We start from the raw sequence: 117,517 nt of genomic DNA on the forward strand, positions 1-117,517 counted from the left end.
GGGCTATAGTCCATGCTTTTTGTCCAAAAACACCCATTTTTCAAGTTTCATAAATAATTCATATTTTACGAAAAGGTGTGAAAAACACCCAAAATCGATCAAAACCATGGGCTATAGTCCATGCTTTTTGTCCAAAAACACCCATTTATCAAGTTTCATAAGTAATTCATATGTTTTGAAAAGGAGTGAAAAACACCCAAAATCGATCAAAAGCATGGGCTATAGTCCATGCTTTTTTGCCAAAAAACCCCCATTTTTAGAATTTCATAACTAATTCATATGTTTTGAAAAGGTGTGAAAACACCCAAAATCGATCAAAACCATGGGGTATAGTCCATGCTTTTTGTCCTAGAACACCCATTTTTCAAGTGTCATAAATAATTCATATCCTTTGAAAAGGAGTGAAAAACACCCAAAATCGATAAAAAACCATGGGCTATAGTCCATGCTTTTTTGCCAAAAAACCCCCATTTTTAGAATTTCATAAATACTTCATACTTTTCGAAAAGGTGTGAAAAAACCCCAAAATCGATCAAAACCATGGGCTATAGTCCATGCTTTTTGTCCAAAAACACCCATTTTTCAAGTTTCATAAATAATTCATATTTTTTGAAAAGGTGTGAAAAACACCCAAAATCGATCAAAAGCATGGGCTATAGTCCATGCTTTTTGTCCAAAAAACACCCATTTTTCAAGTTTCATAAGTAATTCATTTGTTTTGAAAAGGAGTGAAAAAACCCAAAATAGATCAGAACCATGGGGTATAGTCCATGCTTTTTATCCAAGAACACCCATTTTTCAAGTTTTCATAAATAATTCATATGTTTTGAAAAGGAGTGAAAAACACCCAAAATCGATCAAAAGCATGGGCTATAGTCCATGCTTTTTGTCCAAAAACACCCATTTTTCAAGTTTCATAAGTAATTCATATGTTTTGAAAAGGTGTGAAAAAACCCAAAATAGATCAGAACCATGGGGTATAGTCCATGCTTTTTATCCAAGAACACCCATTTTTCAAGTTTCATAAATAATTCATATGTTTTGAAAAGGAGTGAAAAACACCCAAAATCGATTAAAACCATGGGCTATAGTCCATGCTTTTTTGCCAAAAAACCCCCATTTTTAGAATTTCATAAATAATTCATATGTTTTGAAAAGGAGTGAAAAACACCCAAAATAGATCAAAACCATGGGCTATAGTCCATGCGTTTTGTCCAAAAACACCCATTTTTCAAGTTTCATAAATAATTCATATGTTTTGAAAAGGTGTGAAAACACCCAAAATCGATCAAAACCATGGGCTATAGTCCATGCTTTTTGTCCAAAAACACCCATTTTTCAAGTTTCATAAATAATTCATATCCTTTGAAAAGGAGTGAAAAACACCCAAAATCGATCAAAAACCATGGGCTATAGTCCATGCTTTTTTTCCAAAAAACCCCCATTTTTAGAATTTCATAAATAATTCATACTTTTGAAAAAAAGTGAAAAACACCTTAAATCGATCAAAACCATGGGCTATAGTCCATGCTTTTTGTCCAAGAACACCCATTTTTCAAGTGTCATAAATAATTCATATCCTTGGAAAAGGAGTGAAAAACACCCAAAATCGATCAAAACCATGGGCTATAGTCCATGCTTTTTTGCAAAAAAACCCCCATTTTTAGAATTTCATAAATAATTCATATGTTTTGAAAAGGTGTGAAAACACCCAAAATAGATCAAAACCATGGGGTATAGTCCATGCTTTTTGTCCAAGAACACCCATTTTTCAAGTGTCATAAATAATTCATATCCTTTGAAAAGGAGTGAAAAACACCCAAAATCGATCAAAAACCATGGGCTATAGTCCATGCTTTTTTGCCAAAAAACCCCCATTTTAGAATTTCATAAAAAATTCATATTTTACGAAAAGGTGTGAAAAAAACCCAAAATCGATCAAAACCATGGGCTATAGTCCATGCTTTTTGCCTTAAAATGATCAAAAATGCCGTATCTTGTATCTTCGTCAAATAATATATATTTTTACAAAAGGTGTGAAAATGGTCCAAAATCGATCAAAACCATAGGCTATAGTCCATGCTTTTTGCCTGAAAATGGTCAAAAATGACCTATTTTGCATCTTCGTTAAATGATACATATTTTTACAAAATGTGTGAAAATGGTCCAAAATCGATCAAAACCATGGGCTATAGTCCATGCTTTTTGTCCAAGAACACCCATTTTTCAAGTGTCATAAATAATTCATATCCTTGGAAAAGGAGTGAAAAACACCCAAAATCGATCAAAAGCATGGGCTATAGTCCATGCTTTTTTGCAAAAAAACCCCCATTTTTAGAATTTCATAAATAATTCATATGTTTTGAAAAGGTGTGAAAACACCCAAAATAGATCAAAACCATGGGGTATAGTCCATGCTTTTTGTCCAAGAACACCCATTTTTCAAGTGTCATAAATAATTCATATCCTTTGAAAAGGAGTGAAAAACACCCAAAATCGATCAAAAACCATGGGCTATAGTCCATGCTTTTTTGCCAAAAAACCCCCATTTTTTGAATTTCATAAAAAATTCATATTTTACGAAAAGGTGTGAAAAAAACCCAAAATCGATCAAAACCATGGGCTATAGTCCATGCTTTTTGTCCAAAAACACCCATTTTTCAAGTTTCATAAATAATTCATATTTTTTGAAAAGGAGTGAAAAACACCCAAAATCGATCAAAAGCATGGGCTATAGTCCATGCTTTTTGTCCAAAAACACCCATTTTTCAAGTTTCATAAGTAATTCATATGTTTTGAAAAGGTGTGAAAAAACCCAAAATAGATCAGAACCATGGGGTATAGTCCATGCTTTTTATCCAAGAACACCCATTTTTCAAGTTTCATAAATAATTCATATGTTTTGAAAAGGTGTGAAAAACACCCAAAATCGATCAAAAGCATGGGTTATAGTCCATGCTTTTTTGCAAAAAAACCCCCATTTTTAGAATTTCATAAATAATTCATATGTTTTGAAAAGGTGTGAAAAAACCCAAAATAGATCAAAACCATGGGGTATAGTCCATGCTTTTTGTCCAAGAACACCCATTTTTCAAGTTTCATAAATAATTCATATCCTTTGAAAAGGAGTGAAAAACACCCAAAATGTATCAAAACCATGGGCTATAGTCCATGCGTTTTTGCCAAAAAACCCCCATTTTTAGAATTTCATAAATAATTCATATTTTACGAAAAGGTGTGAAAAAAACCCAAAATCAATCAAAACCATGGGCTATAGTCCATGCTTTTTGTCCAATAACACCCATTTTTAGAATTTCATAAGTAATTCATATTTTTCTAAAAAGGTGTGAAAAAAACCCAAAATCGATCAAAACCATGGGCTATAATACATGCTTTTTTGCCAAAAAACCCCCATTTTTAGAATTTCATAAATAATTTATATTTTTCGAAAAGGTGTGAAAAAAACCCAAAATCGATCAAAACCATGGACTATAGTCCATGCTTTTTGTCCAAAAACACCCATTTTTCAAGTTTCATAAATAATTCATAATTATTGAAAAGGTTTGAGAAACACCCAAAATCGATCAAAAGCATGGGCTATAGTCCATGCTTTTTGCCCAAAAAAACCCATTTTTACAATTTCATAAATAATTCATATGTTTTGAAAAGGTTTGAAAAACACCTAAAATGGATTAAAACCATGGGCTATAGTCAATGCTTTTTGTCCAAAAACACCCATTTTTCAAGTTTTTTAAATAATTCATATTTTTTGAAAAGGTGTGAAAAATACCCAAAATCGATCAAAAGCATGGGCTATAGTTCATGCTTTTTGTCCAAAAACACCCATTTTTCAAGTTTCATAAGTAATTCATATGTTTTGAAAAGATGTGAAAACACCCAAAATAGATCAGAACCATGGGGTATAGTCCATGCTTTTTATCCAAGAACACCCATTTTTCAAGTTTCATAAATAATTCATATGTTTTGAAAAGGAGTGAAAAACACCCAAAATCGATCAAAAGCATGGGCTATAGTCCATGCTTTTTTGCCAAAAAACCCCCATTTTTAGAATTTCATAAATAATTCATATGTTTGGAAAAGGTGTGAAAAAACCCAAAATAGATCAAAACCATGGGGTATAGTCCATGCTTTTTGTCCAAGAACACCCATTTTTCAAGTTTCATAAAAAATTCATATTTTTCGAAAAGGAGTGAAAAACACCCAAAATCGATCAAAACCATGGGCTATAGTCCATGCTTTTTTGCCAAAAAACCCCCATTTTTAGAATTTCATAAAAAATTCATATTTTTCGAAAAGGTGTGAAAAAAACCAAAAATCGATCAAAACCATGGGCTATAGTCCATGCTTTTTGTGCAATAACACCCATTTTTAGAATTTCATAAGTAATTCATATTTTTTGAAAAGGTGTGAAAAACACCCAAAATAGATCAAAACCATGGGCTATAGTCCATGCTGTTTTGCCAAAAAACCCCCATTTTTAGAATTTCATTAATAATTTATATTTTTCGAAAAGGTGTGAAAAAAACCCCAAATCGATCAAAACCATGGACTATAGTCCATGCTTTTTGTCCAAAAACACCCATTTTTCAAGTTTCATAAATAATTCATATGTTTTGAAAAGGTGTGAAAAGCACCCAAAATCGATCAAAAGCATGGGCTATAGTCCATGCTTTTTGTCCAAAAACACCCATTTTTCAAGTTTCATAAATAATTCATAATTTTTGAAAAGGTGTGAAAAACACCCAAAATCGATCAAAACCATGGGCTATAGTCAATGCTTTTTGTCCAAAAACACCCATTTTTCAAGTTTCATAAATAATTCAAAATTATTGAAAAGGTGTGAAAAACACCCAAAATCGATCAAAACCATGGGCCATAGTACATGCTTTTTGTCCAAAAACACCCATTTTTCAAGTTTCATAAATAATTCATATTTTTCGAAAAGGTGTGAAAACACCCAAAATCGATCAAAAGCATGGGCTATAGTCCATGCTTTTTGTCCAAAAACACCCATTTTTCAAGTTTCATAAATAATTATTAATTATTGAAAAGGTGTGAAAAACACCCAAAATCGATCAAAACCATGGGCCATAGTCCATGCTTTTTGTCCAAAAACACCCATTTTTCAAGTTTCATAAGTAATTAATATGTTTTTAAAAGGTGTGAAAACACCCAAAATAGATCAAAACCATAGGGTATAGTCCATGCTTTTTGTCCAAGAACACCCATTTTTCAAGTTTCATAAATAATTCATATCCTTTGAAAAGGAGTGAAAAACACCCAAAATCGATCAAAAACATGGGCTATAGTCCATGCTTTTTTGCCAAAAAACCCCCATTTTTAGAATTTCATAAAAAATTCATATTTTTCGAAAAGGTGTGAAAAAAACCCAAAATCGATCAAAACCATGGGCTATAGTCCATGCTTTTTGTCCAAAAATACCCATTTTTCAAGTTTCATAAATAATTCAAAATTATTGAAAAGGTGTGAAAAACACCCAAAATCGATCAAAACCATGGGCTATAGTCCATGCTTTTTGCCCAAAAACACCCATTTTTACAATTTCATAAATAATTCATATGTTTTGAAAAGGTGTGAAAAACACCTAAAATGGATCAAAACCATGGGCTATAGTCAATGCTTTTTGTCCAAAAACACCCATTTTTCAAGTTTCATAAATAATTCATAATTATTGAAAAGGTGTGAAAAACACCCAAAATCGATCAAAACCATGGGCCATAGTCCATGCTTTTTGTCCAAAAACACCCATTTTTACAATTTCATAAATAATTCATATTTATTGAAAAGGTGTGAAAAACACCCAAAATCGATCAAAACCATGGGCTATAGTCCATGCTTTTTGTCCAAAAACACCCATTTTTCAAGTTTCATAAATAATTCATATCCTTTGAAAAGGTGTGAAAAACACCCAAAATCGATCAAAAGCATGGGCTATAGTCCATGCTTTTTGCCCAAAAACACCCATTTTTACAATTTCATAAATAATTCATATGTTTTGAAAAGGTGTGAAAAACAGCTAAAATGGATCAAAACCATGGGCTATAGTCCATGCTTTTTGTCCAAAAACACCCATTTTTCAAGTTTCATAAATAATTCATAATTATTGAAAAGGTGTGAAAAACACCCAAAATCGATCAAAAGCATGGGCTATAGTCCATGCTTTTTGCCCAAAAACACCCATTTTTACAATTTCATAAATAATTCATATGTTTTGAAAAGGTGTGAAAAACACCTAAAATGGATCAAAACCATGGGCTATAGTCAATGATTTTTGTCCAAAAACACCCATTTTTCAAGTTTCATAAATAATTCATAATTATTGAAAAGGTGTGAAAAACACCCAAAATCGATCAAAACCATGGGCCATAGTCCATGCTTTTTGTCCAAAAACACCCATTTTTCAAGTTTCTTAAGTAATTAATATGTTTTGAAAAGGTGTGAAAACACCCAAAATAGATCAAAACCATGGGGTATAGTCCATGCTTTTTGTCGAAAAACACCCATTTTTCAAGTTTCATAAATAATTCATAATTATTGAAAAGGTGTGAAAAACACCCAAAATCGATCAAAAGCATGGGCTATAGTCCATGCTTTTTGCCCAAAAACACCCATTTTTACAATTTCATAAATAATTCATATGTTTTGAAAAGGTGTGAAAAACAGCTAAAATGGATCAAAACCATGGGCTATAGTCAATGATTTTTGTCCAAAAACCCCCATTTTTCAAGTTTCATAAATAATTCATAATTATTGAAAAGGTGTGAAAAACACCCAAAATCGATCAAAACCATGGGCCATAGTCCATGCTTTTTGTCCAAAAACACCCATTTTTCAAGTTTCATAAGTAATTAATATGTTTTGAAAAGGTGTGAAAACACCCAAAATAGATCAAAACCATGGGGTATAGTCCATGCTTTTTGTCCAAAAACACCCATTTTTCAAGTTTCATAAATAACTTATATGTTTTGAAAAGGTGTGAAAACACCCAAAATCGATCAAAAGCATGGGCTATAGTCTATGCTTTTTGTCCAAAAACACCCATTTTTCAAGTTTCATAAGTAATTCATATGTTTTGAAAAGGAGTAAAAAACACCCAAAATAGATCAAAACCATGGGGTATAGTCCATGCTTTTTATCCAAGAACACCCATTTTTCAAGTTTCATAAATAATTCATATGTTTTGAAAAGGTGTGAAAACACCCAAAATAGATCAAAAGCATGGGTATAGTCCATGCTTTTTGTCCAAAAACACCCATTTTTCAAGTTTCATAAATAATTAATAATTATTGAACTTGTGTGAAGAACACCCAAAATCGATCAAAACCATGGGCCATAGTCAATGCCTTTTGTCCAAAAACACCCATTTTTCAAGTTTCATAAGTAATTCATATGTTTTGAAAAGGTGTGAAAACACCCAAAATAGATCAAAACCATGGGGTATAGTCCATGCTTTTTGTCCAAGAACACCCATTTTTCAAGTTTCATAAATACTTCATATGTTTTGAAAAGGAGTGAAAAACACCCAAAATCGATCAAAAGCATGGGTTATAGTCCATGCTTTTTTTCAAAAAAACCCCCATTTTTAGAATTTCATAAATAATTCATATGTTTTGAAAAGGTGTGAAAAAACCCAAAATAGATCAAAACCATGGGGTATAGTCCATGCTTTTTGTCCAAGAACACCCATTTTTCAAGTTTCATAAATAATTCATATCCTTTGAAAAGGAGTGAAAAACACCCAAAATGTATCAAAACCATGGGCTATAGTCCATGCGTTTTTGCCAAAAAACCCCCATTTTTAGAATTTCATAAATAATTCATATTTTACGAAAACGTGTGAAAAAAACCAAAAATCAATCAAAACCATGGGCTATAGTCCATGCTTTTTTTCCAATAACACCCATTTTTAGAATTTCATAAGTAATTCATATTTTTCTAAAAAGGTGTGAAAAAAACCCAAAATCGATCAAAACCATGGGCTATAATCCATGCTTTTTTGCCAAAAAACCCCCATTTTTAGAATTTCATAAATAATTTATATTTTTCGAAAAGGTGTGAAAAAAACCCAAAATCGATCAAAACCATGGACTATAGTCCATGCTTTTTGTCCAAAAACACCCATTTTTCAAGTTTCATAAATAATTCATAATTATTGAAAAGGTGTGAAAAACACCCAAAATCGATCAAAAGCATAGGCTATAGTCCATGCTTTTTGCCCAAAAAAACCCATTTTTACAATTTCATAAATAATTCATATGTTTTGAAAAGGTTTGAAAAACACCTAAAATGGATTAAAACCATGGGCTATAGTCAATGCTTTTTGTCCAAAAACACCCATTTTTCAAGTTTCATAAATAATTCATATTTTTTGAAAAGGTGTGAAAAATACCCAAAATCGATCAAAAGCATGGGCTATAGTCCATGCTTTTTGTCCAAAAACACCCATTTTTCAAGTTTCATAAGTAATTCATATGTTTTGAAAAGATGTGAAAACACCCAAAATAAATCAGAACCATGGGGTATAGTTCATGCTTTTTATCCAAGAACACCCATTTTTCAAGTTTCATAAATAATTCATATGTTTCGAAAAGGTGTGAAAAAAACCCAAAATCGATCAAAACCATGGGCTATAGTCCATGCTTTTTGTGCAATAACACCCATTTTTTGAATTTCATAAGTAATTCATATTTTTTGAAAAGGTGTGAAAAACACCCAAAATAGATCAAAACCATGGGCTATAGTCCATGCTGTTTTGCCAAAAAAACCCCATTTTTAAAATTTCATAAATAATTCATAATTATTGAAAAGGTGTGAAAAACACCCAAAATCGATCAAAACCATGGGCTATAGTCAATGCTTTTCATCCCAAAACACCCATTTTTCAAGTTTCATAAATAATTCATAATTATTGAAAAGGTGTGAAAAACACCCAAAATCGATCAAAACCATGGGCCATAGTACATGCTTTTTGTCCAAAAACACCCATTTTTCAAGTTTCATAAATAATTCGTATTTTTCGAAAAGGTGTGAAAACACCAAAAATCGATCAAAAGCATGGGCTATAGTCCATGCTTTTTGTCCAAAAACACCCATTTTTCAAGTTTCATAAATAATTATTAATTATTGAAAAGGTGTGAAAAACACCCAAAATCGATCAAAACCATGGGCCATAGTCCATGCTTTTTGTCCAAAAACACCCATTTTTCAAGTTTCATAAGTAATTAATATGTTTTGAAAAGGTGTGAAAACACCCAAAATAGATCAAAACCATAGGGTATAGTCCATGCTTTTTGTCCAAGAACACCCATTTTTCAAGTTTCATAAATAATTCATATGTTTTGAAAAGGAGTGAAAAACACCCAAAATCGATCAAAAACATGGGCTATAGTCCATGCTTTTTTGCCAAAAAACCCCCATTTTTAGAATTTCATAAAAAATTCATATTTTTCGAAAAGGTGTGAAAAAAACCCAAAATCGATCAAAACCATGGGCTATAGTCCATGCTTTTTGTCCAAAAACACCCATTTTTCAAGTTTCATAAATAATTCAAAATTATTGAAAAGGTGTGAAAAACACCCAAAATCGATCAAAAGCATGGGCTATAGTCCATGCTTTTTGCCCAAAAACACCCATTTTTACAATTTCATAAATAATTCATATGTTTTGAAAAGGTGTGAAAAACACCTAAAATGGATCAAAACCATGGGCTATAGTCAATGCTTTTTGTCCAAAAACACCCATTTTTCAAGTTTCATAAATAATTCATAATTATTGAAAAGGTGTGAAAAACACCCAAAATCGATCAAAACCATGGGCTATAGTCCATGCTTTTTGTCCAAAAACACCCATTTTTACAATTTCATAAATAATTCATATTTATTGAAAAGGTGTGAAAAACACCCAAAATCGATCAAAACCATGGGCCATAGTCCTTGCTTTTTGTCCAAAAACACCCATTTTTCAAGTTTCATAAGTAATTAATATGTTTTGAAAAGGTGTGAAAACACCCAAAATAGATCAAAACCATGGGGTATAGTCCATGCTTTTTGTCCAAAAACACCCATTTTTCAAGTTTCATAAATAATTCATAATTATTGAAAAGGTGTGAAAACACCCAAAATCGATCAAAAGCATGGGCTATAGTCCATGCTTTTTGCCCAAAAACACCCATTTTTACAATTTCATAAATAATTCATATGTTTTGAAAAGGTGTGAAAAACAGCTAAAATGGATCAAAACCATGGGCTATAGTCAATGATTTTTGTCCAAAAACCCCCATTTTTCAAGTTTCATAAATAATTCATAATTATTGAAAAGGTGTGAAAAACACCCAAAATCGATCAAAACCATGGGCCATAGTCCATGCTTTTTGTCCAAAAACACCCATTTTTCAAGTTTCATAAGTAATTAATATGTTTTGAAAAGGTGTGAAAACACCCAAAATAGATCAAAACCATGGGGTATAGTCCATGCTTTTTGTCCAAAAACACCCATTTTTCAAGTTTCATAAATAACTCATATGTTTTGAAAAGGTGTGAAAACACCCAAAATCGATCAAAAGCATGGGCTATAGTCCATGCTTTTTGTCCAAAAACACCCATTTTTCAAGTTTCATAAATAATTCATATCCTTTGAAAAGGAGTAAAAAACACCCAAAATCGATCAAAACCATAGGCTATAGTCCATGCTTTTTTGCCAAAAAACCCCCATTTTTAGAATTTCATAAAAAATTCATATTTTTCGAAAAGGTGTGAAAAAAACCCAAAATCGATCAAAACCATGGGCTATAGTCCATGCTTTTTTGCCAAAAAACCCCCATTTTTAGAATTTCATAAATAATTCATATTTATTGAAAAGGTGTGAAAAACACCCAAAATCGATCAAAACCATGGGCTATAGTCCTTGCTTTTTGTCCAAAAACACCCATTTTTCAAGTTTCATAAGTAATTAATATGTTTTGAAAAGGTGTGAAAACACTCAAAATAGATCAAAACCATGGGGTATAGTCCATGCTTTTTGTCCAAAAACACCCATTTTTCAAGTTTCATAAATAATTCATAATTATTGAAAAGGTGTGAAAACACCCAAAATCGATCAAAAGCATGGGCTATAGTCCATGCTTTTTGCCCAAAAACACCCATTTTTACAATTTCATAAATAATTCATATGTTTTGAAAAGGTGTGAAAAACAGCTAAAATGGATCAAAACCATGGGCTATAGTCAATGATTTTTGTCCAAAAACACCCATTTTTCAAGTTTCATAAATAATTCATAATTATTGAAAAGGTGTGAAAAACACCCAAAATCGATCAAAACCATGGGCCATAGTCCATGCTTTTTGTCCAAAAACACCCATTTTTCAAGTTTCATAAGTAATTAATATGTTTTGAAAAGGTGTGAAAACACCCAAAATAGATCAAAACCATGGGGTATAGTCCATGCTTTTTGTCCAAAAACACCCATTTTTCAAGTTTCATAAATAACTTATATGTTTTGAAAAGGTGTGAAAACACCCAAAATCGATCAAAAGCATGGGCTATAGTCCATGCTTTTTGTCCAAAAACACCCATTTTTCAAGTTTCATAAATAATTCATATCCTTTGAAAAGGAGTAAAAAACACCCAAAATCGATCAAAACCATAGGCTATAGTCCATGCTTTTTTGCCAAAAAACCCCCATTTTTAGAATTTCATAAAAAATTCATATTTTTCGAAAAGGTGTGAAAAAAACCAAAAATCGATCAAAACCATGGGCTATAGTCCATGCTTTTTGTCCAAAAACACCCATTTTTCAAGTTTCATAAATAATTCATATCCTTTGAAAAGGAGTGAAAAAACCCAAAATAGATCAAAACCATGGGGTATAGTCCATTCTTTTTGTCCAGGAACACCCATTTTTCAAGTTTCATAAATAATTCATATGTTTTGAAAAGGAGTGAAAAACACTCAAAATCGATCAAAACCATGGGCTATAGTCCATGCTTTTTGCCCAAAAACCCCCATTTTTAGAATTTCATAAATAATTCATATGTTTTGAAAAGGGGTGAAAAACACCTAAAATGGATCAAAACCATGGGCTATAGTCAATGCTTTTTGTCCAAAAACACCCATTTTTCAAGTTTCATAAATAATTCATAATTATTGAAAAGGTGTGAAAAACACCCAAAATCGATCAAAACCATGGGCCATAGTTCATGCTTTTTGTCCAAAAACACCCATTTTTACAATTTCATAAATAATTCATAATTATTGAAAAGGTGTGAAAAACACCCAAAATCGATCAAAACCATGGGCCATAGTCCTTGCTTTTTGTCTAAAAACACCCATTTTTCAAGTTTCATAAGTAATTAATATGTTTTGAAAAGGTGTGAAAACACCCAAAATAGATCAAAACCATGGGGTATAGTCCATGCTTTTTGTCCAAAAACACCCATTTTTAGAATTTCATAAATAACTCATATGTTTTGAAAAGGTGTGAAAACACCCAAAATAGATCAAAACCATGGGCTATAGTCCATGCTTTTTGTCCAAAAACACCCATTTTTCAAGTTTCATAAATAATTCATGTTTTGAAAAGGTGTTAAAAACACCCAAAATCGATCAAAAGCATGGGCTATAGTCCATGCGTTTTGTCCAAAAACACCCATTTTTTTAGTTTGATAAATAATTCATAATTATTGAAAAGGTGTGAAAAACATCCAAAATCGATCAAAAGCATGGGCTATAGTCCATGCTTTTTGCCCAAAAACACCCATTTTTACAATGTCATAAATAATTCAAAATTATTGAAAAGGTGTGAAAAACACCCAAAATCGATCAAAAGCATGGGCTATAGTCCATGCTTTTTGTCCAAAAACACCCATTTTTCAAGTTTGATAAATAATTCATAATTATTGAAAAGGTGTGAAAAACATCCAAAATCGATCAAAAGCATGGGCTATAGTCCATGCTTTTTGCCCAAAAACACCCATTTTTACAATGTCATAAATAATTCATATGTTTTGAAAAGGTGTGAAAAACAGCTAAAATGGATCAAAACCATGGGCTATAGTCAATGATTTTTGTCCAAAAACACCCATTATTCAAGTTTCATAAATAATTCATAATTATTGAAAAGGTGTGAAAAACACCCAAAATCGATCAAAACCATGGGCCATAGTACATGCTTTTTGTCCAAAAACACCCATTTTTCAAGTTTCATAAGTAATTCATATGTTTTGAAAAGGTGTGAAAACACCCAAAATAGATCAAAACCATGGGGTATAGTCTATGCTTTTTGTCCAAAAACACCCATTTTTCAAGTTTCATAAATAACTCATATGTTTTGAAAAGGTGTGAAAACACCCAAAATCGATCAAAACCATGGGCTATAGTCCATGCTTTTTGTCCAAAAACACCCATTTTTCAAGTTTCATAAATAATTCATATCCTTTGAAAAAAAGTGAAAAACACCCAAAATCGATCAAAACCATGGGCTATAGTCCATGCTTTTTTGCCAAAAAACCCCCATTTTTAGAATTTCATAAAAAATTCATATTTTTCGAAAAGGTGTGAAAAAAACCAAAAATCGATCAAAACCATGGGCTATAGTCCATGCTTTTTGTCCAAAAACACCCATTTTTCAAGTTTCATAAATAATTCAAAATTATTGAAAAGGTGTGAAAAACTCCCAAAATCGATCAAAAGCATGGGCTATAGTCCATGCTTTTTGCCCAAAAACACCCATTTTTCAAGTTTCATAAATAATTCATAATTATTGAAAAGGTGTGAAAAACACCCAAAATCGATCAAAAGCATGGGCTATAGTCCATGCTTTTTGCCCAAAAAAACCCATTTTTACAATTTCATAACTAATTCATATCTTTTGAAAAGGTGTGAAAAACACCTAAAATCGATCAAAAACATGGGCCATAGTCCATGCTTTTAGTCCAAAAACACCCATTTTTACAATTTCATAAATAATTCATAATTATTGAAAAGGTGTGAAAAACACCCAAAATCGATCAAAACCATGGGCCATAGTCCATGCTTTTTGTCCAAAAACACCCATTTTTCAAGTTTCATAAGTAATTAATATGTTTTGAAAAGGTGTGAAAACACCCAAAATAGATCAAAACCATGGGGTATAGTCCATGCTTTTTGTCCAAAAACACCCATTTTTCAAGTTTCATAAATAACTCATATGTTTTGAAAAGGTGTGAAAACACCCAAAATCGATCAAAAGCATGGGCTATAGTCCATGCTTTTTGTCCAAAAACACCCATTTTTCAAGTTTCGTAAATAATTCATATGTTTTGAAAAGGTGTGAAAAACACCCAAAATCGATCAAAAGCATGGGCTATAGTCCATGCTTTTTGTCCAAAAACACCCATTTTTCAAGTTTCATAAATAATTCATAATTATTAAAAAGGTGTGAAAAACACCCAAAATCGATCAAAACCATGGGCTATAGTCCATGCTTTTTGCCCAATAACACCCATTTTTACAATGTCATAAATAATTCATATGTTTTGAAAAGGTGTGAAAAACACCTAAAATAGATCAAAACCATGGGCTATAGTCCATGCTTTTTTGCCAAAAAACCCCCATTTTTAGAATTTCATAAATAATTCATATTTTTCGAAAAGGTATGAAAAAAAACCAAAATCGATCAAAACCATGGACTATAGTCCATGCTTTTTGTCCAAAAACACCCATTTTTCAAGTTTCATAAGTAATTCATATGTTTTGAAAAGGTGTGAAAACACCCAAAATAGATCAAAACCATGGGGTATAGTCCATGCTTTTTGTCCAAGAACACCCATTTTTCAAGTTTCATAAATAATTCATATCCTTTGAAAAGGAGTGAAAAACACCCAAAATCGATCAAAAGCATGGGCTATAGTCCATGCTTTTTTGCCAAAAAACCCCCATTTTTAGAATTTCATAAATAATTCATATTTTTCGAAAAGGTGTGAAAAACACCCAAAATCGATCAAAACCATGGACTAAAGTCCATGCTATTTGTCCAAAAACACCCATTTTTCAAGTTTCATATATAATTCATATGTTTTGAAAAGGTGTGAAAACACCCAAAATCGATTAAAAGCATGGGCTATAGTCCATGCCTTTTGTCCAAAAACACCCATTTTTCAAGTTTCATAAATATTTCATAATTATTGAACTTGTGTGAAAAACACCCAAAATCGATCAAAACCATGGGCCATAGTCCATGCTTTTTGTCCAAAAACACCCATTTTTCAAGTTTCATAAGTAATTCATATGTTTTGAAAAGGTGTGAAAAAACCCAAAATAGATCAAAACCATGGGCTATAGTCCATGCTTTTTGTCCAATAACACCCATTTTTAGAATTTCATAAGTAATTCATATTTTTCGAAAAGGTGTGAAAAACACCCAAAATAGATCAAAACCATGGGCTATAGTCCATGCTTTTTTGCCAAAAAACCCCCATTTTTAGAATTTCATAAATAATTCATATTTTTCGAAAAGGTGTGAAAAAAACTCAAAATCGATCAAAACCATGGGCTATAGTCCATGCTTTTTGTCCAAAAACACCCATTTTTCAAGTTTCATAAGTAATTAATATGTTTTGAAAAGGTGTGAAAACACCCAAAATCGATCAAAAGCATGGGCTATAGTCCATGCTTTTTGTCCAAGAACACCCATTTTTCAAGTTTCATAAATAATTCATATCCTTTGAAAAGGAGTGAAAAACACCCAAAATCGATCAAAAGCATGGGCTATAGTCCATTCTTTTTTTTACCAAAAAACCCACATTTTTAGAATTTCATAAATAATTCGTGTTTCGAAAAGGTGTGAAAAAAACCCAAAATCGATCAAAAGCATGGGCTATAGTCCATGCTTTTTGTCCAAGAAAACCCATTTTTAGAATTTCATAAATAATTCATGTGTTGAAAAGGTGTGAAAACACCCAAAATCGATCAAAACCATGGGCTATAGTCCATGCTTTTTGTCCAAAAACACCCATTTTTCAAGTTTCATAAATAATTCATAAATATTGAAAAGGTGTGAAAAACACCCAAAATCGATCAAAACCATGGGCCATAGTCCATGCTTTTTGTCCAAAAACACCCATTTTTCAAGTTTCATAAGTAATTCATATGTTTTGAAAAGGTGTGAAAACACCCAAAATAGATCAAAACCATGGGGTATAGTCCATGCTTTTTGTCCAAGAACACCCATTTTTCAAGTTTCATAAATAATTCATATGTTTTGAAAAGGAGTGAAAAACACCCAAAATCGATCAAAAGCATGGGCTATAGTCCATGCTTTTTGTCCAATAACACCCATTTTTGTAGGTTTTATGAATAAACAAGATAAATTACGAATAAAAGTTTTGAAAAGGAACCAAAATAGATTAAAAGCATTGACTTTTATTTAACTTTTATTTTCTCAATACATTTCTTATGAAGTTCCTTTGCGGCTGTAAAAGGAGAAGGTTGTAAGATGTCACGTGACAAACCAATACATCAATTTATGATAGGGCTGATTATAATTCCAATTGGGGTCTTTATCTCTTTATCGTGCAAAGGTTGGTTACCTTTATTAATTTTTAACGTTGTTCATATAATTATTTTTCTCGCATCATATTGTCACGTGCCTGGAAAGTATTTCTAGCTAATAATGAGTTTAATAAGGATCGTATCTAAAGGTCGCTATTGACCACAGACCGTGGGACAAGTCATCCTCAAGTGATTGGTCATTTTTACAAAAGTAGTACTAGTGTTGCAAGTTGGATTAGGAGGAAAGAAAGATAATACGCTCCAGTAGTTTGGCTTCACATTTCGGCACTCTGAAAAAATTCAAAGTAAGGGTATTAGTAAACAATATTAGGAATGTGGATACATACATTAATACCGGGGGGTGGGGGGGGGGGGGGGGGGGTGGGAGGTGGTCTTTTTTGGGGGGGGAGGGGAGGGGATGGGCACTCCCTTAGCGGTTTCGATATCACTGAACTAAGATTATGCACATGAAGGACAATAATATTTTGACCGATAATGATGGATGATACGTACACGTCCAAAAGGCGACTCAATTATTTCTATATTGAGCTATTTAGAAGCTTGTTCCATGGTCGAAATGTATTTTGATAAGGGAGGAAAGCCGGGGACTCCGGAGAAAAACAGACCCTTGAAGCACAGAAGAGAACCAACTAGAAATTCTACTCACACAGGGGTGTAACGATGTCTCGATTATAGGGAGGAGGGGGGGGGGGGGGGGATGTACCATTTCCCCGCCAAATCCACAGGAATCCCGTAAGAATTAAATAAAGTTTGGTGTTCAAAGCACAGAGGAGTGCCCCACAGTGCCCCCAGAGCTCCAGAGCATGATTCAGGATTCAGAGCATGCGCAGACGTTTTTCACTTGTATCGTACATACTACTTTGAAGAATCCTATTGTAGTCATACTACACTGCGAGCTGTAAACAATGTAATGCCGTACGCCATTTTCTCTGCCAGACAAAATAGCTGTTTTGTATTTGAATTTTTGGAATCCAGTTACGTCGATCATCTAACAGGGAGGGAGCAAAGGAGCAAGGAAGAAAATAAGGGAGGAACGAAGATAGCGAAGAAGGAAGGCAGGTGTACTACGGACCCTAATGTGTTAAAAAAGTGGTTTGAAGCACTTAAATCTTAATACTAGTTATCTCATATATTTCTCGGCTACGCCTCGTGGATCCATACTTTGACAATGTGATGACGCAATTTATTGTCAATAAGAGGACAGACACATAAAAAACTGATGTCTATTTGTTAACCTGTCTTCATGAAAAAATCCTTATCAAGGAACACCGCGATTTATTCTCCCTTCAAGCTGCGAAATCATGACGAGTAAACGAATGATCAGTGAACTGTTAATAGTTAGTAATAACGTATGGGAATTTTGCGCTAAAACTCGATATCAGCTCTAGCAAACAAGAGGACACTAAAGAACGGAGCACTTTCACTGATCTGGTCCAGTGAACCTTAAAGTTAATCAAAGATTAATAATAATGTATTGGAATTTTGCGCTAAATCTCAGCTCTAGCAAACAAGAGGACACAAAAGAATGGTGCATTTTCACTGATCTGGTCCAGTGAACCTTAAAGTTAATCAAAGATAAATAATAATGTATTGGAATTTTGCTCTAAAACTCAGCTCTAGCAAACAAGAGGACACAAAAGAATGGTGCATTTTCACTGATCTGGTCCAGTGAACCTTAAAGTTAATCAAAGATAAATAATAATGTATTGGAATTTTGCTCTAAAACTCAGCTCTAGCAAACAAGAGGACACAAAAGAATGGTGCATTTTCACTGATCTGGTCCAGTGAACCTTAAAGTTAATCAAAGATAAATAATAATGTATTGGAATTTTGCTCTAAAACTCAGCTCTAGCAAACAAGAGGACACAAAAGAATGGTGCATTTTCACTGATCTGGTCCAGTGAACCTTAAAGTTAATTAAAGATTTAAAAATGTGTATTGGAATTTTGCTCTAAAACTCAGCTCTAGCAAACAAGAGGACACAAGAATGGTGCATTTCCACTGATCTGGTCCAGTGAACCTTAAAGTTAATTAAAGATTTAAAAATGTGTATTGGAATTTTGCTCTAAAACTCAGCTCTAGCAAACAAGAGGACACAAGAATGGTGCATTTCCACTGATCTGGTCCAGTGAACCTTAAAGTTAATTAAAGATTTAAAAATGTGTATTGGAATTTTGCTCTAAAACTCAGCTCTAGCAAACAAGAGGACACAAGAATGGTGCATTTCCACTGATCTGGTCCAGTGAACCTTAAAGTTAATTAAAGATTTAAAAATATGTATAGGAATTTCGCTAAAACTCGATATCAGCTCTAGCAAACAAGAGGACACAAAAGAATGGTGCATTTCCACTGATCTGGTCCTGTGAACCTTAAAGTTGATTAATTTACTTAAGTAAAAACTATTGTTAAAGTGCATATGACACGAAAACATTTTAATGTTAAAAATGTGTAGTTTATTGGCATTAATAAGAATATCACAGTTAAATTTGTTTCAAAAACGTATTTCTCTAGAAATTCAAGAAAATTTAGCACATGTTGTGACGTCATTTTGTTTACAAGTCTCCAGATTTAGTTGCAAATACACGAAATTTGTTTGAATGCAGAATCTTAAATTCGGGTAGTACACTTTTCAGTTTCCCACCATTTGAAGAGTATTTCGTAAGCTATCAAATGAAGCTGAATAGAATATGCCTTTTGTTGTTATTTCATAAGAATTACAATATATATTTAGTGCATTTCTACCGAATCTAGAGTACGTGTCAACAAAATGACGTCACAAATTGGGCTTAATTTTCTCAAATATCTCAAGAAATAAGCTTTTGAAACAAATTTTATTACGACATATTTATCATTATTAACAAACTATACATTTTAAACGATGAAATGTTTTCGTGTCATATAAGATGTTTGGGTCACTTGTCGACCTTTTGAACAAAGACATTGATATTAGACGAACGCGTCGATGAGCATTGAATCTTTACCTTGGCATCTCAAACTGTTTTGTTTTGCCTATCCGCCGCAATCTACCGTGTCGGTAACTATGAGAAAGCGAAATGCCGACTCAATATGTATCATTTTCTCGCGACCTTGAAGCGAATAGCATCTTCTTTACAGGTAAGCCATCAAATAGTGCTAAAGATTTTTTTCCTTTTTTTACCAGTTGAGACAGGATAAATAGTGAAGGCAATGAAATGGGATGGGATGGAAAAGTGGCTAATAAACTAATCTAGCTTTTCAATAAGAGCATATGTATTCACATAATAATAGTAATAGGACGTACTTGATGAGCGCATTTAAAAATCTCAATGCGCTTGCAAAATCTAAAAAAGCGACAAAACTAAGAAAATATAAATGAACTATATCTAGGTAAAAATACTAATGTTCAAGAGTCAGATGGTAACGGAAAAGGTAAGTCTTAAGTGCGGTGTTAAATGATGAGACGGACGGGGCTAGCTTGACATGCTTGGGTAAAGAGTTCCAGAATTTGGGTGCAGCGAAGGAGAATCCCCTTTCGCCATAGTCGTTTGGACGGCTAGAGATCTGTAATAAGAATTTTGCAGAGGACCGAAGTGTGCGGGTAGGATGGCGAAGCTTTACAAGATCAGATAGGTAGGATGCAAATACGAATTTGATCTTCAAGAGAATAATGTTAATCGGTACTTAAACTTTCTCGCTTCATCTGAATGTTTGAACAAACGCAATTATTACTAAGTTTTCTGTACTTATTCGTCTACTACATCTATGTAAGGGAGTCTAGCTAATCTCGTGTTACAAGAGGACACAAAAGAATGGTGCATTTCCACTGACCTAGCCAAGGGAAATTTTGCGCTAAACTCAGCTCTCTATATATATAGCAAACGAGAGGACACAAAAGAATGATGCATTTCCACTTACCTGGTCCGATGAACCTTAAAGTTAATTAACTTACTTTAAGAAATTGTTAATATTTATTAGTATAATTTTAGACTTGAATACAGAGTTTCTCCAGCTGTGATTGGTCGAGTGATTGGTGATTCTGAGATGATAATCTACGCTGGAGTAGTGATTATGAGGCTTTCCAAAGTTTGCCAGATCGGAAGTAATACTATAACATTTTTTTATACTGAATTTTGTCTTTTCTCAGATATTCAAGTCTAAAATTATGCTAAAACAATTATTCCCCTCAGGCTAAGTGATTATCGGTGCATATCAAACATTGAGTGTGGTATTTTCCTGTGTCTGTTGTCTGCGAGGCAGACCCACGAGTTAGCATCATCCCCGTATCCTTCCTCGATTTTCCACAGTTTTTCTTTTTTTACTTGTCTTTTTTTTATTATTTCATTTTCTTCTTCAAAAATGTTCATGTCGAATTCGTTATAAAACGACGGCCTTTTTGTTTACCGCTTTTCCGCACAATCCAAATATGGAATTGATCATACCATATATTGAGTGAGCTTTCTCTACTCCAACTTCGACACTAACATATAGAGTAAAGCTTGATATGGAATATTTACCAGCCGCTAGAAGACTCGCGGGTACTACCCTCGTAAAACAATAAAGATTTATTACTTATTAGATTGGTTAAATTTTACATGAATATAACAGATTTACGCTTTTAGCTTATCAATTTGATATTTGTAAATAGTTCAGCAGATCGATGATTTCGATACTCCATTAAAAAATTATCCGTTATAGACAGGACATTTCCCCCCTGAATCGAGGTATATTGGAACAGAAATTGATATAGCTACTTATGTCTAATACTTATGTACAATAGTTTCAGCATTGATTCTACATGAAGTCAATAGTTGAATGGTGAAATATTCCTTCATTTGAATGTTGTTTCTTTAAGGTATGAAGGTTTATATTTCCATTACGTTGCTGATCGGCCGTGACGTCCCCTCAGGCTTTTGAGTGCATTTGTTTGAATATTTAACACTAGCCAACATGAGAGGTCAGGTTTATAATAAACATTGTGGAAACCTTGAGTATAATTATAATTCTTTTTTAGTAAAGATACACAGGTGCCTATTGAAAATATCGCGCGCTGATTGGTCGAGAAACTCAGATTATCACACGATAATCACCTCCAGCGATAATCCAAAATGGCGGCCAGCCGCTTTGTTGCTGTTACCGGGAAAAAATGTCTTTTATCTTCTTTCCCCCCTTTTTTTGAAAGAATCACCTCTGTATTTATACTAAAACAATTATTTGCCTCAGCCTCAGTGAATATCGAATAATTGTTAATTAAAAAACGTTTTATATGAACCAGTCAAAATGTGTATATTTCAAGAAGCTGGGGTGACGTCACAGTAGTCAGCATTGTAATGGAAGTATAAACCTCATCGATATGAGCAAAACTTTGTTGGAATAAGCTTGTGTTCTGCATGATTTGTTCTGCACCAACACCTATGTTAATTAAGCTAGTCTGCTTCGTACTGAGAATCAACCAGTTCAGCTCACACAGAAGGGCGACTGGAAGTCTCTTCGCAGAAGAATTAAAGCCGTTTGTGAGAAGCAGGCCATACTGACTATCCGAACAAATTGTAGTTTCTCATCTGCCCTTGACCATTATGGCGGAAGACGCAATAATAGGTTTTTATGGAACATTATATACACTTATTTCAATAAAGTTAGTCACCTGAAAACCTTAAAGCTGAGGCCGACAAGAATTATGGGTAGATTCATTTTACACGTTCAACCGCTTGATAACTGTTCATGGACTTGCGAATCTTTTACCGGTTACAGTCTCACCTCTTCTGAGTATCATCGAGCTGCAGTTTGTATTAAAAAAGCTTTGTATGTATATACTTTTTTGATATGAAAAGTTTCCCATGATGCTCAGTGATCTCAGCTTTCTAGGTTTTTGGTGACTAACTTTATTGAAATAAGTGTATACCAATCAAAAAGGAAAGAAAGAAAGGAAGTAAGGAAGAAAGAAGAAAAAAAACTATCGCATTAATGTAAAAATGAAGATTCATTAAAATTAATGGCTTCAAAATGATTCTCCTGATGGAAAACGCCAAAAACCGTGATGTTTTTATAAATTACATGAATGTTGTTTTAACCTTTTTTATTGTGATTGAACAGCAATATTCTCTAGTATTTTCCCAATTAAGAGAACCAAAATTAATATATATATATATTTAGTAAAAATATACAGGTGATTATTAAAAAACTCGCGCGCTGATTGGTCGAATAACTCACACTATCACACGATAATCACCTCCAGCGATAATCCAAAATGACGGCCAGCCCCTTTTTGTGCTGTTACCGGAAAAAAATGCCTTTTATCGTCTTTTTTGTTGTTGTTGAAAGAATCACCTGTGTATTTATGCTAAAACAATTATTTGCCTCAGCCTCAGTGAATATCGGGGAATATTTACCGAGACGCGAGTCCTTCGGCGAATAATTGTAAATATATATATATAACTGAATCACCCAAACAAAAAACAAACTCATGCACACTCATTGGGAAATGTATACATCTAATGAAAAACAGGCCAAATGAAAATTAAAGAAAACACTACGTGTGAAAGCCGACTCTTTGTCGGTTAATTGTTCAAATTAAATCTCTTCGCTGGTTATTGCAAATTACCGCGTTGATTATACCTCTAGCTGATTCAGCATGCAAAATTGGAACTTTGATTAGCCACTTTTAAGAAGTGGAGGAAGCCACCCTTGTAAGAAAAAAGCGAATATTAAAAATCAATAAAAATATTGTATTGTTACTATGGAATGATCGATTGTTTTGCATGGCGGTTGCTAAGGGTTTAAGACAGAGACACACGACGTGCTCTGGAATGCAATTTTGAATCGAGATTTTTTATGTGTCAAAATCATTATTTTTTATTATTATTTATAAACGAATTATCATGTATTTATTTAACACGATTTGCGGTCATCTTCTATAGAAATATTTCAGTATCATTTTCAGTATCTACGATTTAAATAAGCTTGTTTTTCAGAGCATTTAAAAGAAAAACTACTTGAATTAAAAGATACAAAATAAATAAAATAACGAAAGAAAAAAAAAAAAAAAAAAAAAAAAAAAAAAAGAAAAGAAGGACAAATAAACTTTGTTAAGCACGAAGACGATCAGGGAAACAACTTTATTGCTCATAATTTCTATGGCAAGAACAAGTTGTCATCATTAATGTTATTTATCGTTGTTGTTGTTAAAAAAAATACAGAAAACAAGAAAATCAAGAAAAACAACCACAACGGCCAACGTCTCATATAATGATAATTTTACGATGTCTCAGATAGTTTGGCAGCGGGGCATCCCTGCCGGACCAACACTCAGGGTCTTAAAATTAATTAGGTGCTAGTAGCTTTGTAATTACATCTACAAATGGTTAGACCTTCACGTGGCTCGGATGACCTCGTAAAATTGCGGTCCCGTCTCTCCACTCTATACCTAACCCTGCAACGGAGGGAGTTAAGAAAACCACTGAGGGCGTAAAGAAACCCTGGCAGTGACCAACCTCAGTGTCTGTCAGCTTTTACTTTTTATTGGGTTGATTGTGGGACGGGTATGGAGATTTTAATGCATATTATAAAGCCCTACTCAGCGGGCCACATGTTAAATAAAAACGAAACAATAAGAACAAGAAAAATGTTGGGCAATAAAGCAAGAGGATGATTTTGTTTCTTTAACAGTGTGTTTAGGACAAACGACTGTTTCTAATTTGTGTTCATCATGTTATTATTTCGTATCGGCAACTCACCTAATTGGATATTTCCTTATAAGGTCGATCTTCTGGGGAAGGATGGGTTTGTTTTGTTAACATTCGATATAAATAGAAGCAGATGGTAAGGTGAGCACTAAGTAAGCACTAAGGATATCCTGTTGGAAGGAACCTTTACTGAAGGTAAGTGAGCAATAAAGATTAGGTCAAGATTCATATCCCGCTTGTAGGTTATATATTTGTCGACGGATTGTGCACATGGTTTTAATAAAAAAACAGATAGGATATTGAATGTAGGAAGGAAAGAAGGAAAGAAGGAAAGAAGGAAGGAAGGAAGGAAGGAAGGAAGCAAGGAAGGAAGGAAGGAAGCAAGGAAGCAAGCAAGCAAGGAAGGAAGGAAGGAAGGAAGGAAGCAAGGAAGCAAGCAAGCAAGCAAGGAAGCAAGCAAGGAAGCAAGCAAGGAAGGAAGCAAGGAAGCAAGGAAGCAAGGAAGCAAGGAAGCAAGGAAGCAAGGAAGCAAGGAAGCAAGGAAGCAAGGAAGCAAGGAAGCAAGGAAGCAAGGAAGCAAGGAAGCAAGGAAGCAAGGAAGCAAGGAAGCAAGGAAGCAAGGAAGCAAGGAAGCAAGGAAGCAAGGAAGCAAGGAAGCAAGGAAGCAAGGAAGCAAGGAAGCAAGGAAGCAAGGAAGCAAGGAAGCAAGGAAGCAAGGAAGCAAGGAAGCAAGGAAGCAAGGAAGCAAGGAAGCAAGGAAGCAAGGAAGCAAGGAAGCAAGGAAGCAAGGAAGCAAGGAAGCAAGGAAGCAAGGAAGCAAGGATGCTTAAAAATTTAATTCAATTTGTTGGGGGTAGTTAGAAGCATACCCACATGTACTGAAGACATACTGAAGAGTTAGAGGAATAATGAGAAAAATTAGTTAAAGTCGAAGAAATAAGGAAAAAGAAATGAGCGGAATAAAATAAAATGTACTAAAGTAACAAAACTTTATTTAGAGAGGGTGAAGACATACTGAAGAGTTAGAGGAATAATGAGAAAAATCAGTTGAGGTCGAAGAAATAAGGAAAAAGAAATAGAGCGGAATAAGATAAAATGTACTAAAGTAACAAAACCTTATTTAAAGAGGGCGATGCTTGGCAGTCTCAATTGATATCGTTATAACTTCTCTAAATGAGATCGACGGGACTGTCATATTACCACTTGCGGATGTAATCTTAGTAAAGGCAGCAACTCGTACCCAAATATTTTAAAACCTATGTTCGAATAATTAAGAACAAATGGAGAAACAAGGACAAAAGGGAGAGAGAAAAAGAAAAACAAAGAAAGAAAAAGTAAGCAAGAAGAAATAAAGAAGAGATAGGAAAGAAAAGGAGTGAAAAGGAAAGAACAAGATAGACACTTTAAGCCCCGTTTACACTAGCGATTATTGCGGCGATTTTTGCTGCGATAAATATATATATATATATTTTTTTGCGATTTTGTCCATTATAAATAATGGTGAAGAATTTGCTTGTAAAGTTGTTTTCAGAATACCAAGATTTTCCTAGACGAATGTCTTTTTTGAAGGATGAGACAAATAATTTCATATTTCCGAAAATTGCCACAAAAATCGCAGCAAAAATCGCCGTAAAAATCGCCAGTGTAAAGGGGGCTTTACCGCAATTTTCATAAACATGCAACTCTGTGTCTCCAAGTTGCAATCTGAAATTTGTTTTTCACTGGTGTCAGTAAAAAATATGAATGGTACCGACTGATTAGGTTTGATTGACGGCAGCGAAAAGCCAAATTTCAGCGTGCAACTTGGAGACACAGAGTTGCATGTTTATGAAAATTGCGGTAAATGATATTTATTGACCCTTAAATACTTTAATAATACCTGTTTCTGGTCATTATGTACCCAGGGATCTGTTATAAACAGCCGACTGAGGTGGTCTTAAATCAAATATTGGTATAACAAATTTGATGAAGATAGCTAATTATACAACATTTACATGGAAGAGAGCGACAAAAAATAATTATTTTTCCAAGAAAACTTAAAATGATTTTTTTTTCAGACACAAATTTAATCAAGAATATTTGTCTTTTGTATTGAATCAACAACGGACAAAATTAAGATATCCGAAGATATAAAAAATTATGTTAGGTAGATTGGCTGTGTTACAGATTGGTCGCCATGGTCCAAATCGTTTGTCGATTGACTCGTTCGGTATTTCTCTTTCACCGTCAAAAATCTCGAAATTTAAAATGCGTTACTGAAACGGAGTTTAAAAATCAATTTGTTTAAAAATAACATATTTATATAGATTATAGTTTCCGCTCAAAATAAAAAATGCCCACGACAAAACTCTCAAAAATAAATCTAAGAAAAGAAAAGAAAAGAGAAAAGGAGAGAGAGAGATATGAAACTCCATTCATAGGATATTAAATATTTAAATATAAAAAGAGACGAAAAGTAAGAGAAAGAGTAAGAAGAAAATAAGAAAAATAATAATTAAAGTTAAAGACAGAGAAAAGAGAAATGTAGAAAATTTAGTACTTAAAATGGTTAGTAAATATATTTTGATTTAAGTAGCATAGTAATACTAACAAAAGTGGGTGCACGTGTTAACTGAATACATGCTATTAACACGCACTAAAAGATTCAATTAACAATCATCGTTCAAGGAGTTTATAAGTTTCCAAAATATGTTTAAAATGCTAATTGATCTTTGCCAAGTGCTAATCTCTATTCATTATAAGAGAAATAATTGTTATATTCCACGTTACTTTCAATCCCATAACGACGATGTCTTTGCTTGTAAATCCTTGGAATGCGAAAGTTAATTTTCATTATTGTAAATGTTAAGAAAGCAATATCGAAAAAAATATTTGTTGCTCATGATTCAGGTTTGTAAAGCAGACTAATATTTCAGCCATTGTTCAATGATAATTGCATCTTTTTCAATTAGCGATAATTATTGAAAAAATTAGAATGCACTCACAGTTTCTTTCCCCATTTTGAAATTTAACCTTGCGTGTGCAGCGAAGCGAGGATGGCGATGACCTTGCAACGATATAGACGTAAATAATTCAAAATTCATAAACTCCGCTCATAATAATTTCCCAGACACGTCACTAAAAAGCCGAAAATGAATTTTAGCGTAATAAAAATTTGATCTTCAAAGGATTAGAATACAAAGACAAAATTAAAAGACAATAAAGGTTCGTTTACACAAGACGAGGTGTTATATTTTCTCAGTTCTTTAATTTGCACATTCTTTCCTGGCATACCTAAATCGCATCCATACAGTTACCATCGCTACCTATGTTCTAAGTAGTTCTCAATTAAAAATAGTGAAGTCCTTTTTGGGAATAAATCAGTAAATGGTGAGTAACGTCTAAGACGCGTCTCTAACTCACTCAAAAATGCTATCTTTTTCGTATAAATAAGTTTGAATTTACTTCAGACAGAAAATTCAAAGACTAAAGAGTACAGTCAAAGTTTTGTCATATATTAACAAAGATTTCGAGATAAGAATTTGGCTTTAAAACACCATACATTTTTCTGTTTTCTTAACTACTGGATAGTCAAAAGTAGAAATTTTGTCAGCTTACTCGAGTAGTATTATACCTTTGCCATGGTTACTATAAATTTGAAGCACTATGGAACGAATTTTATGGCCCAGTTCGCACATATCGTACGAATACCCAATTCAATGTACAGATGAAAAGACTCCATGAGACTTTGTCAACCACTTCAGACTCTAGAACGATTAATATACAAACGATACATAAATGATAGAACTAAGATAAGAAAAGCATGTCTCACTAGATCCCTTTATAATCTCGTGAAGTCCTAGCCTACTCGTGTAGAGGGGAACCTAAATGCCATTCAAAGAATAGCGAGGAAAAAATTGATTGATTTAGTACTAAGAAAAGATAACTAGCTAAAAACTAGTGTGAGCTGCGTCGGTGTTTCAGTAATGAAACAGTAATGATAAAAGGGTAAATTATACACCATGAAAAGATTTAAAAACGTACTGACGTTTCGGACGCTAGTCCTTCGTCGGAGTTAAAGAGGAATTAGTACTAACTCTGATGTTAAAAGCTACTTTTTGATTAAGGATTGGGAACATATTTGTAACAACTGGTTTCTACAGTGATTTGATATAGCTTTTTCTTGTAGCACACTAAGCGTCGAAAATCCAATTATTCATCATCGTCTTTTTATAAAGGATTTCATTAATGGGGGTAATCAGTGAATTTATAAATACACTGGTTGGGAAGTGCCGGTCTCTAAGATATTTTTAAATATTTCAAAAGAACAAAATAAAAAGCTATATTTGTAACTATCTTTTTACGAACTCCCTGCAACCAATTAAAGCCCCGTTTACACTAGGGATTTTTGCTGCGATTTTTTTTCGCGATTTTGTCCATAATAAATAATGGTAAAGAATTTACTTGTAAAGTTTTTTTCAGGTAACCAAGATTTTCCTAGACGAATGTCTCTTTTGAAGGATGCGAGACAAAAGATTTCACATTTCATAAAAATTGCCATAAAAATCGCAGCAAAAATCGCTAGTGTAAACGGGGCTTAACAAACCTTGAAATGAATGACCTTTTAAATCTCCTTTTGCTATTTTAATTAACCAGGTATTCACGATGGAGACTCACATACTTATGTTGGTAGCCATCTTTGGGGTGCTTTCTTATTCTCAAGGTAAGTCGTGATAGTACAGTCTAGGCTCCCAATTACCTACCCTTCAACCGACCAGCCAATCAATCAACCAACCCACCATCCCATCAATCAACCCATAAACCCACCAACCAACCGACCTACGTTCTTCTTATACATACAGCATTCTTACCTCACACTCAGTGCAAACGAACCTATGAAAAAGTCGGCGGCTTCATTGAGAAAGGTGATAGAACACTGACAGAACTACTTCTCAATGATCGCGATATAAACAGTGATGAGAACGATGGCCATATACTGGACTGGAATGCCTTTGAGGCATCAATACACAGGTAAGCGTAACCTGCCTAGGAGGTCTTACAAAACTGTACATCAAAAGATCTGACCCGGCCAGTCATCCTTTCTACTGAAAAGACCAAAAAAGAAAGCCTTGAAAATCTTGAAACCTTTTATCTTATCATACTTTTCAAGAACAAAAATAATTTATAATTTTGGCAGTTTGTTGGCCACCCATCCCCACTCTCGGTTTATTGGCATAGTGAGAATCCCAGCTAAGGTTTGAGAGGCGAGCGCACACCTTGGCGCATAAGTTCCCGCCGAAACCACGGGAATCCCTCGAGGGTTTTTCCTTTCGTTTAAAAAAAAACCACATTAAATAGAAACCTGGCGGAGGGGGAATCTCTCCCTCTACCTCCCCCTCCCCCTACGACACTGACTTGCATGTTAAGGGTTTAAATAATGTTTAAATAATGTTTTTTGATCATCATCAGTCTTGCCTGTCGATGCGCTGCCAAGGCCAAAGAAAAGGGCTATAAAGTGTTTGGCCTGCAATTCTTCGGGGAGTGCTGGAGCGGACCTACTGCTGAGGCCAATTACGCTAAGTATGGCGCTGCCGAGGCATCGAAGAGCTACCAGTTCACTGGGAACCCTCCCCCTCCGTGTGACAAATCTAAGGAGCAAGAATGTGTTGGTGGGCCGATGGTGAACTATGTTTACCGGCTAAAAGATGGTGAGCTAGGAGAATATTTACTTCTGGACTAATAATAGAGCATCTCAGTAGTAATTTAGGACGGAAATGTGGGTCTCTTAAATGAAAGAAGATGACGTTTTAGTTTCTATTCTCGCCAGGAGACTTTTCACTATTCAAGCCTATTGAAAGAAGAAATAAAAAGATGTTTTAGTCTGTATTCTCGCCAAGAGACTTTTCACCATTCAAACTCATTGACATTAACCCATTTTTTTATTTTAAATTTGCCCAATAGTCCCTTTCACAGTTCCCTGCGCCATCTTGAAAGGTAACCGTTCCTTTGCATCGAAGCGAGACGAACGCGGTGAGCTTGCAATGATAGAGACCTTTTTTAAACACCTTGGACAATTATTCACGTCTCTATCATTGCAAGCTCACCGCGTTCGTCTCGCTTCGATGCAAAGGCACGGTTACCTTTCAAGATGGCGCAGGGAACAGGGAAAAAATTGACGAAAAAATAAATCCAATGTTAAAGGAAATATTTTGCCTTTCATTCCTTCCTTGAACTGAAGCGAGGCTAAAGCTGACTAAATGAGCTTCTAATCAAGAAACACAGCGGTATTTTCCAAGTACAAAAATGATATTTTTTAATTATGAATCGTTCTTGTTTTTTCAAAACATTTTGTTTTATTTCATGACCAGAGCAACAGTCAGTCGATGTTGATGGTGGATACAGCAAGTGGAGTGACTGGACGGCATGCAGTAAGACCTGTGGTGGAGGTGTTAAGGGTCGAGAAAGGACATGTACAAATCCAGCACCAGAAGGCAAGGGGAAAGATTGCTCCCAGCTTGGACCCGCGGAAGAAACCGCAAGCTGCGCAGAAAAGGCCTGTCCTGTCCGTAAGTAAACGACACGAAAAACGTGCGCATGCTCTGAATCCGTATGTAAATTAGTCAAAACATTTGTAAATTTGACTTTCAAACATGCCGGATAAATTTGGACTTCACAAAATGCCAAAATTTAGTGTCCATGCTTGAAACTTAAGGCTAATTCTTTCATATTGTGTTTGTTAATACAGTATCTTGGTCTGACAAAAGTATACTCGCGAAATTTTTTGTATACTTGGAGAAAACAAACATTTGTTTTCTCACTCAAACTCTTCAAAATTCTTAGAAAACGTGCTGAAATGTACGCATGCGCAAACGTTTTTCTCTAGTGTTTAAGTAAACAGAATACAGAGATTTTGCAGCTTCACGTGATAATAAAAATATTTTATAAAGCGTCAAGTCCAGGAGTTCAACATTGCTTCACAATTTTAATACATTAGATTCACATAGTAATTAAATATGATCATACCTTATTCAATGAATTCAAACAATTTACTTAAGTATTTTAAGATTAGTTTTAGATTTTTAAAATATAATTTTATTAGTAATAATAGAGGATCATTTCAATGTAATATCTAACTCACTCAGTTAGTTGACGTATATCTTGAATGGAAACCTTTTGCTTTGTAGAACCTGATTTTTCTCTCAACTGAGGACAAAAATGAAGTCGACATTTAACAAAATACATCATCAATATATTCAATTTAAAAAAATTCTAAAATTAAAAAGCAAAACTCCTTATGACTCTAACACTTTTGTCATTACACAGCTGCTGTTGATGGTAACTGGTCGCCATGGAAACTTTGGACAGCGTGCTCAGCAACCTGTGGAGGAGGAGTTCGAGTACGAGAGAGACTGTGTAACAACCCTGCACCACAGGGTGCCGGGAAGAAATGTGTAGGATCCGCTGAACAATCCGAGGCATGCGCAGACGAAGCTTGTCCAATTCGTGAGTAACTTTGTCTGTTCGCTGAGCCGTGTAAAACACATTATTTTCTGATTTATAATCTCACATCTTATAGGCAAATTTAACTTAAATTAGTTTTTCTGTGATTTTGTTTAGCTTGTGTCAAGGCTTTGGATATTGGTATAATCCTCGATGCATCAGGCAGTGTACGTGCTCACAACTTTAAAATCGCCTTGGACTTCATTCAAGATTTGATCAAGCATTTCCAGGTCTCACCAAAGGGAACCCACTTCGGATTTATCATCTATAGCGGAAAAGCAAAAGTGGAGTTCAAAATGTCTGACAGTCGTTACCATAACTTCAACAGCATTATGGATCGTATACGTTCAATAAGGTAACTTCAGTAAGAAGTGCAAGGCGTTCCCCTTGCATTTATACCAGCATTGTAGAGCAATAACAGATCTGGCCCTACTGAAATACTCACACATTTATTTTGACAGGAACCCTTTTATGGCTACACCTAAGCTATGATCCACCAACCCCTTAATACATGTTAAGTCCCTTCGAAGCAATTATTAGTTAAAACTCATTGGCGCGAGCATTGCAACATAGGGAAGGATTACAGTTCAATTTTGAGAACCTTATCATACCTTCAATCTTATTGCCGCAATCAATACAATTAGAAAGGAGCCGTCTGTAGTGAGGGAGCGTTGTGTGACGACAATACAGTACCTTCAATCTTATTGCCGCAATCAATACAATTAGAAATGAGCTGTCTGTAAGTGAGAGACGGTTGTGTGACGACACTATACAAATGGCTGCAGGGAAGACTGCAGATGTAATTATAATTAATAGGGTAACAAATATTGTTGGTGACACATTCTTCTTCTTGTTAGATACACTGGTGGCTGGACTCGTACGGACCGAGCTCTGGAAATGGCTGCAACTCAGCTTTTTACACCTGCAGGAGGAGACAGAAAAGATAAAGACAACATTCTTATCGTGTTTACTGATGGCAAGACGAACCGCGGCAGTAAACCTTACCCACAGGTGTTAAGACCTTTGCAGGTTGGTATTCAGATTCAGTTTGCTATCATTGAGATCGAGTGTTACTTGTTTGATATGTGTTTTCGGGATATCTATCCGGATTTGGGTCTTCTAGTTTTCTCCTTCAGTTTTGTCAACGACGAAATTTTAGTTTAGCGCGTTAAGTTTTGAGGAGGGAGGAAAACCAGAGAACCCGTAGAAAAAACCTCGAACAGACCTCTTCGGCTTGGGGTAATGTTTTCTCATTTCAGACCACGTGTCATTCCCTTGAGAATAAGATTCTTTGTTTGAGATGTATCCATACTCATGTGTCTTCTCATGTGAAACCGAGCGCAAACCTTAAACAAAGAAATGATACTCTAGGGAATGACGTGGTCTGAAATGGGAAAACATTACGTCAGAGCCGAAGAGGTCTATCAAGGGAGAGATCTAACAAACTCGTAGACTCGCTTGTTTGCGATATGATACGAAAACTCGTGAATAAAAACGATACCAAGCTCTTAAAATATGATAATCTATATTTGTTTGGTATTTTACTATAGGCAAAACATGTACGAAATGTTGCTGTGGGAATTGGTTCTGGAATCAACTTTGACGAACTGCGACAGATTGCTATGGGAGATCCCCACTATGTTGTCAAAGTCGACAGATTCTCAGATCTCAAAAACAAGCTGCAAGTAATTCTGGATGATTCCTGCCAAGGTATAGCATAATAAATAAAACTTACACAATGAAATCACACAAATAGTGTCTTAAGAAAAGGCTGCATCAGTTATTGAACTCAGTTGATTAAGAATCGGACTTCCGTGCTGGAGGTAGTGGTTCGAGGCCCAGTCGGACTAACACTCGTGGTCTTCATAAATACTATGGAATTATCAAATGCCGCCATGTTCATTCCCATGAGAACGAAAACCTTTGTTAAAAGTCGAGTATCCTCTGAGTCATTCTTAAGCACTTGGGAAAAATCTCTTCTCGGGGAAAATCTATCGTTTCAGCGAACAGGGCTGCAGCCGAAAAAAAAAAATTTACATTACGGTAGAATTATATCATGTGAATGATGTGCTGTTAACCTTTATATTTGTGAGTTGTAGTCAAAGATTACAGTGGTAATTAAAGAGACAGAAAAGGGACCAATAATAAGTTGAATTATTCTACGATTCATTTCTTCTAGGAATTTCTCCACCAACACCTGAACCAGAGTGCACTGTTCACGGAAAAGCACTTGGTATGGAGAGTCGAGTAATACCCGACAGCTCTCTCAGCGCCACAAGCGAATGGGACGCCAACCACGGTGCCGCTAGAGGAAGACTGAATTTGAAAGCAGGAGGTGGCAAGACAGGTAATTAAGAGTACTTTCGTATAACTGTGAAAAGGTTACGGCACGAACACGGTATTGACACGGTAAGGCATGTACCGTACCAATCACATTGCTCGAGAATTCACTCCCATCTAATCCTATACCCGGAACACGGCATAAGCACGGCGCGGACGTAACGCCAATGCACAAAACACCAATCACTTTGAGCAAGGAAAAAAAAGCCAGTTAAGAATCTAAAACAGCATCACGGTTACGGCACAGCACGCTGGTGGTCGCTTGCCTTGAGTGCCTGCAAGTTACGGACGAGACCTTCACGCGAGAAGTGGTTTTAAATTAATATTGAATTTTTTTTATTACAGGGGCATGGTCGGCGCGCTACAACGACAAGGGTCAGTACTTGCAAGTAGATTTTGGAAAAGCAGTCAAGATAACACGAGTTGCAAGTCAAGGAAGACAGGATCATAATCAGTGGATCACTAGCTACTGGTTATCGTATAGTCAAGATGATGGGTTGTACGATGCATACACCCCTATTGCACGCAAGGGAAAACAGGTATGTCGTCAAACATACATCAATTTTATCAAACCATGAGACAAACTCTGGGCTCAGTGATCAAAGTCAGGGCACGGGTAACTCGCAGATTTGTCCATCAGACAACCTCTGGGCTGATCAAAATCAGAGCACGTTTAACTCACAGATCGAACCCTAAAACAACCTCTGGGCTGATATGCCTAACTTAGTGATCGAACTCTGAAACAACCTCTGGGCAGGTCTAAGTCACGGCACGGCTAACTCGCAAAAAAATTGAGAGATTTAGTGTTTTAGGTATTATAGCTTGAGGGAGCAAAACGGGACAACCCGGAGAACCCGAATCAAGAGAGATACCTAACAAACTTTATGAGCTCGAGACCCCAGATTTAAATGAGAGGCAATAATACGTTGTCCGCTAGCTGAAATGGCGGGCTGCAAGAAAAGGCAATTTAACCAATCCCTTACTGGAATTGACTAATTTTTAGTGTTAAATATCGTTTTCCTTTTCTTTACGTTATGTGAATAGATTTTTGTTGGCAACAAAGATCGGAATACCGTTGTTGAACACAAGCTTGAGGTGCCTATTTTTGCTAGATATCTGCGCGTTCACCCTGAAACCTTTCGTGGACATATTTCCGGAAGGTTTGAGTTTTATGGATGCACCAAAGGTAAGAGCATCATCTAATCTTCTTTGCTGTCCTCTGCTCTCTTCGATATCCTCTTCTACTCTGCTGTGATCCTCTGATCTCTGGATCTATAGATGCACTAAAGGTAAGAGCATTATCCTCTAATCTCCTTTGCTGTCCTCTGCTCTCTTCGATCTCCTCCTCTTTGCTCTGTTATGATCTTCTGATCTCTTCTCTTCTCATCTCTGCTCTATTATTTTGTTAACCGAATAATCTATTTGTATTTCAGGATTCTCGCCTCCAGTTATCCCCACCTGTATGTCCGCTCTAGGTCTTCAATGTGGAAAAATCCCCGACTCAAAAATAACTGCATCTTCTGAATTTAACTCTGGCCATCGAGCAGCCAATGCAAGGCTTTACTTCCAGTCAGGAAAAGGCAGGACAGGAGCATGGTCGGCTAAATCCAACAATATTCATCAATGGCTTCAGGTTGATTTTGGGAAAGTGGCAAAGATACAAAAAGTAGCCACTCAGGGAAGACAAGAGGCTAACCAATGGGTAACAAGCTTCTACTTGAGTTACAGTCGAGAGGGGATCTTCTTCGAAAAGACCAAGGTACCTTATCAGCTATAACTCCCATATAATATTAAAAATATTAAGGTTTTATTTGTAGGACAGGCTGATTAATTTTTAACCTGCTTTCACTCACACTTACTCCCATATGTTGATTCACACGTTGATTTTTACGGAGGAAAGAAAACTACCGGAGAACCCGGAGAAAAACCCTCGTGGCACAGGAGGGAACAACACGTCAAACAAACTCAATTAACGTGTGGTGTCTAAATCTTGAATCAGGGATCCGACCCGTTGGACTGAAAGCGTAAAAGACGACGCAATAACAACATACGCCACCCATGTCAACCTATTTTATCGATAAATTAATCAGAGTGTTTTATGAGAACTCAATGGTCTTTTGGAATCTATTGTCGTGGAAGAAACAATCCACTGATTCTTTCCTTCGATATGGCCGCCTCTATTACTGTCGTTCTACTCGAACCGTGAATACTCGGGTTTGTTAACCAATAGATTATGAATCGAAAACAATAGAATTTGAGTTACATGTATTGAAAGTCTACAAAAGCTATTCAAAGAGATAAAATGATGAAAGGAAAAGAAAGATTAAAGTATATTTATACAAACAAACAAACAAACAAACAAACAAACAAAAATAAAAATAACTGGATTGTCCAAGGTTAGAAGGGAACGACAGTAAGCCTTAAAACCTTATTTCTTTGTTATTAGGTTTATGGTGCCAATTCAGACCGCAATTCTGTTGTAGTAACCTCCATCAATCCACCTATCTACGCTCGTTATGTTCGCATTCATCCTGTAGCGTTCTACGGTCACATTTCTTTGAGAGCCGAGTTCTATGGTTGTACATCAGGTAGGTGGTCGTTTTCTTGTTATACGAGTCAATAACATAAAACGAAAGCTAAGTCGAAAACACATTTCATTTAAAGCTAGCTATTGCTGAATTTTGAGATGTTACAGGAAAACTCATCCATGGGTTATGTTGATGGACGTTTCTGTGGATTTGGCGCCAACTACCGAAGTCCATTAGAAAGTTTGATGCAACTCTTTTTGACATTTTATTATAGCTCACCATTTGTTTGATCTAAATTCTGAATCAAATAGGTTTCGTGCCACCTGCGCCTCGTTGTGTCGCTCCCCTTGGAATGCAAGGCAGATCTATCCCTGATTCCAGGATCACAGCCTCTTCAATGTGGAATGCTAACCATTCACCATCCCGGGCAAGACTCGGTACAGTTAAACAAGGCGCCAAGAGGGGTGCGTGGTCAGCAAAAAGCAATGATGCTGGCCAATGGCTACAGATAGCTTTCGGCAAAGCTGTCAAAATCACCAGGGTAGCAACTCAAGGTCGTCAAGATTATAATCAGTGGGTGAAGACCTTCAGCTTACAATACAGCCAAGACGGAAGCCATTTTGAAAACTACGAAGGTGGCAAAGTGCTGACAGGAAACGCGGATAGAAATACCATAGTTGGCCATGTGCTTCTTACTCCTATAATCGCAAGGTAAACTCTAATAAACTCTAATATCATAATTGTACTTATTTTTGAAACTACACAAACCCAATTAGAGTCTTCGGGTTCGATCTGTAATCCGTTTAGCCGTGTCCTAACTTAGATCAGTCCTGAGGATTTTTCAGGGCCGAAAAATGAAAAATTGAAATTTGAGACCTAAGACCTTTCACTCAATATCTTTCAGATATATTCGCGTTCGACCTAAATCGTGGTATAGACATATATCAATGAGGCTGGAACTGTACGGCTGCACGACAGGTAACAAAGTCATCGAAACAAATAGGACGTTTGCATGATGGCGTCATTTGACTCCCACTACCAAGATGCTTTGCGAATTTTCTTTCTTATTTAAATTTGTATTCCTTCATGAGAATAGTAAGACAATTGGTGTTAATTAACTGAACAAAAGAAAGCATGCAAGGGAGTCTGGTAGTAGAGGTCAATGACGCCATCGTGCAAACGTCCTATTGTTAGTCTCTCTATGTCCACTAACATGGCCACCATGTTTTTGGTTATTTCGCTCTCTTTAAAATTATCCTAATCCTCCTATGCGTGTAGCTTGTGGCCCTATTTTATTGAACTCAACAACATTTTTCAAAGTAATTAAGTACGGTTGCTTTCTATTAGGCTTCCCCGTCCCACCAACACCAGCTTGTCTAAAACCTCTGGGTGTCCAAAGCAAAAAGATCTCAGATTCTCAGATGTCCGCCTCTTCGGAACTGAACGCTTACTATGGAGCAAAATATGGTCGACTTCATTTACAAAAGAGCGGAAGAATCGCTGGCTCATGGACTGCATTGCGCAATAATCGTCATCAATGGCTGGGGGTCGACTTTGGTAAGGTCGCTAAGGTAACAAGAGTTTCCACTCAAGGTAGCCATGGTTACCGCCAATGGGTAACAAGCTATGCCCTGGAATACAGTTTAGATGGAGCGGATTTCAAGACCTACAGAATTGCAGGAAAACAAAAGGTAATAGCTCCATTCACAGTTCCTTGTACAATTTGAAAAAATAACCATGCCTGGGTGACCTCGTTTTGACAGCCCATCAAAAACCAGCCAATCGTCGCGCAGGAAAAATCCGATCAGGCGGTCCATCGAAAAAAACATGCCGACCGAAGTCAGAAAAAATTATTCTGAATCTTTGCTTCCCTAGCTACGTTATGGAATAGCAATACATTTGAAATTCTACCTATTCTTATGATTAATACCTATGGGTCAAGTGGTGCTTTGTGGTTTCATTTTCTTAATGAAATTATCGTGAAATGATAGCTCTTTGTTCGCCGATAAACAACTGAAACTAGGACCGCCTCATCAACTACAACAATCCTTTGCGCGCGTTACCCGAGATCACCTGGTCATTTCGAAGCGAGACGAATGGCGAGCTTGCAATGTTGGAAGCATGTGAATAATTGATGAAGGTGTTAAAAAAGAACATGTAGAAGTGTCCGCACAATCAAATATTTGAAATGCTTACAAATAACTCTTTTCATCGATAATAGATATTCGCCGCAAACAGAGACCAACACACAGTTGTAAGTAATTCGCTTCCAGCTGCCATCTACGCTCGTTACGTTCGACTACGTCCTCTCACTTGGTATAGACGTATCTCAATGAGAGTCGAGGTTTACGGATGCACTTCAGGTAGGAATTATTTGATTAACAGATCAAAAACAGTTTTCCGTGTTTGATACTCTGATCAAAACACGCGGGATGTTGGGAGAACACGAGAGGAGCGTAGGAAACCACGACGCGTAGCGTCAACAAACGCGCGAAAAGATCGAAAAAAAGCAAAGTCTAAGTAAATTCTCCCTACGTGCCGTCTTATTCAAACTGACCAATGAGCGCGCGCGATAGATTAAAAATGACGATAGCGTGTTTTGATACTCTCATCAAACATGGTTTTCGACCAATCATAGCGCGCGTAGTATCCCAATTTTTTAAAATAATATACAGTCAATGTCATTAACGTCGTCCACCGAAAGAAGACATTTACACATTTAGACATTTAGATATTTAGACTAAAAGAAATATCACGTGTTTCCCCGAACGTTCTGGCATAAAACAAACGCTGAAATACCATTCTCCATCTTAAAACCTCATCCAATTGGCGGGGCATTCTGGATTTTCGATTCAAGAGTTGTATTTTACATTTAAAGTTCAGGCTGACGCACACGAGGCAAAGAATACATAATGAAACACGTGATATTTCTTTTAGTCTAAATGTGTAAATTTCTTTTTTCGGTGGACAACATTAATGACATTGACTGTATATTATGATTATATATTATGAATATATATTATGAATATATATAATCAAAAAATATATTATGAACATAATAGATTTGAAGCTTGATAGACAACATGCAAAAAAGTTTCACCATGCATTCTTCTTAAACTAGTTTTATTAAACAGATTTCTGTAACGATTCAAAATAATAGGTCCAGATTTCAAACCACCCCCCGTACCAAAATGCACCTCTCCTCTTGGCCTACAAAACCACCTCGTCAAAGATGCCCAAATGTCAGCTTCCTCTGAGTGGAGTAGAACTCATCGTGCAGGATATGCCAGATTATATGGATCAGGACATAGATCTAAGGCTGGATCATGGTCTTCAAGGGTGAACAACGCTGATCAATGGCTTCAGATTGACTTTCTCAAGAATGTCAAGGTCACGGGAGTGGCTACCCAAGGGAGAGAGGATTATAACCAATGGATAAAGGACTACTCGTTGTCTTACAGCAGGGAGGGAATATTCTGGCATAAGTATGAACAAGGTGGAAAGGTTTGGGTAAGTATCTGTCCTCAGTACTCCAGTTTCGAGTTTTCTGGTACCCAGGGTTAGTCTCTGTCAATTTTGTGTAAAATATACCTGTGTGTTTTGGAGATTTTGGCCTAAGGGACTGTTCATTAATTATGCCTCAGGGTGGGCTGGAGGGAAAATCGAAAGAAACCTTGGGAAAATTCATAACCCCCCCCTCCCCCAATTCTATCTAAACAATATGTTTTGGACCCTCCTCCTTGTGACCTTTTAGACATACCTTAATTATTTGTTTCAACCCTCCACCCCTTTAAGTCAGCAAATACTATTAAAGCCCCCCTTCTTTGTGTGATTTTTTTTCAAAGCCTCCCTACTTTTCCTCCAGCCCCCCCCCCCCCCCCCCCCCCACAAGGCATAATCAATGAACAGTCCCAAAGGCATATTTAGAATTATTTAAAAAAGTAAGAAAGGGTGGACGAATACCAACAGTTTTGTACACCATTAATAATTATACCAATATATATATATATATCTTGTCCTCGTAATTAGGAATGATTTGAATGAATGTACTAAAACTCTTTCTGTAAAATTATTCAAATCAGCTATCAAGTCAGGCTACCTCAAATCAAGAGTTAACTCAAATAGACTGTCTTATTAGCGTATTTATTTATTAGTTTTGCATTATAGTATCTATATATATTTATTAGCGTGTCACTTTGTTGATTTTTTTTCTATCATTAGATAATGATAATTGTAATCTGCAAATGATAATAAATAATAATGATAACTTAATCTATAAATACGATAGAACATTGTTACTCAACTACATTAGCTTTTTAGTTACTTTGAGTAAGGCCCCGTCCAAACGTATCCGGAAATTTTTGTATCCGCAATTTTTGTTTTACGGATACGGGTTGCGTCCACACGTGTCCTCAAATTTTTGTGACTGTATCCGCAAATTCTACGAAAACGGACACGTGTGGACAGTGAGAACGATTCGAATACGCTGCGTGTGGACGCAAACATTTTCGTATCCGCAAAAAATAATTTGCGGATACAAAAATTTCCGGATACGTGTGGACGGGGCCTAGGATTTACTTATTATTTGTATGCTTTTTCTAATTACCTTGTAATTAATTGTAAATTAATATTCATGAAAAAAGTAAGAAACTTGTCGCTGTTGTTTCGTAATGTTTTTTTTAATACATTACATAGTTGTTCAAAGGAAATAATGATCGCTATACAGTGGTGCGCCATCAACTAGAGACGCCGTTTGTTGCGAGATATGTTCGAATTCTACCCAAGCGCTATCATGGCCACATATCGATGAGAGCTGAAATCTTTGGTTGCCGTGAAGGTAGGTCAAAGCTGCTTAAACAAAACAAAGCAAATACATTTCATATAAAATTTGATAAAGTACCGCCGTGCCGTGTTCAAGCGTTTTAATTTGGCAAACAGTGATTTCGATAAGTTGAAATGCTTTAGAATCTTTTATATTTTGCTATATAGAGAAAACGCACCTCTGCATGGTTTAGACTGATTGCATTGATTTGATAAGTAATATATACAATATGAGTGGCCGTGTTGTATCAGATATACAACCACGAGCCGAAGGCGAGTGATTGTATATCTGATACAACACGGACACGAATATTGTACATTACTTATGAAAGTCTAGGTGTATACATTCATGTTCTACTATAATTTTAAAGATAAAATTGAATTTGGCTAAGAAAATTGGAGTTAAAGTTTATGCAAATCAGGACGATTTTGTATCAGATTTACAACCTCCTCCACGGACATTGATTTCTATTGTGTTTTCCTCATTAATTATTTAATGAGTTTTATAATAAATAATAATAAATATGTTTATTTACAGTAAGCAGTTACAGCTGCGAAAAAAGATACACTGATAACCCAGTTCCCCTCTATTAGCCCAGCCATTTCGAGGAAGAAAAAAACTGGCTCTAGTTGACATTGGAGTGTATTTTAAGTCTGTTGTAGCGGACATATTTTCAAGACCGATTCTATTTGTTCCTCTAAAAAAGTAACCAAATGCACTGCATTCCTCAACCTCGGAATGATTAACATATTTGACGGACATTTTAGGTGCTATTTGTTTAGCTCTTGTCACTCTTAAGGCCCGTCCACACTATGCCGGACTAATTTGAATCCGAACTTTTATTTATTCGGGTCCATTTCAAAAATTCGTTTTCGGTGAAGAATTGTTCCGGATTCGCCCGGACTCGTGTGGACGGTAGGCCCAACTGAATAAATAAAAATTCGGATTAAAATTTATCCGGCATAGTTTGGACGGGGCCTTAATAGTAACAGTAAAATGATTGCCTAGTGTGTTATTTTATGAAACTTTGTTAAATTCTAGGTTTCACTGTTCCACCCGTGCTATGCGCTTCTGCCCTGGGAATGCAAAGCAGAGCAATCCCAGATTCCCGTATAACAGTCTCCTCAAAATGGGATAGTAATCATGGCCCAGATAGAGCAAGACTTGGTGCTACAAGATCCGGACGCAAGATTGGTGCCTGGTCTGCAAAGTCTAACGATGCAGGTCAATGGATCCAAGTAGACTTGGGCAAAGTTACCAAGGTGACGCGTATTGCGACTCAAGGCCGTTCGGATTATAGCCAATGGGTCAAGACGTACCTTCTACAGTACAGCACCAATGGGGTACAATTCTCAAATTATGGACTTTTGACCGGAAATAAAGACAGGAATACAATTTCTGGCCACCTCCTTGATCCTCCCGTTATTGCAAGATACATTCGTGTCCTTCCTAAGACTTGGTATGCACACATTTCGATGAGATTGGAAGTCTATGGATGTACCCATGGTAAGAATCAGACTTGACTGAAGAAAAAGATTTGAATGCGCTTTGTTTCGTAAAGCCTGGTTCACACCAGCGTCGTAATCGGAAGCACCTTACGCATGCTCAGTGGTGTACTGGTCTTTAACAGTGCTTGTCTAATTTCACACTTAGGAAATAATTGCTATACTGAGTCTGCGTATGTGTGTTACGATTCCAATTCCTAGGCTCAAAAAGCGCCTAAAGCACTCAAGAAGTGCGAGCAACACTCGGCTTACGGCTTGTGCATTAAAAATAAAAAAAAAAAAAAAAATCGTGCTTATGTCACTTGCTGCGTGGTTCATTACTAAATGAATACGGAAAAAGACGTTTGATTTTTTAAGTGTTTTCATCCTGCTTTCATTGTAATTCATCAGCTATACAGCCTACTCATCCACCCTGCTTGCAGCCTCTAAGCATGAAAGATGACCAAATGTCTGCCTCAACAATCTGGCACTCGAGTCACAGAGCAGCCAACGGCAGGCTTAACTTTCACGCAGGACGAGGAAGGACTGGCGCATGGTCAGCACGACGCAACTCTGCAAATCAATGGCTTCAGGTCGATTTTGGAAGAATGGTTGAGATAAGGCGAATCGAGACCCAGGGTCGACAAGATGCCAACCAATGGGTCAAAACGTATACAGTTTTGTATAGTAACGATGGGCAGTTTTGGAGAGCCTATTCCGCTGGAGGACGTACTAAGGTAAGATGTTTTCAAACATTTAACAGTTAAACCCGCAGCCCGAATGGCCTACGAGTCAATAGCCAATAAGGTCCATCCTCAGGGCGAGCGAGACGTCTATTTTTTTTTAGTATAAAGCTACGTATGATAAATTGGTCAAACCAATGGATGCAAATAATCCGTCTTGCGTTGTTTTGGATTTTAAAACCCTCACTTTTCTTTAGTAGTGTTCTATCACTAATAGACCACTAGTGTGCGATTTTGTATGTTGGCTTTATATTAGACCTTATTCGTGGTGTGACAATGTTTTCCCAATTCAGCGTGACATACCTCCAGAGGATTCATTTTCTTTTGTTTTTACTCTTCGAAAAATTCATGAGTATCCCAAAGGATATGAAAGGAATAACGATGATATCCCGACGAGTTGCAAAACAATAGCTCTTTATTATTCCCCAAGAGGTTTGTCACGTTTAAATGGGAAAACATTGTCACACCACGAATAAGGTCTATTGTAAACTAAATGAAACCACTATCTATCTAGTAGTTGATCAGCCAATTATGCTGAACGCAGGATATCTGATAGATCAGTAAATCATTAGGTTTATAAAAGAATTACATAGCCTACAATGTAAAAAAAAAAAAAAAAAAAAAAAAAAAAGACCAGAAGATGTTGGTCGTACGGTTATTCTGATTCCACGATTTGTTAGGGTTTTTTTAATGCAGTTTATAATGTTTTCCTTCTTGCACAAAGCTAAAGCATTGAATTTCAGTTCCGTCTGTTACCATGAGTCATATGTGCCCTGACTTATATCCCAGCTCCAATCAAAACAATCAATCACATTAATTGCCCTATTTCACTATGACGTCACACCAAAAAAATCTAGTTTAAACGCAAAGGATCATGGTCGTTGGAGGGGTCAAATCAACGCAAACCCGTATCAATCCACAAAGAGAAGTAGAATAGTCAGCAAACGCTAAGAATATTTTTTAGTACATACAAACACATACTATATCTGAAAACCAGGCCATTTTAGATTAAACTGTTTCGCTAGGAGAAAATTTTGTTGAATTTTCTATTGCATTTGGCGATTGTATCCCCCACATAAACAAGCAGTGACGTCATAGTGAAATAGGGCAATTTAAAAAGATTATTTTTTTAAAAGAGAGAGTGACAGTAATAACTGATAAACTTGTTGTCCTAGTGCTTAACGCCTTTGGAAACGGGTACGCCATTTAACGTGGCCAAGCCACGACGAAAGTCTAACCATTTTCAGATATTTTCAAAAGAGAGGAAACATCTTTTACTCACCTTGACTCCTTGGTCCGTTATATTAAATATTGTCCAATTTTATTCTCGATTCCGGATATAGGTATTTAGTGGGAACTTTGACCGTTACACCGTGGTTGGTCACAACTTCGAACCTGCGATCGTCACTCGCTATATTCGAGTAAACCCAACCGCCTGGCATGGTCATATCTCCATGAGGCTTCAATATTATGGCTGCACCTGTGAGTATACGAGAGTATGATTTTTATCGATGAAATACCAACATAAAGAGCTATCCCACTATAAGAAGTCTAGTATTAACCATTAGTATTTTCGTAATTATTAGCAAATAAAGTAGTACCTCAAGAAACCTGCCGTGTACCTCTAGGAATACAGAAACGAACCATCCCTGATTCCAGTATCACAGCCTCTTCCATGTGGAATGCTAACCATTCACCATCCCGGGCAAGACTCGGTATAGTTAGACAAGGCGCAAAGACAGGCGCGTGGTCAGCAAGAACGAATGATGTTAACCAATGGATACAAGTAGATATGGGCCGAGTTGTCAAAGTAACTCGTATCGCAACACAAGGTCGTCAAGATTATAACCAGTGGGTAAGATCCTATACTGTGCAATATAGCTTGGATGGAAGTTCTTTTCAAAACTACCAAGGAGGTCAGGTGTTAATGGGAAATAGTGACCGTAACAGCATAGTTGGCCATAGTTTGGAGCCCGCCATTATTGCAAAATACATAAGGATACGTCCCAAGTCTTGGTATGGACATGTTTCTATGAGATTTGAAATCTATGGATGTACTAGTGGTAAGTAATCAAGATGAAAGCACGAATGTGGAAGTGTTACAGCAATCAATTGTCTCAGCTATTGGTCTTGGTTTAAATCCGAAATCAAATAATAATAATAATAATAATAACAATAATAATCTGAAGTTGAAATAAACATATGATAACAATAGTGAACATTCATACTTGTAATTATAGAATATAGATCAGCATAGCCCAGCAGTTATCTCGCTATGCTGTTTACCATGTAAATTCAAACTAAATAAAGTGTCAATAATAATAATAATAATAATAATAATAATAATAATAATGATAAAAAAATATAATAATAATAATAATAATAAGTCTTTATATATACTGAACAATAATACTGAAGAACGGACGTGTTCAGTTTACAAAAATTGAAATAAAATATATGTTATAAACTAATAATATCAAATATATATCTATATCTGCAGTACACAATATTTAAAAATTATCTAAAATTAAGTAAGCTTCTATTGATAAAAACACTTTTAAAACTAGCTCGATTACGAATACGTACATTTCCTTATTTCATAAAACAGTTGAATTACTGACCTAATATTTTTGAAATATTTATGTAACTCATTATCATTGTTTCATTTTCAAGGGTTTCCGATTCCTAGACCAGCGTGTGGACATGCCCTTGGACTTCAGTCGTATGCTTTGAGCGATTCCCAAATGCGTGCCTCCTCTGAATGGAATTCTGGTCACCGGGCAGCTAATGGTAGGCTACATTTCAGAGCCGGTAGAGGAAGAACGGGAGCGTGGTCCGCTAAATACAATAATGCTGATCAATGGCTCCAAGTGGATTTCAAAAAAATTGCTAAAATCATCAAGATAGCTACTCAAGGACGTCAAGATGCTAACCAGTGGGTGAAGAGTTACACGCTTTCTTACAGCAGAGATGGTGTGTTCTGGAAAATGGATCCAGAGGTCAGTAAGATTAAGCTTGAAAATATTTCAGGAAAACGTTATTTGTGCAAAAATATGGTGAAATTCATATTTCGTGGGGCCCTTTATAAAAATCGTCTTCATGAACGAAGTGGTATTTTATCCATTTTGTTGTGTACAGGTACTTCGGGGAAATTCTGATCGATCAACTGTTGTCAGTCATAACCTGAAACAAGTGATATACGCTCGATATCTTCGAATTCATCCACGAAGTTGGCAAGGACACATTTCCATGAGGGCCGAGGTTTACGGATGCACTTCAGGTAAGAATAAACAGAAAACTATCTTGGTAAACGTTCTTGTAGTTTATAACATGTACACGACGACCTCAATTTAATAATTCTTTTTTTAACTTTGTCCAGGCTTTCAAGTTCCAACTGAAAGTTGCCTTTCTGCTCTTGGAATGCAGAGAAAAACTATCCCTGATTCCAGTATCAAAGCCTCTTCCACGTGGAATGCTAACCATTCACCATCACGGGCAAGACTCGGTACAGTTAGACAAGGCGCAAAGACAGGCGCGTGGTCGGCAAAAACCAATGATGTTAACCAATGGATACAAGTAGATATAGGCCGAGTTGCCAAAGTAACTCGTATCGCAACACAAGGCCGTCAAGATTATAACCAGTGGGTAAAAACCTATACAGTGCAATACAGCATGGATGGAGGTCATTTTGAAGACTACCAAGGAGGTCGGGTGTTAAAGGGAAATAGTGACCGAAACAGTATAGTTGGCCATAGTTTGGAGCCCGCCATTATTGCAAGATACATCAGGATCCGTCCCAAGTCTTGGTATGGACACATTTCTATGAGATTCGAAACATACGGATGTACTAGTGGTAAGTAATAGAAGCATATAGGTATTGAAGCTTTACGAGAAAACCCGACCGCTTTTTAAAGCTACGTTCTGTGTTGGATCCTTGACTTGAAACTGAGTCGATTTTAGTGCAAGGTCACAGCTCTAAGAAGACTTAACACTTTTAGAGGAATACAATAGAACGTTAAACGATATTTAGTCATTCTCGACAGCTCTTACCAACGGGTGCGCCATGAGTACCGCGAATTTTGGGCACCATCCCTTTTTAACACTATCTTGGCTCCCACTTTAATCTCGAAAACTCCAAATGCCGTTAAAAAGTCGAGTCTGTTTTTTGACCTCATGTTGTTATATGTTTAAGTATCTCATTCTCATTCCACTTTATATTTAAGGATTTCCAGTTCCCACCAGCCCAGCTTGTGGATATGCTCTTGGTCTTCAATCGCATGGTTTAAGAGACTCCCAAATGCGTGCCTCCTCTGAATGGAATTCCGGTCACCGGGCAGCTAATGGTAGGCTACATTTCCGTGCTGGTAGAGGAAGAACGGGAGCGTGGTCCGCTAAATACAATAATGCTGAACAGTGGCTTCAAGTAGATTTTGGAAAAATTGTTAAAATCATCAAGATAGCTACTCAAGGCCGTCAAGATGCTAACCAGTGGGTGAAGAGTTACACGCTTTCATACAGCAGAGATGGTGTGTTCTGGAACATGCTGCCAGAGGTAAGTAAAATGAAGTCTTTTGTGAAGTCCAATTAAACACAAATCATGATAGAAAAAGTGGTATCTCATTTTGTTGTGTACGCAGGTACTTCGGGGAAATTCTGATCGATCGACTGTGGTCAGTCATAACCTGAAACAAGTGATATACGCTCGATATCTTCGAATTCATCCACGAAGTTGGCAAGGACACATTTCCATGAGGGCCGAGGTTTACGGATGCACTTCAGGTAAGAATAAACAGAAAACTATCTTGGTAAACGTTCTTGTAGTTTATAACATGTACACGACCTCAATTTAATAATTCTTTTTTTAACTTTGTCCAGGCTTTCAAGTTCCAACTGAAAGTTGCCTTTCTGCTCTTGGAATGCAGAGAAAAACTATCCCTGATTCCAGTATCAAAGCCTCTTCCACGTGGAATGCTAACCATTCACCATCACGGGCAAGACTCGGTACAGTTAGACAAGGCGCAAAGACAGGCGCGTGGTCGGCAAAAACCAATGATGTTAACCAATGGATACAAGTAGATATAGGCCGAGTTGCCAAAGTAACTCGTATCGCAACACAAGGCCGTCAAGATTATAACCAGTGGGTAAAAACCTATACAGTGCAATACAGCATGGATGGAGGTCATTTTGAAGACTACCAAGGAGGTCGGGTGTTAAAGGGAAATAGTGACCGAAACAGTATAGTTGGCCATAGTTTGGAGCCCGCCATTATTGCAAGATACATCAGGATCCGTCCCAAGTCTTGGTATGGACACATTTCTATGAGATTCGAAACATACGGATGTACTAGTGGTAAGTAATAGAAGCATATAGGTATTGAAGCTTTACGAGAAAACCCGACCGCTTTTTAAAGCTACGTTCTGTGTTGGATCCTTGACTTGAAACTGAGTCGATTTTGGTGCAAGGTCACAGCTCTAAGAAGACTTAACACTTTTAGAGGAATGCAATAGAACGTTAAACGATATTTAGCCATTCTCGACAGCTCTTACCAACGGGTGCGCCATGAGTACCGCGAATTTTGGGCACCATCCCTTTTTAACACTATCTTGGCTCCCACTTTAATCTCGAAAACTCCAAATGCCGTTAAAAAGTCGAGTCTGTTTTTTGACCTCATGTTGTTATATGTTTAAGTATCTCATTCTCATTCCACTTTATATTTAAGGATTTCCAGTTCCCACCAGCCCAGCTTGTGGATATGCTCTTGGTCTTCAATCGCATGGTTTAAGAGACTCCCAAATGCGTGCCTCTTCTGAATGGAATTCCGGTCACCGGGCAGCTAATGGTAGGCTACATTTCCGTGCTGGTGGAGGTAGAACGGGAGCGTGGTCCGCTAAATACAATAATGCTGAACAGTGGCTTCAAGTAGATTTTGGAAAAATTGCTAAAATCATCAAGATAGCTACCCAAGGCCGTCAAGATGCTAACCAGTGGGTGAAGAGTTACACACTTTCATACAGCAGAGATGGTGTGTTCTGGAACATGCTGCCAGAGGTAAGTAAAATGAAGTCTTTTGTGAAGTCCAATTAAACACAAATCATGATAGAAAAAGTGGTATCTCATTTTGTTGTGTAAGCAGGTACTTCGGGGAAATTCTGATCGATCAACTGTTGTCAGTCATAACCTGAAACGAGTGATATACGCTCGATTCCTACGAATTCATCCAAGGAGCTGGCAAAGGCACATTTCCATGAGGGCCGAGGTTTATGGATGCACGTCAGGTAAGAATAATCCTTAGTTTATCTTGGTAAATATTCTTGTTGTATATAACATGTATGACCAATGAGCTCTCAATTTTATTCTATTTTTGAAATATACCCAGGCTTTCGTGTTCCAGCTGAAACTTGCATTGCTGCACTTGGAATACAGAAACGAACCATCCCTGATTCCAGTATCAAAGCCTCTTCCATGTGGAATGCTAACCATTCACCATCCCGTGCAAGACTCGGTACAGTTAGACAAGGCGCAAAGACAGGCGCGTGGTCAGCAAAAACCAATGATGTTAACCAATGGATACAAGTAGATATGGGCCGAGTTGTCAAAGTAACTCGTATCGCAACACAAGGTCGTCAAGATTATAACCAGTGGGTAAAAACCTATGCAGTGCAATACAGCATGGATGGAGGTCATTTTGAAGACTACCAAGGAGGTCGGGTTTTAACGGGAAATAGTGACCGTAACAGTATAGTTGGCCTTATTTTGGAGCCCGCCATTATTGCAAGATACATCAGGATCCGTCCCAAGTCTTGGTATGGACACATTTCTATGAGATTCGAAATCTACGGTTGCACTAGTGGTAAGTAATATAGAAACACGTTGCAGGTACCGGGGCTGAAGGTTTACGACAACCGCTTCTCACCACAGCTTCGTTCCGTTGTGCAGCTCTGACTAGAATGCCGAATTCATCGCGCCATTCAGTTCTACCTTTACCTCGTTACCTTCAAATTCTATCATAGAATTCTAGACAATCGCCATGCACTGTACGAATGTATTATGTTTGGATTACATCATTCATCTACATCGTTCCCAAAACTCGTCCTGAGTATGATAGAGCAAAATTTCTGCAAATCTGCAAACTATTTATGCGAAAGCCCTCAAATTCTCAAACTTTCCTTCCTTTTATGGATTCCACGGCAGCTATGTTTAAGATTTTCATACGGATTCTTTTTGTAACATTAATTATGCCATGTTGGTCGTTAAATGGTAGCCATGGAGACATTCGAAATTCATTTTAGAAACGTTGCCTAAATTTATAAAACCTCAGCTAAAGCATAAATTGACTATTCATCGTTAAAGCATGATGTCCGAAAAACCTCTAGGAGAAATAACCAGACCGATGGAACTGCATTCCCAAACTTCACCTTACAAAACCGCCATTTTGCCTGGTAGAGAAAATGGCACATAATATTTTATTGTTTAAGTTGCCAGTGCATTGTGGTTGACTAGGATTCTTTAAGATGTTAAATTACTGCCTTCAGTTGCTTCTAAAATTCTATTTACTCTTTTGGAAACGTTTCTTTTTATGTTCAAGGATTTCCAGTTCCTACCAGCCCAGCGTGTAGATATGCTCTTGGTCTTCAATCGCATGGTTTAAGAGATTCCCAAATGCGTGCCTCCTCTGAATGGAATTCCGGTCACCGGGCAGCTAATGGTAGGCTACATTTCCGTGCTGGTGGAGGGAGAACGGGAGCGTGGTCCGCTAAATACAATAATGCTGAACAGTGGCTTCAAGTAGATTTTGGAAAAGTTGCAAAAATAATCAAGATAGCTACCCAAGGACGTCAAGATGCTAACCAGTGGGTGAAGAGTTACACACTTTCATACAGCAGAGATGGTGTGTTCTGGAACATGCTGCCAGAGGTAAGTAAAATGAAGTCTTTTGTGAAGTCCAATTAAACACAGATCATGATAGAAAAAGTGGCATCTCATTTTGTTGTGTACGCAGGTACTTCGGGGTAATTCTGATCGATCGACTGTTGTCAGTCATAACCTGAAACGAGTGATATACGCTCGATATTTACGAATTCATCCAAGGAGCTGGCAAGGTCACATTTCCATGAGGGCCGAGGTTTATGGATGCACATCAGGTAAGAATAATCCTTAGTTTATATATAACATGTATGACCAATGAGCACTCAATTTATTCTATTTTTGAAATATACCCAGGCTTCCGTGTTCCAGCTGAAACTTGCATTGCTGCACTTGGAATACAGAAACGAACCATCCCTGATTCCAGGATCAAAGCCTCTTCCATGTGGAATGCTAACCATTCACCATCCCGGGCAAGACTCGGTACAGTTAGACAAGGCGCAAAGATAGGCGCGTGGTCAGCAAAAACCAATGATGTTAACCAATGGATACAAGTAGATATGGGCCGAGTTGTCAAAGTAACTCGTATCGCAACACAAGGTCGTCAAGATTATAACCAGTGGGTAAAAACCTATACAGTGCAATACAGCATGGATGGAGGTCATTTTGAAGACTACCAAGGAGGTCGGGTTTTAACGGGAAATAGTGACCGTAACAGTATAGTTGGCCATAGTTTGGAGCCCGCCATTATTGCAAGATACATCAGGATACGTCCCAAGTCTTGGTATGGACACATTTCTATGAGATTCGAAATCTACGGATGCACTAGTGGTAAGTAATATAGAAACACGTTGCAGGTACCGGGGCTGAAGATTTACGACAACCGCTTCTCACCACAGCTTCGTTCCGTTGTGCAGCTCTGACTAGAATGCCGAATTCATCGCGCCATTCAGTTCTACCTTTACCTCGTTACCTTCAAATTCTATCATAGAATTCTAGACAATCGCCATGCACTGTACGAATGTATTATGTCTGGATTACATCATTCATCTACATCGTTCTCAAAACTCGTCCTGAGTATGATGGAGCAAAAAAATTCTTCAAACTTTTTATGCGAAAGTCCTCAAATTCTGAAACGTTCCTTCCTTTCATGGATTCCACAGCAGCTAGTTTAAGATTTTCATACGGATTCTTTTTGTAACATTAATTATGCCATGTTGGTCGTTAAATGGTAGCCATGGAGACATTCGAAATTCATCTTAGAAACGTTGCCTAAATTTATAAAACCTCACGTAAAGCATAAATTGACTATTCATCATTAAAGCATGATGTCCGAAAAACCTCTAAGAGAAATAACCAAACCGATGGAACTGCATTCCCAAACTTCACCTTTCAAAACCGCCATTTTGCCTGGCAGAGAAAATGGCACATTGCATAATATTTTATTGTTTAAGCTGCCAGTGCATTGTGGTTGACTAGGATTCTTTAAGATGTTAAATTACTGCCTTCAGTTGCTTCTAAAATTCTATTTACTCTTTTGAAAACGTTTCTTTTTATGTTCAAGGATTTCCAGTTCCTACCAGCGCAGCGTGCGGATATCCTCTTGGTCTTCAATCGCATGGTTTAAGAGATTCCCAAATGCGTGCCTCCTCTGAATGGAATTCCGGTCACCGGGCAGCTAATGGTAGGCTACATTTCCGTGCTGGTAGAGGAAGAACGGGAGCGTGGTCCGCTAAATACAATAATGCTGAGCAGTGGCTTCAAGTAGACTTTGGAAAAATTGCTAAGATCATCAAGATAGCTACCCAAGGACGTCAAGATGCTAACCAGTGGGTGAAAAGTTACACACTTTCATACAGCAGAGATGGTGTGTTCTGGAACATGCTGCCAGAGGTCAGTAAAATGAAGTCTTTTGTGAAGTCCAATTAAACACAGATCATGATAGAAAAAGTGGCATCTCATTTTGTTGTGTACGCAGGTACTTCGGGGAAATTCTGATCGATCGACTGTTGTCAGTCATAACCTGAAACGAGTGATATACGCTCGATATTTACGAATTCATCCAAGGAGCTGGCAAAGGCACATTTCCATGAGGGCCGAGGTCTATGGATGCACGTCAGGTAAGAATAATCCTTAGTTTATCTTGGTAAATATTCTTGTTGTATATAACATGTATGACCAATGAGCTCTCAATTTTATTCTATTTTTGAAATATACCCAGGCTTTCGTGTTCCAGCTGAAACTTGCATTGCTGCACTTGGAATACAGAAACGAACCATCCCTGATTCCAGTATCACAGCCTCTTCCATGTGGAATGCTAACCATTCACCATCCCGGGCAAGACTCGGTACAGTTAGACAAGGCGCAAAGACAGGCGCGTGGTCAGCAAAAACCAATGATGTTAACCAATGGATACAAGTAGATATGGGCCGAGTTGTCAAAGTAACTCGTATCGCAACACAAGGTCGTCAAGATTATAACCAGTGGGTAAAAACCTATACAGTGCAATACAGCATGGATGGAGGTCATTTTGAAGACTACCAAGGAGGTCGGGTTTTAACGGGAAATAGTGACCGTAACAGTATAGTTGGCCTTATTTTGGAGCCCGCCATTATTGCAAGATACATCAGGATCCGTCCCAAGTCTTGGTATGGACACATTTCTATGAGATTCGAAATCTACGGATGCACTAGTGGTAAGTAATATAGAAACACGTTGCAGGTACCGGGGCTGAAGATTTACGACAACCGCTTCTCACCACAGCTTCGTTCCGTTGTGCAGCTCTGACTAGAATGCCGAATTCATCGCGCCATTCAGTTCTACCTTTACCTCGCTACCTTCAAATTCTATCATAGAATTCTAGACAATCGCCATGCACTGTACGAATGCATTATGTCTGGATTACATCATTCATCTACATCGTTCTCAAAACTCGTCCTGAGTATGATGGAGCAAAATTTCTGCAAATCTGCAAACTATTTATGCGAAAGCCCTCAAATTCTCAAACTTTCCTTCCTTTTATGGATTCCACAGCAGCTATGTTTAAGATTTTCATACGGATTCTTTTTGTAACATTAAATATGCCATGTTGGTCGTTAAATGGTAGCCATGGAGACATTCGAAATCTATCTTAGATTCGTTGCCTAAATTTATAAAACCTCACGTAAAGCATAAATTGACTATTCATCATTAAAGCATAATGTCCGAAAAACCTCTAGGAGAAATAACCAGACCGATGGAACTGCATTCCCAAAACTTCACCTTTCAAAACCGCCATTTTGCCTGGCAGAGAAAATGGCACATTGCATAATATTTTATTGTTTAAGCTGCCAGTGCATTGTGGTTGACTAGGATTCTTTAAGATGTTAAATTACTACCTTCAGTTGCTTCTAAAATTTTATTTACTCTTTTGAAAACGTTTCTTTTTATGTTCAAGGATTTCCAGTTCCTACCAGCGCAGCGTGCGGATATGCTCTTGGTCTTCAATCGCATGGTGTAAGAGATTCCCAAATGCGTGCCTCCTCTGAATGGAATTCCGGTCACCGGGCAGCTAATTGTAGGCTACATTTCCGTGCTGGTAGAGGAAGAACGGGAGCGTGGTCCGCTAAATACAATAATGCTGAACAGTGGCTTCAAGTAGATTTTGGAAAAATTGCAAAAATAATCAAGATAGCTACCCAAGGCCGTCAAGATGCTAACCAGTGGGTGAAGAGTTACACACTTTCATACAGCAGAGATGGTGTGTTCTGGAACATGCTGCCAGAGGTAAGTCAAATGAAGTCTTTTGTGAAGTCCAATTAAACACAGATCATGATAGAAAAAGTGGCATCTCATTTTGTTGTGTACGCAGGTACTTCGGGGAAATTCTGATCGATCGACTGTTGTCAGTCATAACCTGAAACGAGTGATATACGCTCGATATCTTCGAATTCATCCACGAAGTTGGCAAGGACACATTTCCATGAGGGCCGAGGTTTATGGATGCACTTCAGGTAAGAATAAACAGAAAACTATCTTGGTAAACGTTCTTGTAGTTTATAACATGTACACGACGACCTCAATTTAATAATTCTTTTGTTAACTTTGTCCAGGCTTTCAAGTTCCAACTGAAAGTTGCCTTTCTGCTCTTGGAATGCAGAGAAAAACTATCCCCGATTCCAGTATCAAAGCCTCTTCCACGTTTGATGCTAACCATTCACCATCCTGGGCAAGACTCGGTACAGTTAAACAAGGCGCAAAGACAGGCGCGTGGTCAGCAAAAACCAATGATGCTGGCCAATGGATACAAGTAGATATGCGCCGAGTTGTCAAAGTAACTCGTATCGCAACACAAGGTCGTCAAGATTATAACCAGTGGGTAAAAACCTATACAGTGCAATACAGCATGGATGGAGGTCATTTTGAAGACTACCAAGGAGGTCGGGTGTTAAAGGGAAATAGTGACCGTAACAGTATAGTTGGCCTTATTTTGGAGCCCGCCATTATTGCAAGATACATCAGGATCCGTCCCAAGTCTTGGTATGGACACATTTCTATGAGATTCGAAATCTACGGATGTACAAGTGGTAAGTAATAGAATCACCTGTGTTTGAGCTTCAGAACTCTTGCCCCTGAAGGGTTACGTTTGATAACTCTTCGATAAGTCTGATCCATCCGCATAACCTATAAAAGTAATTACAATACTAATTATTCGTAGTCGGAAAATTTTGAATTTGCCCCTCAACATAATAGTCATTAATGGCCAGTCCTTTTTTAGTCAATTTTGGAGGCTTTTACAAAAACCTTTTGTTAGGCTAGAAGTCGCACCGATTTTTTGATACGATAACCTAATAATCAATTTTTTTTTAAAATTAAGCTTTCTGGAATATTTCTTAAGTGGGACAAATTCGATGTTTTGTTTTGTTTTAAGGTTTCCCTATTCCACCAACGCCATCTTGTGCTGGCGCCATTAACCTAGGGGACTGGATGTTGTCTTCTTCTTCGGACTGGAATTACAATCACAGAGCTGCAAACGGCAAGCTGGACTTCGTTGCTGGAGGAGGAAGGACTGGTGCCTGGTCTGCACGTCATAACAACGCCAATCAATGGCTGCTTGTCGACTTTGATCGAGAGATGAAGATTACACGCATTTCTACTCAGGGTCGTCAAGATGCTAACCAGTGGGTCAGGACCTACACGGTAGAATACAGCCAAGATGGCGTCCGGTTTACACCTTACAGTATGGGCAAAGTTGCCAAGGTAAGCGAAAATTTCGAGGTCTAGTTCTTAACAAATGTGATTTGCGGAATGTTATATTAGACCTAATCTTCTTTTTTTGCCTTGATACTGATGGTACTTTTCAGTCCAACATGTTATAACCATACAGATCAACCCTGGCTCTTAAAGGCCCGTTTACATTTGCGATTTTTGCGGTAAATTAAGGTGTGATTTTGGCGCGTTTTTGGAAAATGAAATACATTTTGTCTTGTGCTTCAAAAGAGACATTTTCAGGTAATCTTGGTGTCCGGAATTAAACTTTACAACTGTTAATCATTTACCATTTTAAACTATGATCAAATGCTGCAAAAATCGCCCGTAGTGTAAACGTGCCTCTATCGATATGCATCGGAATATACTAAATAATAAGCGTTACTAGTCAATAAATAAAATATGATGCAAAAAAGTCAAAACAATTGGTCATTGGCTCTTTCATCTGCGTATACGAAGAAGAAGCAACTGTTTCGAAAGTGTGAGAAGCACGGGGAAGAGCTAAGGATCGACGAATCTGTTTATACAAAGCAACGTTGTTTCCCCAAGATCATTGTTATTAAGGCCCTTTTCCTTGTCACGTTTAGATATTTGCTGCAAACACCGACCGTCATTCAGTTGTCAGCCATAAACTCCCAACACCGATTGTGGCTCAGTACGTTCGTTTGAGGCCTAAGTCTTGGTACAGTCACATCTCCATGCGAGTGGGGATGTATGGATGCCCAACAGGTATGCCACAGACCTTTGATAAATTATCTTGGTACTAAGCAAGCTAATAGGAAAATATATGAGAAGTGACAATTTTATCGAGAATAAGTATAGTTTTTCTTGTGTTTTTCTGTTACCTTCGCTTCCAAGATAACTTTGAAAGGTGTCTAAGCTTATTTGACAAAGTTTTTTAATCGCGAATTTAAACTTAATATATATAAACATATATTTCACAACCACCACTCTCCCAGTACGGGGCTAGCTCTTCCTTGAGGTTCCTTCCACACGCACTACCACTACATTCTATATTTACAACATACAACACTCAAATCACATGTTGATTTTTACGGAGAAGGTAAACCGGAGAAACCGGAGAAAACCCTAGTGGCAAGGAAGAGAGAACACATAAAATAAACTCAACTCACATAAGATCCAGTCTGAGCCAGGTCTCAAACACGGACCACAGCGGTGAAAGGCGAGTGGTAAACCACTACGCCATCCACGTTACGTATCGCAATTTTACCATTGATAATAGATGTGTGTTTTGATATTATTAATAGGTAAAAAGCCGGCAAGTCCTCCTTGTCATCAGGCAATGGATGTAGGAGTCATAATGGATCGATCAGGTAGCATTGGGGCCGAGAACTTCAGGAAATCTCAAGACTTTGTAGCAAGTTTGATCAGCCATTTTGAGTATGCGTCTTCAGGCACTCGTTTCGGAGTCATCGCCTATAATGCAGCGGCAAACACCATCTTCAGATTTAATGACGCTGCTGTACAGAATTCTAAAACCTTGATGAATCGCGTTTATGGTGAGTGAAAATAATATGGATTGAACATAACCCGTTAAGACCTTAAATACAATCGACCAAATCTCAATTATCAAACTCATTAATAATTCATGAGGAAAACACAATAGAAATCACGACCGTGAAGAGTGTTGTAAATCTGATACAAAACTGTGTTAATTTGCATAAACTTTAACTTGGATATTCTTGGGCAGATTCACTTTAATTTTGAAAATTTTAGTGAAACACAAAGGAACTAACCTAGACGTTTGATAAGCAATCTACAGTATTCGTGTCCGTGTTGTATCCGATATACAAACTCTGGGCTACGCCTCGCTACAACACGGCCACTCATACTGTATATATTACTTAAAGCATCAAATTAGTGATCAGGGATATACAACAAACCAGGCACCAAACAAACCGACCGACCGACCGACCGACCGGCCGACCCATCGACCATGTGGACCAACAAGCTAGCCTTACAGACGATCCAAACCCAATAAGGCAAAAACAAAACACTCAAATGCTCGACTGATCTTCGAGAAAACAACTGACAAACGACTGACCTTACAGAACCAATTTTTTAAAAAAATTATAAAACTACCACTCCAGCCATGAACCCGAAAAATATAAAACTAAAGTTTCAAAAGCTTCCAAGCGTTTTCTATTATCTCCATAAAACAAAATATTTTCCACCAACGACGACAAAATATGCTTTTTCAAAAAGTTATTTGGTAAATCTTTTCACGGGTGTGGTTATTTTCTTTATTTTCGGGTTATAGACGTTTATTTTTAGTTGAAAACTTAGGATTAGGAAATCTTAAACTACGAACAAAACGTTTGCTGATTGGCTAATTGGTTCTGCACGATACAACCGAGAGAACCTGGCTGCCCCTGACCACTGCCCTTACTGAATTTTGAATTCTTGAATTCCAATCGTTTAATAATATCATTTTTTTCTGTCCATAAAGGTATCAAGTACTTGCAAGGTGGAACGCGTACTGACAGAGCCTTGCAACTTGCCAATAGTGACCTGTACTCTTCGCGTGGTGGTTACCGTAGCAACGTACCAAACGTATTGTTTGTTTTGACCGATGGCAAGACCAACCGAGGAAGCTTACCTTATTCCACCGTCCTCAAGCCTTTGTCGGTACGTCGTAACAATGTATTACATTCAGGGGCTTTTTTAAAGAAATTCTTTAACCTGAGCTTATAATTTTTTCTTCTTCTCGCAAATAGGCCAAAAAGGTGAAAATGATAGCCGTTGGCGTTGGTAAAGGAATAAATGATAGTGAGCTTCGACAAATCTCAAGAAAACATGTTTTCCATGTCAAAGACTTCAACGCTTTGTCAGAGAAATTAAAGGACATTCTTGATGCTTCCTGTCCCTGAAATTAAGTAAGGTGAGTCCCTTTGTGCACCAGTGCCTCTTTTCTTCCTTTCCTTTGTGCCTCCGTGACTCCGCCTGTCTTTCTCTCCTTTTCCATGTCCGTTTATCTACCCGCCTCCTTTTCTATTTTCTTTCTGTTTGCGTGAGCAATGAGATAAACTGGTGACATCATTTATATATGTTTTATTTTATTTAAACTTTACAGAAATTGAAAAGGAACCAAAGGCATAAATGACAAAGGATTTCCCATCTGATTGATTTAAAGATATTAGTACAAAAAAGTGATGTAAATTGTATGATGGTTCTCTTACATTAGTTTCAAAGCAACGATGGGATCAAAGATTCTAGGACCTACTTTTTCACAACTCAAAACATTTTTTTTTTTTTCATTTCCCAGGGTCCCACCATTAATAGTCATAGTGATGTAAGATACGTATGTTATTTGAGTTTACTGGTTACTGTACATCATGGCCATTTTTTTCACATTTTACTTTTCTTGTTTCATCATTTTAATCTCAATTTTAATCATTTAAATCCCTTTTCTAAGAGAGCTTGTTATAAGTCTTTTGCAAACTAGACCAGTTTGGATGACGCACGTGGATAGACGAATCGAAGGAAAATGCTTTAAAACTGTCCACATTCTGTTTACCTTTATCTGTAAAAGTATGGAACTTTTTCCCCATGTTGTTTTAAAACCCACATCGTAAGTTAACCAATCATCATTAAGGCTTATGTACACATAAATATAAACACTTGACCAGTAATAAAGCAAGCAAACTAAAAAAAAAATGTCTCGTTTATGCAGCGCGCAATACAAAGGCATTGGTTTGAAAACAGTCAATTCCAAAAATTGTCGTTGACCAACTCAAGAATAGGTCACTTTCTTCTAGACAGGAAATACGTATTAATTAATATGTTTTATCATATAATTATCCATTAAATACCTATATTTCTGCTTTTCAAAAAACCGATATTTTCACATGTGAAAATAACATGTTATTTTCACATGTGAAAATATCGTTACCATGTGTATTTAAGCTATTAGTTTAAGAATAAAAACTTTTTATAATAATAAAAAGCTTGTTAAGTTGATTTTATGGATAATTATATAATAAACAGAATATTACATGGGCGCTTGGAGATACGAAATTTATCTTCTCGTGTTGAAAATCTCTAACTCGTTCGCTGCGCTCACTCGTGAGAGATCTTTTCAACACTCGAAGATAAATTTCGTATCTCCCCGCGCCCATGTAATATCCTCTATTTTTTGAATCGGATACGTTTTCTGATGCTTTGAAGACTTAAAATATCGATTTTTCTTGCAAACGAAGTAGAGCAGAAATCTTTCTAGATCTGATCCAGGCTTCAAAGAGTAAGACAAGTAGGTTAAACTTGTCCAGTTTTCAGTTGAAAATGGAATTTCTTATCTTCTTCTTCAAAGCCATTAGGGCCATGGTCAAACATGATTAAAACATGTTAGGACATGGTCAAGCAAACATGCATCGCCAGAAATTCCGAACCATTTTGGGCGGAGCTAATTATTTATAAGTTTTTGTCATGTCAATAAAACAATTGTGTTTAAACGCTTATGATTGGACTGTTATCACGTGACTATAGAGTTTTTCTATTTGCAATATGGCGTCTCGTCGAGAGAAGGGATATTATTCGGCTTTAAATGTTACTTCTTCTGTGGATATTCTGCCGCAAATACGGGGAAAAAGAGTGAAAGGACACGGGAAACTCTGGGCTGTCGATCGCCTCGTTCAAAAGAGACGCTCACAAGATAAAAAGGTGAGGAAACAAGTTCAATTTAACTTAACTTAAGTCATGCAAATATTGCAATTGAAATCAGTAACTGTAAGATAGTTTCTTTATTCTAAAAATGTCTAAAGTAAATTTGTCTACGTTATTGTTCTGAACAGTCCTATGAGTTCCTTGTACAATTGGAAAGGATACGGTCCTTATGACGCTACGTGGGAACCAGAAGAAAATATTACAGACGAATGTATTCGGTATGTTCCTCTCACTACGTATGTTCTATCCCTGCTTACATACAAAATGCTTTTTATCAAGATAGATAGTTAATCATACGAACCCTTTGCAACAATACATTAATTTATCTGCACGCATGTATCTGCTGTTCATTTATTGTATAAACTTTTTATAATTAAGTGCAACGGCATATTTAGCTTAAGGTATGCACATAAAATCAAGCCTACATAGATTTATTGTACCTTTTTCTGAATCTTTTTTGTTACCCGCTTATGATAAATGAATAAAATGCCTTTTATGAGTTATAGACATTAGTAAAACTATACATTATCAAAACTATCACAAATATATTTGTTAATACCAAAACTAAAGCTTTTACATTCATAATGAATTGTTCCTGACATTAGTTTGTTTATGTTTAAGAATGTTCTCATTGCCCAAGCCGTCTCTGGATGTACTTGTTGAGGAAACGGCAAAGCTGAGGGTTGCTGTTGAGCAACATCTAAAATCAAAAAGCCGCCTGCCCATGACCCTTTTCTTGCGAGGAGATATATATAGATATCTCTTCCAGGGAAAAGGGATACATTAAAAATGGCTGGCACTATGTCAATAAAGGCAGCTTCCCAGCTCACCTTTTTCCCAATGGTTGGGACTGTTGCTCAGATGCCCATGGGCAAGGGGTTAAAGTTTTTTATCCCTTTAAAATGAGGCATTTTATTTATTGGTCACCCAAGAAATATTGCTTAGCAAATAATGGCTCTTTTGTTGTGGCCCCTAGGGCATACCAGGAAAAACTGACCATATCATTTGTGAGGGTTGCCCTTGGGGATGATTCAGAATAACTGATAGGAAAATATATATTAGTGTGTAAACCATATATCCATTGAATAGCACAAACATTGATAGCAAAAACTAGCACTTAATCCTTAGTACTAAAACAGTTAGTGCTATTTCACAGCTATATGATTTGCACCCTCACATAAATAATAATTATTAGCTTGTCAGAAGAGGTTTTGAAATGATGAAATTTGTCATATCAAATTGTTGTGCTAAAATACAAACACTGCAAGCATGAAACAGTGTATATAGTGCTGTTTCACAGTAGGTGTTTTTTCTACCATTATGCATATAAACATACAAGTATATTATATTTATCTTTGGCTTTATGTATATGTACAGTTTATTTCTTTGTTGCTTTCTTTTTTCTTTTTGAGGATGCAACTTTCTTTCTTTTTCGCTTATTTTGGTTTTGCTTTTCACTGGTTTCTGGCACTATTGTAGCTAATTCTCCCACCTCTTGAGGTTCTGTTGTGTCTGGCATTTCCTCTACCTCACACTCAACTGGTTTCTTGTAACTGATACCTGTGCATTTGCCCCTATATTTCTTTATATCAGTTTGCCAATACACAAGACATCTCTTGGTGTACTGTCTTGGTTGTCTTTCATGATGTAGAAGAGCATGAAGGCGGTACTCTGTTCGTAGTATTTCTGCTGGATCGTCTGTAGGATTAGTTTTTCTCTGAACGATCCTTCTAGCATCATCATTATTCTTTTCAACACCTGCAAATAATTATAATTTACATTGACCACTGAACTGTTTAATGTTTTCATAATCCTTTAGCATGCTTGGGATATGGTATGCTGCCATGTGCAAATAGCAGGTGACTCGTTCATGACCATATCCTACCCTTTTGTCACCCAGCTTAGAAAAGCTCTCAATCCACTGTTTGATCTGAATACAAAAGGAACAAATTCTAAGTATGAAATATGCATATAGAACTAACTTATTGTTATACTTACCTTTCTACGGTATTCCAATACATTCACTTGGTCAAAAGTTGACAAGTAGTTGAAATATATGTCACCAAAGGCCTGAAAATATAGTTTAAAATTTATAAGATATTGAAAAAGTTAAATAAATAATCCTCTTTTTATCCAAATTAAATGAATGAAATACCTTCCAAAGTTCAGCTACATCCTTTTCAGTGCTTGGTTGAATCACAGATGTTAGCTTATCAGGAAGAGTTCTTAGCAGCTTCTTCCGGTCATCTCCCATTAAACTTGTAAAGTCATAGGTTCCACTGCCTTTTCCATCAGCATTAGCCTTTTCCCAAACTGAAAAAGAGACTCCACAACTACGAATAGTTGCTATGAGTCTCTCCAGGTGCATTCCCTTAGAACTCATTTTTCCAGTAGCCTTGTCTTTGTCATCCCATTGCATGGCATCCTCTATCAAATTCTTGATGAGAATGTCTGTGACTCTCAGCATTAAGTGCAGCTCATCTGGAATAATGTGATCTAAAGGAATGTTAAGTAAAAGCTGATGCACACAACAGAAATTCTCCCCAGAGCACAAGGCAGACATTTCCTTTATCTCTTCTAAGGTCCTTTTGAGTGGTACCTTGTCATAGTACTCATCCTCTTTGCACATGTCACCTCTAATGAATACAAAAATATTGACCATAGATTTATCCATGCAAATATTATAATCACATTCACATAGTTATGGATTTTTATTGAATCACAATGTTCACCTGTTTTTCTTGTAAACTTTACACCATAGACATGCAAAGTCTGAATTAGCTGCAGCCAAACCCATTACCATCAAAACAAACTAAAAGTTGAAATTTATACCAAAGTTATACAAATTGAACTTGTTTATTCTTTTTATACAACATAAAAAGCTTGATTTTTTCTCTTCAAAATTTTTAAACATTTGAACATATTTTTAGTACCTTGTAGTCTCCTCCAAGAAAGAGTTCAATTTCAATCTCTTCATCATCCACTTTGATAGCCCACAGTCTGCCACATCATTGATCTCCTCGAAACAATCTTTAAAACTTTGTTCTAAAGTTTCTCTTGATTCTGGGCCATTCACTACAACCAATGTATGACTACCTAATCAACAAAAGCAAAGGCAAAAACAAACAAAATAATTGAATTAAATGTAATTTTTATTTTAAATTGTCAATATAATTTTATGTTTTTGATAAAATAATAATAGCAATATTTATTATAATAATAATGTTACTTTTATTATGTTATTTTTATTAATCTTATTCTTATTATTTCATTATTAATTTGTTAACTTTAGAGGACAGCAAATCTTCAAGACTTTGTAGGAAGGAAAAACTCAGGAGAACAAAATTGCTTGAGCGACTCATCCGTGCACCATCACCACTAATTTCCACCCTAACTTTTTCATCCTTAAGTAATCCCTTTTTTTTTCTAAGGTAAAAAGCCAAACCAAAAGGAAAATTAATACCATAATAATAATAAATATTTATATGAATTTATTTCAACTGATAAAAAATATTTCCAAAACATTAAATTCTCACCATTTCACGAATATGATCACTAAGTAGAAATTTGAAAGAATACTGAGCGCCTGGAGCTTTCCCTGGTGTTGTTGTAATCTTGCACTGCTTATTCAATTCACTCCTACATTGTTTGATGAGGTAAGACTTGGGAAGACTTTCAGTTTGCAAGGTCAACTCATGAAGAAAAGCATCCCCCACTCCAAACTTATCCAAAAGAAAGAGAATACTTTCTATCTTTCCTTTCTCATCATCATCTAGTGTGCAGTATTTTGGCTGCTTGGTTGTATTTGCTGTTGGACCTGTTGCTGTAGACATCAAACCAGGATCTACAAATTCTGCACTAGTGGGTGGGGTACTGGGGGAATCATCAGGTGGAGTGTCCAATTGTAAGGAAATTGTACTGTTTGTTGGGGTTTCAGGAACAAAGGATTCAGATTCTGTCAGTGACTGTGATACAGGTGAGGAAGCATTGGAGGAACTAGAAGAAATACTGGCAGGGCTATTTTCATTGAAATTTACAAAGAATGCTTTTGAGCTTTCTTTATCCTGCAGCTTGAGTACTCTAGCTCCAAACCAAAGAGATTTGTGAAGTAAAGTGCTTTTTGGGCCCTTGTTTTCAGCTGCTTTAGTTTTCTATTTTGTGACTGTTTTGTTTTAAGTTTTGCTATGGGCAATCCCCTTACTGCCTCATGCTGCTCCCTTTCTATTTCTCGTAAATGCTTCTTTAGAGCCTGGTGTTCACTTGTTAAGGAGTCTTTATGTCAGACTGGCAATTTTTCATTTTTTCTTTTTCCTGCACTATTTGAATAAATAACTCTTCCTTCTTTTTTTCTATTTCTTCCATTTTTTCTTTCTGTGTACAAATTTCAGTTGCGGCCTTTTCTATCTCCAGTTTTAGAGAACATATTGAGCTTTTCCATTGAGAAACATTTACGATGTCTTGCTTCAGTATACATAATGTTTTGTTGGAGAGTGGTAAGCTGTTTCTTACATCAACTGACCCACTTGAGTTCAGCCTTTTTCTTTCTTCTTCTACTTCGCAAGAAATGTTGTATAGCCGCTTTTCTAGCCGTGCACTTTCTCGGTTTATCTGGATCGAGTTTCCAGGTATTATTTTATTCAGCAAATCGATGTACTTTACTTTTTTAGTCTTTTGACTACGCCACTCCAAGAACGCCTTGCACTGTACCTTTAACCAAGCCACTACTTCATTGCCGCTTTCAAGCTGTATCCTTACAAATTTCAATTTGCTTTCGGGACAATCAGTAAAAAGGCATAAAGGATCTCTCAACGGTGGCACATCGGACATTATATATCTATTACATGGACGGTAGATGTGTATTTCTTTCTCTGTATTAATTTTTTTATCTATTTTCGCGCGAGAATTATGTTAACCAATCAAAACGTCCCATTTACACTCGTTACTAGTTCTTAGCGTACAAACAAAGAACGCCTGTAGCATATTTATTCAAAATGGAGGGAAGAAACTACAATCAAGGCGAAAAAATCCGTTCTTTTTCATCGTTAACTACCATGCTGTATTACAAAATGGCGCACTCAACAATTTCAAAGGTATGCCTATTCAGTCTTTAAATAACGTGGTGAATATTCGGAGTATTTCATAAAAAAACATGGTCACTGTTTTGAAGCATGTTTGAGGCTTCGATCGAGGGTCTGGGAAGAGAGACACGCAACTTCTATTCCTAGGGCTAAGTGTTTGAAAATAGCAAGGTATGAGGCTCTACAACGCTGTCTCTGTAGTCGATCCTAAGATAATATTACTATTTTGACAATGTCTCAAACGAGGTAGTTTCTAAAATAAATTAAGTAAATTTATTATCAAATGAAAGCTAGAGAGCATGTTATTGTAACTAAAGTACGGGAAGGCGGCCTGCATAAGCGTGAAACACACAATTTAAGTAAATAACAAAAAGCTCTGTACATTTCTTCTACTAAATACCGCCTTGGGCAATTCGTATAGTGTCAAGTTTCAGATATTTGAAGCTCGAGTTCGTTCGGAATTTCTGGCGATGGTTGACCACGGTTTGTCCATGATGTGACCATGGTTTGACCATGGTCAACCATGAACGTTAAATTGTTCAAGTTTAACCATGGTCAAGCAAGGTCAGTCAGTTTCTCAAGTTGATCATGGCCAACCATGTTTGAAAGCAATATCAATACCATGGTTGATCATGGTCAAGCATGTCTGAAAGCAATATCAATACCATGGTATACCATGGTTAACTATGTTTGAAAGCAATATCAATACCATGGCATACCATGGACAACCATATTTGGAGGCAATATCAATACCATGGTATACCATGGACAACCATGTTTGAAATATCAATACTATGATATACCATGGTCAACCATGTTTGAAAGCAATATCAATACCATGGTATACCATGGTTAACCATGTTTGAAAGCAATATCAATACCATGGTATACCATGGTTAACCACGTTTGAAAGCAATATCAATACCATGGTTTACCATGGTCAACCATGTTTGAAAGCACCACCAAAATAACGGTTTTGAAAAAGTCTCATTGCACATGTTTGCAAACAGCACCCATAGAGCATGGTCAAGAAAAACCTAAATAAATATACATGGGCATGCAAATATTAGCCAAAATGTTTGTTTTGTAAAAAGATATAACTAGCTAAAAACTAGTGTGAGCTGCGTCGGTGTTTCTAATGAAACAGTAATGATGAAAAGGTAAATTATACACCGTGAAAAGATGAAAAAACTTACTGACGTTTCGGACGCTAGTCCTTCGTCGGAGTAAAAGAGAAAGAAGTGGTAGAAAGGAGTGTATATATGATAGAATAAGACAAAAGAAACCAATGAGAGCAAGGTAGGCAAGGAAACAAAAACAAACAATCAAAAGACAAAAGAAAAGGTTAGTTGAAAATAAAGCGTTCATTAATCCCGTTGGGACTAAGAGTGCCCAATAGGTGAATAAGCCGCATTTCTTTGGTCTTGCGACAATCATTGTTGCCGTTAAGCAAAGAAAGACCGAAAACAATGAAGTCAGAAAGAGAATGGTTAGCTAGATTAAAATGGCGGGAAACTGGTTTGGTGGGATCGTTATTGCGAATATCATAAAGATGATTGCAAATGCGATCACCAAGACGGCGGCCAGTCTCGCCCACATACAAAAGATTACAGCGGGTACATTTAATACAATATACAACATTAGAAGTGGTACAAACAAAATGGTCAGTGATTTTAATAGTAGATTTAGGACCGACAACAGAAGTGTGAGAGGCTATGTGAGGACAAGTATAACAACGTTTACGAGAACAGCGAAAAGTACCAGGTTCTTTGTTAGAGGGAAGAACTCCCTTGACCAAGAAAGAACGGAGATTACGATCACGTTTATAGGAAAAGAGAGGGCGGTTGTTGAAAATAGCAGAAGTGCGAGTATCAGAGTCAAGCAGAGAAAAGTTGCGGTTAACAATGGGTTTAATGGAAATGTTAATAGGATGATACGTAAGAGTGAAAGGAATGCGGTCATTATAGGGACGAGTGTGAGGAGTGAGAGCGGTGGTACGATCAATAGTAGAAACTTTACGAATGGCGCGATCAATAACATGAGCAGGATAATTACGCTTAAGGAAGAAGGAACGCATCTCAGAACATTTAACAGAAAAATCAAGATCATCACTACACAAACGACGAAGACGAAGAAATTGCGAGAACGGAATAGCGTTAAGAGTGTGCTTAGGATGAGAAGACGAGTAGAGTAAATAAGAATGAGAGTCAGTAGGTTTGTAATGGACACTAGTGCTAAGACGGTCGTCATTAACACTAAGCAAGATGTCAAGGAAAGTGACTGATGTTTCACTAACCTCCCACGTAAAGTCTAAGGCAGGGTGAAAAGAGTTAACAAAAGAGATGAAAGAATCTAAGTCATTACGCGAACAAGAAGTAGCGCCAATACAATCATCAATATACCGTCCAAAAAACTCAGGTTTAGGTCCATTATATTGTTGAAAAACAAGGTTTTCGATATAACCAACAAACAAATTGGCATAACTAGGGCCCATCTTAGTACCCATAGCAACACCGTTTACCTGCCGATAATACCGATCACCGAAAGAAAAACAATTAAGAGTAAGAACAAGTTCAGCTAAGCGTAACAAAGTGGGAGTGCTGGGCTCGAGGACAGGACGAAGATCGAAAAAATGCTGAAGAGCACGAAGGCCCTCATCATTAGGAATAACAGTATACAAAGATTTGACATTTTTTATTTCCTTTTCCTAACATTAGCTCTAATCTCGCTCTCAAACTCTTTAACCTTACTCTCGCTAAAACACGCTTTGTTAGTCATATCTATTTCATTGGTCGTTGTCTTCATGCTAAAGTCATTCCTGTTGGTTTTCGTGTTAAGTTTCATGCTTCTAATTTTGGTGTCAACTCTACTCAGTATTTTTCCGATGTTTCTTCTGCTTGTTCCACTTTCTCTCGCTCTGTCATGCGTTCCACTATTCGTAGTATGTGCTGTAAACGTGATGCCCTCACTCTTGATACTGCTGCTTGCCTCAGAGACTTGTCTAATGTCTGTCCGGCAGTGTTAGTTTCCTCCATTCGTAATCACATTCTTACTCTTAACCGCCGTTTGTACCAGTCTTTGTTTGTTACTAAGCGTAATAAGTTTGTGTCTCTTGTTGGTTTTGATCCTTTTACACATGTTGAACATAGCAATCACAATGTCTTCAGTCATTCCGTTGTCACCATTCCCGAAGATTTACCTCTTTCTGATTCTGAAATTTCAGTTCTTAGCAAGGGTTTGAACTTCGTTCCTCTTGCTAAGAAATCTGATGAATTTCAGGTCAAGAAAGACTCTGAATCTTTTTTTCGCCGTACTCGCCTTAAAGCTTTTTTCTCCGACTCTTCTAACTCTAACTGTGAACGTGATGTCTTTGAGCGCCTTTGTCCTCGTAAGTCTAACTGGGTCCCTCCCGAGGGACAATTTTCTTCTCTTGATCTTTTTGTCAATAAGTGTCGCCGTGATATTTCTAATCTCAATCTTAACCGTAAACTCAGTTATTCTAATCTTTCTAAGGACGAGTGGTTGGCTTTACGTCAATTACGCAATCGTTCTGACATTGTTATTAAGCCCGCTGACAAAGGCGGTGCAGTAGTTGTCTGGCGTTCTGACCTGTATAAACAGGAGGCTTTACGTCAACTCTCTGATACTAATTTTTATTGTGAAGTGGATAAGGATCTTACCCCTGACAATCAAAAATTAGTTAAAGACACTGTTAACTCTTTCATTTCTGATGGCTCTTTACCCTCCACTGCTAAAAACCTTTTTGTTATTACTCCTCGTACTTCTCACGTCTATTTTCTTCCTAAGATTCACAAAGCTAACAACCCTGGTCGTCCTATTGTTTCTGCTTGTAGTTGTCCCACCGAACTCATCTCTAGCTATCTAGATTCTCTCATGTTGCCTATTGTTCAGTCTTTACCTACTTATATTAAGGATACTAATCACGCTCTTAGTATTTTTAATGATTTTCGCTTTCCTGATAACTCTTCTAAGCTTTTGTTTACTATGGATGTCAAATCTTTGTATACTGTTATTCCTAATGATGAGGGCCTTCGTGCTCTTCAGCATTTTTTCGATCTTCGTCCTGTCCTCGAGCCCAGCACTCCCACTTTGTTACGCTTAGCTGAACTTGTTCTTACTCTTAATTGTTTTTCTTTCGGTGATCGGTATTATCGGCAGGTAAACGGTGTTGCTATGGGTACTAAGATGGGCCCTAGTTATGCCAATTTGTTTGTTGGTTATATCGAAAACCTTGTTTTTCAACAATATAATGGACCTAAACCTGAGTTTTTTGGACGGTATATTGATGATTGTATTGGCGCTACTTCTTGTTCGCGTAATGACTTAGATTCTTTCATCTCTTTTGTTAACTCTTTTCACCCTGCCTTAGACTTTACGTGGGAGGTTAGTGAAACATCAGTCACTTTCCTTGACATCTTGCTTAGTGTTAATGACGACCGTCTTAGCACTAGTGTCCATTACAAACCTACTGACTCTCATTCTTATTTACTCTACTCGTCTTCTCATCCTAAGCACACTCTTAACGCTATTCCGTTCTCGCAATTTCTTCGTCTTCGTCGTTTGTGTAGTGATGATCTTGATTTTTCTGTTAAATGTTCTGAGATGCGTTCCTTCTTCCTTAAGCGTAATTATCCTGCTCATGTTATTGATCGCGCCATTCGTAAAGTTTCTACTATTGATCGTACCACCGCTCTCACTCCTCACACTCGTCCCTATAATGACCGCATTCCTTTCACTCTTACGTATCATCCTATTAACATTTCCATTAAACCCATTGTTAACCGCAACTTTTCTCTGCTTGACTCTGATACTCGCACTTCTGCTATTTTCAACAACCGCCCTCTCTTTTCCTATAAACGTGATCGTAATCTCCGTTCTTTCTTGGTCAAGGGAGTTCTTCCCTCTAACAAAGAACCTGGTACTTTTCGCTGTTCTCGTAAACGTTGTTATACTTGTCCTCACATAGCCTCTCACACTTCTGTTGTCGGTCCTAAATCTACTATTAAAATCACTGACCATTTTGTTTGTACCACTTCTAATGTTGTATATTGTATTAAATGTACCCGCTGTAATCTTTTGTATGTGGGCGAGACTGGCCGCCGTCTTGGTGATCGCATTTGCAATCATCTTTATGATATTCGCAATAACGATCCCACCAAACCAGTTTCCCGCCATTTTAATCTAGCTAACCATTCTCTTTCTGACTTCATTGTTTTCGGTCTTTCTTTGCTTAACGGCAACAATGATTGTCGCAAGACCAAAGAAATGCGGCTTATTCACCTATTGGGCACTCTTAGTCCCAACGGGATTAATGAACGCTTTATTTTCAACTAACCTTTTCTTTTGTCTTTTGATTGTTTGTTTTTGTTTCCTTGCCTACCTTGCTCTCATTGGTTTCTTTTGTCTTATTCTATCATATATACACTCCTTTCTACCACTTCTTTCTCTTTTACTCCGACGAAGGACTAGCGTCCGAAACGTCAGTAAGTTTTTTCATCTTTTCACGGTGTATAATTTACCTTTTCATCATTACTGTTTGTTTTGTAGTGGACTTTGGGCTTCCTGTGGAGACCCACTCCCCGCAAGGGGTTACTGGGAGTTTTAGTCGTGCTCGATACGTTTTATGTACGTCAAACACGAAGTAAAGTTTACCATTTCACACGAAGTTTAGGTGTATTTTAGTGGTGTCTACAGTTTCTTCACTAAAGTTACTTAATTAAATTTGGCTGTCCTGGTGCGCTGCTCTAGTTCTGTCTTGACATATATAAGCTTATATATATACACACAGCCAATCTGTTTATGCATTTTCAAAGTGTTTAACTAGAATTATTTGGAGATGGAAAATAGATCAAAGAAACAGATATATGCCTTTGCTTCAAAATACTTTTTTTATACAGTTTTTTTGAGTATTACTATAAATGAATAATTGCGAGACCTTCACGAACATAATTTTCTCACTAAATAAGAAATAAATTGTTATAAAGAGAGAAGTAATTTGTAATAGCTTCTGCAAGATTTTTCCAAGTGTATGTTGTGGATTTTGATTCCCCACTATATTCCTCATGATTGTTTACATCAAAATATCACTTTGAAGCATATTTAACGCTTTCGAAAAGCCAGCCAGACATTCAGCTTCATAAGAAAAACTTCATTAGCAAGATTTCAGCAAGATAACTCCATAAATAAATTGACTTTGAATAACAAGTGAAAAGCAAAATAAGACTTCAACGTTACATGCCTGGCATTGATTCAATCCATGTTCTCAGCCTCCAATTTTGCAATGTTGAACCCATCGCATGATATTGTTGAGCAAATTAATTCAGCTTCCAAAATTATTAAAAAAAACTACTTTTGAACAGAGATTATACGGTATTTTTATCTAAAGAAACGTTTTATTGACGGCGGTCACCAGTGAATAACACAACATTAGGCGCCAACAGTACATACTGGAATTTGTCGAGGCTAATCACCAGTCCACTGACGGTCACAGTACAGGCTCTAAGCAAGACTTGCAAGTCTGTAGAGATGGAATTGAAGATGTCATTAATGCACCGGAAAGAGTTTCAGTAGTGGGTAACAATAACAGGAAATAAATGAGAATATTTTTCAATTGACGGTTTTCACGGCGGCCATGTTGGAGGAACTTAACGAAAGAATTGTCAATGAACTCTTTTGTTATATCCTCCAACATGGCCGCCGTGTCTTTTGTTATTTAATTCTCTTGGGAATGGTTGAAAACCATCAATTCTGTATTGTGTGGAAGTTTATTCGAAATGCACTGGTTAAAGCCAAAATATGGATTTCATAAACGAAGTATTATCCAGTGAGGAGGGTGGCTTGACACCCAGCAGGATTAAAAATAAGATCTGTCAAAGGGAGCCAACAGCCATCAAGCAAGCGTCTTCTCCGATAATGACGTGAAACCGGAGGTCCCGTCTACTTGCACTTGACCCCCGATAAAGTGGACGTAAAAGATCCTGTTGTATTTTTCGTAAGAGTAGGGGATTGTTACCCGATACAACAGTCTGACCCTTAGTCGTGGTTTCGTCGTGCGTGTGTGTTTATTTATTTTATTTTCGTATCATTTATCTATTTATTTTTTTCCCCTGTGGTATGGGTTGTGTGGCGGTAGCCACAGGCGCCAAGCAAAGCTCACAGCCTACCACAGTTTGTGGTTTTTCTTTTTGTTTAAAGCGCCTAGAGCAGATTTGGATAGGCGCTATATAAATATTTATTATTATTATTATTATTATTATATGATGTAAGTAAAGCGGGTTAACTTTGAAGAGCCCTAAGTTTATACGTATCTACAAAAGAGTGTTAGTCTCTTGTTAGTTCCTAGGGAGACAGTTGACATTTTTATTTATAATTAACATATAATAAGTATTTATATATATTTTTGTATATATCTTTACGATTAAAGGTGCAAATAAAAAATATGTCTGTCTGTCTGTCTGTCTGTCTGCCTGTCTGTCTGTCTGTCTGTGTACCATGGTCATCATTAATATACTTTGACCATGGTTGACAGTGTAATGTGTGAGTCAATTCCAAAGGTTCCCACCCCCCCCCCCCCCCGGGCATACCCCGGGCATTTGACCATAGTCAAGTTCCGTAGAGTGGGGAATTTGACGCTGAATATATGTCCGAACGGGCGGGCATTTGACTTTTGACTAAATATAGCGGCCCTTATCTAATTTGCATAAATTAGCGTATAGCAAAATTTTACGCTTCACTAGGATCGTGCTTAGAGGACTCTGGTTCGCCTGTGAATTAAAAAAAATTCCAAATATCTTTGTTTAAAATCTGGGATGGCACAAGAGAAGTTAGAAAAGCTTTTTTGGCGGATTCCTTTGCGCACTCTTTTCAAAAGAAAGGTTGAACTTCGGATTGATTACGATCTCATTGAAATCGAATCGCCACTGTACAAAAATTTGGTTTCAAAATACAATCTTATAATTGTCGCTTCTTTGAAAAACAGGAAAAGAAAAGCTTGGAATTAAAAAGAAAAAGAAGCAAAACTTTTCAATGTGGATGACAGTACAGAACGAGTAGACGAAGATAAGTTTTTGGAGTCCAAAACAATAAATATGTTTACGCTAATTCCAAAGTCGGCAAAGATTTCAAGTCTCGATTCTTATAAAATTAAAGCTATAAATGATAAAACGATCTCAAAAGGTATTTAGCATGAAACTTGTTGGGTGTATGCAGGCTCAGTTTCGTACTTTTTAGGTAAAATTAGAGATTCATCGAACTGGAGGGACGGGCATTTGACCACTTAGTGGAGCCTGAACGGTGGGGCATTTGATCATTTTGTTGGCCCGCATGGTGGGGAATTTGACCAATTTTTCCCCAAAAAGTCAAATGCCCGGGGGGTTGCCCGGGTAGGGGGGGGGGGGGGGGGGGATGGGAACCTTTGGAATTGACTCATACATAACATGGTCATGACAATAAGAAATGCAAACAAAATTGAGAGTTATAATTGACGGCCATATTCTAACCATATTGACTAGAGCGAATTCGTATATCACACTTTAGCATGCTAATGAGGTCTGCTAATATTCAAATACAAAAACAATAATTAAAAAAGACACGAATTGGAAACACTGCACAACTGTTTGACGTTATAGGGAAATTAGAGCATTTTATATCCATTATTTTATTAACAAAACATGAAAGTTTCAATTCATTCAAATAAATCATTCTACATTTCTTCGACGAATTTCTACAGTTTTTACTTGAAAAGTCTCTCTGTTTAGGGTTTTGTTCCGTTCTGATCACTGATGTATTTGTCTACTTTCAGCAAAAGCTGATTGACATTCTCCATCGTGCTCATAGCTTTTTCGCACATCTTTGCATGTGCGAGGTTAGCCTCTTTCGCTGTGTCTAGCTTCTTCTTCTGAGCAGAAGATTCGATACTCTCGTCTTCGCTAGGAGATGAATCAGCAAAATTCTGATCCAGCTTTACCTTGAGGGCTTCAGCCCTTCTCTCATCTGGTGGCATTTTTCTTGAATATCTTGTTTGATTTGAAACTAGAAATTGTTTCTCCGTTCCTATCTCTCCTGACTCGGGGGCATAGGGCTGCTGCATAGCACTTTTTATTATGTTTTGCAAACAGCAATATCCAGGCGACTATATTTAAAAGGACTACTCGGACTTGCTGCGCATCCATGCTGCATGAACTGCTGAGCGAAGATGCGCATTCCAACATAAAACACGGCATTTTTCATGCCATTCGCACGTGAATCATCACACGGGCGCTATAAATTTACATTTTGCGCTTGCTGTGTACGGACCAAGAGGATTCATATTTACACTCAGCTGACTACTTTCGAATTTCTAATAAATGAATTGTTCAGCAAACGTGCCAGGTCAGTATCTATACATATAACTTTTGTGTTGGCGCTTTAGATATCAACCCTCAACCATACTTAGTTTGCTGTTTATTACGAATTTTATTTCCCTCCAAGAAAAGTCGGGTCGGAATTGGAAAGAAAGAAAAAAGTGTTGTTCTCGAATATTACAACACTATTAACAGCAAAGGATGGAAAGAGGTTGTCTTGACAGCACGACAGGAAATTGGAGAGATAGCAGCAAGCATGCCACAACACGTAGTTAACCTGTATTTTTAAAACCCAAACAGACGAGTCCCTGACCAGACGCATGCAAAAGTGCTATGCAGCAGCCCTATGGCCCCGAGTCAGGAGAGATTGGAACGGAGAAACAATTTCTAGTTTCAAATCAAACAAGATATTCAAGAAAAATGCCACCAGATGAGAGAAGGGCTGAAGCCCTCAAGGTAAGGCTGGATCAGAATTTTGCTGATTCATCTCCTAGCGAAGAAGAGAGTATCGAACCTTTTACTGATTCATCTCCTAGCAAAGACGAGAGTATCGAACCTTCTGCTCAGAAGAAGAGGAAAGTAGACAAAGCGAAAGAAGCTAACCTCGCACATGCAAAGGTGTGCGAAAAAGCTATGAGCACGATGGAGAATGTCAATCAGCTTTTTCTGAAAGTAGACAAAAACATCAGTGATCAGAACGGAACAAAACCCTAAACAGAGAGACTTTTCAAGTAAAAACTGTAGAAATTCGTCGAAGAAATGTAGAATGACTTATTTGAATGAATTGAAACTTTCATGTTTTGTTAATAAAATAATGGATATAAAATGCTCTAATTTCCCTATAACGTCATAAAGTTGTGCAGTCTTTCCAATTCGTGTCTTTTTTAATTATTGTTTTTGTATTTGAATATTAGCAGACCTCATTAGCATGCTAAAGTGTGATATACGAATTCGCTGTACTGTGTAACATTTTCATGACAAAAATGCAAATGAAATATATTTAGGATATTTAAAATTTGATTTTTAGCTTTTGCTCCTTGTATTTTTTCATATTTAGATTAATTTGTGCCTTTTTTGGTAAAATCAAACAAAATTTCTTTTGACCCTGGTTAACTGTGTGCCATGGTCATCATTATTATACTTTGACTGTGGTTGACTGTGTAACATATCATGAAAAAATGCAAATTAAATTAATTTAGAATATTTAAAAACTGATTTTTAGCTTTTGTTTCTTATATTTTCCCATATTTAGATCAATTTATTTCTTTTTTTGGTAAAATCAAACAAAATGTCTTTTGACCATGGTTAACTGTGTGCCATGGTCATCATTATTTTCTGATCATGGTCAGCCACCATGGTTAGACCACAGTCAAAACATAGTTGACCATGGTTGACAATGAAAAACCTAACACAGGGGCGGATCAGACCTAGCAAGATTTCTGCTCTACTTCGTTAGCAAAAGGAAAATAGCTAAATAATTTTTTTGAATAGCAGATGAAACGTATATAAAGTTAACAGTGTAGCTAAAATTTGGGAATACTTTATAAATAGTTTTGAAGCGGCAGGGCTCTTAAATCTACCCAAATGCGACCTTCGAGTGCATGAGCTCTCCAAATAGCCAGACACGGGCAAAATATGTTTTGGCGTTAAACGAAACCCCCCCCCCCCCCCCCCCCCCCCAAAAAAAAAAAAAAAAAAAAAATTTTTAGTTGATGTATACCAAAATCTTTTCCCTCACATAAAATAAAGAGAATCGATTTAATTTTGCGAATCCAAATCCACCGGACCGCTTTTAGCGGGAGTGCCACTTCATCCTTTCTGAATGAAAGTTCTGCACGTCTGATGAATGAGCTTTTATCCTGTAATTCCAAAACTCACAGAAAAGAGCATGTTAAAAGTAGTAAAACTGTCAAGTTTGAAGGAAGCAAGCTCAAAAATCGCGAAGATATAAATTTCCAAAAATCAAAATTTTATAAGAGAACCTTTGTTGGAGGCATCTCATGCCCTTGGCGAGTTTTTAAAATTTTTATTTTTATTATTTTAACATGCTTTTTCTAACTAGGTTTTACTAATTCAAAAAAAACAAAAAAAAAAAAAAAAAAAAAAACCAACAAACAAACATCTTGCTTACTAGAAATATAGTATGCACGTCTGATGAGTTGAATTGATTAAGATCCGTTATAATGAAATCCAATCCTTCATGGTTTGAATTGAAAACTTCGATGAAATATTCATTCGTTTCATACTTTGTTTTATTGCACATTTAGGTTCGATATCAGTATAATAAAACCGTGAAAAAAAAACAAAAAAAAAAACCCCATATTATTGAAGTGATACGATATCACTAATTCACGGTAAACTGTGAGGTTTTATTGTATCGACCTTAAATGTGTAATATCTTAAATGTGTAATATCTTAAATGTGTAATATCTTAAATGTGTAATATCTTAAATGTGCAATATCTGACTCTTTTTATTCAATTGTTTTCCATATGATTTCACTCACTCGCTCTCGGACTCGCATGTTTGCGATGTGATGTGAAAACTCGAAAAAAAAAAACCACGATAGCAATGTGATAATCTCTATTCATAGTTGGCATGGGGTTTTGCCGACAAACTAGAAGATAAATTATCTTACTAGTCGGTAACCAATTTGTTCGCATTATAGTGCTAAAGGAGAAGTAAGAGTATAGCGCAGCCCTATCGTAGTCCTAAAGGTCGAATTAGAATTTACTAGAAGATGATTTTGAATTTAGAAGTTGACTAAGAGAAGCGACGCATTAGTGACGCACGCCACTAGTCGCCTTCCCTCCCGTATCTTATCTGATGTAATATATTAAAATCATTGTTAACAAAATAAAAATAAAATAAAAAATCCCAACAGAACGTTGTCCTGAGCCACGAAAGAAGCCTCCCAATTCACGCACATCTTTAAAGAAATACCAGTCCTTTATCACTATCAGACAGAAATACTTGAATCTGTGGTTGATAAGCAGTTAAAATTTGTATTCTTTGAATATCGGTATTCTTGTCTGGTTTGTTGACCTCATCTCAAAGCGCCGGTTCTTTTCCATCTTACAAGAAAGTCGAGCGTAGTGGCACGACATTAAACCTGCCGGAAGAACCAGATAAATTTAAGTCCACTGTTAGTCTTCACGATGTATCGATCGAGTGACTGAAAAACGTATCGTATGAGCAATTGGAATGGCTTCCCGGCATAAGAATGGGTATGTAGTAGATACCGTACTAGTGGCAAGCGCATGGTACTGACATGCCATAATATTCAGGGACCGCGGAGCAACCTAAAAAGTGTGTGTGGGGTGAGGGCTTACAGCAAGTTCTTACAGCACGTACACCGTACACCGACAGTACGTAACATTGAAATGGCTTTCCATAAGAATAGTTAACGTACGAGTGGGAAACGTACGGTACTGACTTACAGCACGTACACGGTACGACATGCCGTAACACTGAAATGGCTTCCCATAAGGATGGTTATCGTATAAGTGGGAAACGTACGGTATACTGACTTACAGCACGTACACGGTACGTAATGCCGTAACATTGAAATGGATTCCCATAAGGATGGTTATCGTATGAGTGGGAAACGTACGGTACTGACTTACAGTACGTACACGGTACGACATGCCGTAACATTGAAATGGATTCCCATAAGGATGGTTATCGTATGAGTAGGAAACGTACGGTACTGACTTCACGACTGGTTAAACAAACATATTCAAGCATGTTTCACATTCTGCATCTCATTTGATATCTTGCATCTCATTAGGTATCTGTAGAAGTGTATACTACAACCTTTCTGCAATCAAGTGTATATATACATACATATATATATATATAATTTTTTAAGCACGACTAGTGGTGCAAATATTTCACTGCTTTGAAGGTATAGACTGAAATTTCTGATATTACCTTCATTGACATATACTAAGACAGTTATTATCATCAATTTATGGGGCTTTTAATCAAAATAATAAAAGCTTCCAATGATATCAGTTTCTATTTTTTAATTTGTTAGAAGGAACAAAACTGAAAGAACAAAGGAAAATTCCTCGAGTCATAGACAATGTCTGCTCTCTTTCATGTCTAACTACCAAAGTGTTGACAAATTTTCAAAAAATCGTAATTTTATAGGAAAATCTTTGTTGGAGGCATCTCATGCTCTTGGCGAGTTTTAAAACAATTTCTTCAAACTTCAAACTTACCACAGTTTTACTGATCTTAACATGCTCTTTCTTCTTTCTAGCTTCTAGCTAATTTTACAAATTGAAAAATACTTTATGGTTTTTAGCGCCTTCAAGTCATTATCACGCGACCTCGAGAAATTTGGCGCCAGCGCAAAACACGGGTTTTGGCTGCTGTCAATCAAAACTCACGATAACACCGAATGAAATCCGAGCCAACCGAACGAATACGAATACTTGTGATCTACACCTATTTCGAAAATCGTTGTCGCACCAAGAGCCTCAAGTAACAAGCCAAGGCTCCAGAGAACGTAGTTACTTTTAATTATAATTGATTTATTCATGGTTCATGCAAGTGGCTATAGCTCTCCACTAATTATTATCTCAAGCAGCTTTTGTGAAAAAGTGATGAAACTACATAGAGAAATTAAAAGTGTGTTTTGGTGCAGCCGTTTGAGCATAACCTGGTAGACCAAGATCGACCCAGAACATTTTCCGTTGAACACTATATATATCAAAGGTTAAATATCCTGTAATATTTCAAAGATCACATTGTATTCAGTGGATGACGAGATGTTTTGATGTGTAAAAGTCGAACTAGAGCAATTTCCAGAATTGTAGATTTACATACTACACGGATAGATTCAGGATAGATTATCTCGACGGAAGGAAGATGAGCTAGGAGTCAGAATACAGATCGTTTTACGACGAATTAGCTTGATCACAGGTAGCCCAAGCTTGGTTTCTGTGGTGTCATGTTATAAGGAAATGTATGGGGATTCTTCAAAAATTTCAATAAAATCATTGAAACGTGAAATAAAGGCTCGAAATTTTACCCGATCATTGAGAAATAGCACTTCTTTCGCTCTGTGTGGTTATTTTTTGAATTTAGACCGTTTTAAGGATTTTTTCCCCCACACAGAGATGAAATATTCGTTCGAAGAACAAGATAATTTACTTTGTTTTATTACACATTTAGTTTCGATAACAGTGTGATAAATCTCGATAACGCCATGAATATCCCTTACTTCACGGTAACTCTGTGAGTTTTGTTAATTGTTATTGTATCAACCCAACAACGCAAAACTAGCACAAAACTATCAACAATGAAATAGGAATTACTAACCTTTTTAGCAAAACTGGTACTTAACTTTTTCACTGTTTTAAAGGTATAGACTGACATTTTTGATATTACCTTGTAGCCGATGCACTAATACAGTTATTAGAATCAAAATGAAATGAAAAATGTAAATTTAAGAATATGATACGTGAACAAAGCGAACCTCTTTAAACTATTTGTAATATATACTTTCCTATAAAAATTTAAGAAGAAGAAAAAGGAGAAGGAGAAGGAGAAGGAGAAGGAGAAGGAGAAGGAGAAGGAGTTCAATTCAAAAAGTCATTAGCAAACGCCCTGTGCGTTTACGTGCGTAGGAGAAGGAGAAGGAGGAGTTCAATTTAAAAAGTCAATAACAAACGCCCTGTGCGTTTACGTGCTTATAGTTATCAATAATCACAATGAATGGCGGTAATTGCAGAATAACAAGACGATGGGACTAATTAGTCTGAAAGCCGGTTTTCTCTTTTTTGAAGTCTTTTCACAAGCGCTGTTCTTTTTGTTTTGTTTTTTGTTAACAGCTTTTGATTAATTTTAACTTGGATGGTCACTGCCACGTGGTTTTTAAATATTTGGTATAAATAGAAGCAAGAGATGCGGTGTAAATTATTGAACATCTCCTAAGTAGAAGGAACAATTCCTGAATTCGAAGGTAAGAGGGATAAATACGTGAATATATATGCTGGCGTAGGTTATATATTCCAGCGGATTTCTACATGCTTTTTATTAAAAAAAAGATAGGAATATTGAAGGAACCGAAGGAAGAAAAGAAAGAAGGGAGGAAAGAAAGAAGCATATCAAGCTTTACTCTATATGTTAGTGTCAAAGTTGGATTAGAGAAAGCTCACTCAATATATGGTATGATCAATTCCATATTTGGATTGTGGCGGAAAAGCGGCAAACAAAAAGGCCGTCGTTTTATGACGAATTCGACATGAACATTTTTGAAGAAGAAAATGAAATAAAAAAAGACAAGTAAAAAAAAAGAAAAACTTTGGAAAATCGAGGAAGTTTTGGAGGAAAGAGAAGGAGAGGTTCTCGTCAAATGGCTGCTAAACTCTTCCCTAGTCCTTTTTCTTAAAGAGTGACACAGGGAAATACGAGTTTGATATGGGAAGGAAAGAAAGATAATTCTTCAATTTGTATTGTCTTTCTTTATAATAACGTCCTTTTTTCACGAGGGTAGCACTTAATAGTCAGTGGCTAACAAACCTGTGGCCCTCATTCCATGATTGAATTGGAATTTAGGAGTTGATTTTTGCGGAGGGAGGAAAACCGGAGAACCCGGAAAACCCTCGAAGCACAGGAGAGAACCAACAAACAACTCTACTCATATACAACACCGAACCCGGCGGGACTCGGACTCGGGTCGCATTGATGAGAGGCGAGCGCTCACACCGCTACACCGCTACGCCACCCGTGCTTCCCATGTGCTGATTCACATGTAAACATGATCCTGATTGTTTCGAACCTGTCGAATAGGAGACGCTGAATTCTCCAGACTTGACTTTAAATTTTGTCCTTCTTATAAAGCTAAACTATGAAATTGAAAATAGATTAATAATTAATGAATGAATTTAATATAGCGCTTATCCATCGCTGTCCTAAGCGCTTTACAATCAATCCAAATCATATGAGATGTACAAGTATAATCATCTACTTATAGCATAGTGAAGGAAAAGTTGCTCCATTTGTTCACAGTATTAGGGAATATATAAGTTTTTTGCCCTTAAAAATCGTTCTTAAATATGCATTATTTGTTAATTAATCCTGTATGATTAATATTAATCGTTTATTGAAAATGAAATTGCCCTTTTTAATGCTTTCTTATTTATCATCTAGTAACTTAACTGTATCTGCGTGGAAATATTTATTCGCATGGTTTTTGGTTATCGACTGAAAGTTTTCACTTTCAAAGTGTTCATACATGAAAATAATAAGGAAATGAGCATTTTCAGCCATACTTGCTTTGGTTCATTGTGCACGGTCAGTAACACGTGATGGTACGATTCAACATCAAAGGCAAAACAATAGCTTTGTTCACGGTGCTTTGTTCTATGGAGTTTCCAAACCATTCCACTCCATAAACTATGCTTATAGCGAATAAATAGAGATAGAAGAAAAATGCCTACATGTTACCATTTTGTCCTTATATGAATTAACCGTAATGAATTGAAAAGAGAATTACTTACAATTCTGTTTAGACTTTTAGACGTAGGTTTTAGAATTTTGGTTATTCCAGCGAAATTCATTCCTTTAGTTTGACTGTTCTTAAAGGGCAACTTACCCCCCAAAATGACCCATTTTTAAGAGAAAGTACATCAATTGAGAAACACAAAAATTTAATTTTTAGAGGGGATAGAGCATCCGTGTTCCTAAAAAAATAATTTCAAAACATCGCATATATCGCTCTGGTGGCCGCCATCTTTGAGCCCGCGATAAATTACCGCATTCAGGTGTGACGTCACAACGTCAACGTGTGTTTGGATATGTAGAGTTTTTCTGTAAGCATGAGAGTTTGAAGTGGCTTTTTCGACAAAATGGTTAATTGTTGCGTGCCTGAATGCACTAACTATTCGACAAAAACAAAAGATGTTAGCTATCACAAGATTCCTAAAGATTTACAAATTCAGAAAGCTTGGATTTCTCGTCTAAGACGAGCAAATCTGCCGCCATTGAAGAATTGCTATGTATGTAGCGAGCACTTCGAGGATGGTTGCTTCGAATCCGACCTTATGGAGCAACTAACAGGCGAAAAAAGAAAAAGGAGGTTAAAGGCTGATGCAATTCCAAGTATTTTTAACTTTTCAACCATCCCTAGTAAAAGAAGAGCTACGACAGAAAACCGTATAAGACGACAACAACAAAAAGAGGTAGGTGATTTGTAGTTTGTGTTCGCACGTGCACTGCTAGATTGTCAGTGTAATATGTAAGTCTTATATATATATTAGAGCTATTTCGTGACTGGTCTGTGACTGTGCTCAGACCAAACCAATGCATTAAATTCTTAATACTAAGTTTACCGCTGCGGGTTTAGTTATGATGAATTGCGGATGAATAAGTTATACGCTCTTTCATATGGAGTCAATGAAAGTCCTATAAACAATTAAAGCTTGAGTGTCGTCTCAACTATCGGAATCAGTGAGAACCCCAGTAACTGCCATTCATTGTTATTTGTATTTGTTCTATAAATGATTATGTTTACTTCTTTTTCCCCATAAGACATTGGATAACCTACTGACTCCAACTACACATGCACTTGATGAAATGGTTGAAGAATCTGATATGGAGGTTTCCTTCGATGAAACACCTTCCAGCAAAAGGGACTTTGGAGTCCAGTGCTGTCTGGATGAAAAGCTTTCAATACGAAAAAGCACCTCAACCCAAACAGAAAATGTGGATGTTAGTGTTGAGACTTCTGATGCCTGCATTCAAGTAGAAGGAAATTCAACATTTGAGCAATTGAACAGTATCCTGCATGACCATCCATACAGCTATACTGCTCCCTCTGTACCCATGAGTGTGTCACCACAAAAGTCTTGCAAGAATGATGTATCACCACAGAAATCTGCAAAGTCCTGTGGGTCTTTTCCTTTGTCAGATGAAGAAGTGAATCTTTTTTCAAGTGATGAAGAGGATGAATACATTATCTCATCACAAGAAACAAATTCTTCAACAGACAAAGAGTCTGAACCTGAGTATCACTTTGACACCTACATCAAAGAGCCAAAGTATTTGGTATTTGCAGCATGCCTAGGTGAACTGTTCAGGTTTTGTATCAACTGTGGTTCCATCGTAACTGACACCAACATTACCTGCACAGGAAGCATGGTAACGGTTAAAACCATATGTATGAAAGGTCACAACTGCTTGTGGAATTCCCAGCCTCTCATCAATCGTGCACCGGTAGGAAACCTTCTAATCTGCTCATCTATTTTGTTCACTGGTAACACTTTTACAAGAATCCAAAACTTTGCCTCATGTCTTGGGTTACGATTTATCAGTGAAAAAGTTTTTTACCAAAATCAGAATAGGTATCTATTTCCTGTAATAAATGATACCTGGGAAAGAGAAAGAAGAGCCGTTTTACAAGAACTGTCAAGTAAGCCTCTTGTATACTTGAATGGGGATGGACGGTGTGACAGCCCTGGCCATAATGCCAAGTATGGTACATACACATTTATGGACAATGACTCAGGGAAGATAGTTTCCTTCTCTGTGGTTCAGGTCACAGAAACAACATCTTCAAATGCTATGGAGAAAGAAGGTTTCATTAGGAGTCTTGGTAGTCTTGAGGATGAGGACGATATTAACATCAAGAGGATAACTACTGACAGACATACCTCAATCACTAGCACCATGGAAAAAGATTACAGCCACATCAAACACCAATATGACGTATGGCATTTGTCAAAATCTGTTGTGAAGAAACTCAACAAGAAGGCCAAGTTGAAAAAAAGTGCTGACCTTTCACATTGGATCCAGTCGGTCTCAAACCATCTGTGGTGGTGTGCAGCAACATGCAATGGTAGTGTGCAGCTGTTGAGAGAGAAGTGGGTCTCTATCTTGCATCATGTGACAAACAAGCATTCTTGGAGAGATGCAGAGATCTTCAAAAAATGTGACCATCCTTGACTAACCCGGAGAGAAGCTCGTAAAAAGTGCTGGCTAAAACCAGGATCTGCAGCTCATGTAGCCCTTGAAGAAGTGGTCCTTCAACCAAAACTGCTGAAGGACTTGGCAAAGCTCACTGACTTCTGTCACACAGGTGGGCTTGAAGTATACCACTCCACGATCCTGAAGTACTGCCCAAAGAGAGAGCACTTCTCCTACAAGGGTATGGTTGCTAGAACACAACTGGCAGCCATTGACAACAACCACAACACAGGAAGGAACCAAGCTGTGATTCAAAAGCCGGGGACAAGGATGGGAGAGGCAAGATACCGCCCATGTTTTCCAAAAATGCACAAGCGTTGGGTAGTTAAGCCTGTGTTGGAAAAGAAAAGTTATTCTTTCCTTCCTGAGCTTCAAAAGAAAGTGCTGGGATTGTGTGATGGCTCAGAAGTTGACCTCCAGGAAATTGAAGAAGTAGACCTACCAGCAAACATTGCAAGTTTGCCTGCACCGGATAAACAGGAATTGATTCAGAAACACCGGTCCAGGTTTTCAAGATAATCTAAATTAGAATTAGCCTTTGTGTACCTGCAGGTCATATGACCCTCCACTGTTTGGTCCTTCTTCCCCTCCCTCAAGTCCCAATCCCCCTCTGCTTTGCAGGCTATCTTTGGACAGTCGTGTAAAATACTGGTAAAAGATATCCCTTAATGAAAAAAGCTCCCAGATATGGAAAGGTACACGACAGACCCAAGTATAAATGCTATATACAAAATATGTAATTTTTAAAAATGACAAGGGGACCTGATGAAACGGGCAGATAAGTATGCAGTACCTTTTAGATGTTCAAATGAAAATTTTATTAAAATATTATTTCCATTTAGGTAAGAATTGACTGTAAAAAAGAGGTCTTTTCTTTACCTATCTACACTACCTTATATATGGGAGTCTCCCCCAGTATGAATATATTAAAGAAAAATATCCAATTGAATGGTGACATTTGCTTCAGCATATTTAACTTTTTTGCTGCCAGGACTCGTATAACTGCAAATTTTGCTTGGTTGGCTAGTGATCGTGTTCACTAGTGCTTTGTACACTAGGTTCACTATTCAGCTGGGTATTTTGTTTAGTGTGTTTTTAATAATAAAATATGTAAAACATTCAAAAAATGTTTGTACCAACAAAAAGCTTTTTATATAAAAAAGAAATTTATATAACACACCTTTCCGTGTACTGCATCCTAAATGAATACATGATTCTTATGCATATTGGTCTCAGCTTTTTCTAGTCTATGTTTTTGTTTTCAATTATCTTGCAATTAAATATGCCAAAAAATTGCAATTCCAGGAATTTTTCCTGATAGAAAAAAATCCACTCTGTATAGTAACTGAAGTAAGGAATAAATAAAATGTATATATTCACTCCATGCAACATTATATCAAGCTAATCATCTGCATAATGAAAACCCTCAAACTGAAAGTCCTCCTCTAGTCCAGGAGGAGGGAAGTGTGCTCTGATGCACATGACAGCACAAGAGGGCAGAACAACCCGAACTTCCTTTCCAAGAACTCCCCAGCACCATCTTGCTAGTTGTCTATATGCAATGTGTTTGTACTGCTTCTGCTCTGGGCCTTCATAAGCATCTCTGTATTGCTGTTTGTACTGAGCCCATGCGGTTCGAAGAACATACTTATTGCCACAAACAGGTAAGAATCCAGGATGTTGAGTAATGCATGGTGGTGGTTCATCAGCATCTCCATCTTCAACAACAGACTGGCATGTTGCAACTACTTTTTGGATTTCTTGGCAACAAATGCATTCAGCTATTGTATCCATAATTTGGCAGCTACCACAGGTACACCTATTAACAAATAAAACAATCCTTAGTATTTTTGAACACTATCAATGATTGTCCCAAGTGAGAGTATATACACAAATTGTGACACAACTATATCCCTGAATCTGTGTCCTACAGTATATAACTTATTGACAACCAAGCGATGTTTAATTGTGACAGTTGGTTTTGCTTTTGGTTGCAAAGGTCGTGAGGCAGATTAAAATGCATAAATATACAGTGCAAGAAAGTGGTAAACACGACTGTAAAAAAAGGATACGTAGTTGAGTTTTATCGTGATAAGAAAGAAGTAAAACTTACCAATCTGAATTTGTTAGTCGATTGTTCTCTTGTTCATCGTCTTCAATAATGTCACTGTCAGATCCTTCTCTGAACTCTTCATCTGAGGAGATTTCTATTTCTGGTTCGAACTGATATGGCCGTAAAACAAACTCGTCCGTTTCTAAAAATTCTTGAGCAAAATCGTCTCTCGAGCTGTCCGAGTCTTCGGAAAAAGAATTAGACTCTGACATGCCTTTAATTGAATGACCAGGCCGTATTTCGTTCGTAAAATATTGAGTAAAACGTCTCAGAAACAGGGGAAGAAGTCAACCAAACGCTCGTAAACAACTTGACGCCGTGAACTCTTATGACGTTGTGACGTCATTACCTGTTTTTCTGAGCCCGCGATAAAAGTGCAAGATGGCGGCCACCAGAGCGATATATGCGATGTTTTGAAATTATTTTTTTAGGAACACGGATGCTCTATCCCCTCTAAAAATTGAATTTTTGTGTTTCTCATTTGATGTACTTTCTCTTAAAAATGGGTCATTTTGGGGGGTAAGTTGCCCTTTAACTGATATGTAAATTTTGGTGTTACTTTTATTATTGGCTTTACTCAATTCTGTTAGGACTTAAATCACGACTACTTATTACCAAATATGGATTAATCTCACTTATTATTTGACACTTTATTTTATTTTATCTTAACTAAATCAATGTTCTTCTTATCACTGATTTAGTTAACACAATCTCGTACATAACACATAAATAACTCGATTTCTATTGTTTTTTCTGCGTGCTCATTTCATGTTTAAAAGTAAGCCATGTGAGGGGAAAAAAGCATATTAATTTATTAATTATCTTTTGACGCTTAACTAGGTGATTAACGATGGAGACTCACATACTTATTTTGCTAGCCATCTCTGGGTTGTTTTCTTATTCTCAAGGTAAGTCGTGAGAATACAAACCAAATATCAACCAAACAACTAAGTTCTTAATCAACCACCTAGCAGCCACCTAGTCACTTTAACAACTGCTCTACATTCAACTAACCAGCCACAACCAGCCAATGGCAACTTACTTCAACAGTAAGCTAGTGCTCACTCCCTGTGTCCTTCATTCCATCCCTCTGTTATACGCCTTACTAACCCACGCTTTGTTGTTTGTACATTTACAGCATCCCTGCCTCCTACAGAATGCAGCACATCCTATGATAAAGTAGGTGGCTTTATCGATAAGGCGGACAGAGCAATGCCAGAATTACTTATCAATGATGGCAAAGTAGCGGAAGGGAAAACATTTGAGGAATCAGTACACAGGTGAGAACTTCTGGGAGCGTAGTCTCTCGTAGATCTGACACCAAAGAGGAGAGAGTGGGCCTTCGAAAATCTTGGAATCCTCATTTAAAGCTTGGCTACACCCGTGAAAGCAAATAGTAATATTTGTCAGTCACCTCCCCCTCCTCCAATCATGTAATCCCTGTTTCCTGCTCTGGGATATTCATTAAAAGGTGTGACTTAATAATTCTTAATTTCCAGCCTAGCCTGTCGATGCGCTGCCAAGGCCAAAGAAAAGGGCTACAAGGTGTTTGGTTTACAGAACATCGTGGAATGCTGGAGCGGACCTGATGCTGAGGCGAACTACAATAAATATGGCATGGCTGAGGCATCAAAGTTCTACCAGTTCGATGGGAAACCTCCCTGTGACAAATCTAAGGAACAAGAGTGTGTTGGTGGTCCTTGGGCTAACTATGTCTATCGTCTAAAAGAGGGTGAGCTTGGAGAATATTTATTTCTGGATAGCGATTGATAATAACTATAACATTGGTGTCGTTAAGGAGAACTTACCTATTCACCAGTCACGATTGCTATAAAAAGGTTTAAGAGCGACTGTCTGTAAGGATCGACCAAAATCGAATTTTCATGGCACAAGTCAAAAAATCGATTTCGCTCATATTTGGTTTTTAGATAGCCCTTAGTGAAAAATAAATCGAGGTGTTGTTAGTTTTGAAAAAAAAATTTTTTTCCCACGAAATTTACGAAAATAGATTTCGCCCAAATGCAGGGGGGAAATGACCGACGAGGTCAAGGAATTTAGTACAAAAATAAGCGCATCCTACAGCTAAACTACTTAACAATTTTTTCGGTTGGTACTTTTTACCGAAGGAATAGGTATTCCTCTTGCTTTTCGTTGTATTTATTCTAGAATATTTGGCGATTTAAGATTCGAAATAATTTTTCTACCGTGTACACTTTTTCCAAAGTTTAAAAATGCAAATTAAGGCCTTAAAATACTGCTTATAAAAACTATGTGCGGAGATACCAAATTATTCAAAACCTACACCCAGAGGATTATCTAATGTATTTCTATCAGATTCAAAAGAAAAATCTCTGGGCAAATCATTTTTAGCTTTCCGTTGAGGTCTTTTTACGATCTCTATTTCGCGATATTTCAACCGTAAACAGCTTGTTGCGTTACCTCCACCGACGTGACTATAATTTTAATTGCAATCATTCCATCGCTGAATTTTGCTAAAACTAGGGGATCAAACCAAGAAAAAGACATCATAGTAATATTCAACACATTTCAATTGAGATATATTGACAAATTTTATCACATACTTTTTTAACTCATTCTATTGCGTGACACAAAGCATGCTTTGTCGGTAAAAAGTATGTGAACTAAACCGGTTCCAATCTCACATTTTTGCGATTGATATATGCTTTCACAAGATCTTCAGCGTGACTTTGAAACAGCTGAACTGTCCTCATTTAGATGCAGAACATTTCCAAACATTCAACATATATTAACATCATAAAAATGGTGCGTGTTGCCAACCAGCGAAATTCGCTCGTGTAAATAACTTAAATTAGGCTGCGTTCATAATGTATGAAAGGGGGGAGGGGGGCAGGTGAAATTGAGGGGGGATCGGGAAAATTTTGGTAGGAAAAAGGAGGGGATGCACAATTTTTGAAAGAAGCTACAAGCCTTGCTTAGGGGGAACCGTATTTTTTTGCATAACTTTAAGGGGGATGTTGAGAATTATTCTGGACATTTCAAACTTCTACCTGGCACCCCTCCCCCTCTGCCATACATTATGAACGCAGCCTTATATAACAAAAACAACAAAACAAATAAAAATCAATACTTTTATAATATTGCGTAAAGATGATTAGGATTAGTAACGCATTTTATCGAAATAATTATATGAACATTTATATATACAGAATATATATGTACGTATGACGTGTATGTGTGGAATATGTGAATATAGATATTATGCGCATACATAAACATACGTCTATACTCGTAGAGTGCACGCACTAAAACCGTGAACATTAAATAGTACTAATTAGTACTATTTCATACAGAATCCTTCGTTTTCTATTGTTTAATTATCACTATTTAGTGCTAAAAATTAGTATTTGTTTCACGGATTTAGTGTGAGCACTCTAACTTATTTGAAACTAAGTTGATGTGCAACTATGTACAAAACGCCAAATAAAATATGTTTGTCTGTCTATAAAAAGTTTATACACTTATTTCAAAAAAGTTAGTCACCCGAAAAGCTATAAAGCTGAGGCCGACAAGGATTATGGGTAGATTCATTTTACACGTTCAACCGCTTGATAACTGTTCATGGACTTGCGAATCTTTTACGGGTTATAGTCTCACCTCTTCTGAGCATCATCGAGCTGCAGTTTGTATCAAAAAAGCTTTGTATATATATGCTTCCTTGATATGAAAAGTTTCCCATGATGCTCATATCAGTGATCCCAGCTTTCTAGGTTTTTGGTGACTAACTTTATTGAAATAAGTGTATACATTTATCTCTGAAACGATAATTAATATAGATCTTAGACTTGCTCCAGTACTTCTCGGTCGAAGTTACCGGGAAGTACTCCAGCGAGAGAGATGGATGCCTGGGTTGGTGCGAAAGATTACTTTAATTATTCAACATGATGACACAACAAGGAAAAAGATTTAAAAAAATAATCAATGTCAAACCCTCCTTTGGGGCATTGGTATTTGTTATTGAATATAGGATACTTTTATCAAGTTAGCGTTATTTACCAAATGTCAAAAGTAGTACGTAGGAGGACTAACTACCACAATGTGCGTATTTTCGTCAGAATGCAATTTTCATATATCTTCTTCACTAGAATCCGAGAAGCAATTTCATCTATACCAGCTTTATCTCAAGAGCAGGAACAGGACTTGCCTAGTTGTTCGAGCTTGTCTGATATAGCTTCTTGCGTTTGACGGGTAACGACTCGACTGACTTATTTCTGTCTCTTCGATCATAGCTACACAGACCTCCAACTATAGAACTAAACGAACAAACCACTTCCATGTTTATACAGTGCTTGCTGAACTTTCCCATGGAAAGATGGCACGTGATTTTAATCATTGCGGCAGTCAACTCAATGTTAGTTTCATGCATTATCAAAACAATGTTTATTGAAGGAAATTGCTATTATTAAATGCTACTGGATTAGTAAAACCATATTTTGAAAATCCAATGAAAGAGCTGCTAAATAAAATAAAGTTAGTTCACTGATATATTTAGTTTGAAAGTTATTGTTCGATTTTCATCTGCGTGTTCATCTTACTGACAAAGCATGCTTTGTGTCAGTCACGCAATAGAATGAGTTAAAAAAAGTATGTGATAAAATATGTTAATATTTCGCAATTGAAATGTGTTGGATATTACTATGATGTCTTTTTCTTGGTTTGATCCCCTAGTTTTAGCAAAATTCAGCGATGGAATGATTGCAATTAAAATTATAGTCACGTCGGTGGAGGTAACGCAACAAGCTGTTTACGATTGAAATATCGCGAAATAGAGATCGTAAAAAGACCTCAACGGAAAGCTAAAAATGATTTGCCCAGAGATTTTTCTTTTGAATCTGATAGAAATACATTAGATAATCCTCTGGGTGTAGGTTTTGAATAATTTGGTATCTCCGCACATAGTTTTTATAAGCAGTATTTTAAGGCCTTAATTTGCATTTTTAAACTTTGGAAAAAGTGTACACGGTAGAAAAATTATTTCGAATCTTAAATCGCCAAATATTCTAGAATAAATACAACGAAAAGCAAGAGGAATACCTATTCCTTCGGTAAAAAGTACCAACCGAAAAAATTGTTAAGTAGTTTAGCTGTAGGATGCGCTTATTTTTGTACTAAATTCCTTGACCTCGTCGGTCATTTCCCCCCTGCATTTGGGCGAAATCTATTTTCGTAAATTTCGTGGGAAAAATTTTTTTTTTTCAAAACTAACAACACCTCGATTTATTTTACACTAAGGGCTATCTAAAAACCAAATATGAGCGAAATCGATTTTTTGACTTGTGCCGATGTTTGGTCGACTCTTACAGAAAGTCGCTCTTAAAATATGTAGGAGGTTTTTCTTCAGTTTTAAGCTCATGCATAAGACCAATTTGTGAAGTAGATCGTTTTCTGATATGTGTCATCCCGCCTTCGTAATCTATGAAGTGAAAAATATCGATAAATTAGAAAATTATAAAACGTAAAGCAACGAAAACAAGAGGATACGTAGTGCTTCACGCGATATATACCTCTGTACACCTCTCCTGTCGAGCTGACATTCTGCGAAAATATGCTGAAATGTCATTTCACCTATATGCTAATGATACTCAGTTGTACATTCCTTTCTCCTGCAACAATGCCTTATCTCTTAATGAAGCACTGGGGAAAACTGAAAATTGTTTAAAAGACATTCAGATAATTGATTGACTTTGAGCAAGCTTAAGACAAAACTGAATTTCTTCTCGTTTCCTACAAGCACGTAAAAGAACCACTGAAGATGTAAAGAAACCCTGGCAGTGACCACCCTCAGTGTCTCCACTTCATACTAACCATCTCTCATGCTTGTAAATTGCATAAAAAGTAATCTGTCATTCACAACTCAATGTAAAGCGCCTTTGATTACACCCATATGGAAAGGGCGCTATATATATCATAAATCATTATCATTTATTATCATTATGAATTGAGGAAAATGAGCTAGCCGATCTAAACAAAATACTCGAACTGAAACAAAAACAAAAACAAAAACAGAAACGAAAAAGACTATCAGCAACACTATTAAACACGACACGAGCCTTCGGACTCGTTAAGGAATACCAATGTGGAATAATGCTTATGATATCTCGGTCAGCCAATAGCTCAAAATACAGGACCTTCAGAACCAGATTATGTCGCTGAAGGTATTTTGTTTGAGGTATTTTGTTATTATTATTATTATTATTATTATTATTATTATTATTATTATTATTATCATTATTATAGCTGAACCGTGTCTCTCTGCACTTGGAATGCAAGACAAAACCATTCCCGATTCTAGTATCACAGCCTCTTCCATGTGGGATGCAAACCATTCACCATCCAGGGCAAGACTTGGTACAGTTAAAGAGGGCGCCAAGAGAGGCGGGTGGTCGGCAAAAACGAGTAATGTGAACCAATGGATCCAAGTAGATTTGGGTAAAGTTGTCAAGGTTACTGGTATCGCAACACAAGGTCGTCAAGATTATGGCCAATGGGTAAAATCCTATTCTTTGCAATACAGCTTGGATGGAGGTCATTTTGAAGACTACCAAGGAGGTCGGGTGTTAACGGGAAATAGTGACCGTAACAGCATAGTTGGCCATAGTTTGGAGCCCGCCATTATTGCAAGATACATCAGGATCCGTCCCAAGTCTTGGCATGGACACACATCTATGAGATTCGAAATCTACGGATGTACAAGTGGTAAGTAATACCAGCACAAGAAGCCCTGACAGGAAGCCGAGGCAAACATTGGGCGCCATTTTTTTGTTGTCCTTACTTAACTCGCGATTGAATTTTGAAGTATTGATTCAATGAAGATGCCGAATAACTGCATTTAGTTGTCCTTTTTTATTGATTAACGTTTTTTACTTTTAAGGTTATTTCAATCATCTTTTCGTTTGATTCTATTTTGTGTTTAAGGATTTCCAATTCCTGCCAGCCCAGCGTGTGGATATGCTCTTGGCCTTCAATCGCAGGTTGTAAGCGATTCCCAAATGAGTGCCTCTTCTAAATGGAATTCCGCTCATAGGGCGGCCAATGGTAGGCTACATTTCCGTGCCGGTGGAAAAAGAACTGGAGCGTGGTCCGCTAAATACGATAATGCTGAACAGTGGCTCCAAGTAGACTTCAGAAAAATTGCAAAAATCACTAAAATAGCGACTCAAGGTCGTCAGGATCTTGACCAGTGGGTGAAGAGTTACACACTTTCGTACAGCAGAGATGGTGTATTTTGGGCACAGTACCCAGAGGTGAGCAAATTGAAATATCGTCTAGCTAATGTACTTGGAGAGGGTCTCGATTCATTTTTGGTGCATTATTTTTTAAGGAAGAAACTACTGTTGGGTTTTGACAGCAATTTTTGAAATTATAGGTACTTTCTGGAAATTCTGATCGATCGACTGTTGTCACTCATGAACTGAAACAAGTGATATACGCTCGTTATCTGCGGATTCATCCTCAAAGTTGGCATGGATACATTTCCCTGAGGGCTGAGGTCTATGGATGCACTTCAGGTAAGAATAAAGATTGGGCTATTTTGGTGGTTGAGTAATTTTTAATATCTGGGGTTCGATGAGTATTGTACTTTTGTCATTCGCTCAGGATTTAATGTTCCAGCTGAAACGTGCCTTTCTGCATTTGGAATGCAAGACAAAACCATTCCCGATTCTAGTATCACAGCCTCTTCCATGTGGGATGCAAACCATTCACCATCCAGGGCAAGACTTGGTACAGTTAAAGAGGGCGCCAAGAGAGGCGGGTGGTCGGCAAAAACGAGTAATGTGAACCAATGGATCCAAGTAGATTTGGGTAAAGTTGTCAAGGTTACTCGTATCGCAACACAAGGTCGTCAAGATTATGGCCAATGGGTAAAATCCTATTCTTTGCAATACAGCTTGGATGGAGGTCATTTTGAAGACTACCAAGGAGGTCGGGTGTTAACGGGAAACAGTGACCGTAACAGCATAGTTGGCCATATTTTGGAGCCCGCCATTATTGCAAGATACATCAGGATACGTCCCAAGTCTTGGTATGGACACATATCTCTGCGATTCGAAATCTACGGATGTGGTAAGTAATACAAGCACAAGATTCGAAGGGTTACGACAATCGCTTCTTTCAGCTCTAGCGCGTCTCGTATGTGATCCCTGACAGGAAGTTGAGGCAAACATTGGGCGCCATTTTTTTTGTCCTTACTTAACTCGCGATTGAATTTTGAAGTATTGATTCAATGAAGATGTCGAATAACTGCCTTTAGTTGTTCCTTTTTATTGATTAACGTTTTTTACTTTTAAGGTTATTTCAATCATCTTTTCGTTTGGTTCTATTTTGTGTTCAAGGATTTCCAATTCCTGCTAGCCCAGCGCGTGGATATGCATTGCATATGCATATGGATGTCCATATAGAAAGGGCGCTGTATAAATCATAAATCATAATTATTTATTATCATTATGAATTGAGGAAAATGAGCTAACCGATCTAAACAAAATACTAAAACAAAAACAGAAACGAAAAAGACTATCAGCAACACTATTAAACGCGAGCCTTCGGACTCGTTAAGGAATACCAAGGTTGAATAATGCTTATGAGATCTCGGTCAGCCAATAGCTCAAAATACAGGACCTTCAGAACCAGATTATGTCGCTGAAGGTATTTTGTTTGAGGTATTTTGTTATTATTATTATTATTATTATTATTATTATTATTATTATTATTATTATTATTATTATTATTATTATTATTATTATAGCTGAACCGTGTCTCTCTGCACTTGGAATGCAAGACAAAACCATTCCCGATTCTAGTATCACAGCCTCTTCCATGTGGGATGCAAACCATTCACCATCCAGGGCAAGACTTGGTACAGTTAAAGAGGGCGCCAAGAGAGGCGGGTGGTCGGCAAAAACGAGTAATGTGAACCAATGGATCCAAGTAGATTTGGGTAAAGTTGTCAAGGTTACTCGTATCGCAACACAAGGTCGTCAAGATTATGGCCAATGGGTAAAATCCTATTCTTTGCAATACAGCTTGGATGGAGGTCATTTTGAAGACTACCAAGGAGGTCGGGTTTTAACGGGAAACAGTGACCGTAACAGCATAGTTGGCCATATTTTGGAGCCCGCCATTATTGCAAGATACATCAGGATACGTCCCAAGTCTTGGTATGGACACATATCTCTGCGATTCGAAATCTACGGATGTGGTAAGTAATACAAGCACAAGATTCGAAGGGTTACGACAATCGCTTCTTTCAGCTCTAGCGCGTCTCGTATGTGATCCCTGACAGGAAGTTGAGGCAAACATTGGGCGCCATTTTTTTTGTCCTTACTTAACTCGCGATTGAATTTTGAAGTATTGATTCAATGAAGATGTCGAATAACTGCCTTTAGTTGTTCCTTTTTATTGATTAACGTTTTTTACTTTTAAGGTTATTTCAATCATCTTTTCGTTTGGTTCTATTTTGTGTTCAAGGATTTCCAATTCCTGCTAGCCCAGCGCGTGGATATGCATTGCATATGCATATGGATGTCCATATAGAAAGGGCGCTGTATAAATCATAAATCATAATTATTTATTATCATTATGAATTGAGGAAAATGAGCTAACCGATCTAAACAAAATACTAAAACAAAAACAGAAACGAAAAAGACTATCAGCAACACTATTAAACGCGAGCCTTCGGACTCGTTAAGGAATACCAAGGTTGAATAATGCTTATGAGATCTCGGTCAGCCAATAGCTCAAAATACAGGACCTTCAGAACCAGATTATGTCGCTGAAGGTATTTTGTTTGAGGTATTTTGTGAATATTATCATTATTATTATTGTTATTATTATTATTTATTACCATTCTTATTCTTGTTCTATTTATTACAATTATTATTATTATTAATATTATTATTGATGTCTGAAATTGACCAAAAGCCTTTACATCCAAAAAATAAACTTCTACTCTACAACCGATATGTTCTTTCAAAAATTTCATGGCACTTCACTGTTTTTGCTGATCTATCCAAGACTTGGGTTCAGGAAAGTCTTGATTCCCTGGTATTATCGTATGCTCGTAAATGGCTAGATATCCCCATATGTGGAACTCTAAGTAACATTTTTCTCCTTTGTAATAAATATGGGTCAAAACATCTTTCCCCCTTCAATAAAGTTCATCCAGTGTCAATCAGTCATCAGGAAAGCTCTAAAGAATTCCCCCAATGAGTCAATCAAACAACTTTGGAAATGAACAAGTTGTCACACTAATCTTCAGTATGATGTCTACAAATCCACTAAAGACGTGATTAAAGACTTTCATGCTATAAACGAGGATAAATTACAAAATCAACTGGTATCACAAGGCAGCTTCTTTTCAAGTGTAATGAAATTCTCACTCCCTAAGTTGAACAGCATCTGGTCTACAGTCCAATCTAAACTACCAAAAAACCAATTCGCTACATTAACAATACTTTAAACACATGTAAAAATCTGGCAAAATGGGGTCTTTCACCATCTTCAGATTGCTCTTTATGCCTTCAACCTGAATCTCTTCTCCATGTGATTGCTGGTTGCAACATATATCTTGAGCAAGGTCGATTTACTTGGAGACACGACTCCGTACTTCTCTCCCTAGCCAAAGCACTCCAGTCTGTTGCTGATGCTTCCTTATATGTTGACCTCTCTAGTTTTAAAAACCCCTCATCTATAACTGGCGATGATTACCGTCCTGTTCTGTTACTATCTACTAAAAATGATGAGTGTCTCTACGCTCTTGAGCTAACAGTGGGTTATGAATCAAATCTACAAAATAACATAACTCGTAAAAACGCGAAATATAAGGAGTCTGTTCAAAGTTTGAAAAATCAGTATAAAAATGTAGTCTTCATTAACCTATCCATCAGTGCACTTGGTGTATTCGCTAACGATTCTGCTAATTTTATCAACATGTTAGAAGACCTTGATTTCAATAACAATGATCGCCTTTACATCATCAGAAAGTTAATAAATATTGCAATTAGATCATCATATTATATTTTCTGCTGCAGGAACAAAGAATGGAAGAGTCCTGAGTTAATGCAGTAATAATAGTCTTCATATTTTTTTTTTCTTTTTCTTTTTGTCATTTGTCACATTTTGTATTCGATTCAAGTAGCCAATTGTAAATTACCTATAAGTAGCGAGATTTACGATTGTATTTGGGAAAAACTCAATAAAGTTTTCATTGTTATTATTATTATTATTATTATTATTATTATTATTATTATTATTATTATTATTATTATTATAGCTGAACCGTGTCTCTCTGCACTTGGAATGCAAGACAAAACCATTCCCGATTCTAGTATCACAGCCTCTTCCATGTGGGATGCAAACCATTCACCATCCAGGGCAAGACTTGGTACAGTTAAAGAGGGCGCCAAGAGAGGCGGGTGGTCGGCAAAAACGAGTAATGTGAACCAATGGATCCAAGTAGATTTGGGTAAAGTTGTCAAGGTTACTCGTATCGCAACACAAGGTCGTCAAGATTATGGCCAATGGGTAAAATCCTATTCTTTGCAATACAGCTTGGATGGAGGTCATTTTGAAGACTACCAAGGAGGTCGGGTGTTAACGGGAAATAGTGACCGTAACAGCATAGTTGGCCATAGTTTGGAGCCCGCCATTATTGCAAGATACATCAGGATCCGTCCCAAGTCTTGGCATGGACACATATCTCTGCGATTCGAAATCTACGGATGTACTTAATTTTGTAAGTTTAGGTATTATTTGTATTTGCTTTTGTCTGTTAATTACGGCATTGACCTGATCCATCTTACCATCTTCCGCATATCCCATAAAAGACAATTAACAATTAAATAATAATAATTATTCTTTTTATATGTTTTTTTTTGTTTGAGTCTGATTTGGACGGGGCTTATGGAACCTTGGACTTTTCCATCCATCCAATTCCTTTATTTATCGGTCATCTCCTTGATAGAAATAGTGAGAATTATTTACTGAAAAAAAAAAAAAAAAAAAAAAAAAAAAAAAAAGAATTAATAAAGGTTCAAATATGCTTTTCTGTTTATACTTTGCAGGCTTTGAAAAGGAACCATTACCACGAATGAAAACCGCGGATTCACTGATCGTTTGAATTAAATTAATATAAAGATAGTTTAAGTGTTGTAATGTAAATTGTCTGATGATTCTCTTACATTAGTTTGAAAGCAGCATAGCTTCAACGATTCTGTGTTCAGCTTTTGCACAACTCAAATCCTTTCATTTTTCCATTTACTTCATCTTACCACCATGGATAATCATAGCGTTGTAAGATTTGTATGTTATTTGAGTTTAATGTTAACTGAACATTATGGCCCTTTTTCATACATTTGTTTCATCGTTTTAATCTTAATCTGAATCCCTTTTCAAAGAGTGCTTTTTGAGTTTTTGTAAACTAGAGCAGTTTGGATAATGAACGTGCATAAACGCATCCAAGGAAATTGTCTTCACATTTTTCTGTAAAAGTATGGATCCCCCCCCCTCTCTCTTGTTTTTAAACCCACATCGTAAGTTGACTAATCATCAATAAGGCTTATGTAGACATAAATATAAACACTTGACTAGTAATAAAGCAAGCAAACTATTTAAAAAAAAACGTTTTTATGATTTGTTTATACAAAGGCATTCGTTTGTATACAGTCAATTCACAAATGGTTGCCGTCGACCAACTCAAGCCTACGCGCGACTGCATAGAAAGGGACTATGTGTAGAAATCACTAAAACAGGCAACTTCATAATTCTATCTGGTAAGGTTTGACTTGGTTTACAGGACGGGTCCTTTGCTGGCAAGCTGGCAGTGTTGAAGGAAATGCTTTTTAATGCCTTAGAGGCAAATAGATGAAAATCCGTCAACATCGGAAACTGATTATTCGTAGTTGAAGTAATGTAACAATAAATATAGATGACTTTCAAGAACTATTCTACGAAATAAAAGTAAACGACGTCATTTACTTGCAATTACGATGCTACAATAATTGATAATTTTTATTCGGCATTTTTGACTGTGAAGAAAATATTTTGCTTGGCGACTATTGGGGCCATATAGATAAGGTTAACCAAGTATCAAGCCATTTCCAATTTTCATCTTATTTAATGCCCCTTTTAATATTTTCGAGTTTGAAAACTGAATCATAACTACTTTTACCCTGGTCCCAGAGGCTCGACGATTTTTCTCCCGGCCACGTATATTTCAAAATATACGTGGAGAAAAATCGTCGAGCCTCTGGGACCAGGGTAAACTACTTTGTTTTCCTTTTCCTAAAATAAAAACTACTAGAACAATACTGAATTTAGAACGAATATTTAACCGTGTTTTAGTGATTTTTACCCATATTACCTTTAGGGCTAGACGCATAGGCTTGAGTTGTTAGACGACAAGGTTTTTTTGATTGACTATATGCGACTGCGCTCCAGTAATAAGGTCGCCTAGGTCAGGATCCCTCCTCTGCAACTGTTTAACTTGCTCTAGGGTTCTGGTCAGCGGTAGTGTTGGTTCTTGCGAGACAATTCCTGCAATATTGTCGTGGTACTGCCGTCGGGATAAGGCGTCTGCATTTCCATTGGAAGAACCGGGTCTGTGAATAATTTCAAAATCGTATTCTTGTAGTGTGAGCGCCCAGCGAGCCAGTCGGCCAAATTTGTGACGGCACTATATTTCAAATGCCGCGACAGCGCGAGTTCGTTGAGTTAACGCAAAGGAATGAGAACGGAGAGTAACTTTACAAAACAATTTATTGAATCGCACGACTGAATAATTTTAACTAATACAACTTGAAGTCGTAAATATCACACGCTAGGAAAATAAATATCACTAAGTAACCAATACCAATCACACATACTAAGCGATTAAATATAGGATATCACACTTCTAAATTAACTCACTATTTTGGTTACACTCCACACTCGGTAACAAGAGAAGAGGTGCACTCATACCTTATAAAGTTGTTGGAAGCGTACCAAGTTGTTGTAGCATTCGGGTTCCCGACTAACACACCAAACTAGCGTGGTAACTCTCCTTTTATAGTCCAAGGATCTTGAAGGACAGCTGCCAGTCTAGCTCAGTTTTATCTTAACAACCAGTATGTCGTGCACCCCCCTTACTTAGCCTAGTTGGTAACTATGCAGTGAGAAATCTTAGTTTTCTTACCACTTCGTAATGAAGTACATAAAAACGTACATACTCCTAAAAAGACTAACTCTTTGTTTACCATCTTATGAAAAGAAATCAAACTTTAACTCAATTTGGCACGGGAATAACTTGGTTAGAATTTCCGAAATGGTAAACAGAAAATATCGTAAACAAGTCATAAACTAAGCTAAAATATTAAAATGATATTTAAGGACAACCCAGATTTAAGCGTCTGTGGCAACCGCGTATCCAACAAAACTAAACTAATTTCTAAAGAGATCGTAGGTTAATGAAGATTTAGCGCTAATGAGCACATGGCTAAACAATACGCGAACTAACCCGAATATTCCCGTGAGATCGTTATAATCGGAACCGATTTGTTAGCGCATTGTTTCAGCCATGCACAATCTATTGCTGCGGATTAACTCGTTATTCTTTGTAGTAAGAAAAGACTTCCTAAAGTTACTATAACTTTTATCCTGCTATTATGACCAACTGGGCTTGAATTTGACTTATTGACTAAATTGAATTAAATATTGAACGGTTGAGCTAATCATTAACTCGGCTTTGTTATTCACCTGTGAATATTTGGGTGCTGTAACAATAGAAAATGAACCATTTCTGACTTTGAGAATTGCTTCTAAATATAAAGACGACAAATGGCCTGCTTAGATTTTCATATAATGTAACAAAAAGTTTCTTTCGCATATTCTTGGAGAGCAACCACATGACTCAAAATCCTTCGAGATAAATTTATAATACTTGTAAATATACAAATTTAGGTACTGCCTAAGAGCGAAGCACAAATCTTTCCATACTCAAGGAAAATTGGTAACCAGTAGTTGATTTTTCATGCATGGACGTCCGGTTAATTGGCTAAGTATGTATGAGTGGAGTCATTATGGGGGAAAAACCACCATTTTCCAAATAGAGTCGCAAAACTTGCTTTTTAAATTGAAAATTAAATATTGGATCTTGAAAATTAGCTGTAATTCAAGTAATTTAAACTTTAGCCAGTTCTTAGTCGTTGAACCGAAATTTTTTATCCTCATCTACTTCGAAGCTTGGATCATATCTAGAGAATTCTGCTCTACTTCGTTTGCAAGAAAAATCGATATTTTAAGTCTTCAAAGCATCAGAAAACTTATTCAATTCGAAGACAGATAGTTGATAAGTATTGCCTGTGTAGAAGAAAGGATATAATTAGGCAAATGGTATGTAAAAATATTTTTTGAAGCTGAAAACTAACGGCTTTCATCGTGCAAACTGGCACGAACTGCCAAAGTTTTTGAATTTTAAACATAAGCTTTAATGCATTCAGTACAACTTAACAAGAACAAGAGACACATTTATTAATGCAAAATAATAATTTCCTTTGTCAATAGCTGGCCTTTGTAAATGTTTTTGAATTTTTTAAATCAATTCTTATCGAGTAAAAGACCATGCAGTGTCTTACACAAGAAGATATCCTCAACAACACAAATATAAGTTCATTTTTTGTAATTATACTAGTATTAATTGGCTGTCATTATTTAGGTAGCATAATTAAGATATGCATAGTGGAAAAATAAAAATAAATTTATTTTCCGTTGAAAAATAGTCTCCCGTTGGTTTTGCTAGGGTATTGAACACTAAGGCCCAGGGCAAACGTCGAACTAACCATGAGCTTAATTTAGTCGAACTTATTACATTTGAAATAGGCTCATGCCTAGTACGACGTTTGCTGCAATCGAGAACGACCCTATTGAATAGGTTCGAGTCCAGCATAAGTTCGACAAGCCAAGTCGGACATTACGACTCTGGAGCGACTTTGCGGCAAACGCAGTTTTAAACACGTGCCGAACTAAATTCATAAATTATGCAAAATAGCAAATCAATCATGCAAGTCGCATGACTTACACCAAAGCCGTGAAAACAATCACTCCCCCACCTCCCAAACACTCATCCCCCCCCCCCCCCCCCTGATGAGCATGCGCTATACAAAGATGAGTGATGAACGAAACAGAGGAGCTCTGGATACGAAAATAAATTCAAAAATACTCAAACTGAACATGTCCGCGTTTAAAGGATCCTTGCCACGAGACGAGACTCTCGAGTCTTGTGGTTTTTGTTTTGACCAAACGAAATATGTTTGCCTGGTTTGTGAGATGCTGACCTGCAATAAATGCGATGTATTCGAGGGCAATGAAGATGAGCCGGGCTGTACGGCGGGGAAAAGCGTTGCGTGTTGTGAATGCTGCGAGAGAGACAAAAAAAAAAAAGATGAAAAACAGGTTCCCACAAGGATATGCATTCATCCGTAAAGACAAACGAATTCCGTGCGTTCCCCCGTGCATTTTCATGTCCAATTAGAATTATAATAACAATGAGTGAGATCGACATTGGTTCGGCGTTTGCCGCCACGTAGGCTCTTAGACCCTGGCTACTGAACGAGGAAACAAGTTTCCAGAAACATGTTTCCCGCGCGCATGTTCCCCGATGATTACAAGTTTAGCCACATGCGAAACATTGCTGCGTGCAACAAATTTTGCTTCCAAGACGCAAAAATGTTTCTGCTGTGCGGCAGAAACATTTCATGCTTCCAAGACGCATGGAAACAATGTTTCCCAATGTTTCCTCGTTTAGCCACGAAAGTCAACATTCTAAAAGTTCGTTACTTAGCAACGCTAGCTCTATCTTGAAAGTGCGCATGCGCTAACCGATCTTGAGTAAATATGTTTCCCGATGTTTCCCTGACAGTTTTGCCACCTTTGGAAACATTTAAGAAAACATGTTTCCCTAAATGTTTTCTAAGGTGGCAAAACTGTCAGGAAACATCGGGAAACAATGTTTCCATGCGTCTTGGAAACATGAAATGTTTCTGCCGCACAGCAAAAACATCTTTTGCGTCTTGGGAGCAAAATTTGTTGCACGCAGCAATGTTTCGCATGTGGCTAAATTGGGAAACATCGAGGAAACAATTTGTAAACCAAGATTTACACGGTAATTGCACATCAATTATCAATAATAACGAACAATTATTCTTAAATAGCAATTAGCTATTATCAATGACAGAGCAGAAAAATGACAAGGCTGCTACTTTCGCAATTTTTTCCTTTATCTCTCATTTATGCTAAAAAACGTTTAGTGTTTCATTCGTGTCTCTTGTGCTTTAAACTTTTCACAAAATTCTACTAACCTCGAGGTATTAGCGAAAATGTTAGTTTTTGTGCTGATCAAAATATCATCTCTCCCAACGTTCAGGGCGATATATCTCAAATAGACAGAGCAGAAAAACGACAAGGCTGCTACTTTCGCAATTTTTTTCTTTAACTCTCATTCATGCTAAAAAACGTTTAGTGTTTCATTCGTGTCTCTTGGGCTTTAAACTTTTCACGAAATTCTGCTAACCTAGAGCAATTCTACTTCGAGGTATTAGCGAAAATGTTAGTTTTTGTGCTGATTAAAATATCATCTCTCTCAACGTTCAGGGCGTTATATCTCAAATACGCATTTCTTAAATTTCCCCAAATTTTGGTATTTTGTTAATCAGCCCCAAAAGAGCCTGTTTATGAAATATAAAGCTTATTAACGCATAAACGTCGAAAGTAGAACCCGTTTTTCTGCCCTGTCTCTCAAATACGCATTAATTAAATTTCCCCAAATTTTGGTATTTTGTTAATCAGGTCAAAAAGAGCCTGTTTATGAAATATAAAGCTTATTAACGCATAAACGGCGAAAGTAGAACCCGTTTTTCTGCCCTGTCATTATCAATAAAAACGATGATCATCATGTCTCACTGCTTCAACCAAAAGCCGCGTACTATCCAACAGCTTTCTATTTCTAGCTTTTCTTCCTTTTAAAAGATTCCAAATCAAAACCACGCATAACCCATAAGTAGGAAAGCAGGAATCGATCTGTGGAAAGCAGATACACCTAGAGTGCTCTGGAGTGCAACGAACAAAAGAGTGTGAGTGGTTCTTTATCTTTAAAGTGTTTTGACAAGACAACTGCTATCTTAAGTGTTGCTTAATTGTCATCACAGCGTTTGATTGAATGTTTTCTTGAAAGGTCATTGTCAAGGTTTTAAAAAAAATATTTTTCTCATAAATAGAAGCAAGAGGTGAGGTGTTAATCATTAAGGATATCCTATTGGAAGGAACCTTTACCGAAGGTAAGTAAGCGATAATGCTTTTTATTAAGAAATATGAATATTGAAGGAAGGAAGGAAGGAAGGAAGGAAGGAAAATACTGAAAGTAAATTTGATTAACTTATTAACTTATTATATAAAAATAAAAAAAATAAAAACTTATTACGTGTAAAGAGAGTAATAGCTAACGAAGCGACGCCGGCGCTGCTCTGCACGGATAGTGCAGCGATAAGAACTGAAGAATTGTGGTTGGAAAGGACGTTTACATATAAGATAAGTGAACCCAATTTTTTAGTATCTACGTATAACTGAAACAAATTTACATATATATAACCCTATCCGTCTGTCCTAGAACCATTGAACAAACGATTAAAAGGACGAGCAAAAAACAGGAGCAGGAGAAACAAGGAAAAAAAAAAAAAAAGAGAAACGAAGAGATACATTGAGAAAAAAGATTATCAACTCATTTATTATCATCTCTTTACGCTTAACTAGGTGATTCACGATGGAGACCCACATACTTATGTTGGTAGCCATCTTTGGGGTGCTTTCTTATTCTCAAGGTAAGTCGTGAGAATACAAACCAAAAAAACGTATTGTTATTAATCACCCATGCATCTAGCAGCCACCAGCAAACTAGCCAACCAGCAAGCTCGCTCACTCCCTGTTTCCTTCATTCCCTCCCTCTGTTATACGCCTTACTAACGCACGCCTTTTTGTTTGTACACATACAGCATCCCTTTCTCCTACAGAATGCAGTACAACCTATGATAAAGTAGGTGGCTTTATCGATAAGGCGGACAGAGCAATGCCAGAATTACTTTTCAATGGTAGTTAATCCAGGCATTGATAAGAGCAATGGCAACGTACTGGATGGGAAAGCACTTGAGGCATCAGTACACAGGTGAGGTGCATCTGACACCAAAGAGGGGAGCGTGGGCCTCCGAAAACCTTAGAATCATTTAAAGCTTATATATATCGAGTCTGTCTTTTGGTCGAGGGTCGAGGGTAGTTCGTCGAGGGTCGAGGGTACTACGTCGAGGGTACTACGTCGAGAGTTCAGTATTATACGGTCGAAGGTTGACTATACTCCCAGAACATTAAAAGGAATAACTTGAAAATCAAACATACATTACAGTGGGCCCTGTAGTGTTTACTGTTTAGCACGGGCACCGAAGATGGTCGTCACCAGCGTCTTTAGTGGGTCTTTTACGTCCGCCTTATACAGGGTTGTAAAGTGAAGATAGACGGGGACTATGGTTTTAAGTCCTTGTCCGAGAAGACTTGAAGGTCTAACTATTTGCAGGTGTAATTACAAAGGCAGCACCTTCTCGTGAGTAATTTTAAGACCCGGAGTGTTGGTCCGGCCGAGGCTTGAACCAAGACCTCCCGCACAACAGACCGACGCTCTTACCAGCTGATCGAGCTTCTATATATCTATATAACTCTTTTCCACCTTACTATACGCTTCTGGTTTGCTCGGGTTGACATAAGGTTTCTTGATCATCAGTCTTGCCTGTCAATGCGCTGCCAAGGCCAAAGAAAAGGGCTACAAGGTGTTTGGTTTGCAGTACTTCGGAGAATGCTGGAGCGGACCTGATGCTGAGGCGAGCTACGATAAGTATGGCGCAGCTGGGGCATCGAAGATCTACCAGTTCGATGGGAAACCTCCCTGTGACAAATCTAAGGAGCAAGAGTGTGTTGGTGGTCATTGGGTTAACTATGTTTATCGGCTTAAAGAGGGTGAGCTTGGAGAATATTCATTTCTGGATTCATATTAACTATAGTTTTTCGCAGCTGATTTCGCAGCCTATTTGTATCGTGAAGGACGATTCGCGGCCATTGTTTCTGGGTATCCTATCTTTGCGCTCTCTAAATCTATTCTTTCAAATAAGCAAGGAACGCTCGCATGATTTTGTGTAGACACAGAATCAAATTCAAAATGACGGCGAAATGTTCAAAGTTTGCGACACGATATGTCGAAAACGAAAACAGTGAACCCAGTTTTTCTTTCTTAAATACAAAGTAACATAAAGATCTATAACATATGTTTTTATAACTTTCATAAATACTGTGGATTGCTTCTTTTGTGAATGTTTTTCGTGTTCTTTGTGTCGAGGATACTCATATCTGAAGACTTTGAAACAGAGTCTTATGGCTTTTAAGCAACGATTTATTTCACACGATTTGCAATGATAAGGCGCCCGTCTTTCATCTTGAAAACAATATGATCGATTATCGGGTTGCCAAGTTCCATAAAATTGACATCAAACTTTCACCGCGAACGTCCTTCATGAGCGTGCATCTTGCGTACGAGGATACAATTGAGGCTTTCGGGTCGGCGAGTTTGCGATAAATGTCAAGACAAACTGTTAGAAATATATGGACGTTGCTTTAGAGTGAAGTCATTAAACCCGTGAAATAGCTATTAGACTAATACACTTTAGTAGACCCTAATTCCATTGTTTTCATTGTGTCTATTTGACTATTACACGTTGACTAGTATTTTTTATTTCACGGGTTAAATGCCTCCATTCTATGCTAACCTATTTTCCGCTACTAGTATTTTTCTTTTTTTTCTTTTATAATCAAAGCTAGGACATGTTGTATTGAGTTTATGTCCTCATCATTCGTTTACTCACATGACGCCAACCCCTATACTTATGGAGATAATTCTCTTCCCAGCCATTCGCCTTTTTATAGAACTTATAATCATTCACACTTAGTATAAATACACAGGTGATTATTGAAAATCTCGCGCGCTGATTGGTCGAGAAACTCAGATTATCACACGATAATCACCTCCAGCGGTAATCCAAAATGGCGGCCAGCCGCTTTGTTGCTGTAACCTAATTTTAAATGTGTCTTTTATCTTCTTTTTTTTTCTTCTTTTTTTGAAAGAATCACCTGTGTATTTATACGAAAACAATTATTCACCTCAGGCTCAGTGAATATCGGGAATAATAACCTCAACTTCGTTTCGGTTATTATTCCCCGATATTCACTTCGCCTTCGGCGAATAATTGTTAAATAAAGAACCAATGAGTATGAAAATTAAGAGTACTTAAATGAAAAGTTTCTCCGCGTATCACTTGTCGTCAGAATTCGAAGCGTACTAATATTTTTGGTGCGCCTTTTCAAATTTAAAGCCATTTTTAAAATGTTGTTTTAAATATGTTTGTACCCAGTGAATTCGGAATTTACCAATATAAGTAAGAAACGGTAGCGCTTTCGACGATCGATACAATAGTGATTTTCTATTCACCTCCAGAAATTAAACCTACTACTCCTCCCAGCCCAACTTGTGGATATGCTCTTGGACTTCAATCGCATGCTTTGAGCGATTCCCAGATGCGTGCCTCCTCTGAATTTGATTCCAATCATCGTGCGGCCAATGGGAGACTTCATTTCCAGGCCGGTGGAGGAAGAACGGGAGCGTGGTCCGCTAGATACAATAATGCTGAACAGTGGCTTCAAGTAGATTTCGGTAAAATTGCAAAAATAATCAAGATAGCTACCCAAGGCCGTCAAGATGCTAACCAGTGGGTGAAGAGTTACACACTTTCATATAGCAGAGATGGTGTGTTCTGGAACATGCTGCCAGAGGTAAGTAAAATGAAGTCTTTTGTGAAGTCCAATTAAACACAAATCATGGTAGAAAAAGTGGTATCTCATTTTGTTTTTGTGTACGCAGGTACTTAGGGGAAATTCTGATCGATCAACTGTTGTCACTCGTAACCTGAAACAAGTTATATACGCTCGATATCTTCGAATTCATCCACGAAGTTGGCAAGGACACATTTCCATGAGGGCCGAGGTTTATGGATGCACTTCAGGTAAGAATAAACAGAAAACTATCTTGGTAAACGTTCTTGTAGTTTATAACATGTACACGACCTCAATTTAATAATTCTTTTTTTAACTTTGTCCAGGCTTTCCAGTTCCAACTGAAAGTTGCCTTTCTGCTCTTGGAATGCAGAGAAAAACTATCCCTGATTCCAGTATCAAAGCCTCTTCCACGTTTGATGCTAACCATTCACCATCCCGGGCAAGACTCAGTACAGTTAAACAAGGCGCAAAGACAGGCGCGTGGTCAGCAAAAACCAATGATGCTGGCCAATGGATACAAGTAGATATGGGCCGAGTTGTCAAGGTTACTCGTATCGCAACACAAGGTCGTCAAGATTATAACCAGTGGGTAAAAACCTATACAGTGCAATACAGCATGGATGGAGGTCATTTTGAAGACTACCAAGGAGGTCGGGTGTTAAAGGGAAATAGTGACCGTAACAGTATAGTTGGCCATATTTTGGAGCCCGCCATTATTGCAAGATACATCAGGATCCGTCCCAAGTCTTGGTATGGACACATTTCTATGAGATTCGAAATCTACGGATGTACTAGTGGTAAGTAATAGAAGTACCTGTGTTTGAGCTTCAGAGCTCTTGCCCCTGAAGGGTTACGTTTGATAACTCTTCGATAAGTCTGATCCATCGGCATAACCCATAAAAGTAATTACATTACTAATTATACAGCTTCTCATTAATCCCATATAGGTAACTGTTCAATCATTTTCCTAATTGGACAGGTCTTGTTGACATGGGATTAATTAGGCAGCTATATGATTAATAGGTAATAAGATTTCATGCTCCCCAATCAAGAAATAATTAGACTCGAAAAATTCCTCTGACTGCCAAATTGGACTCGGCCTACGCCCTCATCCAATTTTGTCAGTCCTCGGAATTTTCCTCCTCCAATTAGTCAATTTTGGAGGCTTGAACAAAAACCTTTTGTTAGGCTTGAAGTCGCACCGATTTTTTGATACGATAACCTAAAAAATAATTATTTTTAAAATAAAGCTTTCTGGGATATTTCTTAAGTCGGACAAATTCGATGTTTTGTTTTGCTTTCAAGGTTTCCCTATTCCACCAACGCCATCTTGTGCTGGCGCCATTAACCTAGGTGACTGGATGTTGTCTTCTTCTTCGGACTGGGATTACAATCACAGAGCTGCAAACGGCAAGTTGGACTTCGTTGCTGGAGGAGGAAGGACTGGTGCCTGGTCTGCACGTCATAACAACGCCAATCAATGGCTGCTTGTCGACTTTGATCGAGAGATGAAGATTACACGCATTTCTACTCAGGGACGTCAAGATGCTAACCAGTGGGTCAGGACCTACACGGTAGAATACAGCCAAGATGGCGTCCGGTTTACACCTTACAGTGTGGGCAAAGTTGCGAAGGTAAGCGAAAATTTCGAGGTCTAGTTCTTAACAAATGTGATTTGCGGAATGTTATATTAGACCTAATCTTCTTTTTTTGCCTTGATACTGATTGTACTTTTCAGTCCAACATGTTATAACCATACCGATCAACCCTGGCTCTTAAAGGCCCGTTTACATTTGCGATTTTTGCAGTAAATTGAGGTGTGATTTTGGCGCGTTTTCGGAAAATGAAATACATTTTGTCTTGTGCTTCAAAATAGACATTTTCAGGTAATCTTGGTATCCGGAATTAAACTTTACAACTGTTAATCATTTACCATTTTAAACTATGATCAAATGCTGCAAAAATCGCCCGTAGTGTAAACGTGCCTTTATCGATATGCATCGAATTATGCTAAACACTAAGCGTTATTAGTCAATAAATAAAATATGATGCAAAAAAGTCAAAACAATTGGTCATTAGCTCTTTCATCTGCGTATACGAAGAAGAAGCAACTGTTTCGAAAGTGTGAGAAGCACGGGGACGAGCTAAGGATCGACGAATCTGTTTATACAAAGCAACGTTGTTTCCCCAAGATCATCGTTATTAAGGCCCTTTTCCTTGTCACGCCTAGATATTTGCTGCAAACACCGACCGTCATTCAGTTGTCAGCCATAAACTCCCAACACCGATTGTGGCTCAGTACGTTCGTTTGAGGCCGAAGTCTTGGTACAGTCACATATCCATGCGAGTGGGGATGTATGGATGCCCAACAGGTATGCCACAGACCTTTGAAAATTATCTTGGAACTAAGCAAGCTAATAGGAAAATATTTGAGAAGTGACAATTTTATCGAGAATAAGTATAGTTTTTCTTGTGTTTTTCTGTTATCTTCGCTTTCAAGATAACTTTGAAAGGTGTCTAAGCTTATTTGAAAGTTTTTTAATCGCGAATTTAAACTTAATATATAAACATATATTTCACAACCACCACTCTCCCAGTACGGGGCTAGCTCTTCCTTGAGGTTTCTTCCACACGCACTACCACTACATTCTATATTTACAACATACAACACTCAAATCACATGTTGATTTTTACGGAGAAGGTAAACCGGAGAAACCGGAGAAAACCCTAGTGGCAAGGAAGAGAGAACACATAAAATAAACTCAACTCAGATATTATCCAGTCTTAGCCAGGGCTTGAACCTGAACCACAGCGGTGAGAGGCGAGTGGTAAACCACTACGCCTTTCACGTTACGTATCGCAATTTTACCATTGATAACAGATGTGTGTTTTGATATTATTAATAGGTAAAAAGCCGGCAAGTCCTCCTTGTCATCAGGCAATGGATGTAGGAGTAATAATGGATCGATCAGGTAGCATTGGGGCCGAGAACTTCAGGAAATCTCAAGACTTTGTAGCAAGTTTGATCAGCCATTTTGAGTATGCGTCATCAGGCACTCGTTTCGGAGTCATCGCCTATAATGCAGCGGCAAACACCATCTTCAGATTTAATGACGCTGCTGTACAGAATTCTAAAACCTTGATGAGTCGCGTTTATGGTGAGTGAAAATAATATGGATTAAACATAACCCGTTAAGACCTTAAATACAATCGACCAAATCTCAATTATCAAACTCATTAATAATTCATGAGGAAAACACAATAGAAATCACGACCGTGAAGAGTGTTGTAAGTCTGATACAAAACTGTGTTCATTTGCATTAACTTTAAGTTGGATTTTCTTGGGCAGATTCACTTTAATTTTGAAAATTTTAGTGAAACACAAAGGAACTAACCTAGACGTTTGATAAGCAATCTACAGTATTCGTGTCCGTGTTGTATCCGATATACAAACTCTGGGCTACGCCTCGCTACAACACGGCCACTCATACTGTATATATTACTTAAAGCATCAAATTAGTGATCAGGGATATACAATACACCAGGCACCAAACAAACCGACCGACCGACCGACCGGCCGACCCATCGACCATGTGGACCAACAAGCTAGCCTTACAGACGATCCAAACCCAATAAGGCAAAAACAAAACACTCAAATGCTCGACTGATCTTCGAGAAAACAACTGACAAACGACTGACCTTACAGAACCAATTGTTTTAAAAAATTATAAAACTACCACATCAGCCATGAAGACGAAAAATATAAAACTAAAGTTTCGAAAGCTTCCAAGCGTTTTCTATTATCTCCATAAAACAAAATATTTTCCACCAACGACGACAAAATATGCTTTTTCAAAAAGTTATTTGGTAAATCTTTTCACGGATGTGGTTATTTTCTTTATTTTCGGGTTATAGACGTTTATTTTTAGTTGAAAACTTAGGATTAGGAAATCTTAAACTACGAACAAAACGTTTGCTGATTGGCTAATTGGTTCTGCATGATACAACCGAGAGAACCTGGCTGCCCCTGACCACTGCCCTTACTGAATTTTGAATTCTTGAATTCCAATCGTTTAATAATATCATTTTTTTCTGTCCATAAAGGTATCAAGTACTTGCAAGGTGGAACGCGTACTGACAGAGCCTTGCAACTTGCCAATAGTGACCTGTACTCTTCGCGTGGTGGTTACCGTAGCAACGTACCAAACGTGTTGTTTGTTTTGACCGATGGCAAGACCAACCGAGGAAGCTTACCTTATTCCACCGTCCTCAAGCCTTTGTTGGTACGTCGTTACAATGTATTACATTCAGGGGCTTTTTTAAAGAAATTCTTTAACCTGAGTTTATAATTTTTTTTTCTTCTCGCAAATAGGCCAAAAAGGTGAAAATGATAGCCGTTGGCGTTGGCAAAGGAATAAATGATAGTGAGCTTCGACAAATCTCAAAAAAAACATGTTTTCCATGTCAAAGACTTCAACGCTTTGTCAGAGAAATTAAAGGACATTCTTGATGCTTCCTGTCCCTGAAATTAAGTAAGGTGAGTCCCTTTGTGCACCAGTGCCTCTTTTCTTCCTTTCCTCCGTGCCTCCGTGACTCCGCCTGTCTTTCTCTCCTTTTCCATGTCCGTTTATCTACCCGCCTCTTTTTCTATTTTCTTTCTGTTTGCGTGAGCAATGAGATAAACTGGTGACATCATTTATATATGTTTTATTTCTTTTAAACTTTACAGAAATTGAAAAGGAACCAAAGGCATAAATGACAAAGGATTTCCCATCTGATTGATTTAAAGATATTAGTATAAAAAAGTGCTGATGTAAATTGTATGATGGTTCTCTTACATTCGTTTCAAAGCAACGATGGGATCAAAGATTCTAGGACCTACTTTTTCACAACTCAAAACATTTTTTAATTTCATTTCCCAGGGTCTCACCATTAATAATCATAGTGATGTAAGATACGTATGTTATTTGAGTTTACTGGTTATTGTACATCATGGCCATTTTTTTCACATTTTACTTTTCTTGTTTCATCATTTTAATCTCAATTTTAATCATTTAAATCCCTTTTCTAAGAGAGCTTGTTATAAGTCTTTTGCAAACTAGACCAGTTTGGATGACGCACGTGGATAGACGTATCGACCGAAAATGCTTTAAAACTGTCCACATTCTGTTTACCTTTTTCTGTAAAAGTATGGAACTTTTTTTCCCATGTTGTTTTTAAACCCACATTGTAAGTTAACCAATCATCAATAAGGCTTATGTAGTCATAAATATAAACACTTGACTAGCAATAAAGCAAGCAAACTAAAAAAAAAATTTGAAGTTTTTATGTCTTGTTTATGCAGCGCACAATACAAAGGCATTGGTTTGAAAACAGTCAATTCCAAAAATTGTCATTGACCGACTCAAGAATAGGTGACTTTCTTCTAGAAGGGAAATACATATTAATTATGTTTCTTTGAATCGGATACGTTTTCTGATACTTTGAAGACTTAAAATATTGATTTTTCTTGCAAACAAAGCAGAGCAGAAATCTTGCTAGATCTGATCCAGGCTTCAAGGAGTAAGATAAGTAGGTTAAACTTGTCCAGTTTTCAGTTGAAAATGAAATTTATCTTCTCCTTGGAAGCCATTAAGGGCCATGGTCAAACATGATTAAAACATGTTAGGACATGATGGTCAAGCAAACATGGTTGACCACGGTTTGTCCATGATGTGACCATGGTTTGACCATGGTCAACCATGAATGTTAAATTGCAAGGTCAGTAAGTTTCTCAAGTTGATCATGGTTAACCATGTTTGGAAGCAACATCAATACCATGGTATACCATAATCAACCATGTTTGAAAGCAATATTAATACCATGGTATACCATGGTCAACCATGTTAGAAAGCAATATCGATACCATGGTATACCATGGTTAAGCATGTTTGAAAGCAATATCAATACCATGGTAGACCATGGTCAAGCATGTTTGAAAGCAATATCAATACCATGGTAGACCATGGTCAAGCATGTTTGAAAGCAATATCAATACCATGGCATACCATGGTCAACCATGTTTGAAAGCAATATTAATACCATGGTATACCATGGTCAAGCATGTTAGAAAGCAATATCGATACCATGGTATACCATGGTCAAGCATGTTTGAAAGCAATATCAATACCATAGTATACCATGGTCAAGCATGTTTGAAAGCAATATCAATACCATGGTGCAATATAAATACCATGGTATACCATGGTCAACCATGTTTGAAAGCAATATCAATACCATGGTGCAATATAAATACCATGGTATACCATGGTCAAGCATGTTTGAAAGCAATATCAATACCATGGTATACCATGGTCAAGCATGTTTGAAAGCAAAATCAATACCATGGTATACCATGGTCAACCATGTTTGAAAGCAAAATCAATACCATAGTATACCATGGTCAACCATGCTTGAAAGCAATATCAATACCATGGTATACCATGGTTTACCATGTTTGAAAGCAATATCAATACCATGGTATACCATGGTTTACCATGTTTGAAAGCAATATCAATACCATGGTATACCATGGTCAAGCATGTTTGAAAGCAATATCAATACCATGGTAGACCATGGTCAAGCATGTTTGAAAGCAATATCAATACCATTGTGCAATATAAATACCATGATATAACATGGTTAACCATGTTTGAGGGCAATATCAATACCATGGTCAACCATGTTTGAAAGCAATATCAATACCATGGTTTACCATGGTCAACCATGTTTGAAGGCAATATCAATACCATGGTATACCATGGTCAACCATGTTTGAAGGCAATATCAATACCATGGTATACCATGGTCAACCATGTTTGAAAGCAATATCAATACCATGGTAGACCATGGTCAAGCATGTTTGAAAGCAATATCAATACCATGGTAGACCATGGTCAAGCATGTTTGAAAGCAATATCAATACCATGGTAGACCATGGTCAACCATGTTTGAAAGCAATATCAATACCATGGTATGCCATGGTCAACCATGTTTGAAAGCAGCATCAAAATAACGATTTTGGAGAAGACATATTGCACATATTTGCAAACAGCACCCATACAGCATGGTCAAGAAATACCTAAATGAATATACATGAGCATGCAAATATTAGTTAAAATGTTTGTTTCTTCACTAAAATTATTTAATTAAATTTGGCTGTCCTGGTGCGCTGCTCTTAAGTTCTGTCTTGGGACATATATAAGCTTATATATACACAGCCAATCTGTTTATGCATTTTCATTTTTCATGTGTTTAACTAGAATCATTTGGAGAAAATAGATCAAAGAAACAGATGTATGCCTTTGCTTCAAAATACTTTTTTTATAGTTTTTTTGAGTATACTATAAATGAATAATTGCGAAACCTTCACGAACATAATTTTCTTACTAAATAAGATATAAATTGTTATAAAGAGAGAAATAATTTGTAATAGCTTCTGCAAGATTTTTCCAAGTATATGTTGTGGATTTTGATTCCCCACTATATTCCTCATAGTCATTGTTTACATCAAATATCACTTTGAAGCATGTTTAAGGCTTTCAAAAAGCTAGCCAGACATTCAGCTTCATAAGACAAACTTCATTT

General features: G+C 37.0%; 6 protein-coding genes, 1 long non-coding RNA gene and 2 pseudogenes across 13 annotated transcripts; 6 read left to right on the forward strand and 3 right to left on the reverse strand.

Annotated features, from left to right (window-relative positions):
* Window positions 1-16,417: 16,417 nt before the first annotated feature.
* LOC148905508 (uncharacterized) lies at window positions 16,418-27,302 on the reverse strand. The gene is made up of 2 exons (XR_016121731.1): window positions 27,230-27,302; window positions 16,418-16,856 (listed from the first exon to the last, which is right to left on the reverse strand). It is a non-coding gene; the product is annotated as an uncharacterized LOC148905508 (long non-coding RNA).
* Window positions 19,583-60,047, forward strand: LOC116298543 (uncharacterized). Of its 4 annotated transcripts, none has more exons than XM_089040074.1 (48): window positions 19,583-19,701; window positions 28,881-28,947; window positions 29,087-29,255; window positions 29,694-29,932; window positions 30,593-30,790; window positions 31,548-31,727; window positions 31,842-32,079; window positions 32,582-32,753; window positions 33,275-33,434; window positions 33,904-34,071; window positions 34,410-34,603; window positions 35,109-35,250; window positions 35,498-35,823; window positions 36,511-36,652; window positions 36,904-37,303; window positions 37,497-37,570; window positions 37,940-38,283; window positions 38,814-38,955; window positions 39,753-40,102; window positions 41,288-41,429; window positions 42,456-42,920; window positions 43,310-43,635; window positions 44,985-45,123; window positions 45,228-45,704; window positions 46,315-46,640; window positions 46,780-46,921; window positions 47,021-47,494; window positions 47,865-48,193; window positions 48,279-48,420; window positions 48,517-48,990; window positions 49,361-49,689; window positions 49,775-49,916; window positions 50,018-50,491; window positions 51,227-51,555; window positions 51,641-51,782; window positions 51,862-52,335; window positions 53,069-53,397; window positions 53,483-53,624; window positions 53,726-54,199; window positions 54,941-55,269; window positions 55,355-55,496; window positions 55,596-56,069; window positions 56,414-56,742; window positions 57,339-57,480; window positions 58,020-58,271; window positions 59,222-59,400; window positions 59,490-59,648; window positions 59,846-60,047. In XM_089040074.1, the coding sequence occupies exons 1-47, from the start codon at window positions 19,654-19,656 to the stop codon at window positions 59,640-59,642; spliced, it is 12,024 nt and encodes a 4,007-aa protein (XP_088896200.1). In that variant the 5' UTR covers window positions 19,583-19,653; the 3' UTR covers window positions 59,643-59,648; window positions 59,846-60,047. The 4 variants fall into 4 exon arrangements, with proteins under 4 accessions (XP_088896200.1, XP_088896199.1, XP_088896202.1 ...); XM_089040073.1 differs by having other exon boundaries at window positions 19,584-19,701; window positions 59,490-59,653; XM_089040076.1 differs by lacking the exon at window positions 19,583-19,701 and adding an exon at window positions 24,283-24,440 and having other exon boundaries at window positions 59,490-59,653.
* Window positions 60,048-61,390: 1,343 nt separating this feature from the next.
* Window positions 61,391-62,709, forward strand: LOC116298548 (uncharacterized). The gene is made up of 3 exons (XM_031707059.2): window positions 61,391-61,431; window positions 61,563-61,652; window positions 62,056-62,709. The coding sequence occupies exons 2-3, from the start codon at window positions 61,567-61,569 to the stop codon at window positions 62,219-62,221; spliced, it is 252 nt and encodes an 83-aa protein (XP_031562919.1). The 5' UTR covers window positions 61,391-61,431; window positions 61,563-61,566; the 3' UTR covers window positions 62,222-62,709.
* LOC116298533 (uncharacterized) lies at window positions 61,497-66,261 on the reverse strand (annotated as a pseudogene). Its single transcript, XR_016121790.1, has 7 exons — window positions 65,954-66,261; window positions 64,971-65,514; window positions 64,368-64,534; window positions 64,167-64,246; window positions 63,590-64,070; window positions 63,433-63,504; window positions 61,497-63,364 (listed from the first exon to the last, which is right to left on the reverse strand). The product of XR_016121790.1 is annotated as an uncharacterized LOC116298533 (transcript).
* A 9,491-nt stretch (window positions 66,262-75,752) lies between these two features.
* LOC148905509 (uncharacterized) lies at window positions 75,753-77,403 on the forward strand. 3 transcript variants are annotated; one of them, XM_089040114.1, is made up of 3 exons: window positions 75,754-75,902; window positions 76,175-76,330; window positions 76,411-77,403. In XM_089040114.1, the coding sequence occupies exons 2-3, from the start codon at window positions 76,305-76,307 to the stop codon at window positions 76,586-76,588; spliced, it is 204 nt and encodes a 67-aa protein (XP_088896240.1). In that variant the 5' UTR covers window positions 75,754-75,902; window positions 76,175-76,304; the 3' UTR covers window positions 76,589-77,403. The 3 variants fall into 3 exon arrangements, with proteins under 3 accessions (XP_088896239.1, XP_088896240.1, XP_088896241.1); XM_089040113.1 differs by having other exon boundaries at window positions 75,753-75,902; window positions 76,175-77,403; XM_089040115.1 differs by lacking the exon at window positions 75,754-75,902 and having other exon boundaries at window positions 75,938-76,330.
* Window positions 77,404-81,693: 4,290 nt separating this feature from the next.
* Window positions 81,694-100,619, forward strand: LOC148905510 (uncharacterized). The gene is made up of 11 exons (XM_089040080.1): window positions 81,694-81,847; window positions 88,805-88,872; window positions 89,103-89,244; window positions 89,464-89,696; window positions 94,241-94,699; window positions 94,919-95,247; window positions 95,370-95,511; window positions 95,600-96,067; window positions 96,747-97,199; window positions 99,273-99,734; window positions 100,063-100,619. The coding sequence occupies exons 2-10, from the start codon at window positions 88,815-88,817 to the stop codon at window positions 99,728-99,730; spliced, it is 2,742 nt and encodes a 913-aa protein (XP_088896206.1). The 5' UTR covers window positions 81,694-81,847; window positions 88,805-88,814; the 3' UTR covers window positions 99,731-99,734; window positions 100,063-100,619.
* On the forward strand, window positions 81,866-87,075 carry LOC148905511 (uncharacterized; annotated as a pseudogene).
* On the reverse strand, window positions 86,646-88,432 carry LOC148905512 (uncharacterized). Its single transcript, XM_089040112.1, has 2 exons — window positions 87,965-88,432; window positions 86,646-87,670 (listed from the first exon to the last, which is right to left on the reverse strand). The coding sequence occupies exons 1-2, from the start codon at window positions 88,174-88,176 to the stop codon at window positions 87,253-87,255; spliced, it is 630 nt and encodes a 209-aa protein (XP_088896238.1). The 5' UTR covers window positions 88,177-88,432; the 3' UTR covers window positions 86,646-87,252.
* A 6,080-nt stretch (window positions 100,620-106,699) lies between the features above and the next one.
* LOC116303695 (uncharacterized) lies at window positions 106,700-115,161 on the forward strand. The gene is made up of 12 exons (XM_089040085.1): window positions 106,700-106,845; window positions 107,017-107,186; window positions 107,793-108,025; window positions 109,554-109,888; window positions 109,977-110,118; window positions 110,215-110,688; window positions 111,197-111,525; window positions 112,122-112,263; window positions 112,798-113,049; window positions 113,996-114,174; window positions 114,264-114,428; window positions 114,621-115,161. The coding sequence occupies exons 2-11, from the start codon at window positions 107,110-107,112 to the stop codon at window positions 114,399-114,401; spliced, it is 2,301 nt and encodes a 766-aa protein (XP_088896211.1). The 5' UTR covers window positions 106,700-106,845; window positions 107,017-107,109; the 3' UTR covers window positions 114,402-114,428; window positions 114,621-115,161.
* Window positions 115,162-117,517: the final 2,356 nt, after the last annotated feature.

Source organism: Actinia tenebrosa, unplaced genomic scaffold (genome assembly GCF_029948245.1).
Source record: "Actinia tenebrosa isolate PJP-AT-01 unplaced genomic scaffold, QUT_ActTen_1.0 PGA_scaffold7__59_contigs__length_16204524, whole genome shotgun sequence".
Classification (NCBI taxonomy): Eukaryota; Metazoa; Cnidaria; class Anthozoa; order Actiniaria; family Actiniidae; genus Actinia; species Actinia tenebrosa.

Excerpts from the sequence above, each read along its gene's own strand:
- LOC116298543 (XM_089040074.1), top strand. The coding sequence starts at position 19,654 with ATGTATCATTTTCTCGCGACCTTGAAGCGAATAGCATCTTCTTTACAG. Across the intron at positions 43,636-44,984 it reads CCGCTGGAGGACGTACTAAG|GTATTTAGTGGGAACTTTGA; the intron begins GTAAGATGTTTT and ends TTCCGGATATAG. Across the intron at positions 53,625-53,725 it reads GGTCTATGGATGCACGTCAG|GCTTTCGTGTTCCAGCTGAA; the intron begins GTAAGAATAATC and ends AAATATACCCAG.
- LOC116298548 (XM_031707059.2), top strand. The coding sequence starts at position 61,567 with ATGAGTTCCTTGTACAATTGGAAAGGATACGGTCCTTATGACGCTACG. Across the intron at positions 61,653-62,055 it reads ATTACAGACGAATGTATTCG|AATGTTCTCATTGCCCAAGC; the intron begins GTATGTTCCTCT and ends TTTATGTTTAAG.
- LOC148905509 (XM_089040113.1), top strand. The coding sequence starts at position 76,208 with ATGCAGCAGCCCTATGGCCCCGAGTCAGGAGAGATTGGAACGGAGAAA.
- LOC148905512 (XM_089040112.1), bottom strand. The coding sequence starts at position 88,176 with ATGTCAGAGTCTAATTCTTTTTCCGAAGACTCGGACAGCTCGAGAGAC. Across the intron at positions 87,671-87,964 it reads CGACTAACAAATTCAGATTG|GTGTACCTGTGGTAGCTGCC; the intron begins GTAAGTTTTACT and ends ATTTGTTAATAG.
- LOC148905510 (XM_089040080.1), top strand. The coding sequence starts at position 88,815 with ATGGAGACTCACATACTTATTTTGCTAGCCATCTCTGGGTTGTTTTCT. Across the intron at positions 88,873-89,102 it reads GTTGTTTTCTTATTCTCAAG|CATCCCTGCCTCCTACAGAA; the intron begins GTAAGTCGTGAG and ends GTACATTTACAG. Across the intron at positions 89,245-89,463 it reads TTTGAGGAATCAGTACACAG|CCTAGCCTGTCGATGCGCTG; the intron begins GTGAGAACTTCT and ends CTTAATTTCCAG.
- LOC116303695 (XM_089040085.1), top strand. The coding sequence starts at position 107,110 with ATGGTAGTTAATCCAGGCATTGATAAGAGCAATGGCAACGTACTGGAT. Across the intron at positions 109,889-109,976 it reads TCTGGAACATGCTGCCAGAG|GTACTTAGGGGAAATTCTGA; the intron begins GTAAGTAAAATG and ends TTGTGTACGCAG. Across the intron at positions 110,119-110,214 it reads GGTTTATGGATGCACTTCAG|GCTTTCCAGTTCCAACTGAA; the intron begins GTAAGAATAAAC and ends AACTTTGTCCAG.